General features: G+C 42.6%; 3 protein-coding genes across 7 annotated transcripts; 2 read left to right on the forward strand and 1 right to left on the reverse strand.

Moving 5' to 3' along the window:
* Nucleotides 1-36336: 36336 nt before the first annotated feature.
* Zfyve16 (zinc finger FYVE-type containing 16) lies at nt 36337-81085 on the forward strand. Of its 5 annotated transcripts, none has more exons than XM_052159408.1 (19): nt 36341-36487; nt 38850-38969; nt 45447-45555; nt 46477-48710; nt 50042-50138; nt 52875-53036; nt 55531-55673; nt 57646-58024; nt 59491-59613; nt 60561-60716; nt 61374-61598; nt 64163-64245; nt 65192-65296; nt 65645-65792; nt 69255-69335; nt 73435-73597; nt 74495-74600; nt 75579-75746; nt 79560-81085. In XM_052159408.1, exons 3-19 carry the CDS (start codon nt 45486-45488, stop codon nt 79719-79721), a joined length of 4605 nt encoding a protein of 1534 aa, XP_052015368.1. In that variant the 5' UTR covers nt 36341-36487; nt 38850-38969; nt 45447-45485; the 3' UTR covers nt 79722-81085. The 5 variants fall into 5 exon arrangements, with proteins under 5 accessions (XP_052015371.1, XP_052015368.1, XP_052015367.1 ...); XM_052159407.1 differs by having other exon boundaries at nt 38920-38969; XM_052159406.1 differs by lacking the exon at nt 38850-38969.
* Nucleotides 81086-81901: 816 nt separating this feature from the next.
* Fam151b (family with sequence similarity 151 member B) lies at nt 81902-111353 on the forward strand. The gene is made up of 6 exons (XM_052159412.1): nt 81902-84015; nt 86654-86779; nt 91520-91685; nt 97771-97988; nt 98831-98966; nt 110724-111353. The coding sequence occupies exons 1-6, from the start codon at nt 83799-83801 to the stop codon at nt 110881-110883; spliced, it is 1023 nt and encodes a 340-aa protein (XP_052015372.1). The 5' UTR covers nt 81902-83798; the 3' UTR covers nt 110884-111353.
* An 8860-nt stretch (nt 111354-120213) lies between these two features.
* On the reverse strand, nt 120214-123452 carry Ankrd34b (ankyrin repeat domain 34B). The gene has a single exon (XM_052159693.1). It carries the CDS (start codon nt 123435-123437, stop codon nt 121911-121913), a length of 1527 nt encoding a protein of 508 aa, XP_052015653.1. The 5' UTR covers nt 123438-123452; the 3' UTR covers nt 120214-121910.
* Nucleotides 123453-144179: the final 20727 nt, after the last annotated feature.

Consider the following 144179-nt stretch of genomic DNA (forward strand, 5'->3'; position numbering starts at 1 on the left):
AGAGGTTTTTAATTTAATCTGGCATCCCTTAGGAAGCTGGAGCAGGAGGATTGTAGTGAGTTGGGGGCTAGTTTAGACTTCACAATGAGTTCCAATATAGCCTAGTCTACAGAATAAGGCCATCTAAAAAAAAATTTTTTTTAAAGGCCCAGGTCAATGTCTTTAAATAAACATTAGGCTGAAATTTATATTGTCCAGATATAAATCTTGGAGATATGGGTGCATAGGTATGGGTAGGTAATGGAACTTAGAAAAGAAACCGTAAGCAGGGGAGATTCTGAAGAAGAGGGAGTTACAGATCACACATTCGGGAGCACGTACAGGACACTGCTGGAGGAGAAGTTGTGTAACAGAGGGGCCGAGGACCATCCACACCAGGATCAAGAGTTTGGATTAAATTCTGGGTAAATTAAATTTGGATAAACCCTTTCTAGTTGTATGAACTTGAATCAATTACACCTCTCCAAGCCTCAGTGTTAGACCTGTTAACTGGGTCTGACTGTACTATTTTGGTCTGGAGATAATGGCTCAGGTTAGCACTCATACAAAGATATAAATGATATAGATATATATTATATAGATAGATATAAATGGCCATGTGTTCTGGTAGAAAGCCAATACTTTCACGGCTTACAGTGTATATAAGTTGGATTGAAAAGCCTTAAGTTAATCGATGATTGGCGAGAGCCACTATTTTTCATGACTGATCCAGGGCCAATCCTGATTGGTGACTGTATTTTACACAAGTATATATTGGCCGTGGAGATACTGAGTCAACCAAATTGCTTTCTGTTTAAGCAGATACTTAAATGGGGAGCTGCAATTTGTGGCAATAAAATATCCAAAAAGTATCTCTTACATTGCAGGGCACTGGAACTTTTGCTGAACCTCACACTGGAGTCAATGATAAACCTTGAAGTCACTGAAGACTGCTATCCGACTGTGTACTCATCTGTTTATTTAGCTTACCTTTATGAGAACAACATAACAACCAACCTTACTTGCTTTGGATTTTCCACAAATCAGCTTTTACCACCTAAGCTGATGTGTTGCTGTAATCTTAAGTCATGCACTCTCAAGGCCCCTGACCCTTGAGTAGTGCGTGTGTATCATTGACTGAAAGCAGCAAACATAGAGGTCAAAGAAGCCTCCTAAAGTCTACCAGACATGATGAATGCAACCTTTGTGGGATTTGGTTGGTAAACAATCACGGCTGTGGTGCTGGCTGTTATCTGGGTCTGCTAGGATCAGTTGGAGTCAGTGACTTTATCCCTTGTAAACCTCTGTTAAAGATTTCTTTAAAGTAGTCCATTCCTTCCTTCTGTGATGTTCTCTGTACTGTTCAAAAAAAAAGACAAAGCAAAGCATTTGTTAGGGGACAGACACAGACACAGGACGGATTCACAGTTCAGCATCCAGGCCAGCGCAGATTCAGACTTACATAACAGACTGTGTGTGGAAGACGCAGGGATTCTGAAGCACACAGTTCAACTCTGGACTCACTCCAGATGACAGGAGAGATGCTTTTATTTAGTTAGTTTTCCTTAATGGGACACTGATGCATCATTGGTGGTTCAGAGTTAATCATTAATTTCTTTTATCCATATGATAATCCATGCTCTCTCTTCCCATGTGAACATATTTTTGAGCCATGATATAGGCAATTTGAGAAGTTTAGTTATTTGTGGCTTGTTCATTGAAAAAATGTTCCTAACTGTACAGATCATTTTAATATGGCTTTGTATACATGTTTTTTTGAGCCCAAGTTTATGAATAGTTGTTACTAAACTGAAGTAAAAGTTCTAGGAAGAGAATATACCATACAATGTTTAATTATTTCTGAAATCCTTTATCAAAAGAAAAAAGGAGGATAACTGAGTGAAGTGCTCAGTTCAATCATGAGGGTCTGAGTTCAATCCCTAGCTCCCATGTAAAAATCAAGGCATGATGGCAGAGACATGGCTGCCATCTCAGCACTGAGGAAGCAGAGACAGGCAGGTTTCTGGAGCCTGCTGGGGAGCCAGCCTAGGCTAGTTAGCAAACCCCAAGATTCAGTGGGAGACCTGTGAGGCAGTGGACTGTGCCATCAGACAGAAGAACTGGTAGGCAGCAGCAAGTTCAGAATCCTGGTAAATCTCATAATTGAGAACAGCAGGTTCCAGGAGCCATCCTCACTTAGAACTCAATGCCAAGAACCCTCCATACCAGGAGCCATCCCCACCTGGCTCTCAATGCCAGGAGACCTCGATACCAGGAGTATCACTTAGATCTCCATGCCAGGAACTATTCCTACGTAAATCTCAAAACGCCCTCCTTTTGAGGTTCATCTGTAGATAGGTTACTATAGCAACCCCTTTCCACTTCACCTCCTCATGACCCCCCTTTATCATGCCAAAATTCAGCAGCAATAACTAGCCTTACCCAGAAATTATGAGAAACTGTTTCTTAGAAATGATGTCAGCCCCTTGAGATTGTTCCCCCTTTACCCCTCCCAAACCTTGTAAGCTTCCCTTTATATTGACTTGTGTAAAAGTTAAAATTTGACAGCTTGATCAGGATTACACTTGCTGTCCATCCCTCTTTTGTCTTGTCGCCCCATCGCCTTTCCTCTAGGTAGCTCTGGGACCCTGTTGACTGTCCTGTGGGTCGGGACAAGCAGGGATTCAATTTCACTCCCATTGTAAGGCTCTGGTGATCCTTAACTTCCTGGAGACCCCCTCCCACAAGTGAACAAGCAGGAGCTGAGGATCCATGCAAAAGCAAGAGGAATTTTATTGTTCCAGCATGCTGGGGTTGCGCATGAAAGAGAGAATGACCTCGCATAGCCCTGTTGTTGAGCTTTTATACAGTTTTCAGAGCAGCAGCCATTAGGCACAATGTGATTGGCAGAATAGAACTTTTAAACTGATTGGTCTTTAGGGAAAGGTGGCAAGAACTTCCTTTGTAGGTGGACAATAGTTGTGGAATGTGTCTACATGCTCTGGGCCTCCTCCACCCAAAGTTGGCTGATGTCTGTTGCCCCTCCCCCCAGTCCCTATTCCCTAGGATCTAAGGAATGCAATTAGCCTTTACCTGAAGGAGAGGAGGGGTGCCTATGTGCTCTATGACCTTTCTCTCCGATAGAGAGGAGGGGAGGGATCTGGTGGGTTTTTCCAAAGTTCCTGAGCCAACTTCTTCACCATGACCATGACACCCTACTAAGAGGACCATGATAACTGGTCACATAGCATAGAACCGAGAGTTCTCCATGCTAATGAGGTAACTAGATAGTCCCCCAGTGTTTAGCCAATGAGTGTCTTTTCCTGGATATCCCTTCCTGCAAAAGGTATTTAATCCCTGGTTCACCCTGAGTATGACATATGCATCCTTATCCACCATGAATAAAACAGTTTGGACAAAGCAAGGGCTGTCTCCTTCTTCAAGGACTGCTGGGTGTGTGCGTGCATGTGTGTGTGTGTAGGGGGGCTTTGTCATACAGAGCCATTTCTAAGTCTCCTGTACATACCCCTTTGTAATCCTGTCACTTTCTCAGAGCTAAGCCAGATTCCACCCCAGTCCCAGGCTCATCAGGACCCATCTGGCCTCCCCCCAGCCCCCTGTGTTTTCACTAGGACTGAGAACTGTCCTAGACTGCATTTTGCCTTCCCTGAGTGGCACCCAGCAGTGAGGAAGAAACACAGCTTAGTGCTCCAGAGTTTCACCTGGGGTGGGGAGGGTGTTCTTGGTTCTTGAGAGGGGAAGAGTGCCAGTGGGGGTAAGACTTGGTCTTATAAGATATTTAGGGTTGCTGTATAATAATAAAACGTTTTCCTATCTTAAGTCTAGTCACTTAGCTACAGTCGCTAACCTGCCTCTCTGAGTTCCTCTGAGACAAAAAAACTATTTAGCACCTCTTCATAAAACAGCAGGGGATAAGTGAAAAGATTTATTGTTGGCACTGCTTTCTCTGGTGAATCAGCCAGAAACCTCTCTGGCTAAGCTGGTTAACTCTTTGTGAACCAGAGAGAAAGGAAAGGAAAAGAATTAAGATGCTTTATCCAGGCAAATATGTCCAGACACCTATACATTCAAACATTTATACACTCACACTCTGGCTGGGCTTGACTGTCTGTCACAATCGATTTCACAAGTATTCGTGCATGCTACAAACATATAGACAAACAGACATACATTTGGATGGATGGATGGATGGGTGGATGGAGCAAAGCTCCCCAAGTCTTTTATATCTTCTTAGACAAAAAGTTCTTTAGAAAATTATCTCAGAGATAAAATGTTACACAGAATGGGAATTATAGAAGGATGTTCAAAGCAGTGTTTCATTGTATAAACTCATTAAAAGTCCAAAGTGACAGTTTTTACATGGTCTTGCCTTATCCTAGTACACACCTGTGGCTTTATCCTTGGACACAAAATTATCCCGTCTATTTCTCTTTTTAGTGTAATTATGAAAGCTCATTGTATTCCTTATTATGCAGCCTTTACTTACTATTCTGAGGAGTGGGCACATTCTACTCTTGATTCTAACTTTAATACATCTTTCTAGCAACTAAGACCATCTATAAAAATTTTCTTCCTAAAATTATTTGAATCAAATCAGGAATTCTCTAGCATTATTATCTAATTGTCTATATAGCATCACTACAAGATAGTATATCTTTGTTGTTCTACAGAGATCTGCTAATACCTAGTGATTGTTATATATTTAACAATAGCAGGAAAAGCATATTAACAACAGGATTCTTTTCTAAAATGAGTTTCTCCCAGGTCTTGCCTATTGTAGCAAATCTGTCATGGATTTTAGTCGTGGTTGGTCAGGAAGCCTGTCTCCACCCCCTCCGCACTGGGATTATGCATCCACACCATCAGGCCCAGCTTAAGTGATGTAAGAAATCCAAACTCACATTGTCATATGTTTGAACCAAACACTTCTCACTGAGCCATCTCCTCAGCCTTGGGAATGTAAACAACCCAGATTTAAAACTTATCATCCTTTTCTTACCAAGAATTCTTTGAAGTTTAGGCAATTATATTTTGAACTGTGGTGGTAGAATTAAATATTCTTTTTGATTATTTTCTGTATTTGCCATGTTCAGTGAATATACTTCATTTGTAGTTCTGTAGGGAAACAAGCTCTCTCTGTATTATTAGCAGAGATGCAAATCAATGTAAACTTACAAAAGGAAATATTATCAATTCATCTTATTTTGTAACCTACTATTTCTCCTTCTAAGAATTATACCACAGATATAGCTATACGTAGAGGATCAAAGCAAGATGAAGTTTCCATTGCAGATTTGTATGTGTGCACACACTTATGTGTGTGAATATACTCGCGTGCATGTTGATGTGCTAGGGATGAGCATGTGAGTGTGTGTGTGACAGCTATAGCTCTCTCATCAGTCTCCACCTTGGTTTTAGAGACAGGGTCTTTTGTTTAACTTGGAACTCACCAGTTTGGCTAGACTGATCGCCAGCGAGCCCCAGGAGTCTTTGTGTCTCTGGCTGTCCGGTGCTAAGATTACGAGAGCACACCATTGTACCTGTTTGTTCCTGTTTTAAAGAGTCATTTATTTATTATATGTAAGCACACTGTAGCTGTCTTCAGACTCACCACAAGGGGGCATTACAAGAGCACACCATTGTACCTGCTTGTTTCTGTTTTTAAAGAGTCATTTATTTATTATATGTAAGCACACTGTAGCTGTCTTCAGACTCACCACAAGGGGGCATTACAAGAGCACACCATTGTACCTGTTTGTTTCTGTTTTTAAAGAGTCATTTATTTATTATATGTAAGCACACTGTAGCTGTCTTCAGACTCACCACAAGGGGGCATTACAAGAGCACACCATTGTACCTGCTTGTTTCTGTTTTTAAAGAGTCATTTATTTATTATATGTAAGCACACTGTAGCTGTCTTCAGACTCACCACAAGGGGGCATTACAAGAGCACACCATTGTACCTGTTTGTTTCTGTTTTTAAAGAGTCATTTATTTATTATATGTAAGCACACTGTAGCTGTCTTCAGACTCACCACAAGGGGGCATTACAAGAGCACACCATTGTACCTGTTTGTTTCTGTTTTAAAGAGTCATTTATTTATTATATGTAAGCACACTGTAGCTGTCTTCAGACTCACCACAAGGGGGCATTACAAGAGCACACCATTGTACCTGCTTGTTTCTGTTTTTAAAGAGTCATTTATTTATTATATGTAAGCACACTGTAGCTGTCTTCAGACTCACCACAAGGGGGCATTACAAGAGCACACCATTGTACCTGTTTGTTTCTGTTTTTAAAGAGTCATTTATTTATTATATGTAAGCACACTGTAGCTGTCTTCAGACTCACCACAAGGGGGCATTACAAGAGCACACCATTGTACCTGTTTGTTTCTGTTTTTAAAGAGTCATTTATTTATTATATGTAAGCACACTGTAGCTGTCTTCAGACTCACCACAAGAGGGCATCAGATCCCATTATGGAAGGTTGTGAGCCACCATGTGGTTGCTGGGATTTGAACTCAGGACCTTTGGAAGAACAGTCAGCGCTCTTAACTGCTGAGCCATCTCTCCAGCCCACTGTACCTGTTTTTAATCTGGGTGCTGTGGATACAAACTCAGGTCTTCATGCTTGTGTGGCATGAGAAGAGAGCCATCTCCCCAACATCCATCGCACATTCCTTTCATCCACCTTTTACTGAAAATAGATTCTTTTCTCATATTCTAATCCTGATTACCATTTCCCTCCCTCTACTCCTCTCAGTTCTTCCCTTCCTCTCTTCCTCCCCCTCCTCCTCTCTTTCTTCTTCCCTCCCCCCTCCCATCTGGATACACTTCCTTTCTATATCTCTTTAGAAAAGAACAGGCTTCTAAGAAATAAAAATAGAGGGCTGGAGAGATGGCTCAGAGGTTAGGAGCACTGACTGCTCTTCCAGAGGTCCTGAGTTCAATTCCCAGCAACCACATGGTGGCTCACAACCATCTATAATGAGATCTGACACCCTCTTCTGGTGTGTCTGAAGACAGCAACAGTATATTTGTATAAATAAAATAATTCTTTAAAAAAAAAGAAATAAAAATAGAATGTAAGAAAATAAAATATAAGATAATAAAGAAACTATCATATCAAGGTTGGATAAGACAGAGCAACAGAAGGATAGGAACCCAAGAGAAGGCATAAGAATCAGAGACCCACTTGTTCCCACACAGAAATCCCTTAAGACACTTAAACCGGAAGCAGTAATCTATCCACCGAGGACCTGGTGTAGAGCAGCATGGGTCCTACGCATGCTGCTTCAGTCTCTGTCAGTTTACATGAGCTTTGCTCTGATTTCAAGGTCTCTGTTTTCCTGTTGTTCTCCATCCCCTTTGGGTCTTACATGTTTTCTGCCTCCTCTTCTTTGAGTTTCCCTGAGCCCTGAGGAGAGGGATTTGATAGAGACATTCTATGTAGGGCTGGGTGCTCCAAATATCTTTCACCCTCTGCGTAATTCTGGTTGTGAGTCTCTGTATTTGTTTTCATCTGCTACTGTAAGATCCCCCAAAACCGAGGGCACCCCAGCACCCCACGCCTTGGAAGGCAACACCCAAATCACTCGAGAGAAAAGGTCTCAATGCAATAGCATGAGGATTTCTTTATTCCAGAATTCTGGGGTCCACAGCTGTACACCGCACAGGGCTAGAGGACTGTGGACCCCGAGTGCAGAATTGGGACAGCTTTTATAAGTTCACAACGAAGACCGCGAATCACCAACCAATCATTCCTTAGCATCCAGAGCCTGTGAAATGCGAGCCAATCGATTTGTACTACTCCATAGTTTTTAGACCAATCAGTTTAAATTAATCTCCTAAATGAGTCCATCTGTGCATTTGGCCTAGTGAGTCTTTGGCTTACTTTCTGGGGAGTATAGTTCTCCCTTCTTGTGTGAACCCTCTCTTGGTAATAGTTGGTAGTGTGACTAGCAATCTCAGTCCTTTTTTTAAGTGAGGCTGTTTCTTAATTTTGTTCCATTTCCCAGTGGCTGTCTATTACAGACCCATAACCAGTATAGGCTCCTGCATATCCATTCCTGGAGCCATTTGCTCTGCCTGGTTATTACCCATTGAGTCTTTTCCCTTTGGGAGTCCTGGGCAGTAAATACTCACAGTGGCTGACTTCATTAGGACATCTAAGAGGTCCAAGATTTCCTGTTGGTTTCCTCTGATGTGATCAGTCCTCTTGGCATATATCCCTGTGGACGTAGGCTGTGGCAAAGGCATACCTGTTATACGTGTGGATGTTGATTTTCTTGCAGGTTCCAAGTTCCAAGGTCTTGGTGAGGGCATCAAGCTCCACTTTCTCTGTTGATATGCCAGGGGGTAAAGATTCTTCTACCCAGATGACATTTGTGCCGTCCACCATAGCAGCACCTGCTTATCTCTGTCCATCATGGAGAAAACTGCTCCTGTCTGTAGCGACTTTCAGCAGGGGTCAGTCTCTCTTTTTGGGCCAGTAAGCTGCAGCTCATTGGGCAGGAAGCATACTCAGTATGGTGATAATTGCTCTTTACAACTGCTACTCACAGTCTGCCTCAGCAGACTTCTCCTGATGCTAACTAAGGAGGGGCTGCTATCCTCCCAGATATGTGACCTTTGCTTTACCTGCTAAGACTCCTGGGCCCCCACCCACTCCCCTAGAGGAAATGGTTTACTATAGAGGAAAATGTCATGTAACCCTTGACACTTGTGTTTTTAGATTTTAGGGTTTAATTTTAGTTGTCTTTCTTTCTTTCTTCTTCTTCTTCTTCTTCTTCTTTTTTTTTTTTTTTTAGAAATATTGTTTTTCTTAATTCTTTTCTTATAGTTGCATAGTATCATATTCTGCAGTCATTTATAATCCAGGCTTTATTTAACCTGTCACGTGCTACTTGATAACTGGATTGGATTCAGTACTCTCTTCTTTTAAGAAATATCGCCCAGGGTGGGGAGATATTCGGGTATCTCGACCCTCTCAGAGGAAAAGGGTATGGGGGGCTATGTGAGGGTGATCGAGGGGAGAGAGGGCCGAGATAGGGATGTGACATGAATAAAAAATAGAAAGAAAGAAGGAAAGAAAGAAAAAAAGAAAGAGATGTTGCATGCTAATCAAAGAGAATCATAAACACCAAGCCAACTACAAACCCTTTGCCTGCAGTGGTGTCCTGCCTGAAATGTATGCTAGAGCAACAGTCACACAGAGCTTGAGGGAATAGCCAACCAGTATCAGATTTGACTTAAGGCCCACTTCGCAAAATGGAGCCCATCCTGCACGACTTGGGTGAGCAGAGACAAGATCGTCCAGGGACCTAGGGTAAAAACAAATAATACTGCTGGTAAATAACAATAAACAAATAAACAAGAACAAAAATATAATGATAAAATGACTCCTAATGATATTCTGCTATACTTGTTTTTTTTGTTTTTGTTTTTGTTTTGTTTTGGTTTGGTTTTTTGGTTTTTTTGGATTTGGATTTTTTTCGAGACAAGGTTTCTCTGTATAGCCCTGGCTGTCCTGGAACTCACTCTGTAGACCAGGGTTTCTGTTGCTGCAACAAAACATCATGAGCAGAGAACGAATGGGTTTATTCAGCTTGTAGTTCAAACTGAGAGTAACTCCCACCCATTCACACATTGTAGCCCCATTAATGACTCACGGACTCACTTAATTGATTTTGGTGCATTGTTAGCTTATTCTGTTGTGGGCTCCCTTTCTGAGGTGAACACATGTGTGTGTTATATCACCTCAGGAAGAAATGAGCCTCCAAATACTACATAATTGATTGTAGATATCCACAACTGGGTACATATCCTGAAGAATGAAAATTAGTGCCTGTCAGACATATCTGCACTCCCAAGTACGTGCAGCATTAGTCACAACAGACAGCATAAAAAGATCCTTGGAAACCTCAGGCAATTGACTAGTCTTGCAGCAAAGCCAATATGGTCAAGGCAGGATTGTAGATGACTTAGAAAAGAAATTCCTAGCTGTCTTAGTTAGGGATTTTATTGCTGCAATGAAACACCATGAACAAGAAGCAAGTTGGAGAGGAAAGGGTTTATTTTAATACTTCCACATAGCAGTTCATCACTGAACAGGCCATGGAGGCGTGCTGCTGACTGGCTTGCTTCACACTGTCCACATAGTGTAAGCGGCCACAGTGAAACCACCAAACTAGACCAGCTGTGAGCCACCATGTAAACTGAACTCTTCCTCAGGAAGAGCTGCCAGTGCTAACCACTGAGCCCTCTCTCCAGCCTTCCTCCTGAGGAAGCAGTTTTAACATCAGAATACACACAGCATCAACCCGCTGCAGCTCCTCTCTAGTTTCTTTGGACATGGTGCTTGACAATGATTCACAAATGCACATGTGCAGCAGACTGAGGTCATGGAAACCCTTAACTCATACAGGAGGCAAAGGTGAAGCCAGGCTTTACTGCCCACCAACTATACACTTTGTTACTTAACTTCATGGAGCCTTCCTTTTCTCCTCTGACAGAGTCATAGTGAGGTTATGGCGATGAACCAAGAAAATATTTCAGAAACATCTCATCCGGCAGGCAGAGGCAGTGTTTCCTAGAGAGCTTTTTCAAAACAGATGCTTTTGTGTCTGGTTTTGAAAACAAAGTACTTAGAGTGGGACTCTAAACTGATTCTACTTTCATGGAAGGCAGAGATTGACTTTGAGCCCCCAGGGTAGGTATGTAAGAGAGCAAACACTAGCCATGTGCCAGAGGAACATCAGTGCACGGGAGACCAGCGCAGTCAGCCGCAGCACGGGGCAGGGACTGAAACACAGCCGTATCCGTCACTGTCTAGCCAGGAAAGCAGAACCAGAAATTCAAAGTGGGAGACTTCCAAAAAGTGCTGGGAGAGCTGAAAGTACAACCAGGCCTCAGTGAGGCACAGGAGAGCTGACAAGGGCAGGAATGAGCTACTGCTCCCACCTCCAGAGGACGGGGAGGGAGGAGGGAGAGCTAGCGGAGGGAGGAGGGAGAGCAGTGGGCCTATACACAGGGCTCAAGTTCTGCCTGATATGCCACACACACAGAGACAGAAAGGAGAAGAAATCCTGTGGACCTCCAAATATTGTTCTTCTAGGGGGTTGACATCTTAATTAGAAACCAGTTGTCGAAACACCTGTGGAAGGTAGTTTGGAAGGTGTGGGTCAGCTTCCTATTTATTACCTTAGCAAAAATGTCCAAGTTGTAATTAAACAGGAAAAAAGCTCATGGGTGTTAGAATTTTTTTTTTTTTTTTTTTTTTTTTTTTTTGGTGGAGTGCTTTGGTAGGCCAGGGCCAAGGTAAGCTGAAGAGATCGCACCATATGCCAGATGTAACACAAGGGATTTATTGGGAGTGGGAGCAAACGACCGTCTCGGAGTGGGGACATGAGAGAGAGAGAGACAGAGACAGAGAGACACAGACACAGAAACACAGAGACACCAACAGAGACAGACAGACAGACAGAAAGACAAAGAGAGCAAGAGAGCAGTCTGTGATGGCAGGGACCTTCTAAATGGTTAGCAGCTGGTGATGCCGTACTTGCTGGTGTTCTGCTGCTGAAGGTAGACTAGGGGAGCGCTGACTTAATAATGGGTGTTGCGTGTCAAAAGAGTAGTAATCAGTCCATAACAAAGTTGTGACGGCAAGACACAAACGCGAGTAATGGCTTGCCACTATAAGTAGAAAAACCACATTGTTTCATGGGCAACAGAGCTAAAAAGCAACTATAGCGGAACCAAAGTAACCAAACAGACCAAAATGACGTAGTTTGCACCAGATAGTAGGAAGATGCATTTAGGTAGCCAGAGCCAAGATTTGTCGATCGATGGCTCTGAGAAACTCTGAGGGGAAGGAGAGAGGAGTAAGGAGTAAGCAACCGGAAGGGTAAACCGCTCATCGGACTGCGCAGGAGACAGAGCAGGAGGGGATTTCAGGATCGGGGCTTTGGGTTTTGATATGTCTAATTTAAATATTTTTGTTTTTAAAGTCCTTTTCAAAGCTGCCACTTTTATTTGTTATACCAGACAGGAGCCATAGCGCTGACCCTCAGTCTGTTGCTCTTCTGCTCCGAGAAAGGCAGCAGCGAGGATTTGCCCACAATCTTTGCCCCAAACAGGAGACACTGATATGGCAATTTTTGAAGAAACAAAATAACTCAAGAGGTAATTTCTGCAGAGGGCGGCAGGAAATGAGAGGGATGTGAGTCTATGAGCATTGGAAAGCAGTTCCTCACAAACCCAATAGCTCTGCCCTCGCACCTTCCCAGTCACGCTGGTAATCCCACCACGTTTGGATGGGCAGGATGGATGGATGTAAAAATGAACAGACTTAGCTAAGGTCAATGCTTTGCCCCAGAAATACAAGCAAGGACATCACACACCACTGAGAGCTGCCCCTCCCCAGGGGGAGTGGGAGGGGAGGGGGCAGGGTTTGTGAAAGGCCTCAGCAGGCACTGGCAATTGCTGCCAAGCCTGATAATCAGAGTTCGAACCCTTACCCTACACAGTGGATGGAGAACACTAACTCCTGCAAGATGCCTTCTGACCTCCATGCAATGCCGTGGCACACACACACACACACAACACACACACACACCGTGAAAATGTAATTTAAAAATTAAGATTTTTTTTTGGATTTCCTCCTGACATGGAACACTTTCAGAAACAATTGGACCATCTGAAGAAGAGTTAACAGTTTATTTACATCATTGAAAATTGGCTCCAATGGCCTTTAAGTAACAATTGATGAAGAAAAAGAATCAATACTAAAGTTGACACAAATAAATGAAATATAGAAAAAGAATATCAGAACAAACGAGAGGGAGCAGAAATGGGGATGCCAAAGTACTAGTCTAATGATGGGGACTCACTCTAACCAGTACTTACTCTAATAGTGAGTAAACCAAGTTTTTAAACCTTTGTCCTGAAATGGAAATACACTTACATCTGGTCAGACTCAATTCGAGTGCTAGAGTGTACAATCCCTCACTCTCAGCTGAGGCCGACTAAACCACTTGACAGCTAAGAAATAACCACGGATGTTGCTGGAGGTCATAGCTACAGCCGGCTTGTTGGCATATTGAGATAATCTTTTCTACTTAAGAGCAGAATTGATTCTTTCTGCCCGGGGAGTTCCCACATAAACAGTACCACGTTTCCTAGATGGGAAAATAAATGACAAAATTTGTAGATTATTAAAGGAAATCTCAGAGAGCAGAAGCAAGTTGATGGGTTCCAAGTTGAATTTTCCTACTTAATTTTCTTAGTCAACACCGTGTGTGAGTAAGTGTGTGTGTGTGTGCTGGGGAAAGGAAGAGAGGGAGAGGAAAAGAAAAAGAAAGGAAGGGAAGATTCTGGTGGAAATATTTGAGGGGGAAGGAAATAAGCTTGACTCTGACATTTTAGCGAAAAGGTTTCTATTGAAATGAAGTAGGACTGTGGTCTGGAAGAGAAATATATGGGAACTGTGTACTGTTCAATTTTTTTCTAAACCTAAACGTGCTTTAAAACAAGTACATCGCCGCGCAGTGGTGGTGCACGCCCTTAATCCCAGCACTTGGAAGGCAGAGGCAGGTGGATTTCTGAGTTCGAAGCCAGCCTGGTCTCCAGAGTGAGTCCCAGGACAGCCAGGGCTACACAGAGAAACCCTGTCTCAAAAAAACAAAACAAAACAAAACAAAAAACAAAAAAAGAAAGAAAGAAAGAAACAAACAAACAAAAAAACCCAAACCACCAAAAAATCCCAAGCAAACAAACAAACCATAAGTACATTAATGTTAAAAATTACTTAATATCTCTGTGTTGGTTAGTTTTCATCAATGTGACACAAACTAGTGCTGCCTAGGAAGAAGGTCCTTCAGTTGAGGCCTTGCTTCCATCAGAATGAACAGAATTTTTTAGTTTGCTTTTTTTTTTTTTTTCATATAATATACTTTGGTTAAATTCTCTCTCAATTCCTTCTAGATCTTTCCCACCTCCTGTCCTATTTCTCACATTAAAAAAAAAAAAAAAGTAACAACACACACATACAAAAACCAGAGGCAGGGGTAACTCTACAAAAAAAAAAGCAAAATACTATTGTTCTCATTTTGTATTGGCCAAACTACTCTTGGGCATAGGGCCTTCCCTAAAGTGTGGTTGATAAAGCCAGTGAGAATTCACTGGAAAAAACTTTGCCAGCTGATCTCTCTCTGTCTCTCTCTGTCTCTATCTCTCTCTGTCTCTGTCTCTCTCTGTCTCTGTCTCTCTCTGTCTCTGTCTCTCTCTGTCTCTGTCTCTGTCTCTCTCTCTCTCTGTTTTTTTTCGAGACAGGGTTTCTCTGTGTAGCCCTGGCTGTCCTCGAACTCACTCTGTAGACCAGGCTGGCCTCGAACTCAGAAATCTGCCTGCCTGCCTCTGCCTCCAAGTGCTGGGATTAAAGGCATGCACCACCACTGCCCGGCTTGCCAGCTGGTATCAATTACAGAGAGGTTCTTGGACATGAGTGGGAACCCATGTACTCTCGGCCCCGGAACGTTCAACCCATCTGGCTTGAACGGGTGCAGGTCTTGTGCGCAGTCTTTGTGAGTTCCTATGTGCATCAGTTAGGTAGTGTCTGGAAGAACTGTTTTGTTGGAGTCAAACTTCACCACCAGTCTTACAATCTTTCTGCCTCCTCTTCCACAAGTTTTCTGAGCCTTGAGGGGAGGGGTGTGATGAAAATCTCATTTGGGCCCGAGCATGCCCAAGTCTCCCATCTTCTCCACTTTGTTTAGTTGGGTCTCTGCATTAATTCCTGTCTAGAATAGGAAGAAGCTTCTCTGATGGAGGGCCGGACAAGGCACCGATCTGTGGGCATGGCAGTCTGTCTTCAGGAGTTATTTTATTGCTAGGTTCCTTTAGCAGAATAATAGCAGTAGGTTTTCCAGTAGGCCTGTGACCTATCTAGTCAAAGGCTCTTGGCCATTTCAGCAGGGTCAGCTCTGTGTTCCCTGTCATGGAGTAGGCTTTAAATCTAACCAGAAACTGATTGGTTATTCCTATTACATTGTCACCACTAATGCGCTAGTAGGCCTTTAATGTGGGTCACTATTACAGGTTGCAAGATTTGTAGCTCAGTGACTTTGAGAGCCACCTTTCTCGTCCTGTAGTATGCAGAGTGCTTCCCAGTGCCATGTCTGCTCCCGTGCTCTCCCTGCCATGATGGACGATGCATCCTAGAACTGTAAGTCACATAAGTCCTTTCTTCCTTAAGATACTTCATGTCACAGCAACGAGAAAGGTGACTAACGCACTCCTCGGTTATTGTGCTTATATGGTCACATGACCCTGAATTGGGAGCATACTTTTCTATCCCTTAACCTGCACTTATTTGTGACTACCTTTGGCAGGTGAAAATAAGGGAGCTTGAGAGTAAAGGCTTGAAATGAGTAATCAGGCTTGCTACTTTCTGCCCAAGGCAAATGAGAAAACCGAGGCACACACCTGGACCACACCGACAGGTTGGAGCGGAGACCCAGTAGGTCAGCCTAGAGCACCATGAGTGGACCCACAGATGCATGAGCAAAAAACAAACGCTCCTTACTACAAGCTTACTGAGCTTTCAGTGGGTCCCTACAGAGCATTATAGCTATGGTAGTGGGCTAATACAATATCCGTGGATGCAAAAGCTCTTCCCAATTTAAATAGCTTTTACCCTTTAGCACATTTCTTAGGGATGAGATTTTGGTAACAAAGTTCAGATAAATTCTACAAAGTATATTATTAAAAATGATTCCTGGAGCTGGGCAGTGGTGATGCATGCCTTTAATCCTAGCACTTGGGAAGCAGAGGTAGGCAGATTTCTGAGTTTGAGGCCAGCCTGGTCTACAGAGTGAGTTCCAGGACAGCCAGGGCTACACAGAGAAACCCTGTCTCAAAACTGCTCCCCCCCACCCCCCAAATGATCCCTGGAATAGATGGCTCAGCAGTTAAGGGCATTCACTGTTATTGCAGAGAACCTGAGCTAAAGTCTGTCTTAATTATGGTAATAAAACACCAAAAGCAACTTGAGGAGGTTTATTTGACTTACATATCCTGAAACATATCTGTTGAAGGAAGCCAAAGCAAGAACTCAAACTGGGCAGGAACTTGGAGGTAGGAGAGGTGCAGAGGCCATGGAGGACTGCTGCTTAGGTTTGTTCCTAGTGGCTTGCTCAGTCTGCTTTGTTGTAGAGCCCAGGACCACCTAGGGTGGCCCTCTCACATCATTGCTAATTAAGAAAACGCCCCATAGCTTGCCTACAGCCAGATCTCATGGACACATTTGTCAATTGAAATGTTTCCTCCTCTGAAATGACTCTAGCTTGCGTCATGTTGACATAAAATTAGTCAGGACAGCATCTGTGTCAGGTGGGATATAACTATCTGTAACTCCAACTTCTGGAAAATCTGCAGGGCCCCACCCCCTCTCCAGTCCCCCTCCTCTTCTGCACATACACACTTGAAAATAAATACTTCCTTCTTAGATGGGAGAAATAGGTACTCTTTGTTGCCCCATGGCTTCTCCCTCAGGTAGCCAGGCCCTTTGTGCAGCAGCTGGGCTGGAGGGAGAGAGGCTTAGCTAGGCACAGGTGAGTGCAGTGTGGAATCTGCAATGAGTTTGCAGGCAATAAACGTGCCTGGGAACAGCTTTTGAAATTGGTTCCTTTATTGGAAGGGCAAAAAGGGATATTTATGCCCCTCGGGAGGTTGCCAGTGTCTCTGGGGCAAGGTTTGTGTGGCTGTGCACCATTGGCAGGGGTGTTGGAAAATGCTTCATCTACATACTCAGGGGTTGAAGGGTCTGAGGGCCAGAAGAAACCTTACAATATTGTACAGGCTGGTTGTGTGTGTCAAGTTGACACAAGCTGGAGTTATCACAGAGGAAGGAGGAAGTGCCTCCATGAGATCCAGCTGTAAGGCATTTTCTCAATTAGAGACCAAAGTGGGGAGGGCCGGTTGTGGATGGTGCCATCCCTGGGCGGGTAGTCCTGTGTTCTGTAAGAAAGCAAGCTGAGCAAGCCAGGGGAAGCAAGCCAGTAAGCAGCGCCTCTCCATGACCTCTGCATTAGCTCCTGCCTCCAGGTTCCTACCCTGTGTGAGTTCCAGTCCTGACTTCCTTTGATGAACAGCAATGTGGAAGTGTGAGCTGAATAAACCCTTTCCTTCCCAACTTGTTTCTTGGTCATGTTTTGTGCAGGAATAGAAACCTTGACAAGACAAATTGGTATCAACAACAACAACAACAACAATAATGCAGAGTGGGGCATTTGAACAAGGAGTGAGGCCTAATAACTGTCAGGGTAATAAATTTTTACTAGGGTTGATGGTGGGGGAGCAGGCTTTATGGTGCCAGGTTGGGAGGTTGAAGGTAGCCAATTCCTGCCATCTCATGGTTGAAGTATCCAGGACTGAAGCTCCCTCCACCCTTCCTTTGTAGCCTCTGGCCACTGATGTCCCTAAATATTTATTTATTTATATAGGAAGTTGATGTATCAATGACCATTGACTAATGATTTGAACATCAGGTTCTCTGATTTTTTTAAATCATACTTTCTCATGTAGAAATGATGTAAGCATATAGTCTTTTCCTTTTCTTGTCTTGTTTTTTTGTTTTATTTTTGAAACAGGGTTTTACTACAATGTAACCTTTGCCATCCTGAAATTCACCATGTAGACTAGGCTGGCCTTGAACTCACAGAGATTCATCTACCTCTGCTTCCTGAGTGCTGGGTTTAAAGGGATGAGTTACCACACTCAGTTAAGCAGATAGTATTTAGTACTGTATTATTTCCAGATTTGGCTAACTGATGGGAGAACATTTATATAGCTAGTTCAAAGAAACAAATACTCTCAAAATTTCTGTAGTTATTGTTGTTGATGATGATGACAATGATGATTTTAAACACAGGATCCAACATTGTAGTCCAGGGTGGTCTGAAAATATTATATAGCCCAGACCTGTCCTGAACTCAATAGCAATCCTTCTGCCTTAGTCTCCTGAGTGTTAGAATTATAGGAGTGAACTACCATACTCTCTTCTTAGGCGTGTTTATGTTCTTATTACATTTTTTATTTATTTTCATGTATGTGTATATATGGGGATACATGTGTACCGTGATGCAAGTGTGGAAGTCAGCAGACAGCTTCCATGAGTTAGTATTTTGCCTTTTACAATATGGAAACCAGAAATTCAACTCCGGTCCTGAGGCTTGGTGGCAAAATACCCATACCCAATATCTTAGTTAGGGTTTCCGTTGCTGTGAACAGACAATGGAAAGGGAACTCTTACAAAGAACAGCATTTAATTGGGGTTGGCTTACGGGTTCAGAGATTCAGTCCATTATCATCATGGCCAGATATATGGCAATGTGCAGGCAGGCATAGCCCTGGAGGAGCTGAGAGTTCTACATCTTGTTCTGAAGGTAGACAGAAGACTGGCCTCTAGGCAGCTAGGAGGAGGGTCTCAAAGCCTACCCCACAGTGACACACTTCCTCCAACAAGGCCACACCTCCTAACTGTGCCACTTCTGATGGGCCAAGCATATTCAAACCACCACTGTTAAAATAATTATTTTAAAAAATAAATCCCGGCAGCAGGTTCGCTACCTACCCCAATGGTTTACGTTCCTGAATGAGACACACACAAAAAACCTTTATATTTTGCTATGCCTTCAATAGCTCAATAGCTGGGCAACTGCCTAACCCCCACAGGGTTAGCCCATCTCCTGACAATAATCCTGAGTTATTACTTACTAAACTCTATATTCTTCCTTGGCTGCTTTAGATCTAGAGGGCTGCCCACCAGGCGGTGCTCTCCGGGCTCCTTCACAAGGCGGCCACGCCTCTCTGTCCTGCACTCTTCTCAGGTCTGGCGGCTCTCCTCTCCTCCACACTCTCCCAGCAGGGCCTCCCTTCCCCAAAGTGGGTTCCAAGCTTGGGAAGTTGCAAAGACCGGCCTCTGTCTGTCCTTTGCAGCTATTGGCTGTTGGAGTTTTTTATTTACCAATCAGAACCACGGGGGCAGATTCCCAGAAGCTACACGCAGACATTCCTGTAAGCAGTTCTGGGGGAACATAATCAGTACTAAAATAAAGCAGCCACACACCACAGCCACTAAGCCATCTTATAGGCCCTCCTCTTAGTTTTAAATTAACATATCGAGGGATTAGAGCGAAGGCTCACTGATTAAGAACACTTGCTGCTCTTGCAAAGTTTGGTTCCCAGCACCGAGTCATGTGACTCGCAGCTGCCTAAAACTGCAGCTCCAGGGACTCCTACTCACGATCCGGTACACACTTGACATATACTCACATAGACACATACAGATAAATAAAAATAAAATATTTCAAAAGTAGTTAAGGTATCTACTGCTATAACAAGTTGTGCTTCAATTAGTTTTTATAATTAAGGCATTTTTATCATTATAATTACCTTACAATTAAGGTAATTTTAAATTAAATTAAAATTTAATTCAATAATTAAAAAACTCAATACATTCATATACAGTTAGAATTGGTATCACGAATTGAAGCTGTAAAGCTTCACAGTAAATATTTCACTTTCAGCGTCAATTATATTTTCTATACTTATCCACCACCAAAGCCAGAAGAAAAAAAGTCCGTGACAGAAGTATAGAAAAACAATTAGCTTCATGTCCTCAACCATAGCTTATGAGACGTTTTTTTTGTATATTTGACAATTTAAAGACTGAAAACTATAGCCAAGCTATAACATTACATCTGTTTTGTTTTATTTTGTTTGAGACCAGATTTTTCTGTGTAGACCTGGCTCTCCTGGAACTCACTCTGTGGATTAGGATAGCCTTGAACTCAGATATCCCTCTGCCTCTGCCTCCCAAGTGCTGGAATTAAAGTTGCATGACATCACCACTCCATCTGTATTATTTTTATCTTCATGTGGTTATACAGTCTGTAGTTTACTGAGATACTTATAGATTTAAAAATTTACACACATTTAATACATAGCAAAGCAATGTTTTTGGCTAATGAAAGACAAATTAGTCACTTGCTTAGACACTGAAAGTCAAAGAGACTGTAACACGCGTTAAAAAGCAAACAGTAGGAAGAAAAAAATGCCTCCAAAAGCACTGTCTGAGCATCTGAAAGTGCTGCTGTCTTTTATACATGACCCTGCATGCTTTCGTAGGGTTCGAACCCAGAACCTTCCTATACCAGACAAGTGTTTACCACTGAACCATTCCATATGGCCACATTGTTAACTCGGCTGCATTGGCTCAACCCAGCATCATTGCTTATGTTAAATATGCAGGAATATTTATTAATAACAACATATCTTGAGCCAAGCACGGTGGCTTACACCTATAATCCCAGCACTTGTGAGGCAGAGAGTGGAGAGGATTATCTTAAGTCCCAACCAGCCAGTGCTTCACAGTGAGACCCTGCCTCAGCAAGCAAACCTTTATACAAAACAGCAACAGCAAAACACCCTACGACAGCAACCGTACTGAAAATCAAGATATACCCCGTGGTCATCAGGAGTTGACTGTTTTTGCAAAATGTTAGTTCGTGTTGAAATTTAAAGGTACCTATATTTAGAGCCTTTTTAAAAAGTTCAGTTAATGTGATAACCCAAGAAGTTCCCTGACTTGGGAACTTGGGAGTATTTCTAAGTTTCAGGAATATTCTAATAATCAGATCTTATAAAAAAAACATTCTGTAAAATATCTTGATGTGTGTATCAAAATCTTTTGATTGCAAGTTATACTTAAAAGTTACAAAAGGTGTTAGCCAGTCAATATTCTGAAACCCTGCACATTTTGTTGCTTAGAAAAACAGTAAAAATATATTTGCTGGGGTCAGAGGGACAGTCCTGCAGTTAAAAGCGCTTACTTCTCTTCTAAAGGTCTCAGGTTTGTTCCAAACACTCCTGTTAGTCAGGTTACAACTACCTGCGCCTCCAGCTCCAGAGGATCTGACGCCCTATTCTGTCCTCCTTGAGCACTTGCATACACATACATGCATGCACGCCTGCATGCCCACACACACATGCATACACACATATGCATGTGCACACACATATGCATGCACACACAGGCATGCATACACACACACACATCAGTTAAAAATAAGTCTTCTGAAAAATACTCCTGAAAACTTATCAAGTGAAAATTCTGTACAAAAATTCTCTATTGAGTTATGAAAAATAAGCTCAAATAGATCTTAATATAAAAATCAGAAGTTGCCTGGAGTCTTATAGCATGGTAAATCAAGACTAAAATATCTATCCTGTAAGTACATACTAACATACATAATAAGTGTGTCTGTCATTGCCGTTCAAGGCCAGGGGAGGGACTCTTTAATCATTGACAGTAGGATGAGTGATGGACTCTGGGAAATCCTAGATGCTTGGATGTTTATGCCAGGCTTGTCAGGTTTCAGACAGGCGTCAGACGGGCCTATATTTGTATTCCTAATGACTCTGGCTTCTGGGTGGAGAATGAGTTTGAGACGCTGAAGGTCAGTTGAGAGGCCACACAGAGGGAAGGAAGCTAGCATACGCCCAGGACAGTGGCAGAAATAGCAAGGAGTGACTCGGCAGTAGACTGGACAGGAAGAAGGAGGAGATCAAGAGTTCAGTGGTCCTGAGAATGCTGTGCAGGGGAAGTCTTACCATTTCAGGTGTGAGGATTCTGTGTATCCCTTTAGGAGACGGATGGGTGACGTGCGTCTGCAATCAACCATGAGTGTCAGTGGCTCACTGAGCGAAGGGAAAGAGGCAGGTTGCCGAGGACACCTTCCTACCAACAGTCCGCGTCTAGCTCGTCTCAGCCAGATAAGGAACTCAACCTGCACGGATCCTCCCTATCTGGCAGCATCAGGCTCTTCCTGTGTGATATTTTACAGAAGGCTCAGGCTTGAGCACCAGGGAAAGCCCAGTTTACAGAGGCTCATTATGGTCTGCATCTGTGTGAGAAGGACACATGAGTTTCTGTACTTTCCTTAGGCAGCATGGAGGCCCAGACCCCTGCAAGGCTCCTTCCCAGTGTCTGATCATTTAATCTTCCTGCTGAGTTGCCCTCACACTGCCTTGGTATAGCAGTGGCTACTTCTAATTTGTTTTTGGTATTTGCTGTTTTTTTTAAAAAAGATTTATTTATTTTATCTGTATACATAAAATTCTTTCTTCAAACACACCAGAAGAGGGCATTGGATCCTACTACAGATGGTTGTGAGCCACCATGTGGATGCGGGGAATTGAACCCAGGACCTCTGGAAGAGCAGTCAGTGCTCTTAACTGATGAGCCATCTCTCCAGCCCAGTACTTGGTCTTGGTTAAGTGTTATTCCCATGTATCTTGCTTTGGGAACAGAGGAAGAGAGCAGAACTGAGGAGTTAACGTTGAAGGTTATGAACCACAGCTTGAATCAAAACAAACTGTTGGATTTCAGAATGCATAATTTCTTATCACTTATGCCATAAATTCATGACATTTTATTCTTTTCTACTTTGAGTTTTTGCCAGCCTTAGTATAAAATTGGGAATGTGGTTGTCATGGCAACTAAACTTTCTGGTTTGGTGCTTCCATTATTGCTTTATTATTATGTCAGACATTTTATTTAAAGACATTTTTTTCCTGTATATTTTCAATCTGCTGTATGATGAATCTATAGATGTAGGACTCCTGGATATGAGGGTCATCTGTAGGCCTAAGAGAATATATTAAACTGGAATAACTCATATTAAGTGCTAGGGTTGGCAGACGAGGTGATACACATTTATATTAGGTGGGTTGGGCAATCTTATGGAGAGAGGGATTTGGGGACAAATCATCTGGAGAAGTGGCAAAGGTAGAGTAGCACATGTGAAGAAGAGGTTCTGGAGAGAGAGAGAGAGAGAGAGAGAGAGAGAGAAAGAGAGAGAGAGAGATGCCTGCAGGACAGGAAGCCTCCTGACTCAAGGTATCACACTCCGGGAAATGAGCCCAAAGAAGCAGAATATAGAACACCTAGGAAGTAGTCACAGTGTGAGAGCTGGGGTTGGGGGTCTGAGGTTAGCCTGGGACAAGGTCAATAAAGCTTCACAGTCTCCGTATGTGTGGTGGGAGGGCCACGGCTCAGCATAGTCTGCACCTCGGGCAAAGGATCTGGTCTTCTGGTACTGTGAGTGCTGGATCCAAAACAACACCGAGCTTCTGAGGTGGGGTTTGCTATTGCTTTGTTTCTCCCACGGGAGCAATGTTATTAGATTCCATACTGTGAACAAAAATACTAAGTTTATAAAGGAAAGGAAACTCTGTACATTTATGTTTTCAGTAGGATTTGTAAGCATGTTTGTCCCTTAGTGATAGTTGTTGAGTTTCAGTTTTGCAGCAGATACTGTGCTAACTACTGCATGCAATTGTTGTGAGTCCTCAGGGTAAATGATTAGTTAGATGGACGGGGCTCAGAAGAGGGATCTGGGAATCCTTATCATATGGTGATAACAACGGAAGGTGTCAGTGGGTGAAATCATCTGTGTGGAGATCCTAAGGAAGAGAAAAATACCTGTGTGGAAGTCTGTCCTTGGGTGCTCTGCTGGAGGAGCAGCTCCCAAAGGTTCACAAAGAGATTTGGGAAGTGCACTTGGCATTGTGAAACCCCGAGGGACAAAGCATCTCAAGTTCCCTTTTTACCAGGTACAGAGAAGCCAAAGGAGATTACACAAAATCATTTGTCTTCTTGGGGTCACTGGTGGCCTTAGTAGGAAAGCAGGGCTGTGGTGAGAATCCACCTGGCAGAGGGTTGGAGATGGATAGATGAACAAACAGACTATGGAGAGCAGACATTTGTCATGAAAATGGGCCTGGAGAGGAGACATGGTGGGTGGTGTAAGGGTGCACTTCATAGGTGAGTAGTCACTGGCCATGCAACGCATAATGGTGCATTCTGTGAGACCGAAAGGACAGTTATTTGGGATTTGTACCCACCACACAGGCTCAAGCTTTTTGTTAGAATATTCCTGATTTTCTGCATGAGAAGCTCCCTGTTGCACTGTGGCTCACAAAGGAATATTCGAGAAACCTTTATATCCTCCTGATACCCGTTTTTTTTACCCCATCTGAATTTTTCAGCTGGGCTCAGGCTCTCCCAAAAATAAATACAGTGTCAAAGTATGATGGTTAATCCTGTCAACCTGACAAGATTTAGGATCACATGGCATCTGGGAGAGTGTTTCTAGAAAGGTTTAACAAGGGAGGGAGACCCACCCTGAATGTGGATTGCACCATCCCATAGGCTGGGGTCCTCTACTAAATAAAAAGGAGGAAGTGAGCTACCAGCCTTCCTCTCTCTACTTGATAACCGCATAGAGACCACATGCCCCATGCTCCTCCCACCATTACCACGCGCCCCTCTCTGCTTTAAAGGACCACACCCTCAATCCATGAGCCTGAATAAATGTTTTCTAACTTAAGTTGCTTTTGTCTTCTCTTTTGTCACAGGGAAGGGAAAAGTAGCAATACCCTTGATTTCCCTTGCATACATATATTACCCTAATAATCATTCAGGCCAGCAAGTTTACACAAAGAGCGTCCTGATCCAGCTTCAGACCCTTCCTTCCGGGACAGCTTACGCGTATGTGCACCTCTCCATACACCATGCCTCTGTCCGTCTTTTTGCTAGTCGAGACTGAGGTGTGAGTCCAGGAATGGATGCTGCCACAGGCAAGCAAGTAGGTGTCTGAACTCAGGCGGCAAAGCTCATGGTGTCTGTATATGACCTATGTCTGGCTGCTGCGAAAGAAAACAAATCTTGTTTAAGACTCACACTTTTTGATCTACTGAGATCTTTCACCAAATTTACCCCTTAAGACAGAGAAAAAGAAAACCACACAGAATAGTTCTACCCTGTAATAGAAACGGCATGGCCACCAACAAAATAAAAGCAATTCAGCACCTGATGAAATGTACAGTGTGGACCCCTTTACACAGTGGCCCACCACAGCAGACCCTCTCAAGAAGCCCCCACTCAAGAAGTTAGAAGGGGCACGTGATATTTTTCTTTTCCACATTTAGCGTGTACTTTTTAAAAAGTGCTAACCCATTTACACGGCTTTTCTGTGTGTAGAGAAGAAAAGAGATGACAGCTCAAGTTTGTTATTGCTGGTAACTATACAGCAAGTTAGCCACGGTTTGAGCCTGTTCTTATAAAGGGTCATTATTAATGTGACTAGCAAGTAAGGTGTTTGATTTCATTCCTGACTAGAATTTTAGTTCTCTCTCTAGCTCCTGTTGGCATGCTACTGTGAGACCCTTGACCCTCTCATATACACTCAGGAGTTTGGAAAAGGATCCACATTCAAACTGTTCTATGAATTCTAGAAAAACAGAAATCTAATAGAATTATAACTTACAAACTTACTTAAATTTAATATTTGAAGATTTAAATATTTTCCTATGATTGTAGCAAAAGATATGACAGGATTTTTTTAAGTATTAAACATTTGGAATGGTAAGAAGAATAGCAAAGATCTTAGATACATTTACCAAAAAAAAAAAAAAAAAAAAAAAAAAAGGAAATAATTTAGTACTATGGGTTAGAAACACATTTAATATTTATTTAAACTCTATCTATCTATCTATCTATCTATCTATCTATCTATCCATTCATTTATATGTATGCGAGCCTGCATGAGGTTCTGTGCCGGTTCCTATGGAGGTCAGAGGGCATCTGATCCTTTGGAACTGGAGTTACACAAGGTTGTGAGTCACCTTGAAGTGGATGCTGGGAACTGAACCTGGGTCTTCTGCAAGAATGGTAAGTGCTTCTAACCATGGAGCCATCTCTCCAGTCCACATTTAATATTTTGAGTGTAAATACGTTTACACATTTAAAGCAACCTCTTCACCATTGGTCTCTTTCATTTTTACTTTTTTAATTAAAAAACTTTTGAGACAAAGACCAATGGCCTTGAAGTCTAACTGTCTGAGGGATGACCTTGAACTCCTGGTCCTCTCGCCTCCACCTCTCATGGACTGGGATTGCACCTTGCCAGGTTTATGTGGTGCCAGGATCTTCTTCGCTAGTGGGGCCATGTCCCAGCACGGGTCCGTTTTAGAAGACAAAAGAAGAAACTTACTCTCCTGAAATTCTTGGTCAACAAATGGTTAAGCTTTACTTCTCTTTCCTATATGAGCTCATTTCTAGAAAACTAAATAATTATTGAGGGAATAAAAGTGAATTAATAGTGTTGAATATAGGTGGTTTTGTGCTGTTATTTCTATTTTGAAATTAGATTTAAAAAAAAATTAGATATTTGAAAATATCTTTTAAATCTGCGATGAAAAGCCATGAGATGAAATTTGACGATGCTTGCACAGCATATGTGAGCTCTGGATTGGATCCCTGACAGCACTCTCAGCTACAGAGAGATGGGGGAGGGGAGAAAGGAAGGAAGGGGAGGGGGAGGGGAGGGGGAAAGAGAGAGAAAGAGAGGGAGAGAGAGGGAGAGAGAGGGAGAGAGAGAGGGGGAGAGAGGGAGAGAGAGAGCGAGAGAGAGAGAGAGAGAGAGAGAGAGAGAGAGAGAGAGAGAGAGAGAGAATATGAATGAATCTATGGGGTACAATGATAAAATAAGATCTATGACCATGAGCTGTTGGGACTGAATGGTAAAGACTGACTTTGTTGTCTTAGTCCTTTAAGAGAACTATAACAAAATACCATACATTAAAAATGTATCTGTCACAATTCTAGATGCTAGAGATCCCAGATCAAGGTGTTGACAAGGCTGAGCAAGGGCCCGTTTCCTTCACAGGTGGCTCCTTACCCGGTGTTGCGGTGATGCCTTTTATGCGGGCAAACCTCTCCTCATCTCACAATGCCCCAAGGCCTCCTCCTTCTTACCATCAGTCTGGGAAGTAGCTTTTCAACATATGAGTTTTTGAGGGGATCCAAACATTCAGAACACAGCATCTTTCTACATTTATAAATCATTCACAGTTTATACAATAGAAGAATTTACCTGTCTCTCTGAGGCATTACTTTATGATGAAATATATTTGTGAATCATAATAATTAAAAGCATCGGGTAGTTTACTTGGAGAGGGAAAACATCACCTAGTAAACAGTGTTTCCACGGATGCACTCATATAGACACTGTGGCAGCATATCCTTCTCAAGGAAAACATCACCCTAGCAAACAGTGTTTCCACGGATGCACTCATATAGACACTGTCGCAGCATATCCTTCTCAAGGAAAACATCACCCTAGCAAACAGTGTTTCCACGGATGCACTCATATAGACACTGTCGCAGCATATCCTTCTCAAGGAAAACATCACCCTAGCAAACAGTGTTTCCACGGATGCACTCATATAGACACTGTGGCAGCATATCCTTCTCAAGAGCCACCCTCAAATCTCAAGAGATACCTCGAAGGTTTAGGCTTTTTTCTGGGAGTAACTAAGTTAAATGGCTGCCCTTGGACGCTTCCCACAGTCCCTGTGGCACATGGCAGCAGCTGGTTTCTTGTTACAGAGATGCTCTGTTCCTTAGGCTTTCGAGGATTCAGCCACATCTGGTCTTCGTGGTTGTGCTACAGGGAAATAGGTTCTGGATGGCCTTACTTTGTTGAGTAAAGAACGCAACCCAGGAACGACACATGCCACTCATGCTCACAGTTGACTTTCCTGGATCAGTCTTGTCTCCCTGCTCAGTCACAAGAGGGCAGAAAGTACGCTGTCATCATGTGCCCAGAAGTCAGGAAAATGAAAAGCATTTGGCAACGAATTCCAAGAATCTCCTTTCTAGGAACACCTGTGTCTTGGTGTTGAAGCTGTGTCTTAAGCCTTGGGGATGGCTGTGCCTTGTTGCTACCCCTAAGGTAAAGAGATATGAGTGCTCTGACATCCTGTCAGCCATGTGCCCTGACATTCTGCGATACCATCATATGCAGAGATTGAGAAGTGAGTGTGAGGACATCAGTAACTAAATCATGGATTCAGTAATGTTTTTTATTTGATCTTTGTATTTCTCAGGCCCTGGGGATTGAAGCCAGGGCTGCTTGCTTAAGCTTCACTGGAGTCCTTAAGCAATACTTTTTAAAAGACAGTGTTGGAGGCTGAAAGATGGCTCAGTGGATAAAGTACTCACTGCACAAACCTGTGGATTTCAGATCCGCAGAACCCATGGTCAAGCCTGGCAGCAATGGTAGATGCCTTTAATCCTCATACTTGGGAGGCTGAAACAGTAGATCCCCAAGACAAGCTGGCTTGTTGGGAAAGCGGGCATTGGTGAGCTTGCGTTCAGTGAGAGCCTGCCTGAATGAATGTCATGGAAAGCAATCAAGGGAGATAACCAGCATTACAGCCTCCAAACACATATGTAGACATGTACCTGCACACACATATGAACCCAAACACATTTGAATGCACATGTGCTCACACACACACAAACACACTTTTTTAACTAAAAAAGGAAGCATTCCATTATTAAAATATTAGGCCCTTATAAAAAAGAAAATGATAAAGAAATGGGGGAAATAATTACCAATGCAAAGGAAATACATTTCATATTTTAGTTAATTTCTTTTCAAGCTTTTCTCTCCCTCTTTAAAACAGTTCTTATGGTCACCAAAATGATAATTACTTTTGCATCAATACCTGGGGCAAGGGAAGAAAAGGGTCATTCCTTTCTTGACCATCAGAAGGTTTTTGAGGGATACCTTTAAAACGAAAGACTTGATAGATAAGCCATATCTTCTAGATTTCTTCAAAAGGCACTACTAATTAGGGCCGAGCACTCAATGACACTGGGGGCCATTCTCATTTAAACCACCACAATGGTCTACTCTTGGGGGAAAGAGAATTCTGTTTCTGTGACTCATCCTGAGGAGAGCAAAGATGTGAGAGACAGAGAAAGGAAAAAGTCAGACAGAAAGTTTGCTTCTGAGGCTGCTGCTGAGGCCTTGGCTTTGGAAACTGTTTTCCAAGCTTTAATACTGTCTTACTCTTTTGTAGTGCTATGACAAAACCATGGAGACTGGGTAATTTATAAAGAACAGAAATTTAGGGGGCTCAGCGGTTAAGAGCACTGACTGCTCTTCCAAAGGTCCTGAGTTCAAATCCCAGCAATCACATGGTGGCTCATAACCATCCATAATGAGATCTAATGCCCTCTTCTGGTGTGTCTGAAGACAGCTACAGTGTACTGTTTATGTATAATAAATAAGTATATCTTTTTAAAAAGTTTTTAAAGGACAATGGATATATAGAAAATATGATATATTGACAAGATGGAAGTTTTAGTTAGCCATACAAAATTATATCATTTTCAGAAAAAAATGATAAAACTAAAGATAAACATATTAGGCTGAAGAAAGCCAGATTCAGGAGAAATATTACATATTTTCTCTGGTGTCCATAGTCTAGCCTAAAAAATTATACATGAAAATAGAAGGGACTATTTGGTATGAGGAAGGGAGCCAGGGGAAGAGGGGAGAAGGCAGAGAAGAGAGGGCAGTTGGAAGACAAATATCATGCAAATGAGTTGTACCCACACACAAAGATGTCATAAATGAGACATGATGTCATACAGTTACTGCTATGGGACAATTAACTGCTTTCTGGATGGATTTAGATCTGATCCAGAGGATCATGCCCACTACTATAATCCTGCTGGAAAGTACAAGGTTTAGGATGCCATAGGCCCCAGGATAGGACCTGTTGTTGTTGGTAGTTTGCTAAATGGTCACACTGTCAAATTGCATTCTACATATTTATGTTTCTACCCATAGACCTAGGCTGCTCTCGACTTTGGCCAGAGAAGGTTCTTTTTGCAGCAGGCAATAGGCGATGCTGGCGTGCATGTGTGGCCCAAGTGCTGAGAAGAGACTTCGTACTTAGCGCCTAAATGACACATTTTCCTCCTCCTCTACTGCCATCACCAAGGTTCAAGGAACATGGAACATGGAGGTGGGAAGAATGTAAGAGCTAGACCATGGATCATGGCGAGGAGGGCTGTGAGATGGAAAGTTCTGCGCACAGCATGCCGGTTGCACTTATGATCTCACACCTGCCCATCTCTTACTGAGCAGCTATTGGTGGATGGGAGTTGCTTGGGCATTTGGGGGCAGGGGCTTGTGCTTGTTTGAAAGTGTTGCCAAAGGTAGATTTCTCATATTCCAGTGGGTGACCATGCGCATTCAGAAAATACTGGTTGAACTTAATGGATTATTATTTTCTAAAAGAGAATATGGGAGGTGAGGTTTAGAAGAGTTGGATAGAGAAATTAGGGGATAGATATGATCATGTTTCATTGTGTACATATATGACATTCGCAAGAATAAAGACAAATTAATATTACAAAAAATAGGAACAGTTCATAGGGCATTCACAACTAACAAATAAAGTATTAGGTTCCTAAGATTCATTTTTCAAAAAATATGTGTGCTTGGCAGTGGTGGTGCGTACTTTTAATCCCAGCACTTGGGAGGTAGAGGTAAGCAGATCGCCAAGTTTGAGGCCAGACTTGTCTACATAGTGAGTTCCAGGACAGACAAGGCTACAGAGATACCCTGTCTCTAAAACCTAACCAAGCCAAACCAACTAACCAAGCAAAACAAACAAAAAGAATATTTAAAAAGGAATGGCTTTGGGAGTAATATTAATATACATTTAGCTTTCCCAGATCTACCCCATTACAGTGTTTAAATAGACTGCAGTGTTTCATCGACGCTAGCCAAGAATTCTACCACTGAGTACATCATGAGCCTATAAGTCTCTTAAAATCATTAAGATTCTGGGTGTTTTTCCAAAATGATTAAAAACTGCTGTTGATTCAAGGACTGACTGACAAATCCAAGGAATAAATTTTCCAAAAATATTATAATCAAGATGAATTTCCTGAAATGTTGAAAGCATTTAGTTATAAATTGAACTATTTAGAGATCAAAGTTGATACAAGTAATTTTTCAAAGCAACTATCAAAACCTGAATTATGCTAAGAAATTTCAGTCATTTTTTTTTACATTTATTTCATTTCATGTGCTTGCTTGCATGTGTGCATGTGTACCACAGTGGTTCTGAGCCACCATGTGGGTGATAGGAACTGAACCCAGGTCTTCTAGGAGAGTAACAAGGCCTCCTAACTGTGGAGCCACTTCTCCAGCACTCCACCCCCTGCTCTCATAACATTTTATTTTTACTGTAGTTCATGATCACTTTTCTTCTCTTAACCAGTAAAGAAAGTTGCAGAAGATTTAACAGACTAAAAATCGATGTATTATTTTATATCCTTTTCCATTAGTCTCTCAAATGATTATGCTAGTCAATAAAAGAATGGCAGGGTGGGTTGTGAACTTCCTCCATGTTAAAACCATGAATCAGTCATGCTTGTAATTGTGTAACTCTTATAACAGTGTACTGTGCATAGAGAAAACACTGGAGAGCAAATAAGAGCGATACAAAGTACAATAGGAAAGGCTTTACGTTCTTAGTAGCATGTGTGTTTTCCTTATTATTCTGGAGGTCACAAGCTATTGGTCTTGAACTTAATATGTTATAAAACAATTGGACTGGGTAAACATATCCATGTTACAAAACAGTGTCACAAAGTAACATTGTTATAGGTTTTCTTTTAATTTATTGTTAACAAAGTAACATGTAACCAGTAATCTTAGCACTTGGGAGGCTGAGGCAGAAGTATGAAGTTAGTTTAGACAACAGGGTGCAACTTTGTCAAAACATAAACAAACCAACCATAAATAGATGAGAGCATTGTAGGATTTTGCAATGACTCTGCCTTGGATAGGAAATACAGTGTGGTTATGGTATACAAGCAAGTATTGATGTCCAAAAGCATAGATTTTATTTTTTAAAAATAAGATCTATCAACAAATCCTCATGTTATTCTTACTCATTTCTTTGTCATTGATATCTAAATGCATTTAATGCTGGGCAGTGGTGGTGCATGCCTTTAATCCCAGTACTTGGGAGGCAGAGGCAGGCAGATTTCTGAGTTTGAGGCCAGCCTGGTCTATAGAGTGAGTCCCAGGACATCCTGGGCTACACAGAGAAATTCTGTCTTGAAAAACCAAAAAAGAAAAAAAGAATATATATATATATATACATACATACATACATATATACATACATATATATGTGTGTGTGTGTGTATATATATATATATGTCTATAGAAACAGTATCAGAAAAGGAAATAATAAAAAAATCAAAAGAATATTGCTCAAAATGCACACAAAGAAATTTTGGGTGTTTGAACTGTTTTTGTCATAATTATAACTGCCCTGCAAGAACTGAAGAATAGCTGTTTTCCCAACAGCTGATGCTAAATCCTAGCACTTGTGTAAAGAGAAACAGGTTGTTTGCAGGACGTGTGTAAATATGTGCTGGTGAGTTTAGGCACTCTCCCACTAGGGAGGGTTCCCGAGCTCTAGGCTTGTTCACAGCTGAGCGAGACTGTTTATCCTAGGAAAAGCTTGTATCATTTAATACATCAGGGCTGAAAAGCAGTAGGTGGTCAATAAATGACACCTATTTGTAAAGCATTCTTGATAGTGATTGTGTGTTTTGCTTACTATCTGTGTGATAGTGGCTGTGCGCAGGCGCATGCCTCTTGGTTCACATATAGGTGTGAAGTATTGCTCTTTGTATGCTCTGTAAATAGCCATTGTAGACATCTCTCTCCTTAACTGCTTGTGTATTGCTGCTTGGTACAAAGTTTAATTTGCACTGGCGAAGAGATTCTCTGAACTTAGATTTGTGCTTGTCACCAGAGGAAAAGGGACTAAGCGGGGTTGGGCAGTGGTGGAGCAGGGCTTTAACCCCAGCAGTCAGGAAGGCAAAGGCAGGTGGTTCTCTCAGTTCATGGACAAACTGCTCTACAGAGTGAGTTCCAGGACAGCCAAGGCTACACACACACACACACACACACACACACACCAAACAAACAAACAAACAAACAAGAAAAAAGAAAGAAGAAAAAGGGACCAGGAATTGAACGCATTGGTTTTAAACCACTTGCTGGTTAAACTAACCTTGGCACTATTGATTTTTTAGATCAGGTCTTGAGAAACAAACAACAACAAAAAGAACCAGAACAAACCAAGAAATCTAGATCTTTCTAAGGCAACAGCCACATAAATAGCTGTCAAGACTTGTTCTATGTTAACAAAGTCAGCTTTTAAAAGAGTTTTTCTTTTATGAGTAAGAGTGTTTTACCCGCTGTACGTCTCTGCAGCGTGTGTGCCCACCATGTTGGATCCCCTCACTGTTTGTTATGGGCTGCCATGTGAGTTCCGAGCATTGACTCTGGGTCTGCCATGGTGGCCCAGTGAAGCCTGAAAAATGACATTTTACAGACAGAGGTGACAAATGTCTCCTGGGAAAAGTGGAACTCCCTGTATATTCAGAAGCTGAAAATCTTACTTGGCAATTTCCTATACTTCTGAAAACTCTCCTACTTCCTAGTGGCCCGGACATAGTATAACCAAGCAAATATAGATATGGAAGAATCCATCTTGTAGCAAAAAAATTCTGCTACGTTTTTCTCTATTTGTGTAATTACATTTACCTCCTAACAGGATATATTATAATATGGTTCCAAATATGGTAGAAAAAGCATTTTAGGCAGGCAGTTCAGGGGCAGGTGTATTCTGAAACAATAGGCCCAGACTAGGGATATTTACATCTGAATAACCTTACAATACAAGTGGCTGTTGGGCCAGGTAGTAAGAATTTATATTTGAGTTGGTACATAGCTCATAGCTACCTCCCCCATCTCAGAGACCAGGCTTTCTGTCTTTTGAGTTGCTAATTTGCAGCTGAATCAAATACCTCAGAGACATGCACAGCAGACAAGTTAATCCTGTTCTGCCTTTAACTCTTTTGCTTGTCATGCAGACAGGCTATCTCTCTACCCAGGCTCACCTGGATAGCAATGGAGGCCTGTAAGGAACCCCACCTAGGGAGTCTTGGGGAAAACAACTTTTTTAGCTTATCCAGGTGTGATTCAAGAGGCAGTAGATACTTTGTACTCAGAGAAACACTCGGAGTAGTAGTTAGTTAGTTAGCTCATCGAGTTGGGCCTAAGGGCATCAGCTGGTTAGTTCACCAGGCTGGGGGCTAGGGGCTGCTACCAGAGCTGATTGCCTGGGGCCTACAGTGGTCCTGGGCATGGCACAGAGAAGAATGCAATGGGCCAACTAGGCGAAAATGCTCCTAGGAGGACAACCTGAGGCAGGCAGCTTCCCAAGTTCTACAATGCCACCATCTTCGCCAGGAAGCTAGGCATGGAACGTCCTTCCTCAGCTCCCAAGCTAGCATGCCAGTGGAGCCACGATGAAGAAACCATTTAAACGCATGTGCCCTGGACTTTGGGTAAACACCCTATATTGCCCGAGAAAGCCTAGCATTTTACAGACGAATGTGATGCTTAATTTGAGATGTTAACTTGACTGGACTAGGAGATGTCCAAAATAATACATTCAGATTCAAACCGCCTCTGTGGTCATGTCAGTTTGTCATCCCGCCGGACCTGTGCCTTCCTGGACCAAAGAATCCTGGTTATCCCACAGCAGACTTTGGTCTGTAACATGGGTCCTCTGAAAGAGCTGCTAGTGCTGCTATCTGAACATACTCCCAGTAATAGGAGTGAGGCAGATTCCCATCAGGTTTTCCTGTCTTTCTCTCCCGGAAGTTCTATCTTCACCTTGTTTTACAGATGTTTCTGGGGAGGAAACTGTGCCACTGTACCTGGCTACTAAGCAGGTTCTTTGTTTTTTTGTTTGTTTGGTTTTTTTCGAGACAGGGTTTCTCTGTGTAGCCTTGGCTGTCCTGGAACTCACTCTATAGACCAGGCTGTCCTCTAACTCAGAAATCTGCCTGCCTCTGCCTTCCAAGTGCTGGGATTAAAGGTATGTGCCACCACTGCCTGGCAAGCAGGTTCTTTCAGAAGTCCTACTTTATATCTAAATTTGTGCTAACTTATAACCACACCAGTGTATGAGAGTATCCATATTATTCTCACCAATGAATTCATTTATGGATTAAGCAAATTGGTAAAGCAGATTTATGGAGAATACACTGGTTCTTCTTTGTTGTTAAGTTTGAACATGAATAAAATGTGGTAGACATGCTATTTTGTGAACTGATTTGCATATACTTTATTTAAAATGTTGGTGTTTTGTATATATAAAATAACTTTTATTTGTCCTTACATTGTACTATATAAATACTTTTGCCCCTAATTTGTATGCATGAGCCACTGCTTCTGAACTGAAGTTCCAAAAAGACGATGGCTCCATTTTATCTGTGAATAGTGTCCAACAGATAAAAGAGAAAATACACACTGTATTTTGTGGAATTCTTAAGATTAATTAGTTAATGTAAGCAAAGGATCTCTTTCGTAGTGTCTGTCACAGAACATGTCAGTCATCTAACACAACCAAAAGTTTTGCTCTTGATCTAAAATCATGCAATCTTTCAGAGTTTAGAAACACCAGAACTAGAGATTCAAAATCTCTGAAAGATAAACTATAGTTGCCAATTACTGAACTGAGGATATGAGCACTGATTGTGAAGTCTCTTGAGCACAAATCACAGCGATAACGCTTCTAATCTCGAAAGCCTAGGCGAGCCAGCAGGTCCGGATACCAATTTTCTCTTCTCTCGCTTTGAATTTTAGAAAACTTGTGGTGAGCCGGGCGGTGGTGGCACAGGCCTGTAATCCCAGCACTCTGGGAGGCAGAGGCAGGCGAATTTCTGAGTTCGAGGTCAGCCTGGTCTACAGAGTGAGCTCCAGGACAGTCAGAACTATACAGAGAAACCCTGTCTTGAAAAAAAAAAAAAAAGAAGAAAGAAAGAAAGAAAAAGAAAAAAGAAAACTTGTGGTGAAAATGCTAAGGCCGAAGTCTAGAGGGCGCGAGAGGCGTCCCGCATCTCCTTCAGAGACCTTAGCTGGCTTCTGTTTTTAGACAGCAGCTGCTCCGGAGGTTACAGCGCAGCTTGGAAATGCAGAAGTACAGCCAGAAGGGCAGGGCGGGGTCGGCCGCTCTACTCGCGAGTGGACCGGCATGTGGGAGCTGCCCGGAGGGTAGATACAGTGTCCGCCGCAGGTTTTGGCTGGTGCAAGCCGGAGCGCCCCGTCAGTTCATCTATGGCGCGAGTCGCCTCCTGAGGCCAGCAGCAGAGGGTTCTTGGAACCGCATACTAGCGCAGGATTCCAGCGGGGACCAGGGTAGCTCAGCCACTTCCGGCGCGCCCTTGTGCACTGGCTCGGACCCGAGTAGCGCGCATGCGCAGAGACCAAGCCTCCCGGAGGGGGCGTGGCAGCGGGAAGCATTCTCTGCGCCTGCGCCCTTCTCTGCTAGGTCGGCTGGGGACGAGCTCTGGGTTGGCGTCGCGCTGTCCCGGGTGTCGTGGCCGGGTTGCTCTTCACGCCTCACTGCGGCGTCGCGTCGAGTCCCCGAGAGCTCGGCAGGGTGTGGGGAGGTAAGAGCCCCGGAGCCACCACCGGCCTCTCCTCAGCGTACTGCGGGCGGAGGGGCGGGGCGGCCTCGGACTCTTGGGGCTGCGATGGCCGGGCCTCGCCTTCCTCCGGGACCCGCCTGCCGCCCCGGGCTCTGTGCGGCCGAGATACCTCACCCCATCGCCGGCCGGGCCGGGTCGGGCCGCACTGGACCCCGCGAGTCCCCGCGGCGCCGGTTATCGCCGCCGCCTCCTCCGTTTCACGGATGCCCCAGTGTTCGCTCGCTGTCCGGTCTCTTCGGTGCCTCTGAAGAGATGACCTTAACTTTTAACTGTTAACCTGTTTGTGCGACCGTGATTGCGATTTGTTACATTCCAGACCCATGTTTCTGGTTAGACACGTCAGAAAACCGGCCCGTAGATTCACTATTAAGTTCTTCTTTTTAATTCAAAGAATAATTTGGTGATGTCATCCGGTTCCGTCACTTAACTCGTCTGAGTTTGGCGTTTCGCGAGTTGGCAAAACTTTAGTGATTTGATCGAGCAGAGCTCTGTCTGCTTTTTCACATAACTTCTTTTTTTCTCTTTGATATTAAACTGCATATTTAGTGGCAAGCTATTTAAAAAGTAGAGGAAGGAATCAGGAATGAGATAGTTACCATCCCACAGTGCGAAAGTAACCAGCCGCTTACCATTTTGACATTTTTCTTTGTCTTTTTTTTTTGCCCCTGCTGCATTTTAAACTTAAGAGATCAAAGTGTTGCTTGCCTTTCCCGTGTTTTTAAAAGCCATACACATATACCCATTACTTTTTTTTACTATACACATATGAGCAAAAACAATCGTTTGAAGTAACTACCTTACAGATAAAACTAATTTTTATCCCCGATTATAATACCAGTTACACATAGTACCCCATATGATTGAAGATAACGACAATTGAAAAATATTGAAGAAAAAGTAATGGCTAATGCAGAATATTTACCATTTTGGAAATTAAAAATCAGGACTTTTTTTTTCACATGTTCACTTAAAAATAGCCATACAATGAAGTCATGACTGTAATCCCAGCAAATAAGGCAGGAGGACTGAGCTACAGGCCATCCTGGGGGACAGGAAATTGCTGTCTCAAAAATAAAGCAAGAGAACAGTAAAAGCATCAGTGCACTAAATATCTCTATTGAAAGCCAATTATATTTCCAAACTAAGTTTAGAGAGAAGGGCGGTATTGTTTTGCCAGGAAGCAAGTTACTTTAATGTCTGTCATAGAAGAAAGACAGCTGAATTCTTGTATTTCTTAGTTCATCCTGGCATGCTGGCTTGTTTAGATTAAAGCGCATGAAGAAAATCAGTCTTTGCATAGTTATATGGCTAGAGGAGAGAAGACCTGGAAGACCCTACTTTTTTAGGATTTCTCAGCAAAGCATGAGAAAATTGATTTAACTATTGTGTTAAATAAGGTATTCACTTGTTGCACTTCCCACTTACAAACTTTGCAACATTGAAAGTTCCTTGTGTTCTTGAGCACAGTGCTAGTGTTTTTCTGGTGGTTGAATTGCTAGGTCATAGACTTATGTTCCCTTTCTTAATTTTGATAGACATGGAAGTTAACTTGGATTCCTTTCATAATTTTCTGGTGTATCCCAGGTCTTTAGTTTGAATTATTTCACCTAATGATTGGTAAAGTATCTGCATATTTTCCAGTAGTTTCGGCTTCTTTTCTTGAATTTAAAGAGAGAATTTGGATTCCTCCCACCCCAGACTATTACTACATATTGTTTTCTACTATTTCTACATTGTTTGCCTGAGAGGCTTTATCATTTTCTCTCTGTAGCTGTTGAGATTCCTTCTTAAAACTCACATCTTAACAGCATCAAGTACTTTATTATATTTTAAAAAATTTGGATGCTTTTAAATCCTAATTATTCGAATAGGATTTTCTTCAGGATCATATTACTGTATTTCCATACAATTTTATACCCACTTACAGTCTAGTGTCCAACTGCCTTCAAATAGATTTTTATTATCTTTATATTGTAAGGATATTTCATATAATTTTTAAGGAAAATAATAAAATTATCTTTTTTCTTTTAAAGTAAAATGTGGAGAGATGTAATTTAGCTTTGAAAGACTTAGATAATCCTTGCACAAGATTTAGTTTAGCATTTGTTCCTCCATATTTTCCCCTTTGCTAATACTATTTTAACAATTTTTGTGGAAAATGGGTTTATGTTGTACAGTTTTGTGATTTTCTTTCTTTGAGCATTGTATGTTGGATAGTTCTACAGAAGTATGCGTAACCCAGGTCATAGTTTCATGCATACAGGTTTAAGGATCGTTAGTTGTCTAATGTCAGGCTTCTATATTCTTCTGTATCTGTTCCTAGGTCACTTCCATTCACAGTGGTGCGTTGCTGACTTACAAATCTGTATCTCAGAATCCTCTCTGTATTCCAGGTCCTTACATTCAACAGCCTCTTGGACATCTTCCCCAGGATGTTCTCAAGGTACTTCGGACAGTAGTCCAGAAAGTCTTCCCTTCTTCCTGCCTGTCTTGAGTTGCCTGTGATGGTCAGTGTCGCCCAGTGTGGGGCCTGTCAGCCCAGCCGTCCCCTTGTTTTAGCTGCGTGCTCAGCTATTTTTCCGTTTCATCTTCACCTCAGTCTCTGCTTATGTCCTCACTGTCTCTCACCTTAGCGATTTTAGAAGTGGTATTATTGTTTTATTATTAATGGTTCCTGTTGTTACCAACTTTTTATAAAACCATTTTAAAAGTAAATATTACAAAAGTTTGTTTGGAAATCTGAGAGTATTTAAATGGTTAAGTTGGTAAAAATACCTCAAGTCATTGTTGAGCTGGCATGAGGGCTTAATGGGTAAAGGAGCCTGCAGCCAAAGCCCGGCAGCCTGAGGACTTAGATCCCCTTCATACATGATGGCGGACAGTTAGCTTCTGGAAGTTCTCTTCTGGCAGCCACACCCACACAAGTAAATATGTAGAAGTAATCAAATAAAGCTCATTCTCATATACATGAGATTAAAAACAAATCTTATCAACGCTTCTCTACATAAACATTAAATAGAGTGTGTATCATAGATTTTGTTTGTTTCTTCAATGTATAATAGATTACTAGCCACAAAGTACAGTCTGTTTAGTTGAAATGAGAAAATCCACAGCTTAGAAATAGTTCATATTAAAGAGTTTCAATGAAAATTATTTGCATTGTCATACTTTTTATAAACTGCTGAGTTGTATTGTTTCCTGTATTTTTAGCACTTCAAATAATTTGCCTATTTGCGTGTTATTATGTTGAGACATTCTGCAAATAGATGCTCTTTAATGTAATCTTTGGTTTGTTTTTATAATCCTCTGACTTTTGCTAGTGAAAACTGTTTTTAGAACTTTTGGTTCCACTTTTATTCATATTTCAAGACAGGGTTTCTTTGTGTAGTTCTGGCTGTCTGGAACTAGTTTTGTAGACCAGGTTGACCTCAAACTCAGAGATCCATCTGCCTCTGCCTTATAAGTGCTGGGATTAAAGGTGTGTGCCACCACTACCTGGCTGGTGATGGTTCTTTTAATGCATTCTATACTCTAAGTTCTTTACTCTTTTAAATATGTATGTACTTATCCATATACTGGTTTTGTGAGACAGTGTCTCACTATATAGTGCTGGCCAGCCTAGAATTTGCTATGTAGGTCAGACTGGCTGGTCTTGAATTTATGATCTTCCTGTCTGTTTCCTGAGTACTGGGATTACAAGCATATGCCATCATTCCTGGCCTATTTTTTTACCATTATACTTAATTTTATTTTTTATGTTTTTCAAGGAGATAACTAGCCTGATGCATATACCTATAATCCTAGTATTCAAAAGGCAGAGACAGGCGGATTGCTACAAGTCAAAGCTAGCCTGATAGCAAGTTCCAGGCCTACCAGGGCTATATCGTGAGTTCCTTTTCAAAAATGGGGTGAGATAACCACACCACACAAAGATTAAATGATAGTGGGGATTTATAATGAATAACCCGGTTACCCTTTCTTGCTCTTCTTACCCAGACTCCTGCTGACCAGGGATGAATAGACTCCTCATCTGAAGTCTAGGCTTCCTGTTTGACTCATAGAACACAGAAAATGATTCAACAACGTTTCTAAATTCTTTCTTAGATGATACAAATAATACTTTAAATGCCTAGGAATGAAGTGAATTTGTTACTAGAAGTAGATGCCTTAGGACAGTAAGTTAATTCTCACAAAACTGAGATAAACAGCTTCAGTCTAATGACTTCCATTTTTTTAACCTCTAGACATTTTAAGTAACACATGTAGCCGTATAGTCATCTCCCCTCCTCCTACCCTACTCTAGTTTGGGTACCATTTTGTATATTAAGATACAGGAGTTAGATTTGCTGCATCCACCCTCTCTTTAAGCACTGCAGTGCATATTCTTCCCTCTGGTATTCTCAAGTCAGTCACATTTTGTATCTACCTCTCAGTGCATATTTCATAATATATTTTATATCTTGTTTGTTTGTTTGTTTTGTTTTTTTGATATAGGATTTTCCTGTGTAGTCCTGGCTATTCTGATACTTACTCTGTTGACTAAGCTGGAGTCAAACTCAGAGATCTGCCTGCCTCTGCCTTCTGAGTAATAGGAGTGAAGGCTGTGCCACCGCTCTCAACTCATTCTTTTTACAACGTGTACTTTGTATTCTTACATAATGCCCAGCATGGACACAAATAAATAGTTGCTTTAGGAAGTGAGAGTTCTCTGCCTGTGTTCTTTCTGCTTTTAGTCTTTACATTTTCCTCCATTTCTTGTTAGGGCATTGCTTCGCACATTTGTAATAACCTTTGACTCTTGGTGCATTCAGTATTTCCTTCTGGGATCCCTGACCTTGTAAGTCTTTTGGTTTTTTTGTTAGATGTACATTGAAAGATGTCCTTTGTGCTTTAAACTTATATGGATATTTTCAAGTGCTTATTCTTTTGGTTCCTCAATTTAGTATAACACAGGTAACTTTATTACCATGAAACATCTACTCTATTCTTTAGCCCTCTCCAGCTCTTCCCAGTACCAAGCCATTGGCAGTCACTAGTATATTCATTATCTCTGTATCAATGCTTTCCCAGAATGCTACATAATTGGATCATAGAGTAAATATAGATTCTTCTCTTTATTGATGCGTGTTTAGAGGTCATTCCTGTGCTCTTGCGGCTGGCTAACAGATTTCACCAAGTAATAATATGCACCATGGCTTGTTTATCCACATGCCTACCAAGACCCATGATTGTGGTTGCTTCCACCTTTTGGCAGTTGACAGTGAAGCCACTTACATGCATTCTCTTCCAAGTCGTGGTCTATAACAGGAGCACTAGGGGAGAAGAGGCAGGGGTTCAGGAGTTCAAGGTTATCTTCGTGTATATAGTGAGTTAAGAGCATTCTGGGCTAAATGAGAGTCAAAAATCCGAACAAAGAACAACTTAAAAAAAGAACAAAAGACATATAAATATAATACAATGCATAAATGAATGCCACGTAAGGTGGATTATAGCCACAATCTCAGTACTCTTAGCTTTCGGTTTATTTCTTTTTCTAATTTGGGATTAGAAATTCTAAATTGAATTGTTTCTTCAGTATAGTTTCCCAAATTAGAAGTTTAAATTGTTGATTTCAAGTTTTGCTTCTTTTAAAAAATACATTTAATCTCGTTAGTGTGTCTTAGGAACAAACTATTTTTACTGTGTCCCTCAAGCCTCTTGGATTTTTTAAGATTTCTACTGTTTGACGGTTCTTCAGAAAACTGAACATAGTACTACCTGAGGACCCAGCTATACCACTTCTGGGCATATACCCAAAAGATGACCAACATGTAATAAGGGCACATGCTCCACTATGTTCAGAGCAGCCTTATTTATAATAACCAGAAGCTGGAAACAACCCAGATGTTAGATGAACCCAGAGGAATGGATGCAGAAAATGTGGTATATTTAATACACAATGGAGTACTACCCAGCTATTAAAAACAATGAATTCATGAAATTCTTAGGCAAATGGATGGAACTAGAAAATATCATTTTTAGTGAGGTTACCCAATCACAAAAGAACACACATGGTATGCACTCACTGATAAGTGGATATTAGCCCAAAAGCTTGGAATACCCAAGATAGAACTCACAGACCACATAAAGCTCGAGAAGAAGGAAGACCAAAGAGTGAATACTTTGATCCTTCTTAGAAGGTGAATCAAAATACCCATAGCTCACAGCCAACAAATAGAATGAACAGTGTCCCCAATGGAGGAGCTAGAGAAAGGACGTTTGAAGGTGAAGGGGTTTGCAGCCCTGCAGGAGGAACAATAATATGTACCATCCAGTACCTCCAGAGCTCCCAGCGAGTAAACCATCAACCAAAGAGTACACATGGAGGGATCCACGACTCCAGCTTCATATGTAGCAGAGGATGGCCTTTCAGACATCAAGCAGAGGAGAGGCCTTTGGTCCTGTGAAGGCTCAGTGCCCCAGTGTAGGGAAATGCCAGGTCAGGAAAGTAGGAGGGGGGTGGTTGGTAAGCAGGGGAAGGGGGATGGGATAGGGGGTTTTCAGAAAGGTATGAGGAAAGGGGATACCATTTGAAATGTAAATAAAGCAAATATAAAATTAAAAATAAGATTTCTACTGTTGACATTATGATCAGCTGTTGTTTTCTATATGTTCCTTCCCTAGAGTTTTGTCCTGTTTCATAGTTGCATAGATTCTTTCAGAATATGCTTTGGTGCGTTCTTTCTTTCTTTCTTTCTTTCTTTCTTTCTTTCTTTCTTTCTTTCTTTCTTTCTTTCTTTCTTTCTTTCTTTCTTTCTTTAAAGATTTATTCATTTATTTTATGTATATGAGTACACCTTCAGATGTACCAGAAGAGGTCATCAGATCCCATTACAGATGGTTGTGAGCCACCATGTGGTTGCTGGGAATTGAACTCGGGACCTCTGGAAGAGCAGAACAGAACCATCTCTCCAGCCCTGCTTTGGTGTTTTCTTATTTCCTGCATTGCCTCTTCCATCAAACTCCCTTTTTACCTTAATATGTGTATTTTGTGTACTTATCTGTGTATATGCTATAATGGTATATTTGACAATGGAGACAAGAGTTAGCAGGCTTTATTGAATCAGGTTGCCATATATTATTACTAAAAATGCTTCTGAAATGTGTCTTGGTTTAATCTTGTTATAAGCATAATTGTTGTAACTTTGAAAATGACCCTTTCTCTCTGACTGCTCTATCTTTGGAGTTTAGTTGTTTCCCTATAATGTGCTTAAAAGTGTGAATTTCTGTTTATTTCTTATTGTGATATAATGTATTTTTATTCATTGAGTTTTTCATGAATTCTGGAGAAAATTTTTGACATTGCCTTCAAATGAAGTTTTCTCAGGCTCCTTTCCCCTTATAGAAGGAACACTATTCTCCTTCTAGAATTGGACCTCTTATATCAGTCCTCTTTCTCTGTTCTTCTTGTTTGGTAATATCTCTCTTTGTGCTTTCCACTTCTGAGTCGCCTGAGGCCTTAGGTCAGACCTCTCTGTCTCCTCTATTCCAGGCTACGTTTGAATGTTTCTGATTATCTCTATCCTTTTGTTTGAATGTATTCTTACAAAATTTACATTGCTTTATTACTCTTATAAAAAATATACTTGCTAATACTTTGGAAGTAGTTTTTTCTTTCTTTTCCTTTCTCCCTTCTTTCCTTCCTTTCTGCCTTCTTTCCTTCCTTCCTTCCTTTCCTTCCTTCCTTAACTAGGTATTTACCATAGATTACTTGAAGAACATCGTCTTCCTATATTCATTTATAAATTGCTTGCTTTAGTTTTTTTATTGTTTTGTTTTTGTTTTTGTTTTAAATCTCTTTTAGCTGTCTTTAGATGACTGAATTTCCTGCAAACATGCAATTAATTTTCAAGTTTGACTAGATTCTTCCACATTATCAATGGTAAAACTGATCACTAGATTGCAGTGAATTGATCCAATCCTAACATTATGAAGTTCTCCATCAGACTTTTCTTCTGAAGTCTTAACATTCATTGGTAACAATTGCTTAGCCCATTCATTGCATTAGGAGCTATGAAAAAATAATGAAAAAATAATATTTTTTAAAGTTTTATGTTGTTCTGTATTTATTTATTGGAATTCTTACCTAAAGAACATTCTCTTAGCAACTATTGTATTATCTGGAAGTGTATTTTGTAAATAAGTGAAGGACTCTTTGCTCATTTTTCTTAATTCATTAATTCTCAGTAATAGTATCATAGCAACCTTCCAGTAGATGGGATGCTTTGGTTTTGAATTTAATGTTATGATTTTTTGGTTTTTAATTTTTATTTGAATTATTTTCAGTTCTGTGTGCTCTTCAGTATTTTTATGGTCACTTGTCGCTGTAAGTGAGAAAGAGCCCCCTAACTTGAATTCTTTCCTTTTGGTGTTAGTCACTGGTAGATTCTTGCAGTGTCTCAAGCTTACCTGGTAGCATTTCTGCCTCAGCTACTTAACAGATCTTGTCAGAACACATGATAAAGCTAGGCATGGCTGTGTGTTCCTATAACCCCAACTTTGTGGGACAGATCGACCCTTGGAGCTTGCGGGCAGCCTGCTTGGCAGAAATGGTGAGAGTCCAGTGCGAGATCCTGTCTTACGTCAGTAAGAAGAGTGCTAGAGGAAGATATGCATCGTCCTCCTCTGGTCTCCACGTGCACACTTATGTGCATACGTCAACCCCACCCCCATACAATAGCGTGTGTGTGCAGTCATGTTGTAAAAGCTGACTTTTATGTCATTTTCAGGTAGAGACCATTTTTCTATCTAAGTTATAGAAACAAAGTACTGTTTAATTTTATTTTTGTTTCTGCTTTGATAGTTATATTGACACAGAATGGATGGTATAATATTTGTATGGTAGAAAAGTAAATATAATATTGCACTTTTTATTTTCTAGACATACAAGAATTACATTCTGAGTAAGCCCACAGGGAGGATGGACAGTTACTTTAAAGCAGCTGTCAGTGATCTGGACAAACTTCTTGATGATTTTGAGCAGAACCCAGGTTTGTTGGTTTTTCTACTTTGCTACTAGAATGTTAAAATGTCCCCTTAACAAAATTCTATTTCAATCTTCCCATTGTTATGTTCTCTCAAAAATGTGCCTGTTTCATTATAACATAATAGCTTATTTTTACACCAGTAAGATCAATAGTCAGAAATAAAAGTTACTTTGTAAATATACACTTAGAAAATCTTTATGAGGAAGCTAAAAACAAATTGATAGAGCTTTGTAAATGAAATGTCATTACGGTAAGAGATGGTATTTCCTCAGAATGAAGTTAGGCAATGGGGGGTTATCTTAGCTAGATTTCTATTGCTGTGGAAAACACCCTGACCAAAAGTGACTTGGGGGGAGAGAAGGGTTTATATATAGTATATAGTATATAGTCCATCTTGAAGGGAAGTCAGGGCAGGAGCTCAAGGCAGGAACTGAAGCAAAGAACATGGAGGAGTAATGCATTCTAGCTTATTCGTCATGGCTTGTTCATTGCTTTTTTCTGTAACCCGGGACCACCTGGCTAGAAGTAGTACCACAGTGGTTTGGGCCCTCTCACATCAACCATTAATCAAACAAAGTAATGCTTCCCAGACTGGCTGCAGGTCATATGGTGGAAATGTTTTCTTAACTGAGCTTCCCCTTGCCAGGTCACTCTAGCTTGTGTCAAGTTTACAAAAATGTAGTCAGGACAATGACAGAACAAAAGCAGCTAATGATGAGATTGCTCATCAGCCTTTTCTGGTGTGGTCTACAGTGCAGCTGAGTGATTGACAGTCTTTCTGTCACCTGCTGACTGCATTAAGAAGTAAAACTAGAACACTTCACAGCAAATAAAAAGTCAATGTGAAGTTCTAAAAGCATATTTTCATAACCTTTATTTGATTTGCATCATCTGAATAACTTTGTGGTTCTGTTTTTTTCCTAGATAAACAAGATTATTTCCAAGATGTATATGCTTTTAACCAGTGTTCAGTTTCTTCAGAGTTGAACTCTTCACAGCTAGCTTTACTGTCAAAGGGTCAAAGATGCATTAGTAGTTGTGCCTCATCAGAAGCATCCTGTGAAGAAGCAAATGAGACTTTTCTCAAAGGACAGATACACGAGGGCTTAACCTCTAGACAGAATGAAAAGAACGTAGTGGGACTTGATCTTCTTTCTTCTGTGGATGCCAGTACTTCAGATGAGATCCAGCCTTCATGTATGAGACGATGTAGTAAGCCTGTCTGTGACCTGATAAGTGACATGGGTAACTTAGTACATGCTACCAGTAGTGAGGAAGACATCAAACAGTTATTGCCAGATGACTCCAAGTCTCCTGCAGATACTTTGATCACATCGGACTCTTCAGTTTCAGAGGCTTTGGTGGGGTTGGATTTGTCTTCAGTTTCAGATACTCTGACTGTTTCTTCGGTAGACTGTGATAGCAGTGCTGTCAGAGATGAGCAGAATAACATCAATGCGGGTGTACAAAACAGAGAGAGTAGTAGTATCAAAGAATTGGGTGTAAAAGTAGACAGGGCACTTTTCGATTCTTGTAAATATAATAGAACAGAAAATTTAAAGGATAAAGTGATTTCTAATGAGTTAGAAACAGTTGATTTTGACATGCCATCTGTTGTAATGGAACAAAGTTCTGAAATGTCTAATACCAAAGATAACCCACAATACGAGAGGCTGCCATGTGAACTGTTAAAAGATGATGGCTCTTTGTTAGAGGAGAAAGTAGGCATGGCAGTCGCTAATACAGAGTGTTTAGAAGAAGGAGGAGGAGGAGGAAACACAATTACTATGCCTTGCAAGCTTCCAGAAAATGAAGGGATATCCCCAGGTGACCCAGCTTCAAAAGATGAAAATTTCAAGTTACCTGACTTTTCCTCCCAGGAAAACAAAACTGCCATGTTCATGAAACAGACTGTAAAAGAAGAGTCAGGAAATTTAGACCTTAGAGATAGTAATGATACTGCCCATGTTTCAGGTGATGGTGTGCCCTCTTCACTGTCCTGTCTGTCATTGTCTGGGTCTTTGTGTGCATCGTTAATTGACAGTAATGTACACAGTGATATTTTACCTCCTAATGAGTCTGACGGTCAGAGCGATGATGCAGTGGCTATATGTGAAGAGATACAGAAGAGCGCTGTTTTAGATGGGGAGACAGAGCTTTTGAAGAAGGAAAAGTGTAAGAGCATATTTCTTCAGTCAGTAAATGAAAAGAAAGGGGATGGAAAGGTTGAGCTTGAGGAGCTGGTAATCAGTGGTGAGTCTTTGGAGACCCCTGAGGATGCCAGCTGTGCTGCAGCGGCTGGGTCTCCAGTGGCGCTCTGTGCTGCGAGTGCCCCGGAGACTCCTGGTCCATGTGAAGATCTCACTTTTCCCAGCAGTGATGTGGATGGGCAAGAGTTAGATTACTTTAATATTGATGAAAGCATGAGAAGTGGCATACTAATTAGCGATGCCGAACTTGATGCTTTTCTGAAGGAACAGTGTCTTCAGAACTCTAACACAACATCTTTTGGAGAAAATGTAAATGATTCCCAGTTGCAAATGAATCAGATAGCTACAAAAGAACTAAATGATGAAAACTCTGGGGACATTTACTTCAATGCTGAAGCAGGAGCTGCTGGCGAAGATGGAGGTGTTGTGATCTGTGAAACAACTGATAAAGAACACACAGTAGAAAATAGTACAATTCCAACTGAAAGAGGGTTATGTGCCTGTCAGCCTGACATACGGGATGAACTGCCAGTCCCCAGGACTAACACCCAAGCTGTAGGAGGGGCTAGGCCTAAGCAGCTGCTGAGCCTTCCACCAGGAACAAGGAGTTGCAAGGAACTGAAGAAGCCACATGTTTCAGATGTGCCAGAAAGTAAGCCAGGCATAGCAAGTACTGTTGCTGCACCCATCTGCTCTGCGGATCATATGCCTGAGTCTCAGGCTAGCTTCAACTCCAATTACATTGACATAGACAGTCATTTTGAAGGTGGATCCAGTTTTGTAACTGCAAACAAGGATTCTCTGCCTGAAAATATACGCAAAGAAAGCTTGCTTTTGGGCCAGAAACAGCCTACATGGGTTCCTGATTCAGAAGCTCCAAACTGTATGAACTGCCAAGTCAAATTCACTTTTACAAAACGGCGACATCACTGCCGAGCATGTGGGAAAGTAAGTTATAGAAACCTTAGCCTTTTATTCTTCCACGGTCCTGGGGATTAAAATGAGGTCCTCACACACCAGGAGAACTCTGTCTGCGTTACTTTTTATCCTCTTAAGTGTCTGTGCTCGCAAATATTGATAAATTAGATGTTCCAAGCTGAGTGGCTCCTCTTTTGTCCTTGAATACTTAATTGTCCGACCACTCTGCAGCCAGTTTCCTGATCATTGCCTAGGAAAGCACTAAAAAGCCAGGGGCTTCTAAAGAATACCATGCCAGACTTCCTTTGTGTCCTAATTGTAGTTGATGGTAAAGATGCTGTCTAAGAATTCTAAGGAAATTGTCTTTAAAGACTGGCATGCTTTTTATTTAGTATTTTTTATGCTGTTTCAGATTAAACTACCCTATCTTAGTAAAATAGTGTCCTACTTATGAAAAACCAGGTTCTTATAAATTGTAGGCAAGCTTATTACTGGGCTGTTACAGGAAGCTTTTTAAATGATACAGAAAGCTTTTTAAATGACAACCGTTTATTGAAGAAAGTTTTTATTGGCTTTCAGTTAACATAGTTGATTCAAAATGTTTCCTTATCAGAGATATCAAATAAATAAAAAATATTCATTGTATTAGAGTTCTCTAGAAAAACAATTACTATATATATGTATAAATATATGTATGCATAATTATAAAGGGATTCATTAGATTTGATGATAAAAGGCTAATTATTCCAACAGTGATTGTCCGAATATTATAGAGGCAGATAGGACTGTAGCTGCTTAGTTCAGGAAGCTGGAAGTCTTTGATCCAAGTAGTGTGTGTGTGGGGAGAGGGGATGAATTGTGTAGTCCTGTCTGAACCTAAAGGCCTGGAATCTCTCTGGAGAGTCATCAATATGGCTGAAGAAGCTGGCTGAAGAAGCTGGGATTGTCCTCAAATGATAGCAACAGCAGTAGACATGCTTGCTCGAGAAGAACGCAGCTTGTCTTCACTGGCTGCCCCTCTCTTCCACCTTTATGCTTGCCTGGCCCCAGTCTATTGGGCAGTGCTAGCCAAATCCAGGGAATGTCTTTCCCCCTTAGTTGTCATTCTGGTTGCCAATCTAGTCTCAAAACCTTCATAGACACACCCAGAACTCCTAGTCATCTCTCATTCCACTTAACCTTGACAGTCAAGATTAACTATAAAAAGATCATTAAATAGTTATATTTATGGTTGTGGTGACTAGAAAAAATGGATCATATAATAAAGTAAGAAAGTAAGTTTCAGCTAACTAGGATTTGAGCCTCTACTAGATTTAAATATGCTTGAGACAAAAACAAATTTAGTATTTTATTCTTTATAGGTATTTTGTGGTGTCTGTTGTAACAGGAAATGTAAGCTTCAGTATCTAGAAAAGGAAGCAAGAGTATGTGTGATCTGCTATGAGACTATTAATAAAGGTGAGTATTAACTGACATGTTTTCTTCCATTAAGTGAATATATATTAAGAATAACTGGATTGTGACAAAGATAAACTTGTTTATTTTCTTAAGGCAAGGACCTAGTGTTGCCTTATCTGGCTTAGGTGGGACATCCCAAGACTTGGTTTCTCTTTTTGTTGTATTCTCACAATTAACACTGCTGGTCTGGAAAGGAAGCACTCAGGTTCTGGAGTGGCAGTTCATTGCCCTTTAACAGGTACCAAGTCCCCGAATGCTGCATTTCATCTGCCTACTAGTTCATCGTCACTGTCATCCTCATCATCTTAATGGAGACAGTCATAAAAGTAGCCATCATATTGGTGCTCAGGATTATATATTAATCTAGAAGGCAAGGTCGTAGTTGTCACCTGTTAGATAGTTGCCTGAAATGAGAATGACGATAAGGACTTATATATGATTTTATAAACTCATAGAACACCATGCTGTGTGCATATTTCGGTCTCCTCTTTCTTTCTTAGTTTTAGAATGTCATGTGCGTGCTTCCCATTGTTTCTCGGCTCTCTAGTTAGTTTCCATTTTCAGCAGTGGAATTGATGGTCTTGAGTTCCCACAGGGTGTGTGTGTGTGTGATATTATGCTTTCATCTCTAGATACATGTCTGCTCTTTCAAGCAGTTCCTACATTTTCAGAGATTTGTTGACATTTAATTCCCAATGAGAATTCCTTGACCCTTTTTTTGACCAGGCCTGTGAACTAGCTCCTGTTATCTAGGAGAATAAATACCTGATAATAATTTGTCTTTCTCTTTTGAATGAAGATAATATTTTTTCAGCAATTCTCCAAAAAGCTCTGGTGTGAGTCTGTTAGCTTGAGGTAAGCTTTATACTCCCTGCTGTTGATCTATACTCTGGAAGATAATAGAATATAACTAAAAAATATTTTTATGTCATTGCCATTGTTTATGAAAAAGCTACATGCTTATAATTGTTTTTCCTTTTTGCACTGTTTCTGTAGCTATTAACCCAAGCAGTTTGCTAGAATTTAAACTTCATAGCAAGCTCCCACCTAAAAGTTTCTATTTAAAAAGCCATGATTATTGGAATTTATGGTCCAATTTTGGGAAGAGACATTATAACTATAGAGTCCAAGAGAGGAGGAGGATGCTCATTAAAGAGACTTCATAGAATATCGAGATAAAAGTTTGGTCTCTCAAAGATAATGTAGAGGAATGGAAATGTTACTCAATAGTAGAGTGCTTGCCTAGCATGTACAAGACCACAGGTTTAATTCCCATCAACACACACACACACACACACACACACACACACACACGAATGTGTTGAGTGAAGTTGTTAGAAAACTGTTTTATTGTATATCCATATCTTACATAGTTTTTTTAAGGGAGCTATCAATGATTGTTACAAGAAAATGCCAGCTCTAGGCTAGAAACTGACTGAAGTGATCATGTAAACAGTGTTATCAGACATGAAAAAGTTGACTCAGGTTGTGAGGTACATTCAGTAAAGGCATGGAAGAAAAGACTGAGTAGAGATTGTGAGTGTTGAGAAAGCTGCCGGGATTGCATGAGTTTTAGCTGTATGTGAATACTGTCAGGTAGATTTGGATCCGGAATATAAACCTGTATATGTATTTTACTAGCTAGTGGAGTGATTTCTGAGAGCGCTGTCATTCCAGGATATTAAAGAAGGTTGTAGCAGTGACAGCACTTATGATCATTCAGTTTGGAGAAGTGCTGAAGATGCTGTTGCCAGTACTGTTCCTTTTTCTTATTGAAGTATTATTCAGTGGTATTTAAGAACTATTCTGTATTCTGGAGCTCTAGCTGACAACAAAATAGATGTTATGTTGACAGTGGGATTTTTGAATGTGGAGATAAATAGTAAACAGAGAAGCCATCAGATGGTAATAATACCCTAAATTTAAAGTTAAAATGTTCAAAGATAGTGGCCATAATAATGCTTTATGATAATATGATATATGAAACTTGAAAAGACTTGAAAGAAATAGACTGGGTCTGTGTGAGAACCTGTGGAGAGAGCATTCTAGGCAGAGGAAAGAGCAGACATCATAAGCTGAACTTGCTTAGCTTGCAGGACCAAGGCTCAGGTTGCTGCTCCTTGTGAATCAGTGGCTGTAGGAGGTGAGACAGGCCATGGAGCCTAACCCTGAGCTCTGCTATAGTTAGAAAGCCATAAAGCATAAAAGCTGGGGTGGTGGTGCACGCCTTTAACCCCAGCTCCCGGGAGGCAGAGGCAGGCAGATCTCTAAATTCAGGGCCAACCGGTCTACAAAGTGAGTTCCAGGACAGCCAGGGCTACTCAGAGAGACCTTGTCTCAAAACAACCCTCCAAAACAAACAAAGCCATTTTTAAATGGCTTTAAAATGAGGATCAAGAAAATAATCATTTAGGTCTTAAATATTTACTCTGGAGTATGCTGCTAGTAGATCCTAGCAGTAAAAGGGAAAAATAGACACTTGTATTCAATAAAGATGATTTTCTATAGTGGATATCAAGCATACAACAACTAAAAGTACTGAAATAACTCATTTATAGCTTATCAAAGTAGAGTGCTGTCAACTAAATATTAGTCACTTGGACATCTTTGCCAAGTGCCACTTTCTCTTGATTAGCCATTTATTTCTTTCTCCTTGTAACTTGAAAAATCAAATATTTATTACAGCGTACTAGGAAGTTCAATAAAGTTTTTAATACTATTCTTTCCCCTTTATAGCTCAGGCATTTGAAAGGATGATGAGTCCAGGTGGTTCTTGTCTTAAGTCTAATCATTCTAATGAATGTGCCAGTGCCCAGCCACTTCAGGAGACCCAAACATCCAGTACACCTTCACCTACAACTTTGCCCATCTCAGCATTGAAACAACCAAATGTTGAAGGTAACAGAGTAAACTGCTGTGGTTTACACCAAGAATGAGTTATTTAAGTAGAAATACTCTAGTAGTCAGGATCCAAACAGAACAGAGAAACCAATTCTGTGTTGGAGATATCTGCAAGGAATTGGCTATATGTACATGATGGAGACTGGAAATATGCTTAGGAGTCAGTCTCAGACTTACATAACTGCAGGAAGCAACCACCTCCACTAGGATTGGGGAGATGGAAGGGGAGAAGGCAGTGCTAGCATCAGAGAGGGGTACCTGGTGGTGCTTAGCTCTCAGACCTGGGTGTTGAAGGCTAAAGCACTATATGACTAAAGCTGTGTGACCTCTGGGAAAGTGTCATATAGCAATACTGGAAGCATCAAGGAGTCTTATAGCTGACTGAGGGAGAGTTCTAGATTTGATATTAGGAGTGCAGAAAGTCATGGGACTTGCAGTGTAACTGCTGCTGCTGCTGTTGCTGCTGGTTCTGATGCTGGTTGCTGGTGCTGCTGGTGCTGGTGCTGGTGCTGGTGCTGGTGCTGCTGGTCCTGCTGCTGGTTCTGTTGCTGCTGCTCCTGCTACAAGAATCCTAGCAGGAATTAGGGCACAAATAATCCCATCCCTTCCTGTATTTAGGCCTCCCTTTCCACCAGTCCCTACCTTGGCATATTCTGACCACAGCCAGTAAGCAAGAAGACAATGTTAGGATTTGTACTTTCTAGACTTTCAGCCTAGCATGCAAGAGCTAGGTGTAGAATGGGGCCTTGGGTTCTAGTGGTAACCAGTAAATAACTCTTTAAAAACTTCTCTTTAAGTGTATATTTTACAACAATAACAAACTATTATTTATTTGTCTTTCGTTTTTAAAACTCAAGCTAGTCCAAGCTTCTGAACTGAAGTAACCCACCATGAGTCATTGGTTACAGACATGCACTATCATAACATCTATTTTAAACCTTTGAATTTTCTGCTTGTTTGTTCTAGTCTGTGGCTATTGTCAACTTCTACAAGGCCAGTAGATATTTGCAGACATTGTTTGGAAGCAAAGTCTGTGATGTTTTAGAAAATATCTATAAATATCAGTCAAAGATAAATTTGATTCTCTGACAGTTGAGTTGGGGGGACTTAGATTGTTGTTCAGTGGCTTTTCTATTTATAATATCTGAATGGAGATACAGTAATGAAATTGTATATTTTAACCCTAAAGATAATAAATTTGTGTATAAAGTGATTTGTATGTTCTTGAATAGATAATCTAAATTATTATTGGACTATTGTAAATGTAAGAAAGGTACCTTGTTTAATACATCCACTCATGTTACAAATACATGTACTTAATTCCAGTTTTTTTCATTATTTTCTCCATTCTAAAAGTAGACATGAAACTTCTTGTGTTTTTATGTTCTAAAATCATCTAATTTTAATTCTTGTAACTTTTGTCTAGATGCTTTCCAACAACAGCAGCAACATAAGTCTTCCTACTTTTAAACAAATATTTTCTCCAGATCTGACAGGAAAGGGTAATGCGTATGAGTAAGGTTTATGACCCATATTATAAGAACCACAGTGTTGCTGTCTGCACAGTGAAGAGACAAAGAGACCTCTTGAATACATGAGTGATCCAGTTTCACACTTTTTTTCAGCCTTTTTCTTTCTGTTATCTGTGATTTTCTTCACTTACCTTCTAGGTCCTGGTCTGTTCTTCATCCCTGTACCTTACTCAACTCTTAAGGTGTATTCAGTAACTGCTTGCTATGGTTTGACTCTAATGTGTCCCCCCGAGGCGTATATGTTAAAGGCGTAGTCCCCAGTACATTGTGCACAAATGAGGCTTTAGGAAGTGACTGGATTTCTAAGGTTTCGGGCTTTTCAGTGTGTTACTACTCTATTGTTGGCTTCATAATCCCATGACCTTTTGGGAGGGGTGGGAACTAGAAGGCGGGGTTTAACTGGAGGAAGTAGGTCACTGGCGTGTGCCCTGGGAAGAATCTGTTTTGTTGCCTTTTCCTTATAGTGTCTTTGCCTGCTTCCTGGGCACCCTGAGGTGAGCAGCTCTGCTCTGCTCTGCTCTGCCGCATCTTCCTCATGGCTTGTACTAGCTCGTGACAAGCCATGGAAATGGAGCTAAGCCATCTTGGGCTGAAACCTCAGAAACTCTTGAGTCATTTTCTCAGAGGTTTGTTTCAGCGATGGAAGGCTGGCTTAACGCTGCTCCATGGATACCTGGCTTCAGTAGTAGAGGCCTTGTATCTTCCCCACTGTGCATAAGGTATAAAATTCTCCTTTCCTTTCAGAGCATGTGACTCCCATGGCCACCACTGTTCTGGTGCTCTCAGTGTGGCTTAGATAGGCGTGGACTCTTTTCAGGCTATGAATTAGAGAAGTCATTTTCCTAGGCTTCTCTGAGAATAGAGGACTTGCAGGTGACTAGCAGAAGGATTCTATTTGGTGTTATAATCCTGCCGTATTGCCAAATAACCCAACTCACTTTTCCAACTCATCATGTTAGGACCATGTTCCCGAGAACAGAAGAGAGTATGGTTTGCAGATGGAATACTGCCAAATGGTGAAGTTGCAGATACTATGAAATTATCATCTGGAAGTAAAAGATGTTCTGATGACTTTAGTCCTGGCTTACCTGATGCGCCCACAGTAAGGAATCTAAATAACATTAGTTAAATCATAATTCTTCATGTCATTATTAGTGTGCTTATCCTTTGGATGCCTTGAGTTTGCCTAGAAAAAAATGTATATGCGTATTTTGCTTTATTTTGCTTCCCTTATTGCACTTTGCAAACTACATTATTTCTGAGTTGAAGATTGTGGGAAGTGCTGATACAGCAGGTCTGTTGGCCTCATTTTTCCAACAGCTCAAAATGGTCATTAGCATTTTTTAGTACTAAAGTGTTTTTAATAAAAGTGTGAACTTTTCTTTAGCTATCGTGCTATTACCCTTCCGTAAGCTATACTACACGTAAAGATAGCTTTTGTGTACTCATACTCACTTTACTATGGAGTCTGGGTCCCCTCAGTCTGAGATACGCTTCGATTGACATTGTTAATAGATTCTATTTATTTTTTTAAATAAAAAACTTATCTTAGTTTTAATTTATATGTATGTATGTCTAGCTCTGTGGGTGTGTACATGTATGTGTAGATACCCACAGAGGACAGAGGAGGGCATTGGATTCCCTGGAGCTGGAGCCTGGTGCGGGTGTTGGTAATCACACTCTGGTCCTCTGTAAGAGGAATAAGCACTCATAGTTGCAGGCTGTCCCTCCAGCCCTGGTTTTTACCCCTTAAATGTTAGTTTTAGGCAATGATTCTTAATTTTAAACAAAAGCCTCAGATCCTCTTTATAAGCTTTAAATGTTACAGAGATCCCCAAAGTATGGGTTATGTGGGTTATATGTGTTTATAATTACTATTTTTAAAACTGAGATAGAAAAAACTTCAAAATATTTATTAATTAAAAAGATAGGGGCTGGAGAGATGGCTCAGGAGTTAAGAGCACTGGCTGCTCTTCCAGAGGTCCTGAGTTCAATTCCCAGCAACCACATGGTGGCTCACCATCAATCTATAAGGACATCTGATGTCCTCTTTTCGCATTTAGGTATACATGCAGCAAAGCATAATACATACATATATAACATACATAAGTTTTAAAAAGTAGAACTATTTTTAAAACTATGTAATATATAAGCCTATGTAATATATGCAATATATGTAATACATGAGATAATATTTTAAAGACCAGATCATTTCAGTCAGTAGAGAGTGGCATTGCTTTCCTTCCACATGTAGTATGCTGTGATATATTCTATTGATTTTTATGAAGAAAATCTAGGACCTCAGTGTCCCTCTAAAAGGATGTTGTGAACTTCAGCATTCTCTAAACTGCAACTTTATAGTCATATTTTAATTTAGATTAATATTAACTTAATGGTTTCTATACATTCAGGAAAGTGTTGGTGATATTTATGCTTACATTTACACAGATGTACTAGGTGTAAGCAGAAGTCATGTGATCTATTCCATCTGCAAGTGAAGGCTATTGAGTAGATTTTGTAGGTAGGCAGAGTTAGGAAAGTTGGTGTAGTCCTTAGCTCACACCTACTTTCAGTTACTGTTCCAACAAAACAGATGAGTAAATACACTCATCGTTGTTGTCATTGTCGTCATGAATTCTTCCCCCTTAAGATTTATTTTGGATAGTCTAAAAGAGGCTTTGGCGAAGAAGACGTGGCGGTATTTTTTTCCCGGTGATTGCTGCTGTGGACTCTCTCTACTCTTCTTCGACGCCACTCCTTTGCTGCCTTCCTTTTTCTTCACCCCCAGCCCTCCAGGCTGTCAGGTTTTAAGAAGGCAAAAGCCTTGAATTGAGCTGAAGTTGGTCACTGTGTAATGTAGTAGGTACAGTCATCAACTGAACCTTTGTGCTCCTTAGTGTGGTATACCCTGAACTTAAAGAAGCAAAATGGCCTTCATTTCTTGGGAAATTCATCTCTAGAAGCCTATATTGGTTTCTTTTATTTTTGTTAAAATATTTTTGGTTATAGAGGTCAACATTTCATTCTTGAACAGAGGATATGGACTGATTTAATTTTTATTCTATATTTTATAGATGATAAATAAAGTGGATCATACCCATTCTCCTACAGTGGAAAAATCAAACAATGGTTTAGGAGGCATTATACGAAGTGAGATAACCCAGAGTCCAATTTGTCATACTGCACCTGTGGAAAGACTGCCAGGGAACACAGGCACCGAAGGCTTGCCCATGCCTGGCCCTTTCACACTCGAAGATGATGTTTTTGTGGACAGTGAGGAGCCATCTACTCCTACTGTTGTCCCTGCCAACACTGGCTTGCCTGTTGCTAGCATTTCAGACTACAGGTTACTGTGTGGGGTTGCCAAATGTGTCTGCAGTAGCATTAGTCTCCTGCCAGATGATGACACTGGCTTGCCTCCCCTTCTCGCCACATCTGGAGAAGATGGATCAGGTAGGATAGTAGCTACTTAAAAGTGAAAAAGAATCTTTAGTTTGCAATTTTCAAGATAAGGTCTATGCAGCTGTGTGCTACCATGAAACTTGCTGTGTAGACCAGGCTGTGAGAAGGCAGGTGTGAGCTACCATAGATGCTTTAAGGAAAAATAACTTTTTAAAGAGAACATAGGAATTTTGTCTCTAGTATGTAAAATGCATCTTAAAAACTTAAGCATTTTTGTTATGCTATATATAAGGGGTGATAAATTTAGCTTATAGAAAGTTTTATTTGTATAAAACAAATCCAAAGTGATTTAAATTTTTGAGTCATTTATTGCATGTAGGTCTCTGATTTAGGATGAATTAAAGTCTAACACAACGAGGAAACTCATCTGAAATGTTTGTATTTTGAGTTTTAACTCTAGCTTTTGTATTTTATTTTATTTTTTAAAGAAGCTTCCCAAAGAAATACCATTAAATTCAATGACAAAACTTGGAATTTTAGGTCATCATCATCTACTTATTTCATGTATGACTTTAAACATGTTAGTTGATCTCTTTGGGTCTCTATATTTCTTTGTAAAAAGAGAATGCAGATGAGCTGGAGCTCCTGCGACTGACTTTACCTCCAAGTCCTCCCACCTCAGAGTTGCCTGTTACCTCACACACTGTACTACATCCTGAAACTGCATGAGCTGTTGTTTCCTGTCAGCATAGAGAAGAGAAACTTACTATTACTCTGTTGCCTATAGGAGACATTTTGTGAGCTTACCTCTGGAGACAAAAGTGTTTAAGGTCTCTTCTGGGAATATCACGCATATTTTCTGATTGGTTGTCAAGTTTTGCTTTGCTGTGGCTACATGTCACTGACAGGCATATGGCAGCCAGCAGCATAGGAGACTTGACTGTAGACGCTCTTCAGAAATTAGAATCCACTTTAATGGACATATGTGTGGGAGTGTGTGGGTGTATCCCACACCATGTGTGTGGAAGGCTGAGGACAGCTCTGGGGGCTGGGCAGTTCCCTTCTACAGTAAGTTCTAGGGAAGGAAACTTGCATAACAAGTGATTTAACCCACTGAGCCATTTTGCACGACCTAGAATCCACTTTTGATAAAAGTGTTTGTTTTAAAACTTGAGAAGTATAAAACTTTAATACATAAATGATAATTGAATGTGTGTGTGTTTGTGTAGGTGTTTTATATATGTATATGTATATATATATATATATATATATATATATATATATATATGTGTGTGTGTGTGTGTGTGTGTGTGTGTTTAATCAGAGTTGTATTCATTAGGCATTTAGTGGGTAGAAAGGTAAAACTGAATATGTAATTATTGAACAGAGTGGGAATTGGTTTCAGGAAACATGTTTTGTTTTGTTTTTTCAATTTTCTTGATAAATGTATACATTTTTTTCATTGCAAGTATATTTGGGAGGCTATTTGTCCTGATTAATATATTTCTGCTGTTTAGTGCCTGTAGTACAAGAACATCCATCTCATGAGCAGATCATTTTGCTTCTTGAAGGTGAAGGATTTCCTCCTGCCACATTTGTTCTAAATGCAAACCTACTTGTGAATGTCAAATTGGTATTCTGTAAGTAGAGATTCATTTTTTTTCTAGTTATGTTGTAGTAAAGATATCTAAAGTGATTATATCTTCATGTTACATTTTGATAGACAAATAGTGAATCCTCTTCTCAGCCAAATGTGACCACATGATTCTAAACAGAACAGAGACTGGCCTCAGACTTGAGGTTTCCCTGCCTCCACCTGTGGAGTGCTGGGACTGCAGCATCAGCTTCGCTGTGGTGGTTTGGTTTTATTCATGTTCCTTTTCCCTCTCCCTGCTTCTCCCCCTCTCCAGACCCCTCCTTTTCCTCCTCTCTCTCTTGGGGATTCAACCTAGATGTTCACGTACAGGAGCTAAGCATTCTGCTGCTGGGCTGCCTTCTCGGCCCAGCTGAAGTATATTTTGATGCTTAGTGTATAACTGTTATCTGTCATACCTTTTAGATAAATCGAACTATGGTAAATGAAATCAACTTGGTAGCAATAAAGACCTTTTCCTCTTTCTTTTCTTTCCTTTTCACACAAGGGCTCAGTGCATATTCCTGGCTGGCCTGAAACTATGTAGATCAGGCAGTCCTCAAAGCTGTGGCAGCCTTCCCTCCTCTGCTTCTTAAATGCCGGGTCAGTGATGTGACCTAGTTAAAGTAAATTAAAGAAGTGAATCATCCTCAATCATAAATAATCTTAACTATTCAGTAGCGCATTCATTGTTTTCCCCTCTCTGAAACAATGGCCGCTCTGCAGGCAGTGCTCTCCGGCATGTCAGTACACCCTGTACTCCCATGTGTTTACCGGTACTTCTTGTCTCCTGTGACAATCTCTGGTTCTTTCATACATGAATCCTAAACGCTTCAAGGTTTTTAATTAAGAGAATTTAAAAATTGGTTAAATTGGTGCGTTATGCAAAAGCAATGTTTAGCTTTTAAATTAATAAAAATTGACATTTATAGTTGTATGTCATTATTTCTCAAGATTCCTCAGATAAATATTGGTACTTCTCAACCAATGGATTGCATGGCCTGGGACAGGCAGAAATTATTATCCTGTTGCTATGTTTGCCAAATGAGGATACAGTTCCTAAGGACATCTTCAGACTGTTCATCACCATATATAAGGATGCTTTAAAAGGTATATTTGTTTATTACTATTTTATTTTGGACTGCTGAGACTAGGAGTGGAAAACTAGTTAAAGGCATTTATATTTCAGCTATGCTAGTTGTACTGAAGATTTATTTTGTGAAGAAATCTACAAAGAGCTAATCATCATTGATTTCTCTAAATCTAGACTTTTATGTGAGAAATGTCTATATGTAGAAAATGTTATTTTCTGTATGTAAAAAAAATTATTAGTGGAAATACCTTGGCATCCTTGGTTTTCCAGATGTATCTATGTACTTATCTATAGTACATTGGAGAGGGGAGTAATTTTTCTTATTGCCATGCACAAAGGAGAAAAAAATTAAGATATTATAACCTGGAAATACTTTGAAATTTTTGTTATAGTTGCAACCCAATCTCCAGGAGTGGCTCAGCAACCCACGTCACCTTCGTAATGTTTTTAGGATGCCATAAAGTGAGTCTAGGGCCTTAGGGATTCTTGAGCTATGTCATTCTACCCGTCCAAAGAGAGGCTTCTGTAAGAGTGGAAAGACAACAAGAACAACATAGATCTTTGTATTGCTTTTACTTAAGAAAATGTATATTAGGACAGTCAGACTCAGGATGTTTTATCAAAATAATAGTATTACAACTTAAAATATTTTTTACTAATAATATTATTTCCAGGAAAGTACATAGAAAACTTGGACAATCTGACCTTCACTGAGAGTTTTCTCAATAGCAAGGATCATGGAGGGTTCCTGTTTATTACACCTACCTTTCAGAAACTCGATGATCTCCCAGTACCAAGGGATCCTTTTCTCTGTGGTATTCTTATCCAGAAGCTGGAAATCCCCTGGGCAAAGGTTTTTCCTATGCGTTTAATGTTGAGATTGGGAGCAGAGTACAAAGGTAAGTTTGAAAATAATGTCGTATTTTCAAATACACTGAAGATAAAGCAGTAGACTCAGGGGACCCGGTCAAGCTGTTTTTTACTAGATCAATAGAACTGCTTTTGATTTGGTGTATTTTTAAGTTTCCAAGACAATGCTCTTATACCAAGCTAGAATGTGACAGTGGTGTTCCATGAGCTATTAGGATGCTCATAAATTATATGACTTACCTTAAAATTTAATTTTTTGAGACAGGGTCTCATAACTGAAGGCACTCTCAGCCCTTAAACTTCCTGATGAGCTGATGATGAAGCTAATGAGATGGCCTGGGCCCCATCTTCTGCTGCACGTGCAGAGACGCAGGCTTGCAGCACCGTGCTGGAGTCTTTCAAAGCAAAACATTCTTCACGTTATTACTTTTGTATAAGTGTTCTTAAAATCATGTATTGTTGATAGTTGTCTTTTAACTACATAATAGGCAAATTAGTGTCCCCTGCTTGCACACAAGCAAGTGAGTCTTAGGGGTAGTGCTGTATCACCCTTGCTGATGAGGTCAAGGCTTGAAGACTTAGAGGAGTGAGTTAGAGATGCCGGTTGCCATTTCCTTAGCTTTCCACTCCTCACTTTAACCTCTGTGTTCCTAAGGTTTTCCTAATTACTCAGAAGTGCTATAAAGACATCACCTACATGCAGGTGTGTGTGTGTGTTGACATGCCTACCTTAGACACAGATTAAGATTCTAGCACAATTATAATGGTCAGTTATAATTTATATATTATAAATAAAATATATTTATTTTATATATGATTATTTTTGTCATTTCAAAATTGTTTCTAATCCTATACTTTAAAAATTAATCTGTACCTTTATTCCTGGATTTTTTTAAAAAAGGTTTTGTTGTTGTAGTACCTGTAGCAAATTGTATTTAATTATGAGGAACTTGATTTAAATAATTTATTATGTATTATCTTAGTTACAATTTAGTGTTGGGAAAAATAAAAGATACTTTTATTTCAGAATGCACACATGGGAAAGATGTCTAAAGACTGGTAAAAACACAATTAGTGTTAAAAGTCAAGAAAACTATAAAGGACACAATTAATGTAAATGCTGAATTTCTAACCTCATCCTTTTAGGAATGATGAGCATCCCTTAGAAGTGGTTAGAGGTAATTTTACTTATGACACTGGGCAGGCTGTGGCTTAGTGTGATCTGTATTACAGTTCTATGACTAATGACGCATAACCAGGTGGCTGCTGATCTGAGAAAGCTATGTTCATCCAGAATCTTGGTACTTTAACTTTTTTTATTGACTATCCCATAAATTCTGTAAAAATCCAAGTCATATCTAAACAGCACGAGCATCACTGACTTCAGTGTCAGTCCACCTAAGGTCTAGCTGACTGCAACAATTGCAAACATTGTTGAGGCTCCTTAATCTCTGCTGGTGACTCTACAGTCGCTGTTACACAGCTCTGCAGTTTCAACCCTGCACTCTTCTGAAAGATCCTCACCGCTCCATGATCTAAACATCACTGTAAGGAAACCAGTCTCAGTATTTTTAGGTGCTTCTGTTGAAGCTACTGGATTATACACACCTATGGATTATATGCCTCACAGTGATTGATGGCTAACTAGTATATTGTCCTAATCTTCACTAAAAACAGCATTCAGATTTTATTATCAGCCACAAAACACTGGGCTGGATAAAGAAAACACTGGCTCAGAGTACAATTCTCAGGATTGCATACAAAATATGAGATTAAAGTTCATTTGTTTCATAATAGAATCAAATTTTTTTAAATAGTAAGGAACCCCTGTTATCAAAGTCAGAATTTAATTTTTTACAATTTTTCAATTACCACAACGTAATATTAAGTGTAAAGTCTTTAAAGTCTTGAATTTGGGGACTGGGGTTATACTTCACTTGTATATTGCTTACCTTGAATGTACAAGGTCCTGGGTTCAATCCCTAGCACCACAAAAGAAAAGACTAAACTGCTAAGGTTTTTTTTTTGTTTTGTTTTTTTGTTTTTGTTTTCGAGACAGTGTTTCTCTGTGCATCTCTGGCTGTCCTGGAACTCACTCTGTAGACCAGGCTGGCCTCAAACTCAGAAATCTGCCTGCCTCTGCCTCCCAAATGCTGGGATTACAGGTGTGTGCCATCACTCCCTAGCAAATGGTAAGTTATAATACTTTTGTATTTTTCTTTAAATTATAAAAACTTTATTGGGGATTTTATAGAAGTAAGATTAAAAAAAATAAATGCTTTGGAGTCAGAAAAGCCCAGCTTCAAATCTTTTTAACAGTTAAATAAGCAAGTTTGTTTATCTTTGTTTCAATTTTTTTTTTTATCTGTAAGTAGGTATAGACACCCTTGCTTGTTATAGGATTTCAATAAGACAGTCTATGTAAGCTTTCCAGTTAGTGTATCTAGAAGCTGCATAGGAATCTTTTACTTTTCTCTGATAACTGACTGAGTGATATGTATGTGTACTTTTTGTTTGGAAAAAAAATAAAACTAATAAGCTTTGGACTTTGTGTTATTGTTGATAGTAACCAATTACTCTTTCCCACGTGCAGCTTACCCTGCACCTCTAACAAGTGTCAGAGGCAGGAAACCTCTTTTTGGAGAAATCGGACATACTATTATGAACTTACTTGTTGTAAGTAACTGAACTATTGTGTTGTTTGAAATACAGTTTCTTCAAGTGTTTATTTAGTACATTTCACCTACATTATTTGTCCATTTTAATTTGGAGTACTTGGTATTTGAAGGCACATTTATAAGTCCTAAACTACTTAACATAAATGAACTCTGCTTTTTAGAATATAGTGTCTCCTAATTTAAACCTCTGACATTGACTAGATCAGCGCTGTGATTTCCAACAGAGTCTGGTCTTGGTGTCCTCGTTTGTCGTAGGAAAGCATGGGCGAGGTGACCTCCGAGGTTCTCTTCCTCCCCTGCCCTGGTCATCGTGTCCATATGTTACTATATGCAAGTTTTAGGAGACCTGCTTTCAGATTCCATCGACAGCCAGTTCGAAGCCTCTCAGTTTTCTGTTACCTTTTCAAAAATGGGATAGTGTTCTGGGGCTGTGTTTCGGAAGATTCCGTTCAGGTTCATGGGGCTCTGCTTTAGGCCCTGGTAGCTTTTGGAGGGAGTGCTTGGTGGAGGAAGCAGGCATAGTGCTTGGAAGCAAACAGGAGCTGACAGGGTCTGGGATCCTGAGAGTCCTCTGCTCCTGAGGCCTTACCTCCTAGACATTCCCCCTCTTCCACGCAGCACTGGAAGGGAAGGAGCCCTTAACATAGGAGCCTTGGGGACACTTACACAGAGTGACTTCCTATTTTAGCAGAGTTGTGACAGGAAAGGAGAGCAGTCTCCACACTGTAAACTTCCTTCTGACAATAGTCTTCATTACTTTTGAGAAGTAGTTGGAAAAATTAGTTTGTGGCATTTTCTTGGGGGGAGGTGTTTTGCTTTTCAAGTTGGGACTGTCTTTGTGTGTAGCATTTTCATAGGACTGTCAGAAGATTTAAACTGCAGATGCTGATGGGAGTGTTTAGTGGATGGCTGAATGTTGATGGAACTTCTATCATTTTATGTAGGATCTTCGAAATTACCAGTATACATTGCATAACATCGATCAGCTGTTGATTCATATGGAAATGGGAAAAAGCTGTATAAAAATACCTCGAAAAAAGTACAGTGATGTAAGTGTACTTGCATTATCCTCATTTAAAGACATTTAAACAGAGGAGGTCCTGAGACTAGAATTTGTTTGTTTGTTTGGAATCAGGATATCTAATTCATAAGAACATGTTTTTATATTTTTAAAATGTGTTAATAGAGTTTGTTTGACCCAGTTTTTCATCCTTTTTTAAATTGTTTTATCTATTAATTGAGGACCTGAGTGCCTTCCTGCCTGCCTGCCTGTCTGTCTGCCTGTCTATCTTTGTTAAATTCCCAAGGAGTTGTTCAGAATAAAGTTTGGTAATTATGAAGTTAATCTTCTAGGCTAGACATAAATGTTTCCTAACACATGTGTTTACCCCCTTCAGGTAATGAAGGTAATCAATTCTTCTAATGAGCACGTCATCAGTATTGGAGCTAGTTTTAGTACAGAAGCAGATTCTCATCTGGTCTGTGTACAGAGCGATGGAGTTTATCAGACTCAGGCCAACAGTGCCACTGGCCAGCCAAGGAAAGGTAACTTACAGCTCCCTCACAGGAGGCCCTCAGAGGAACAACTCCCATCACCTGAGGCCCTCAGAGAGACAGCTCCCTCACAGGAGGCCCTCAGAGGAACAACTCCCATCACCTGAGGCCCTCAGAGAGACAGCCCCCATCACCTGAGGCCCTCAGAGAGACAGCCCCCATCACCTGAGGCCCTCAGAGGAACAACTCCCATCACCTGAGGCCCTCAGAGAGACAGCCCCCATCACCTGAGGCCCTCAGAGAGACAGCCCCCATCACCTGAGGCCCTCAGAGAGACAGCCCCCATCACCTGAGGCCCTCAGAGGGACAGCCCCCATCACCTGAGGCCCTCAGAGGGACAGCCCCCATCACCTGAGGCCCTCAGAGGGACAGCCCCCATCACCTGTTTGCTGAGTCAATGATGGACAGTGTGCTCAACATTGCAGCTTGCATAAACAATAGATTGAAAATTGCTTCTATTTTATATTCTTATTTCTGACTACATTTGATGTAAAGATTTGGAAGTGTGTTCTTTTTTGCAACGTTAGTGTATCCCATTGTGTGAGAATCTTCCTTTCAGTAGTTTCTCTCTGAAGTAAGATGTTTTCACATTTGTTCAGTTTTTGCTCAGCTCCTTTTGCTTGAGAGGTCACAGGGTAGACAAGGGTGAAAAATTACGTATAAGGCCGAGAAACTGGGGACGGAGAAATGATGAAGATTGTGGAGTGAGCAGCCTCCTGGACATTTGCCTCAGCTCTGGCTGCTGCCGTTCCCTGTCTTGTGGTGAACAGCCTGACAAATTAGAAGTTGAGTGAAAGCTAGGCAGTTCACAATAATAATACATCATTACAGGATAACATCATTACAGGATAACATTAAAATGGCCTGATGGTCTCACTGTTAATAATGTTGTCTTCCAGTTATAAGGGTAATGTTGTATACCATCTGTAATACATTTTCAAAAGCAGTCAAAAGAAGTGAGTGCTGGAGAGATGGCTCAGTACTTAAGAGTCAGAGGCCTGACTTCATTTGTCCTCTTCTGGACTCAGAGGCTACCTGCAAAACACACACCTTTGCCAAATAAGACCACTGTTGATATTTTAATGTATTTTCTTGTTTATTAATATATAGGTTGCATAGTTTCAGACTTGATTTTACACTTTTATACTTTGCCTCTTACCATTAACTGACATTTTTGTAATTAAAATTTAAGAGCTCTGTGTGTGTTTGTGCATGTGTGCATGTGTGCATGTGTGCATGTGGAGATCAGAGTTACACAGGATGCTTTCAGCTCTCTTGCCACCTTGGTCTTTAGCTAGGGTCTTACCTACCAGGTCACCCAGGCTTCTGAACTAGTAAGGCCAGGGTCTTCCTGCTTCTGCTTCTGCTGGATTATAATTGTGACCACCACTTTTAATCTTCTACATGAGCGCTGGAATTCTGACCTCATGTTTTCATTCCTGTACATCAAGCACTTTACTGACTAAACCATCTCCACAGCCTGTAAATTTATGGAGTTTTAAATATTTATTTTTTTAATAGGACATTTTTTACATTGTGGTAAGATTAAGACTATTTGTATTTATGCTGTGGTGAAAAAAAGTATTCCCTTAACCACCTAGGCATCCTGTTAAAGGGCAACAAACCAGCTCAGTGTTTTGTGTCTCTCTCCAGAGACTTTGTATACTGTGCACATTCAGGCAAGGGTACATACACTCAAGATGCATCTTTCAGATAACTTGTAGTACTGGTTACATTGTGCCCCTTGCTTTGTTGTTTTTAACACCTCTATTCTATGTTAGTAAAGAACTTTGACTCCATAACTTTCCATTTGGCAATCATCCTTCATTTAACTCTCTGATTGTCACAGTTGGTTACCCCTCAGCTACTTACAAAAAAACACTGTTATTAATAACCTTGTATACATGCATGTTATCTTTCTAGGGGTGAGATTACTGCCAAAGTTATATTTGATTTTCTATTTTTCATTCATGTATGGTGTTTATTTGTGTATGCAAGCATGCTTTTGCATGCCTGTAGGTACACATGTGTGAAGCTGTGTGTAGAAGTTAGTGCTGGTTCTTTCTCCCAGCTCCATGTTCCCAGAAGTAAGACTCAGACTCAAATGCATTGACCATGTAGCTGGACTCTTTTCTGACTAGATATAATTTAAAACATCCCATTTATTGTAAGCTACATTCTGCCCCAGGGCTGGTTACCTGCGCTCAGATTCTATGTGTTTGTCTCCTCACATCTTCCCAGGAGAATCTCTTGTACCTGGCTCTATCCCAGAATTCTTTATGCCTCCCGGATTTTCCACCTCCTGTTTCCTGCCTAGGCCATTGCTTTTTAATTGAGAGGTGATTTATCCATGCAATACCCAAGATACTCTTTTTACAGGTGTACATGTGGAGACCTCTTGGGAGGCAGGATGTTGTAGTTAGAGTTTATTGCTGTGAAGAGACATCATGACCCCTACCACTCTTTTTTTTAAGATTTATTTATTTATTTTATGTGTACACTTGTGAGTACACTGTTGCTCTTTTAGACACGCCAGAATAGGACATTGGATCCCATTACAGATAGTTGTGAGCCACCATGTGATTGTGTGGTTGCTGGGAATTTAACTCAGGACCTCTGGAAGAGCAGTTAGTGCTCTTAACCACTAAGACATCTCTCCAGTCCCTGACCCCTACAACTCTTACAAAGGAAAATATTTAATTGGAGCTTGATTACAGTTTCAGAGGTTTAGTCCATTATCATTACAACAGGAAACATGGTGGCATGCAGGCAGACATGGTGCTGGAGAAGAAGCTGAGAGTTTGACATGATCTGTAGGCAGTAGCAGGAGACTGCCACACTAGGTCTAGCTTGAACATAGAAGGACTCAAAGATGCTTTTCTTTCAACAAAGCCGTATTTACTCCAACACCACTACACCTCCTAATACTCCCTACAGGCCAAGCATTCACACACATGAATTTGGGGGCCATTCCTATTCAAACCACCACAGAGGGTCTCAGAAACTCAGAGTGTGTTGCTATGGCTAGTCTTGGTAGTTGTCATGGTCCAAGGAGTCTATCTCTGCCTTCAAAGGCTAGAGCTCAGACCGGCCAGCACACCCAGGCAGGATTTACATGGGTTCCAGGGATCTTACCTCTGGTCTTGATGCTTACACAGGAAAGTACTTTAACCACTCTTCACACAGAGATTTATAAATGTATGTTCACCTGAAGTGAATTTGATTCATGACACGCTCATTAACAAAAGCACAAACATTTTAAATACTATAGTAGTCCATCATTTGAAACACTATTTTATCCAATATTGTAATTTTTTTTTAAGTTTTATTGTATTTTAATGTGTTATGAGAATAACATTTATCAAATATTTGAAATGCAGAAACTCCACATTTTGAGTAATAAATACAGCAGAGGGTGAACAGATTAAAATATAACTTATTATTTGTTATCAGTGACAGGTGCAAGTTTTGTGGTGTTCAATGGTGCTCTGAAAACATCTTCAGGATTTCTTGCCAAATCCAGCATAGTTGAAGGTATGAGCTTCATATTTGATTGTTTTAATATAAAGTTACTTTTTCTTTACCTTTAATAAATATATTTGTGGGGCTGGAGAGATAGCTCAGCAGTTAAGCTGAGGTCCTGAGGTTCTATTCCAAGCAACCACATGGTGGCTCACAACCATCTGTAATGGGATCTGGTGCCCTCTTCTGGCATACAGGTGTATGTGCAGATTATAGTAATCATACATTATTATTATTATTTTTTTTTAAAGGTATGGTAGTCTCTGGGAAGCAGAGGTAGGTGGATTTCTATGAGTTTGAGGCTAGCCTGGTCTGCATAGTGAGACCTTATCTCGAAACAAAACAAAGAATATATTTGATGATTACAAAAGAACAATGTAAGTTGTTAAAAACAGTACCACAAACTTATGTGAAATAGCCTCTAAACCTAGAGCATGACAGTGCTGGATCTACTTGAGCCTTCTTTCTCCTCTAACAAGAGGTAGCTACTAGACTGACTACTGTGTGTATTATTTTCTAACATTATAGCATATTTGTAGAACATGTGACTTCATTATGCTTATTAAGAATGATAATTTATTTACAAATGTACTTTATCTTTCTAGTTTATGCATAGTCTGTAACCTTAGTTTGTTCAATTTCAATGCCTTTAAATATCTTGTGAATATGTGATAATTTGTTCATCTGACCATGAACTTCTAGATTGTCTGTTGCTTATGGCCAACAGTGTAATGCTAATATATGTTCTAGGATTGGAATCCCTGAGCCAATTAGACTGGTGAGTGCTCAGTTTCACAGACTGTTTGTAAGTGATTTTGCAAAGTGATTGTACCAGTCCTTGTTACCCTCAGGCTGTTAAGTCCCTCACTAGTCACATGGTCTCCAGACATGGTGTTAGTAGTCTACTCAGTAGGGTCACTAGTAGCATATTTCTTACTCATTAGCAAGTAGAACATCTTATTTTTCCTATTTATAAAATGCATTATCTTGTTTGTGAGATACTCATTCACAACTTTTGCCTATTTTCTATTGATTGTCTTTTTTTCTAACTGCTTTGTAGTTTATATGTTATATATTGTAGATTCCCCTTCATATTTAAAGTAACAGATAGTAATTGTTGATATTTATATAGAGGGTATTTTGATAATTTGGAGCATCTATAGAATGTATAGTGGTCAAGTCAGGGTAGCTACCATTTTCTTTTACTTTAACCCTTGTTACTTCTTTGTGTTAACTAATACAGTTGAGATTCTTCTGCGAGCTCCTTATAATGTATAAAGGGTGAATTTTAGTTGCCTTTCTGAATGTACAACATTCTTGATATGTACTTGTATTGTGGTAACTATTATCTCATTTCTTTTTCTGTCCTGCTTTTTACCCTTCTTAACTTGTTGGAACCACTATTTTATTTTCTTGTGTTAAAGTAACTCTTTTATTATAGTATCCACATGTGACTGAACATCCACATGTGATGGTTTTCCTTCTGTGATTGTGCTAATCTAATGTCTGACCTCTAGTTCTATCTACATTGCTGTAAATGACAGGATTTCAGGGTTTTGTTTTTTTTTTTTTTTTCTGGATGAATAATAATCCATTATTTCTCTATACCATGTTTTTTATTCATCTGTTTAAATACCTCAGTTGATTTAACATTGTGGCTATTCAGAATAGTGCTAAATAAGAGGATGGGGAAGTATCTCTCACTCTCTTTTCTCTATATTTTTGTTGTTTCTTTTGGAGGCGAACATCCGAGGGCATTCGGACCCAGTCTTGCTGTCTTAGGCTAGCATGAGCTCACTGTGTAGCTCTGGCTAGCTCAAATCCTCAGCCCTCCTGCCTGTGCCTCCTGAGTGTTCAGGTCATAGACCTCTGCCACCAGATCCAGCTGAACTCTGATTAATTATTTAATTTCATTTGAGGTACACCCAGTAGGTGAATGGTTGGATCCTAAGGTATTTCTAATTTTGACTTATTGAGCAACTCATGTGCTATTTTCCATAATGGCATGACTGTCAACAGTGTATAATAGTCTCTCTCTCTCTCTGGTTGGAAATGTAGCTTAGTGCCAGAGCACTAGCTTGGCATGCGCTGAAGCCATGGCCAGTGCCCATCATCGGGGTTGGTTTTGTGGGTTTGTTGTTGTTGTTATCATTATCATTATCATCATCATCATTATTATTATTATTATTATTATAGCCATTCTGACCTGAATGAAGAAATATGATGGTTTTATTTGCATTTCATTGTAGTGATGCTAAATATTTCTTAGACATTTCTAGAACTTCTTTAGAAAAGTGTCATCTGATCATTTACGAATTTTTTAAACCAGCTTTTGAATTTTGTGCAACAAAGTTTCAGTTTGTAGTCCAGGCTAGACTCAAAGTTGTTATCCCCAGATCTGCCTCCAGAGTGCTGGGGGCAGTACCACCCAGTGCTAGAAATGGTCTCTCCTGACATGCATGTTGTAGTCTGCACTCTTCTTTCCTCTGGTACTCAGGAGAGGCTTCGTTTAAGGTGCCTTTGTTAGCTCAGCTCTGGGTTGTCTTTTACATGTGTGTTCTGCCTCAGCCCCTTGGGTACTAGGATTCTAGGCAGGAGCCACGCCTGAACTGCTTTCAGTTCTTACAGAATTCACAGAGAAAGTCCTAGTCATGCCTAAGTTTTAAATAATTTCCCTGGGCTTTCTTCTAGTAGGTTACTATTTTCAGGTCTTACCTTTGGGTAATTATTCTGAGGAAATTTTGTAGGTGGTGAGAGAGGAGGACCTAGTATGAATGGGTAATCATTTTTTAGCCCCATTTATTGAGAATTTGTTCATTTGTTTTTCTACAGTGAATGTTTTGCACCTTTGTTAATAATCAGGAGGCTTAAGTGGGTGATTTATCCTGGGGTTTTCTGTTCTGCTCTGGTGTGTGAGTGAGTGAGTGAGTGTGTGTGTGTGTGCGTGCGTGTGTGTGTGTGTGTGTGTGTGTGTGTGTGTGTGTGTGTATTTAATGCTCTTGGGATTTTATAGCTTTGTAGTATGTGTGGGGTGATGAGGTGTTAAAACACCTCAGTTTCTCTCCTTTTAAGGTAGATCATTTTAACTATTCTGGGTCTTTTGTGCTCTCCTGAGAGTTTTATAGTTGTGAATTTGTTTGTTTGTCTCCCTTGTCCTTGTGAGATGCCATTGGTATTTAGATGGAGATTATTTTGAATCTGTAGTTGTTCTGGATAGCTTCTATGTTTTGACCATTTCAGTCCTTTTAATTCATGAATGTGGCCATGTCTATACTTTCTTGTGTCTTCCAGTCTTTCATTGGCATTTTGTCATTTTTACTGTGGAAATCATCTGGTTTCTTCATTAAGTTTATTCCTTTTTGTTATTATTGTGAAAGAAATTGCTGTCTTAATTTTCTTGTCAGCAGATTTGTTGTGTATATAAACATGCTCCTTATTTTGTATCTTGAGTTTGTGTTCAGTTTTAACATGTTTTTGCCAGAGTCATACAATCTGTAAACAGGAGCAGTTTGGCTTCCCTCTTGCCTATTAGGATGTCCTCTCTCGCTTCCTCCTGACTTAGTGTCTGCTCACCACGCAGTGGTCTCTGAGTAGTGGAAAGGAATGATCTTGGCTTACCCTTTCTCTGTGGTAGTCGCCGTGGGTTTGTCCCATACTGCCTTTTTTGTTTTAAGGCATGTTTCTTCCAAACCTAATTTATTGAGATTTTTTTCATAAATGGATGTTGAATTTTATCTAGTGTTTTCTTCTGAAAGATGATTAATGCATGGTTTTTGTCCACCAGTTGGTGTGCTGTTTATTGATTTGCATATGTCTAATCATCTTTGCATCCCTAGGATAAATCCTACTTAATGTTATTAAGTTATTTTGGTTATTTTTGTTGTACTGTGACTAAAAAGCTTAATTTACTGTCTTTATTTGCATAACCCTAAAATAATTCTTAACTTTATCAAACAGTTTTATTTTACTAGTGAAAAAAACCAGTAATTTAAATGATTAACAAAGGATATTTAAAACTTGTATCTTGAAACAAAAATATTTTAGTAATAAATTCTGTTACATACATTCTGAAATTTGCCAATTCATTGTGAAGCATAACTCTCATTTCTAGATGGCTTAATGGTACAAATAACGCCAGAGACCATGGATGGCTTACGGCTGGCTCTACGAGAGCAAAAGGACTTTAAAATTCAGTGCGGAAAAGTTGATGCAGTAGACCTGAGAGAATATGTGGACATCTGTTGGGTGGATTCGGAAGAGAGGAAGAACAAAGGGTAGGGATTTATTTCATGGAATATAGAATTATGCCATTAACTTTAATGTTTCTATTCCAATTAATACAATATGTTTTTCTCAAACATGTAACTAATCAGACTTGTAAGTTTTCTTGGGCGGGAAGCTATACTGAACCATCAACTTGGGGAGGGTTTGATTTTAAAACATTAAGTAGTTTTGTCCAGGGCTAAGGAACGGCAAAACAGCTTTTCTGATACATGCCACATATTTTTTTGTCAAATAAATAAGGGTTTCCTTTTTATTATTGAATTCTGTTCATTTCCTGTAATGTAAGTGAGATCTGATGTAATCAGTATAGGCCTTACCAATACCACTGTTGTTCCTTCTATTCAGTTACCCATAATCACTCAGGGTCTAGAAGAAAGAAAAAGAAAATGATTACAAATAGATTTTTGATATAAGGTCTTTCCATGTAGCTTAGGTTGGACATGAACTCAGTATGTGGCTCAGGATGGCCTTGAACTTGAAATCCTCCTGCTTCAGCCTCCTGAGTGCTAGTGTTAAAGGCCTGTGCCAACCATGCCCAGTTTATGTGGTAGCAGGGGTCAAACTCAGAGTGTCTGGTGTAATCCTGTCAAATCAGGGACATATGTAACTCCAGAAAATAGTTTTTAACCTCTGAGATACTTTTCTGTTAACTGACTAAAGTCTATTAAAGCTAAGTATGAATTGGACATACAAAGGGGGTGTAATTTACTGTATAATGACTATGACACAATCAAGGGACCATGATAGCTTATTATTTTATATCCATTTTAGATATTTGTTGCAACTTTAGATATAAAACTTTGACTTTATTATCCCATTTTCCAAATTCAATAATCAATTTCATAGAAAACACCATGATACTAATTGTATTCTGCTTTATTACATAGTGTTATCAGTTCAGTAGATGGAATATCATTAGAAGGATTTCCAAGTGAAAAAATAAAACTGGAAACTGATTTTGAAACTGAAGAGAAGACTGTGAAATGCACTGAGGTATAGAAAAAGGTCTCTTTGCTTCGTGTGCTGTGTGGATAGTGTGTGTGTGTGGGGGGGGGGGAAGTATATACTTGGAAGTATTGCATACTCAGCCTATGACTAGGTGTAGATTATTATACCTTTCACTTTCCACAATGAACAGGTTCCTATCCAGAATCCCTCACATCCCAGATTTGAATTTGCATATATTTATTTCAAGCTCTCAATGTGATAGGACTTCCTGACAGCTAATAGTTACTGACTTTTTTTTTTTTTTTTTTTTTTTTTGGTGGGGTGGTTGTTGAGACAGGGTTTCTCTTTATAGTCCTAGAATTCTCTTTGTAGATTAGGCTGGTCTCAAACTCACAGAGATCCACTTGCTTCTGCCTTTCAAGTACTGGGATCAAAGATGTGCACCACCACACCTGGATAAATTGGCATTTTTATATTGTTATTTTACTATAAAAGATGTTATTGATACCAGCTAATAATCAGCACTCATGTGGGAAAACATTTTAGCACAGTCTCTGTTTTGAAATAAGACACTATGAAGGTACTGACTGACCTTAGCCTCCCAACCTAGAGTCTCGTGGCCTCTCTGCAGCCACGCGGTCAGTTCTTCCATCAGCTTGTGGTTTTCTAAGTGTAGAATGATATAGCAGCTGCAGAGCATTGTCTGTCAGACTGGATTCCATATAGACATTCTTACAGTGTTGGTTCTAAACTCAATGAATAGGATTTCATTGACACAAGTCAACTTTGGGCAAAAATAGTCAGACTACTCCTATAGTCTGTAGTCTCTGTTGTAAAATTTTTTTTTTATCATACATAGTCAGGCTGTAGATAAAGAATGCTGTCAACTGATGATTTCAAAGGTCTAATGTTGGAATTTTATTAAAGTTGAATGGAAAGCAGTAGTTTCCTGTTTTGTTTTAATTCAGTTTATTTGTTGTTTCTAATCACAATCATGATTTTTTTCATTTGACTGATTTTCAGGTGTTCTGCTTCCTAAAGGACCAAGATATATCTGTTGTATCAAGTAGTTACCAATTTGCAAAAGAGATTGCCATGGCTTGTAGTGCCGCCCTGTGCCCTCACCTGAGAACTCTAAAGAGGAACAGAATGAACAAAATTGGACTCAGAGTTTCCATTGACACTGATATGGTAAGACATACTTTTGTGATGTACTTTTGAGATTTATATTGATAATAAATATATTTGTATGTGGGGCATATGTACCATGGTGCATATGTGGAAGTCAAAAATAACTTGTGGAAGTCAAAATTAATTCATGGAAGTTGGTTTTGTCCTCCTGTCTAGGGACTCAGCTCAGACTGTCAAGCTTGTCCACTGAGCCATCTTTCTGCTCCTGAAATCAAGATTTTTATCTAACCCTTTGAGAAAAGGGAGCCTTTTTTTCTTTTGTTTTTGTGGTGCTGGTAATGGAACGCAAGGCCTTACTGCTAGACAAGTACTCAACCACTGAGCTACACTTCCATGCCCAAGCCTGGACTTGTTGCACACATGTATTACCTCTATTAATCTCTAACTTAAGTCAGACTTTTATGTAAAAGGTCAGAGAGTGATTATTTTTGGCAATGGAGGCTGCAGGGGTTTCTCTCACAGTTCACCTTTCACAGTGGGAAGCTGCTCCTGTAACTGAATGAATATGACTGTGATCCAGTGAAACTGTTTTACACAACAGGGTGGCCTGTGGATCATAGTTTATTGATCCATTACTGTTCTGTGTGGTAGACAGGCTTTGAAATTTAGTCTTATTAGATACATGACTCAAAACTCTAAAAGTACACAGACATGCACACACCATTTCATTAGATGTTCTAGGAAGCAGCAGTCATGCTGTATAGTATGGACTTGGATATATGACTCAAAACTCTAAAAGTATACAGACGTGCACACACCATTTCATTAGATGTTCCAGGAAGCAGCAGTCATGCTGTATAGTATGGACTTGGTGGGCCATGGAGACGTTGACTCTAGGCCACAGTGGAAATGCTTCCGAAAGAGCTACCCTTAATTCCCAAATAGAACTTCATACAGATTCTGCTTAAATCTTAAATTGATACTATGTATTTCTTAGGTTTTTATGCATGTACAAGCAAGTGTATAAATGTACTGAAACTTGTATCATTTCTTCAAAATGTTTTATTTGCCATACTTTTTTAATATATCAGAGATTGTATATTAGTACATATTCTTTTTAATGGTTGTATAGTAGTCATAGTTGATTAAGTAAATGGATAACATCTAATTAATATTATTTGGTAAATTTTGACTGAAATTTAGTTTGTTGACAGTATGTTACTTTTTTGCATAAACTTGAGTATAGCCATAAAACAAGTTTCTAGATTTACATCGAAGTATGCATTTAGTGGCTATCAGAGTACTGTCCCAAGTATTCATGGAGAGCTTGTACCCAGGTCTCTCACATGCAAGGCAGATGGTCCATCTCAGAGCTCTTTTTTTCTAGCCCTTCATTTTTTATTTCAAGGCAAGCTCTGAGCTTGAACTTATCCTATCCCAGGTCAACCTTGTGTGTGATCCTCTTGCCTTGGCCTCCTGACTAGCTGGACTGTAACAGGCCTGCTGCCTCCAGCCTGCCTTCTGTCAGCAGATCTTATTCTCACACAGGTCTTATTCACACCTTTGTATTTTAGCAACATTTAATCAAATCCAGGGCCTTGTATATGCTAGGCAAGTGTTCTACTACTATTCTGTATCTCAAGCCAAATTGAAGTTTTGACTTTGACAGTTTGATAGGTGCATTAATGCCAAGGACCAGCCTTGACTTGGAGAGGGGTTTCTGAGGAGTGTCTGGGAGCAGTGAATCAAATGACTTGAAGTCAAACCATGGGTTACAAGCTGGTGGCCTATGTTCTGCTTGAGACAGATCTCTCTCTCTCTCTCTCTCTCTCTCTCTCTCTCTCTCCCTTTTTCTTCCTCCTTCCTCTCTCCCTCCCTTTCTCTCCCAACTCTGTTCTGCTCAATATAGCCTTCTCTTGCTATTCTAGAAATTCTCTAGATCAAAAGCCCAGTCTTTTATATACATATCAATTCAGTCTTTACCCCAGGTTTCATTTTGATTATCCTTGAAACCAAGGACTCCAGCCCCTTGATTCTTAGCATGTACTAGCTAGCACTGACCCTAGACAGCTGGAAGGGACCCCTCCCTGAAATTACCATTCCTACCTAGCCTGGGCCTGGACCTAAACTTCTTCTGTTCTAGGCTGACCTTGAATTTAGGAATCTTCCTACCTTTGTAAGCATAAACAAAATACTTAGCTGGGTGGGATCTTGCCTAGAGATCACCACTCCCTAAATCTTTTTACCTCCTTCCTTACTATCTTTCTGACTAGCTGGCTCTTGGTGCAGATGCGGCTGTTCCTTTAGATCTGTGAAACTCCTTATACAATTCATATTGCATCCTTATATTTTGCATAGTTAAGAAATTATATTTTTTAATCATGTTTTCAGCATTCTTTCCCACAGCCTTAAGGACTGTGTGTGTGTGTGTGTGTGTGTGCGCGCGCGCGCGCGCGCACACGAATGTGATCACTTTTCGCTTCACATTTGTTCACGGTTGCTTATGAATAAATACTAGTGTAACTTGATCCTCCGAGTCACTGGAACTTTCCTTCTCTCACTCTGAGCTCCATCCCTAAACCTGACTCTCTTAAAACTGTCTTAAAGTCACAGCATTTACTATTTTGCTGAGACATAGACAAACCCTCACCTCCTTATCTCTGATTATCCTGTGCTGACTATGATTATTCTGGAGTCATTAACCTTGACAGAGAGGACCTTCCTCCAGGAAGGAGCATGAAAATATGTGCATAATTATACAATGAGCTTTAGGTCTGTAGCCACCATCAACACTTGCCCTGCTGGCTCTCTGCTCCAGGGGCAGGGACATTTCCATCCCTTACCAGGCGCTCAGTGTTTCCTTAATATGCATCTCTACTTAACAGTGTCTATCTAATTAACAGTGATCTTCTTATATAGGAAAGCTATTTCTCTTCCCCAGAATGTCTAGTAAATACGTGATGGGTATATTTTGTAACTTTTGACATCAAACACAGATTTTCAAGGCAGATTCTTCATTAGAATTGGTTTTCTAAACAGGAGTTCATGCACTAGTTTGCTCGGGATGTGTTCTACTCATGCTTCCTACTGAAAAGAGGAGTTTTGTTTTTCATTACTTCATTGTAAGACCCTTTCAAGGAAATTCGTCATGAGTATTGGTTGAGTAAGCACTGTTTTCTTTATCATTAAGTGTATAAAAATGTAATATTAAATTTTAATGTTGAATAGTATTTCAGGGCTTGTGAGGTGGCTCAGTAGGTAAAGTAGGTGCTGCACAAGCACAAACCTGAGTTTGGACCCCAGCACCCATGTCACAGCTGGGAATAATGAGCACTCCTGTGACCTAACTGCTCTGGGCACAAAAACAAGACCCCGGGGCTTGCTGTTTTCAGTGTAGCTGCAAACAGTGAGAGAGATGCTGTATAAATAAAATGGAGCCTTAGTGGAAACCTTAGTGACATCCAGAGTCAAACCTCTGCACTCAGCGTGTGCACACAACTGCATACCCACATGGACACATGCATACAACTGCACAGACATCTCACATAAACCATGAAACACAGTAAGTTGATTTTTCAGTTCATTTTTAATTCAAATTAAGTTGCATTAATTATTTTTAAAAAGCTTCAGACCTCATTTACATAGTTGAAAGGAAATCTAAAATATAAAGCAATGAATATAATGTTATATATAATATTATAATTTATATAGTAAAGAGATAAAGAAATGGAAAAATATATTTTTGAAAATAACGTTATTTTACTAATAGCCTTGAGCTGAATATTCAAAAATGCTACATATTCGTCTGCCAAGCAACACAAGAGGGCTAATTTTCTAGGGTTACCTTTATCAAGATATCTTTTTTTTTTCCAGGTGGAATTTCAGGCAGGCTGTGAAGGCCAACTTCTGCCTCAGCATTACCTAAATGATCTCGATAGTGCTCTGATACCTGTGATCCACGGTGGGACCTCCAACTCTACTCTGCCACTAGAAATAGAGTTAGCATTTTTCATTTTAGAAAACCTTTCTGAGTGAAACAGTGTACTGTGCTGTATGTTGCAAACTGATCTGTAAAAACGAATCCTAGCACTAAAGCAGAAATGCCACAACACTAAATGTTTGATAATTAAAATATATAATTTTACTTTTTAGGTAGAATGATTTTTAAAAATCATTAGCACAATATTTAAGTACCTAAAAATTTAAGGAATCATCATTTTTATAGCTTTATGCTTTAAGAACCAAGAAGAAAAAAATATTTCTTCTAACTTAAAATTTATAGTATTTACCGTGTAACTTAAATGTTAAGCCAAAGTATCTGCACTTAGTTATACCTCTTTATATATGATTTTAATGAAGGAGATACCTGTTTTGTGTATATTTTAATGAGAATACTGGTTTTGAAGTCTGTTTAAAAATGTATTACAGTAACGAAGACCAGTTTCAAGATTCTAGACTTATAATTCTTTGAATAAAGCTGATAACTTATTTGTATAAATGGAATGGAGAACTACCTCCATGATTACATGCAAACTGATTAAAATTAGAATTTTGCTTTTATTTCTTCTCAAATTATATATATATACATATATGCATATATATAAATATATCTTTTTTTCTGATTAAAATAATTGCGGGTGCTTCAGGACTTTGTGCTTCTATTTAAGTCTGTTGTTTCCATAGCAACATATGATTTGGAATGTGTTTTATAAATCTTTGCTAATATATAAATAGGTAATATTTTTGTATTACAGTGCATTCTTTCTCCTTCCCTACAAAGTCCACACTGTATTTAACACTCTTCAGAGGACAGGCCAGTTGACCTATGGGGTAGTCATCATGTAGCAATAACTGAAGCCTAAAGCAGGTTTCTTTTATTCTCATGTTAATCCTTAGGAATTTCTTGATTGACATCAAAGTATGAAGTATAAATTTCAACAAACTTATTACTTTTGCATATTTTAAATTCTTTCTATGCTAGTTATTTTTTATAATGGAATATTTAACTTAAAGTTAAAGGCTGTGATAGAGCTTTCTTGTTTAATTCAGACAACAGAAGAAAAGAAAAAACTGTTATTTAACTTATATAAGATGTAATCATTGTTTTGATACCTTTTTATTATGTGAAGTATATTTTTTGTATTAAAAACACTCATTGTATCTATCAAGAAAGCCACACTAAATAGCTCTGTATAAGAAGGATTATTTATAAAGCATTGAAACTTAATAGATCCAGTCACTTGAGTCTCCTCTGAATCACACTTGGACCAGCCAAAGACATATTTGAGGAGAATATCTACAAGTAATGTGAAATGTTACAGATAGTCAATAAAATGGCAACATATGCCTGACAAAGTTTAGTGAAATGATGTAATATAAAGATGATCGTATCAAGCTCATTTTGTTTACATGAATTCATTTCTTTTTTCAGAATATTGTATGTTTTGTAGTATAACTGCACGATGTATGAATATTGAACTTACCAAATAGTGGAAGGGTCTTCTGTGGTAAAGTAACTTTGAATTTGTTTTCATAGTGTCTACAACCAGTAAAAATTGGAATTCTAGTCTAAAATGTTGTCACATTTTACAGCATCCTTTGGAGATGGGTTTTTCTGAATGCAGACACTTGCTTAATCATAGTCTTTCTTCACATTGGCACTTAATTTGAAATTTTAGTAAAGAAATGGCTTGGCTTTTTGTAGTCAGTCTTCAATGATCTGTTTATGGTCTTAAGACTTTTAGTACAACTCAGTTTCTCTGTATTATGAAATATGAGGTAGACTATAATCTTGCTTATGCATCTATTGAATAAGCTATGTGCCTGTGTGTGCTACCTATTAAAAAGGACCATTATCAGGTTTCATCAGTTGAATAGGAAGTTCCTTCTTTTTGGATGTTTGAACAGACAATTAACATATAGGAACATTTTAACTGCTGCAGTGAAGAAATGACTCTGAGTGAGTGTGGGGAACTGACTGGAGGATGCCTGTGTCCACCTCAGGAGAAGCTTGTTGCATTGCTGCACAGTGGGCATTTGGAAGTCTGAAACACCAAGCATATTTATGATCGAATAATAAAAGTCATACTTTGACAGTTGTGTAGGTACCTAACAACCTAGGTTTTTGTGTTGTTTCATAGAAGTTTCTTTAAAAAAAAAAAAAAGATTTATTTTACTCATATGAGTACACTGTAGCCATCTTCAGACACACCAGAAGAGGGCATCAGATCCCATTACAGATGATTGTGAGCCACCATGTGGAATTGAACTCAGGACCTCTGGAAGAGTAAGCAGCCAGTGCTCTTAACCGCTGAGCCATCTCTCCAGCCCCTAGAAGTTTCTTAATAGAATAATTTTGATATTATGATTCAAGTGTTAAAAAGACTTTCTTGAAATAAAACAGAAACTTCTGACTCATTCTAGGTTTAATATTTTGTTGAGTGGCTTTAAAAATGTTTGACTCAAGATATGCACAATTCAGCAAAAAGAAACATGAAAATTTAGCTCTGTTAATTTTTTTTTGTTCCTTTCTGCAGTTAAGATGCTTTTTACCAATAGCTGAGTAAAAAATGTTCAGACAGAAGCAGTGGAACCTTTATAGCCCTAAATATTGTGCAGATTCCACCTGCACAGATCTACCTGTTCTTCCACCACATACCCTCACCAGGTAGTCATCTTGTATGCCATCCCAGGATTCAGAGGTAATAGTGGCAGTGATCTTATTCCTCTCCGTTTCTTAAGGGGCACAGCACATTGGGATTACCATAGTTATGTTGTGTGAGAGAACACTTGAATCTATTTCTCCTGCCTGAAATGTTGTGTCCTGACAGCTCCATCTCCCCAGTGTCTGCCTTTCCTCTACCAACTCTGCCCTTCAGCCTCCATCAACCACCATAATCAATCTTTGTCCAGATCTTCAGCATTCTCAGGACCGCACAGCAGTGAAATCATGCAGCCGTGGTCTTCCTGCGCCCATCCTCCTCCACCTAACATCTGACAATGTCATCCGTGTTACAAGACACAGGCTCTGCTGTCTGAGCCCTGAACTTCACTGTGGGCCTGTGCTACATTTCATCTGTTCATCTGTTGGTGGACTGCGGTGAGCACAGGGTGCAGCTGCCCACCTGGCAGTGCTCGGCCCCCTTTACATACACAGTGACTTGTAGTTTTTAATTTTTCCAGGGTCACCCACACCATTTTCATAGTGACATTTCTTACATAAAATGTAGCATTGTATAGTCTACCATATTAATTACTCGGATTATGTAGCTTTATATTTAGGATCATAAAGTTTCCATTGCTTCTGTCTGAACATGTTTTACTCAGCGAATGGTAAAAACATCTTAATTGCAGAAAGGAACAAAAAATCCATTAGAAATCTTGCCTATATTCTTAGGAGAACTTTGATTATAAGGATTTCATTACAAGGCTAGTGGTTACAACTTCCAGGGCGTGGGGTGTTGGAATGTCAAAGCCCTAGCATCACATCATCTTGGGCTGTGTTTAGCTCCCTCAGTAGCCTTGCTCCCTTAACCTGATAATGTCCTTGTCACTTTGGAATGTGTTAACTGAGCCCACTACCAACCTAAAACCTAAGAACCTTCGGATAGCAACTGAAAACCTGCCCTTAGCGTGCTGTAAACTTCATACCTACTATTTCCACCAAAGTATTTGAAAAATTCCAGGATATATAACTTAATTAAGCAGCGAAAAACTCCACTAAACTATGCAATATGTTTGGTGCAACTGATTTGGTGTTCTACAACGATTATCATTCATACTTGGTTCAGTAATAAACTCTTGAAGTGAGAGGTGTGTGATTTATGCTTTTTGTAAAGAAGCTTAAATGTGAAGATACAGGTAGAAAGCGAAAGACCATAAAGCAATGGGTCTATGTTTTCTGGCTGGGCTGGAGGAAATCCTGAGACTGGAGGCCTGCTTGAGGCTAAAATAATAGCCACTCAAGTCAGAGAGGCTTAAAATCTTACCCTCTGAAGGGCTGGGCGGGAACCACTTCATTTGCGCTGTCAGGTAATGTATTCTAGCTTTGCAACCCTCAGTACCCTAGGACGAGCAGCTCAACCACAGAACTGGACCTCTGCATTATAGGAAATGTGCCTAGAAATCCTCTTCCCCAAACCCACTTCTCTCCCGCACTCAAGCCCTGGAGTTGCAGTGCGCGTGCGCACCACTTGCTTCACTGGCGCTGAGGTTCCGGTCAGGTCATCTGGCTTCCGCCACAGAGATAACCGTGTGAGTGCTAACGCTGTGCACCTGCGCAGACCACGGCGTCTGTCTGTCACCATGGCAGCATGTGCTGGGGGCCCGGGTAAGTGTGGAGAGTTCAGCGGAAGGACGCTGCCTGCTCCTTTGACTCTTCTGTTATTGGAGTTGTAACTGCCAGTGTCTGCGGGGTGTGGAGTGTTCAGGTGGTGGCTGATTTTCCAGAAGCCGCAGAGTATCTTCGTGTGACAGAGGTAGAAACAAGTCAGGGTAAATCGATTGTTTAAATACAAAATAAAAAATCATTTTTGATATTAAAAGCTCAAAATGGTTCAGTAAGATCTATACTCCTTCCCAATCATCAACCCATTTTCCCCTCAGGCTTCTGCTGCACGGTCGTGGGTGGATCCTTCCAGAAAGGTCTTAGAAACATACAACCTATACTCTCGGGTTTGGGGGTTTTTGTTTGCTTGCTTGCTTGTTTTGAGTACACTGCAGCTGTCTTCAGACATACCACAAGAGGGCATCGGATCCCATTACAGATGGCTGAGAGCCACCTTGTGGTTGCTGGGGGAGTGAACTCAGGACCTCTGGAAGAAGCAGGCAGAAGCAGCAGAAGCAGCCCTTAACTGCTAGGCCATCTCTTTAGCCCTCTACCTTCTGCTTTTTAACACACACATACACTTTTTTTTTTTTTTGCATTAACTCTTTGATGATTTTAGACACTATTTTGATAAATTTATCTTTGCCTCTCCCCCAAATCTGGCCAAACTTCTCTCCAACTTCCTGTCTCTTTTTGTTTGTTCTTATATTTATCAAACTCCAAAGAGGGAATAGAGTGGGCTGCCTCAATAGGAGGCCTCCCTCTGGTTTTGGACTGTGAATTTTAAGAAAGTGTCGGTAAATGTTTATGATACATATTTATGGGGTAAGGTGAGACTTTTCCCCTCCCAACCCACAGTAGACCAATTCAGCATCAGTTTCTTGAATAAAGCACTATTTTCTGACCAAAGATTAATTATTCTGATATATAGATACATATATTTAAAAGTGTATATACTTTTACTTTTATTTTATACATGCGAGTGTTCGCTTCCATGTAAGTCTGTACTTCCTAGGCCTGGAGTGCCCATGGAGGATAGAAGAGGAAACTGACTCTCTGGAACTGGATGTTTTTTTTTTTTGTTTGTTTTGTTTTTTTTTGTTTGTTTGTTTGTTTTCCGAGACAGGGTTTCTCTGTATAGCCTGGAACTCACTCTGTAGACCAGGCTGGCCTTGAACTCAGAAATCCGCCTGCCTCTGCCTCCCAAGTGCTGGGATTACAGGCGTGCGCCACCACCGCCCAGCTTGGAACTGGATGTTACAGAAGGTTGTGTACATTCATGGTGGTGCTGGGAATCAAACCTGGGTGTTCTGAAAAAGCAGCTAGTGCTGTTAAACACAGAGCCATCTCTCAATCTCCCTGCTTTTCCTAATATTTTATTGGCAATGCATGATTGCATTTTGTTTAGGCTTTTAACTATTGCTGGGCAGGTAGAAGAAGCCAACATCTGGCAGAGGGTAGAACATTTTGCACACAAGGAGGTTAGGCATAGCAGTGAATAACAAGACTTAAGAGAAACCTGTTGTGCTGTAAGCAGCTGGCGGGTGCATGCATTATTTTATCTGTGTGTACCAGCTGAGCCTGTGACTGCTGCCCTGAGTTCAAGAGCTCAACCACCCAGAGAGTCGTGGTCTGACGGCAGATGCACCGTGGAGGAGACGGAACTGCCCTCAGTGTTTGTATACTGCTGTGGCTCTGTGCAGAGGACCTCCGTTCTTGGAGGACACAATCTAGAGTTTCTGCTCTCTTAACAATTCTGTTCTCTCCTACATGGTTTTTCCTCCCTGATGTCCAGACCACACCGTACGGTTACTAATTATAGCATGATACATGATTATATGTACATATTACACTAAATGTTATGTACACATCACACTACATGTTCTGTTTCACAAATCTGTTTTTGTCTAGCCCAATTGCTTGGTTTTTTTTTTTCCCTTGATATATTTTTTGCCACTTTATATAAAAAAAATTTTAACCCTGTAATCCAGCATTTCCTTCTCGGGCACATACCCATGGGAAGAAAACCACTACCTTATAAATGAGTGTCTGTGAGCATTCATAATAGCCAAGTCCTGGAAGCCGCCCAAGACTACGATGACAGATGAAGACAACATGGTGTGTGTTATCAGTGGAATAGTATTCCACCCTGACAAAGCCGTTGCCAGCAGCTACACATATGAGCCTAGAAAATATTATTATGCTTAGCGAAATAAGCCAGCCACGGAGAGAAAAAAATATTGCATGATCTCATTACTTGTAGATCTTGAAAGTTTTCAACTATATAGAAGTAGAGATAGCAGCACTGGCTATTCATAGGAGAGATGAGGAAGTGTTGGTCAAAGGACACAGAGCAGATGCACGGCATGAGTAAATCTAGAGGTGGAGTGTGCCCCACGAACACCATGGGGAGTGAAAGTGTTTATAATGCTTATGTAGTGAGATTTTAGCTGCTCTTCATGCATACACACACACACACACACACACAAGCTTAAAAATGGTTATCTACGAGATGATGGATATGTTTACCTCAAGATAGAAACTATTTCTTGCCATTGTATCTTGCAGTATCATGTTACCTACCTTAAAAATATTCCCCATTGAAAGCAATATTCTTTTCACATAACGATTGTTATTTTAGGATCTTGGAGTGAAAATATCCTGAAATATTTTCTGAGGAAGAGCCAGATCATGGCAGAAGATGGTGCTGAGATCCTTTGGTACCACGCAGCCAACCACAAGTCTCAGATGCAGGAGGCACTGAAGAGTAAGTGGCTTCTACAAAAATTATTTTCTTATTTTATTTTATTTTATTTTTAAAACTCTCTTTGATATGCAGTCCATGCTAGCCTCAAACTTGTGATCCTCCTGCCTCAGCTGTCCAAGTGCTGGGATTCTAGATAGGAGCTGCCATACCTGACTTCTTCAATTTTCTTTGGGTAATGTATTAACTGAGTACAGTTTTTGAAATCCAAGCAAAATGTCTTGAGCTGTGATTTGGCTGGACTGGAAGCCAGCCTGCCAGAGTCAGTAGAGAGAGGAGTACGCGGTTCCCTGGAGGGTGGGCACAGCTGTGCGGATGCTCTTGCTGGCGCTTGGCTCTGGAAACAGACTCTGTCCCAAAATTTGGACCAGGGTAGATTGCTGCAGTTAGAAATTATCAGGCTCATTTCATTCTCAGCCAAGCTGAGCCATTTGTCCCCGCACCAGGACAACAACAGTCTGATACAAGCAACACCACGATTCAAGCAACAGTCTGACACTGATCTGCTAAGCGCTGCTTTCTTTCTTAGCATCCATGTGAGGGATGGGCGCTATTTTTTGGAGCCTTCAAACACTCTTGGTGAGCTGAAAACCCTGCACAAGCTAGCTTACGTCTTCATGTTCACCTGCCCTGGCTCTGCTGGCTCTGCAGTTCCCGGCGTGGCTGAGCACCCGCTGTCCTCACTCCGGCTGTAATCTTTCCAGGAACATGCGTTTTGTGGTGCTGATGTTTTCTCCAGGCCTTTGAGCCTCCTGAGCAAGCACCACCTCTAAGCTGTGTCTTGCCCTTTGCAGTTTTAATTTTTATTTTATGTGTATGAGTGTTTTGTTTGCACGTACATCTGTGTACCATGAGTGTGCCTGGTACCCAGAAGCCAAAACAGAGCGCTGAATTCTTTCGGGTTAGAATTACAGACAGTTGTGAGCTGCCATGTGAGTGCTTGGAATTGAACTCTAGCTCTTTGTAAGAGAATCCAGAACTCTTAACTGCCGAACCCTCTCGCCAGCTCATCTTTTTATTTTTCATTAGATTTTCTCTGTACTCTAGGCTGATTGAACCCTGTCTTTTACCTCAGCCTCCCAAGCAGTGGGAATGCCAGAGCTGCATCCCAAGCCAGGCCTGGCTAACCTGCCTTAATGCCTTTGGCATCAGTTGAATTGCCATTTCTTAAAGACAAATGCCTGTTCCTGACTCCAGGACCGAACACTGCCCCCCAGCCCCAGGGCATCTCCTGGCCTTACCTCACCTCTGCTATTCCTTTAGTGAGTGTGGTCCTGAGCTTGCTGTATTCTGGCACGGATCTCCGTTGCATCCTTTTGTACACAAAGGAGATCCACTCATCAGCTAATAAACCTTTTGTGGCTGTTGTCTGCCCTGTGAACTGGCATATAGGAGGCCAGCAACGCATGTGTTAAAAAAAGAAGTCAGCAGACATGAGCAGACAAGGAGAGCATTTATTGAAATTGGGGGTGGGGAAGTCCTCTTTGCAAGAATTGGGAGTGGGGTGGGCAGTGTCACTGTGGGGTGCTTTGCGCAGGCTGGAACCTGGCACAGGCTCTCATTCCTTTGCTTGCCATATAAGGGAGCTAAAAGCGTACCCCTAACACCCTGCGTGTGAATGCTGATGTGCAGACTACAGCTCTCCAGAAAAGCCGCCTCCCCACACTGACCCAGCCGCCAGCCTCCAGCACTTTGCACATCAGCATTCATATGCAGGGCTTGAGGGTTAGGCTCTCTCCCAAGGCAAGCAAAGGAATAACTATGCAAAGCTATTGTACTCCTGTGTATTACAACTGATAGCGAGGTTTTCTTTCTGTCTTCCACCAGCACCCAGTGTATGCAAATTGGTACATGTCATTGTGATTTAGATTTGTTTCTTAAAAGGTTAAATGCCCTTTATGGGCTGTCAAAATGGCGCTAAGGATATAGGCGACTGCCACCAAGTCTGACTACATAAGTGAGGTCCTAGGGACACACATGGTGGGGGAAGGAGAGAGCAGCTCCCACACAGGGCTCTCTGCCCTGCACAATGTACTTTGCAATACATGTGACCCCATAAACATGCATTAAAATGAGATATGTATCATTAAAAATAAGATATGTAATCGTTTTTTAAAAGATAAATACCCTTGAGCCTCTGGTGATGTGTCCACATCCACAGCTGACTGTCCTTCTCAGATCACTATCAGATTGGGAAATTTGGGAATCCACAACTTTCTTTTGTTTTGATATCTATTTTGAACTGTCTGGTTTTTGTTTGTTTTTGTTTTTTACTGAATGTGAGTATACTGTCACTGTCTTCAGATATACCAGAAGAGGACATCAGATCCCATTACTGATGGTTGTGAGCCACTATGGTTGCTGGGAATTGCACTCAGGACCTCTGGAAGAGCAGTCAGTGCACTTAACTAGTGAGCCATCTCTCCAGCTCTTTCTCTGTTCATTTTGATCCAAGTACATATTTGATTTCCTGTAAACATGTGGACTTTGGCTGGAGAGAGGGCTTAAGAGAACTGGCTGCTCTTCCAGAGGTCCTGAGCTCAGTTTCCAGCATGGTGGCTTACAACCATCTATAATGAGATCTGGAGCTGCCTTCTGGCATGCAGGCATACATGCAGGCAGAACACTGTAAGATATCTATATCTGTATCTGTATCTGTATCTGTATCTGTATCTGTATCTGTATCTATATCTATATATCTATATCTATATATCTATATTTATATCTATCTATATCTATCTATATCTATATAGATAGATGTCTATATCTATATTTCTATATCTATATATAGATAGATGCTTTATTTTTTAAGATTTATTTAATAATTTTCTGTTTCTTGTGTTTTGTCTGCTTTCTACATGTATGTATTTCCACAATGTGCTTGCATGTTGTCTGCAGAGGCCAGAAAAGGGCATTGGATCTCCTGTAATGGGAGCTACAGGAAGTTGTGAACCGCCATATGGGTTCTGGGAACTGAATCCAGATTCTCTGCAGGATTAGCCAGCCAGTGGCTACCAGACAGCACCGGTAACCTCCGAGCTACCTCTCCAGCCAGTGGCTACCAAGCAGGGCTGGTAACCACTGAGCCACTCTAGCCTTGTGTATGGGTTTATCACCTACCAAATTATAAACTACTCCTTTAGCCAAAAGCCAGAAACCAGATTGCCTTGTAGTAGTCCCCACTCTGGGCTAGTTGGTCTATAGACTTGGTTACTGTGGACATACACTCTTAGTGTTCCAAATTGTCTTCACGTAGTTATGTGGGAGCAGCCATACCTTGCAGGTTCATAAAGAGTCTTGCAACTGCCCTGTGACACCGAAATTATATTTTATTGTGCTTTGATTTGAAAGTTTGTCTTCTCTAAACTCAGATTGAAATAAAATTACCAATGGAATTTTGTGGAAGGTGAGGTCTCTAGGGAGGTTTGGGGGTCTAAATTGGAAATATTTCCCTAGTATGCTACTAAAAATCCCAATAGTTAATTGTTTACCTTTCCTCACACAATCCTATCACAATCGACACTGAGCATCCCCTAGAAACCACCTATGTCCACTCCACACGTGCATTTGGTGTTCTCTTGATCTTCTACCATTACTACAAGTGAAAGTGTTGCTAGAGTGTCACAGATGAGGCCACCAGCATTGCTCAGGGCGTACATAGGCTACCAAGCCTGAGAACCTAAGTGTCATGCCCAGATCCTCATGGAAGAAGGAAAAAAACAATTCTTGCACATGGTCTTCTGCCATCGTGACATTCACATGCATGCACACAGATATATATGTATGTGTGTGTGTACAGATGTATATAATTGTATAAATAAATATAAATATTTATATTTTATATAATACAAATAACATTTATAAATATATAAATGTATAAATATAATAACTAAATAAATATAAAAATTAAGACAAGTGTCAGTTTTCAAGTTACAGATAATTTCCATGCTGCTTTGTCTACTTCCATGAAAAGTTCCTTCTGTACCTTTTCAGAGCTTCCCTAGGTCCCAGTGTTGATGCTGTATTTCTAGGACAATAGCTACTGCCAGATGTCTGTTTCTGCTTCTCTCCTGGTCACACACATCCAGAGCTGAGGGAGGTGCACACTTGCAGTCCCAGCACTTGGGAGGCTGGAGCAGCACAGCTGCAAGTTAGAGGCCAGCCTGGACCACATGATGGTAGCCTGTCCCTCAAAACAAATCACTTTTAAAACGTAGCCAAGCTTTAAATCAAAGACATTAATTTTTATGTAGCATTTCAGACATGAACAGTGAATGTTCATGAATCTAATTTGAATATCAAGAAGATAATACATGCATGTGTTTGTGATTCTCTGTGTGTCTGTGTGCACAGTGTATGTATGTGTGTGTATGTGTGTGTGAGAGAGAGAGAGAAAGAGAGAGAGTGTGTCTGCGGTGCTAGAGGTAGAACCAGAGCCTTGCCCATACTACTAGGCAAGTAGCACCTTTAAGGGACACTCTCTGCTCAAATATACAATTTTTGTTACCAACAGATACTGAATAGACTTCCCTTCCCTTTCTGTGCTCCCTTTGCTAGATGCTGGAACAGGTTTGTAGGCAGGATAATGGCTGAGGAGCCGTGGGATGTAAGGGTGACATGCAGGCCTTGTACAGCCTGGCATCCTGCCGTTGCCCTGTGTTTCCCTCCCTCACATGGGCACTGGGGGGTTCTCCTATAGCTCTGTCCTTGTTTGCAATAACGTAAGCTTTCTTACTTGGGCAGGTGCTGCCCACATGATAGAGGCTGATGTCCTTCTTCCTAGTGACGGATCAGAGCATGGCCAGCCAATCATGGCCCATCCTCCTGAGACAAGCAGTGATAACACTCTGCAGGAGTGGCTGGCTGAAGTCATAAAGAGCAACAAGGGCATCAAGTTGGATTTCAAGAGGTACTTTTACAAACGTGTTTTGTATTGCTACAGAATTCACATTCTGGGAGAGCATTAAAACATGCATCTGTCTGTGACTACTGTCTTAGGGTTTTATTGTTATGAAGAGCCAGTGTGACCACATCAGGTCTTTTTTGTTTTGTTTTGTTTTTTTTGTTTTTTTTTTTTTTGTTATTGTTGTTGGTGGTGGTTTTTCAAGACAGGGTTTCTCTGTATAGCCCTGGCTGTCCTGGAACTCACTCTTTTTTTTTTTTTTTTTTTTTTTTTTGGTTTAGAATAGAGTTAGTTTATTCAGGGCAGAGAGAGGATGGGAATTAATGGGGTAGTGGAGGCAGAGAAAGGTAGAGAGAGAGAGAGTAGAGAAGTGGAGGCCGGCCATGACTATGTGGAGGGCGTGGAAGGGGAGGAGAGCCCAAGAGGGGCAGAGAGGAGAGAGTGCCAAGAGGCAAGAGCAATGAGAGAGCTGGAACTCACTCTGTAGACCAGGCTGGCCTCTGCCTCCCGAGTGCTGGGATTAAAGGCATTCACCACCACTGCCGGGCTCACATCAGCTCTTATAAAGGAAAACATTTAACTGGGGCTGGCTTACAGTTTCAGAGGTTTAGTCCATTACCATCATGGCAGGAAGCACAGCAGAGTGCAGGCAGGCACCGTGCTGGAGAAGGAGCTGAGAGTTCTACATCTTGATCCACAGGCAACCTCAGGAGACTGCCACACTGAGCATAGCTTGAGCACAAGAGATCTCAAAGCCCATCCCTCCTGTGACACGCTTCCTCCAACAAGGCCACACCCACTCCAACAAAGCCACACCTCCTAATGGTGCCACTCATTCCCCATGGGCCCGCATTCACACACATGAGTCTGTAGGGAGCGAACATATCTATTTAAACAACCACAACTACCTATTCTTATACCAACCTGAAATAAAATTTTAGACCTTTATGTGTTTCTGGAATAGACAAAACAACCCACTAATGGCTAAGATTGCTCCTTGATGACCTTTAAGACTAAAGCCAGCTTTTATAAAGGAGTTCCACATATAACTATTGTACCACAGAAAGGCAAACCGAAAGTGCCCTTCTCCACCAGTGCTCTGAAAGGAGAGGACTTACAGAGCCAGCACCTGCGAATTCAATTTCATTATGTTTTATATTAGTAAAGAGGCTTGTCTGAAAGTCATCGGTAATCAAAGCATCCTTCGGAACACTATGTTGCAGGAACTGACCATGTGAGCAGTAATGATTGATACTCATTCCCTCCAATGTCTGCCACAGCGCTTGTGCCTTTTATGGCATTTGGCCATGAAGAAGCTATAATGTCTGGACTTGATGGGATGCAGAATGGATCACCTCAAGCTCTAGTGCCCACGGCCATTCACACCTAGATTTGGTGGCCAGTTCGCCCCATCTCTGAATCATACCTCAGTGTGAAGTCATATCGGGGCTGGAGGAAGCTCGGCAGTTATCAGCGGACCCCAGTTGGCTCCCAGCACCCATGTCAGGTAGTTGAAAGCAGTCTATAACCAGCTCCAGGGGACCCAACACCCTCTGCCAGCCTCTGCACATAGCTGTACCCACGTGGCACACAAATAGAACCCTTTGGTGAGCAGGACTTGAAAAGCTTGCAGCACTATTGAGACCACCCTAACCATTCGTGGGTGGATGGATGCCCGGCCACCTTCCTCACTTGGCCTTGATGCATGGTAGACCTGGGTGTGTGGGAGTCTGGCCTGACAAGGTCTGAGTTACAGAATCATCTGGGGACCAGAGAGTTTTGTGGGTGGTGAATTCTAGAAGGATTTTAATCCAGCAATGTGGCTTCTCTGGCTGAAATAGAGACACTTCTCTAGCACACAGCTTTAATCCCTCTGGCTGGAATAAGGCATGCCCTTAGTATACACCTTTAAGACCAAACAGTGAAAGTTCTTTGTAGAAGGAAGCACCCATATTTGAAACTGACATCTAATTGAGAGACAGACAAAGTGACAAATCAGAGAAAGATTTGACAGAATAGGTTATACCCAACTCTCAGGAGAACAGAGAGAAAACAGACTAGTTAACAGAGAGCTGCACAGAGAAGAAAAGGAGGGGGCAGTTTTACTGCAACAGTTGTACAGAGACAGGTTGAGGAGAGAACAGGCTATACACAGGTGAAGACACAACATGCCAGAAGATCAGACTATATTGCCAAAGTTAGTATGAGGCGAAGCAAAGCAATTCAGTTAGAAGGTAAAAGAAGCCAGTGAGAAGCAGTCTGCGCGGACAGGAGTTTGAGCCAGAACAGTTCACCAGCCAGAATTCAGGAAGAGTGAGCTTATTCAGCAGGAAGCCTCCAAGATAACAGTTGGAAGAAACTTTTACAATGAGTGGTTCTTCTGTTTTATTAACAGTCTTAGTCCCAGAGTAGCTAAGGGCGTCACCTGAAGAGCACAGCTGTGCCGTCTGCAGATCCCAGGACTCAGGGCCAGGGCAGCCTTCTCTGTCCAGGAAATACTAATCTGTAGCACTTGGCATTTTCAACTTTTGGAACCCCCCCCTTCCACATGTATAGTGTTTTCAGTGTTTGCTGTGGTTTGTGATGCCACCTTTTACTCCTCGCAGATTAGCCTATGCATTTGCAAGTTCTAGCTGCTCATTTCATGATTCAGGCTATTTTAGTGACCCACGGAAGAGCCAGGCCACTAAAGAATTTATTTCATAAGCTTTATTTTATCTTTAATTAAGTGTGTATGTATGTGTGTGTATGTGTGAGCATGTATGCATGGATGCATATACATACACAGGGTATCCTCAGAGGCGAGAAGAGGGCAGGCGTTAAGACAGTGTGCTGTTCTGCAGAGGGGTGGAGGACATGTGCTAGTTACAATTCCAAAAGCTTTATATGCGCCTTACATATGATCCCCATACAAACCCCAAGAGGCAGGCCGTCACTGTTCACACCACCATATGAAGACATGGAGGCTGAGGGGATGCACAGCCTGCTGGTGGTCAGATGGGTGGGGATGGAAAACTGCCCACCAGGCTGGGCGTGGAGAGCTCACCCTCCCCCTTTTTTCTCTCTGCAATGTTTGGAACAAAGGAAGCTCCCCCCCCCTTTCTTAAAAGATTTATTTATTTTATGTGTATGAGTACACTGTTGCTGTTTTCAGACACACCAGAAGAGGGTATCGGATCCCCATTACAGATGGTTGTGAGCACCATGTGGTTGCTGGGAATTGAACTCAGGACCTCTGGAAGAGCAGTCAGTGCTCTTAACTGCTGAGCCATCTCTCCAGCCCCCAAACACAGGACCTTGTACGTGCTGAGTAAGTGCTCTGTCACTGAGCTACATTCTTAGACTGAGAGTACACGTTCATTTTTTAAGTGTGTGTGTATGTGTATTGTGTGTGTGTGTGTGTATGCACACGTGCGTGACGATACTACAGAAGGCCTGTGGAGGTCAGAGGACAACTTGGAGTCAGCTTTCTCCCTCCACTATGTGGACCCTGGAAATCCATTCAGCTCATCAGACTTAGCATCAGGCCCCTTCGCCGGGTGAGCCATCTAGCCAGCCTGAGTTCTCAAGCATCACTGTACTACCTCTGTGAGTGGAGCAGGATGGTATTTCAGTCAAATATAGTAGTAGATCTTGTATTGTGCTTCTAAGTTGTTTCACATAGTATACAAATGTCAATACATGATTATTATATGACATTACCATTATTATTTTGTAATATGTAGTGATGTTTAAATTTTAGCTAGAGTTTTAGCTGACTCTGAGGTTTTAGCAAAGATGATTTTCCCTTCAAATACAATTTTAAGTTACTTATAATTTTAAAGGAAATTCCTAAGAGTACAGGATCAGGTAAGTAGTTTGTACATTAGTTTACTAGTTCTGTAATAGTCCACCTCTGCATTGCTGTGACCAAACTTTTTTGACAAAGTGTCTGTCAAACCTTGGCTCAGGGTTTCAGTCTAGCTTGCTGGAGAGGGTGGATGCTGTCTGGACAGTGCTCTGAGATGAATCTGCTCACAAGCACTGACCAGGAAGGGCCACAGAAGTGCCAGGAGCCCTCACAGGCCTGTTCGTCATCTAGGTCTTGCAGCCTCTCTGCAGTCTCCACAGCAGTGCCGCAGGCTGAGTCTCTCCAGCAGCTCAGAGTCTGGCTGTAAGCTTGATGCTGTTGTATTTACTACAGCTTTGAAGTATTTTGTTGTTGTTGTTGCTGTCCATTTGTTTGTGTAGTTTTGTTTTTTGAGTCAAGATCTTGAACTCATCATAGTGCCCCAGCCCCACAGTCCCCCTAGAGTTGGGATTACAGGCGTGTGCTACCTCTCTCTGATGTATGCTTTGAAGTTAGGTATTGTGGTGCAACTAACTTTCTCTTTGTTTTTGTTTTTGTTTTTATTTTTGTTTTTCAAGACAGAGCTTCTCCATGTACACCTGGATGTCCTAGAAGTCACTTCATAGACTAGGCTGGCCTGACCTTCAGAGATCTACCTGCCTCTGCCTCCTGAGTGCTTTGCTCTATTTTCCTCGGATGTTCTACTGATTTAGGGTCTTTTGTGGTTCCCCGTGGGTTTTAGAATTGAGGTTTTTAACAGGCATCAGTGTAGTAGAAGTCGGAAGGCATTACAGAGAAATAAAAACATCTAAATTCAAAGTCCTGCCTGAGACTTACTTGTTAATCCACTAAAATCCAGGACATCCATTTCAGGGACAGAACAGGGGAAGTATGCAAGGTAAAGAGACTGGAGGCCAAGGGCTGTGCACATGCCCTGGCTTCAGCACACAGTTAATAAACTGTCTCTCTTAAAGTAGGAGGGTCTGAGGGCAGCACAGATGAACATGTCTGTCCTTAGGAAGAGCTGATGTCTCTCTCATCCCCAGGGCTCTCAGCCCCTCTCACAGTCACACAGGAGCTGTTTGCCTGGGCGAACCTTTGTAAAGGGTCAGGAGCATTCATCTGAGAGATCGAAGCAATGAGGTTCTCCAGTTAAGTTTGAGTGTGTGTGTGTGTGTGTGTGTGTGTGTGTGTGTGTGTGTGCATGCTTATATTTGAGAACAGTAAGACACACACATGCACACACACATACACACACAAAGTAAAAATGATATGCTAAGCTTACTGTTTTGTAAGCTGGGCATTCTGACACATTCCTTTAATCCCAAGACTTAAGACAGGCAGAAGCAGGATGACTTCTGAATTTGGGGCTAGCCTGGACTACATAGCAAGTTTCAGGCCAGCCAGAGGTACATAGTGAGACCCTGTCAAAAACCAACAGACAAAAACAGCAGCAAAGGCCTTTTCTGTTTTGAGTTCTGTGGTTGTAAGAGTTGTAGGGAGAGAAGACAACCCACTTTTCAAGTGGAGCTAAATATCTTCTCGTTCCACAGAAGTGTTCACAATACAGAAAGAAGCCGAGTTTGTGTTGGCTTTAGGAAATATATTTTTTAAGTATATTGTTAATTTTATGTACATTGCCATTTTACCTGCAAGAATGTCTTTTGGGGGTATCAGACGCCCTGGGACTGGAATTACAGACCCTGTGAGTTGCCCTGTGGGTGCTGGAACTGAGCGTAGTTCCTCTGGAAGAGCAGCTAGTGCTCTTAACCACTGAGCTGTCTCTCCAGCCCCAAGGAGATGTGGTTTTAGGCTTTCTAGTCATTTTAAGAAATGTATTTATGTCTCCAAATTCACCAAATCATGCATGAAGGAAAAGAGACTTTTTCTCCTGCAGGATTGTGAGTGTGGAGTCAATCTCATCAAAGGCTGGCGTAGCAGGAGCCATTCTCAGAACATGCCCACTTGCAGCTGCTACTTCCTGAACGTGGCTGCCAAGCGGACATTTGTATCTTCTCTTACATCACTTCACACTTAGTGACCCAAATGGGGAGATCTGTAGCCCCTGTTTGGTCCGTAGGGACTGGCATTATTCATATCCCTGTAAAATCTATAAGTTCCTTTCATGAAAATGAAGTATAAATACTTTGAGGCAGGGTGCATGTTAGTCTTCCCCTCTAGTCCCATATGAGTTCTTTTATTTGCCTTTGAGAACAGGAAGCCCTCAGTGTGGGAAGCCTCACCGGCCACACTCTTTTTCAGTCTGGCAGCCGTCAGAGCGTCCATGCTGTTCCTGGACAGCGTGAAGCAGCACCTTCAGCGGCCGGTGTGGATCAATGCTGATATTCTTCCTGGGCCCAACGGGAGCAGCGAAGTAGTAGATGCCAACGCCTTTCTAGACACCGTGACATCCTTCTTCCCAGATGTGACCTTTTCCTTGGGTTGGACAACAGGATGGCATCCTGAGAAAGTCAATGAAGGTGATAACTCTAATCAATTTGCTTTGAGCAAATACCAAGTTGATCCTTGCGAAAGTGTGAAATATTCTGGACTCGTTTCTTCAGTGGCGTACAGAGCAAACTCCTATGTTAGCTCAAGTACATAGGAGCTTTTCAGGCAGGAGGAAGCTGTGTAAGAGGGTTGAAGACCACAGCTCTGTCCCTGCATTTTATTGTTGTCCAGTGGCGTCTTGAGCTTTCTATTGCTGTGAAGAAACACCATGACCATGGCAACTCTTATAAAGGAAAGCATTTAGTTGGGGCTGGTTTATAATTCAGAGGTGTAGTCCATTAGTGTCATTGGCAGGAAACATTGCAGACAGGCAGACATGGTGCTGGAGAAGGAGCTGAGTTCTGCATCTTGATCTGTAGGCAGCATCAGGAAACTGCTGCATTAGACCTTACTTGAGCATGAGACCTTGAAGCCCGCTCCCACAGTGACATACTTCCTCCAACAAGGCCACACCCACTCCACAGAGGCCACACCTCCTAATAGTGCCACTTCCTGTTGACCAAGCATCCAAACACAAGTCTATGGGGGCCAATCCTATGCAAACCACCACAGGTAGCTTAATGATGTTCTACTCGCTCAGCATGCCCAAGACCGTGGGCTCCACCCAGCACCGTTAAATACATAAATATAATTATTTTTTCCTTGTACTGTGATGTTTTAATTCACTCTGAACTCAATGGAAATTCTGTAGACTAGGAACTCATCTGTAAATTACTGATAGAGTTGTCTTTCCCTGGGTAATCTGGTTTTTTTAGTTAATTGACTCCCAAGATTCCAAACACAGATGCACGTTTCTTTCTTGCCCCCTCAGGCTACAGTTGGTCGATGGTGAAAGAGATGAACTCCATATGCAGCGAGCTGACCCAGCCGGTCACGTTCCCTGTGAGGGCAGCCTTGGTGAGGCAGTCATGTTCTCAGTTGCTCTGGCTGTTGACAAGATCAAACAGGTATGAATTATCTGTAATAAGAATTACTTATCCTAGCTAGCCCATATAAAAACACACAATCCTGGTATTTCATTTACAAGCTGTGTAAGCCCAGATTGGGAGGTTGTGAGCTATTCTGTCTTACATCCCAGCCACGTGTCCCTTGATACTTGCCGTATCTCCTCTCATGGCAATCCCCTCCTCCTTTCATCTCCTCTCCTCCTCCTCTGACTTTTTCTCAAACCATTCACTCATTCTCAAGTCCTGTCTTTCTCGCCCTACTGCCCAGCTACAGTCTCTAGTCATTTATTAATCAATTAAAGTGTGGTGCAGGGTTTACATAACATCATGGTATACATCAGGCTCTCCTCGACTTGGGGGCCAGTATTTGGCCACCAGACCAACCCCCGACAGTTATCACCATACCATGTGTGATAACTGTAATGTGTGGAGAGAAGGACGTGAAAATTTCAGAGTGTGCTGGTGTATGTATGTCTGCAGTCCAAGCACCTCGGGAACAGAAGCAGAAAGATTAGGAATTCAAGGTCGACCTCAGCTACAGAGGGACTGGAGTCTAGCCTGGGCTACAGGAGTCTCTGTCTAAAACAGAAACAGAGCCATGACATATTAATTGTCAAGCAATGGTGGGTGAAAGAGAGAAGGAATGAAAACTGATGAGGTCAGCACAGATTCCTTTCCCAGCAGCCCTTAAGAGCATGGCCTGCCCTCCACAGTTTGTGCACGTGGTAATTCTAAGTAAATGTTGTCACCTCTCTGTTGTAAGTACAAAAGGTTGTTTGTCGTTGAACCCTACCATTACAGAAATCTTTTTCACATAAAATGTAAATCATTTGATATACGACGAGAAATTGACTGGGGTTGGGGAGGTAATTTGGCAAGTACACGTGTTTGCCATGAACGCTGTTGACCTTATCATGCTCTGCAACCCGTGTAAATATGGAAGGAGAGAACTGACCCCACAGTGCTGTGACTTCCATACATGAGCCATGGCACACACACACACACACACACACACACAGGTACTAAGAATATAAAAACATTTTGGGGACTGGAGAGATGGCCCAGTGGTTAAGAGCATACACTCACTGCTCTTGCAGAGGACCTGAGTTCAGTTCCCAGTACCCATATTAGATGACTCAGCTCTAGGGGATCACACCTCTGAGGGCATATGTACTCATCTGCACATACCTACACATAGACATATATACATGTACATACTTAAAAATAAAACCTTAGGGATGGAGAGATGGCTCAGCGGTTAAGAGCACTGACTATTCTTCCAGACGTCCTGAGTTCAATTCCCAGCAACCACATGGTGGCTCACAACCATCTGTGTTAGGATCTGGTGCCCTCTTCTGGTGTGTCTGAAGAAAGCAATGGTATACTCATACAATAAATAAAATAAATCTTTGAAAAATAACTTTAAAATAAATAAATTAAACTTAGCTGTACCATATATTAAATGTTGAAGTGTACTCTAAAGGTGCAAATATTAAAACAGTTTGGGTAGTACTTTCTGGGGCCAGCCCAGATGTCACAGAACTTAGAGTGGGGAATGAGCCAGCATCACGCTGTCAAAGCAAAGGTTTAATAGCTGGTTCGAGGCAGTTAACTACCTCGAAAAAGCTATGCTTACAGCTCTTCGTATTCTTTTTTTGGCAAATACATTTCCATTGAAAACACTTGGATAGTAAATTGTTAACGCAGGAAGAACAGACTAGGATGGCTTTTAAAAAAGATTTATTTTATGTGTATAAGTGTTTTTACCTGTGTGTACAGTGTATGCATGCCTGTTATTCACAGAGGTCAGAAGAGGGTGTCAGACTCCCTGAAACTGGAGTTATAGATGATTGTAGCCACCATGTGGGTGCTGGGAACTGACCCTGGGTCCTCTGCAAGAGCAGCAAGTGTTCTTAACCGCTGAGCTGTCTCTCCAGCCACAAGGCTAGCTTTTTAATGTCGTTTCAGAAAAGAAGTCTTTTCTTGGTGTTAAAGGTGACACACCCAGAAACTATGAAAGAAAATTTTGCTATATTTGAATACATAAAAATCAGAAATTCTGGTAAAAATAATATGATACATATCAGAGAGATATAAAGAATTCTAACACATAAAATAATTTTTTACAGCCATCTGTGAGAAAGCCCAGCTTAGTAGTTAACCAGGCTGGAGAGAGCAGAGGAAGCAGGCTGTGTTGTGCATATAGCATCGATGTTAACTGATTTATTTCCCCAAGGAAACAGTGGGCATGTTCATGGATTTTTATCAATGAGGGCTTATCTACCTAGGAGAAGTTCATGTAAGCACAAAGAAAGACTAGCAAAATTTCAAAGCATCCTCGTCTCCGCCAGATGGAAACTGGCTGAGTATATTATGGTATACTCTCATAATGGAAGATTAAATACTTGTTATAGGTTATGCTGTAGGCTTGGGGTTTTAATATGGACAAATCTCTAAAATAATTCTGTTAAGTGAAAAACAAAGTTCACAATAATCTTTGTAGCAACTATGATTTTACTTGTGTGAAAAAACTGAAATATAAAATATTGATAGAGGAATTGAGGTCAAGTTGTTTGAGCAGTTGTAGCATTATGGCAAAAGAGAGGCATTAGATGGTCCCAGACAACAATGAGTCAGGGTTTTCATTGCAAACAACTGAAACTAAACCAGACTAACAAGCAGAAAAGAGATGTATTGAGCTAATGAGTTTTTTTTTAATGTGCACTGATGTTTTGCCTGCATGTATGTCTGTGTAAGGCTGTTGAATCCATTGGAACAGTTAGAGTCAGTTGTGAGCTGCCTTCTGGGTGCTGGGAATTGAACCTGGATCCTCTGGAAGAGCAAACACTGCTCTTAACCACTGAGCCATCTCTCCAGTCCTAAGATTGTTACTTTATCTTATTATTTTTTTAAAATCTTTTTGTACACTCTAGTCATTACCCCCCTCCCAGTCTGCCCTCTGACTGTTCCACATCTCATACCTCCTCCCTCCACCCCCATCTCCAAGAGGATGTTTCTACTCCCCAACCACCACCCCACCAGACCTCCCCACTCCCTGGGGCCTCAAGTCTCTCAAGGGTTAAGTGCATCTTCTCTCACTGAGGCCAGACCAGGCAGTCCTCTGCTGTATGTGTGTTGGGGGCCTTGGATTAGCTCATATATGCTGCCTGTTGGTGGCTCAGTGTCTGAGAGATCTCGGGGGTCCAGGTTAGCCTATGAGGTGAGTGAGTTCCAGGACAGCCAGGGCTACACAGAGAAACCCTGTCTCGAAAAAACCAAATCCAAAAGAACCAAAACAAAAAACCAAAAAAACCCCAAACATGTATGTGTGTATGTGTGTGTGTGTGCGTGTGTGTGTGTGTGTGTGTGTGTGTATGTGTGTGTGTGTGTGTGCTCGAGTGTGCGTGTGTGTGTGTGTGTGTGTATGTGTGTGTGTGTGTGTGCTCGAGTGTGCGTGTGTGTGTGTGTGTGTGTGTGTGTGTGTTTATATGGAAGGGGGTGCTGGGTATTTCATCCATGCCAGGCAAAGCACTTTTCCAATGAATTACAGTCTCAGGCCCTAGATTTTTCTCTTATGAAAAGTGTGTATAGCTTATGGAAGGGCCATAACAAAAGTCTAACACAGATATTGCCTGAGGACAGCTTGGTTCCCCAGCCTTCTGTGTGTAACAGGGATTCTAGGATGCATCTCGTGACAGAAGTCTTGAGTGTGTTCTGTACTGCACAGGACACCCCAGGAGAAAAAGTCTCTCCCATGATGACACAATACCCATATGGAGAATTTGAGAAAAGCGTCCAATCATTAGTGGTCATGGGCATTGTTAATGTGGACGCTTTTCAAATCCAGCGAAGATGCCATTCTAAACAAGCATGAGAATTCCAGTGGGTGTTCCGTCTCCCCACGTGCCTTTCAGTTCCTACGGAAGCGGTCATGGCCGGGTGGGGTGGCACACGACTTTAATCCTAGCAGCCAGCAGAGGCGGGTAGGTCACTATGAGTTTGAGGCCAGCCCAGTCTGTATAGCAAGCTCCTTCCAGGATACCCCTTCCCCCCACAAAGTACCCTCGTTTCCCTCAGTGCTTACTGATAGAATATGTATGGTGCTATTCCGCAGTGTTTTACCATCCCATCGCTTCCCCATGTGGGTACGGCACACCAGTCCTGTGTGGTGTGTGTCTCAGTGCCAATTCTGTGTTCACCTGCATGATTTTCTCCCTCAGTTTTATATATGAGAATCCTGTGCACTTCATAAAATGCCCTTTCTTATGTATTCAGAGATACTGAAAATAACGTTAAAATGGCCTGCATGTCACATGTTCTAAACCTGGGCTTTGGGGAATGCTGAACTTGAATAACCTTTCTATGTGCTGTTTAGAAATTGATTGTTTCTGTTTCAATGTTGCTTTAGAAGCCAAGTTTCATAAATTTTATTTTTTGTTTTTTTAGAAAATTGTTCATTTTGTCAATGTTTTTAAAGTTATTTAGCTACAGCTGACTGAAATAGTTTGTTACTCTCTCAGTTTCTTGCAAGTCTGTAGCTCCTTGGCATATCTGAGCTTTCCCTCTAGTTTCTTGGTTAGCCGGTTTGCATGTATGGTATATGCATATGTACATCTTCACATGTGTACCTGTGTGTATGCACACACATTCACAGGCCAGAGAGCGATGTTGTGCCTTCCACAGGCATTTTCCACCTTTTTTTCTGAGACAAGGTCTCATTGAATCTGGCGCATGGGGTGGCCGGCCTGCTAACCACCCCTCCCCCACCCCGTGCTGAGGCTGCAGAGCTGTGCTCATCCCGTCACACCCTTCCTCTGTGTGTGTGCTGGTCCCCTACTCAGGTCCTACTGCCAGACAGCCAGGACTACGTGGGGAAACCCTGTCTCAAACAAACAGACACGGTGTTACCCGCTGGGCTCCCTTACCTCCCCGTTCCTAGACTAGACGATACTTCTTTAAGTAGGATCTTGAGTTGGATTTATTTTTCTTCCTTTTCTTCCTTTTCACTTGTTGTTGGATGCTTACACTGCTGGTTGTTAGCTGGGCATCTGTTAAGATACCACTCTGGATTGTATTAATATAGATGTCGGAGACCGCTGTCTGCCTCCGCCGCCCTGTGCTTGAACTGCATCCGGGTCTCCTGGGGCTTCCGGCATTGCTGATTTGAGCTATGCTGCAGCCGTGATTCTCTCTCCAAACTTTAGTCTCAAACATTATGTGAAAGAAAAATGTTAGCCATCTAAGTGATAGCTTTCATCAGTCTCACTTTCATTGATACTTTCTGCCTTTATTGTCATATAAGGAGATAATGTCAATATTCCTACTTTCTTAGAAGAAGATTTGGTGCTAAATCTGTTGACCTATTTCTAAGTGGCTTGCTCTGTTTTTATGCCATTAGCCTGTGGCTACATTTTGATTACTGTGGCTTTGTAATTTGACTTTAAATCAGAAATGTGATACTTCCAATCTTTTTCTTCTTTCTCAAGAGTCTTTAGATGTTCAAATCTCCTATGGTGCCCCATAAACTTTAGGTTGATTTATTTCTATAAACATACCATAGGTACTCCAGTGGTTTGCATGAGAAGTGCCCCTCACAGGCTCGGTACTTGAACACTGGGTCTGCAGTTGGTGGTATTGTTTGGGGGAGGTGTGGTCGGTGCAGCCTCGCACGAGTGTGTCCCCAGAGGTGGGCATTGAGGTTATAGAGCTCTATCAGCTTGTTTTCTGTTTCATGCTTATGGTAACGATGTGATCTCTCAGCTTCCTGTTCCTGTCACCGGGCCTACCCTTCCGCCACCAGGGATGATTGTTCCTCTACTCTAAGCCAACAGAAACTCACTTTGCATGGATTGCTTCTGGCCATGGTGTTTTATGACGGCAACAGAAAAGTAACTGAGTCATAAGTTGGTGCTAAGGGTGGACTGTTGCTGAGAACCTGATCGTGCTTTTTCTGAGAGATGTGGAAGACTTTGGACTTTGGACAGAAAGGTGGCTGAGTGCAGTTAACAGAGCTGACAGCAGCCAGGTAGAGCCTGGAGCGGAGCTGTGCCAAGGCCGTGTGCACTGCGAGGAAGGCCTGGCTCGAGACCTCAGAGGAAGGGAGGGCCTTACAGCAGCCAGGCTGCACGCCATCCCTGTGAGGGGCAGCAGCGGCTCTCACTGCTTCCTGTCTTTGCTGTGAGAACTTGATTGAAGCTAAATTAAAAAGTAAAGGAGGGATTTCTTTAGTAGAAGACATTTCAAGACTGCATAGTGTTGATTCTGTGGTATGGTTATTGTTGCTAACACTTCTGCAAGTATACAGTGAAAAGAGCACGTGGGGCAAAAAGAAATACAAATGTACCGTTTGAAGAACAAGAGTGCAAATGTAATGTTATAGCCCAGGTGTGTCCCAGGAGACAGACTGCAGCTGTTATGGAATTTGGTACCATTGAGGAGATGTGTCCTGCTCTGCACTGGAATAAACCTCGGGGAAAGACCCTGTAAGCTCCCAATTTATGGAAGAGAGCCTAAGGCCTTTTCTGCTCCTAGAAAGAAAGCAACTGAATATAAGAGATGCTGCTGGTGTGATTCAAGGGACCAGAGTCCATCTCAAACTAAAAGCCAGATTCATCAGAATCATCCCCATGGTGCTGGCTTTAGAGGCAAGACGGTGAGGGGCTCGAGGATTCTTCCTCTGAGGTTTCAGATTGCTGCTGAGGGCAGGGAGCACGTGTGTTGGAGTCCATGCCTGAAGGCCCAGAGAGGGCAAGAAGCTGAGAGAGGACTCGAACTGTGGAAGTGAGGCCTGATCTGCAGCAAGAAACTAAGAGTTGCTGGCAATGCTAGACCCCCGAGACAGCTACCAGAGGAGCTACACACTGGGAGTGGGACTAGCCTGAAAGATAGGTGCACGTTGCAGGGACAGAGGCATCTAAGCCCTTTAGGCCCAGATGTCAGACACAGAGCTACGGACCTGCTGCTGGGACCCTGCTAGGCTTTGAGTTTACTTAGGCCTGGTATTTCTTCACCGTGCTCCCATTCCTCTTCTTTATAGTTGTAATGCACAGACTGCTCCATTGTATGTTGTATATTGAGACTTTTTTTTTTAATAGAGGGTTACAGTTAACAGATTGTCTCAAGCTTCAGAAGAGACTTTGGACTTTTAAATAGTGTTAAAAAACGTTAAAGACAACGGGAACTTTTGAAGGTGGACTAAATGACCTGCCCATGAGCCGATGGAGGCCGGGGAATAGAATGAGGTGGTTTGCATGAGCAATGTCCCGCGTAGTCTGGGGCATTTGAACACTTGGCTCCCTGTTGGTGGTGCTGTTTGGGGAGGTGCAGGTGGTAGAGTTGCTGGAGGAAGTTCATCACTTGGGGTGGCTTTGAGATTATAAATCCTTGTTCTGCTTTCAATTTCTTCTCTCTGTTCTGTGCTTGTGGTTGAAACGTGAGCTCTTAACTTCCTGCTCCCATTGGCATGCCTGCCACCTGCTGCCATCCCTCCGCACCACGGCGGGCTCTCGTCCCTCTGGGCCATAAGCCAAAGCAAGCTCGCCCCTTTTGGTCATGGTGTTGTATCGCAGCAACTGAACAATAACTATTGCAGGTATTTTGATAGGACGTCACTGGTTGCTTTAAGTGGGATGGATGGATAAACAGTGTTCATTTATACTTGTTATCTTCAATCTACAGATATCACATTCCATGTGTTAATTCTGTTTAATTCTCTGTGATGCTCTTGAATTGGAATTGTTTTCGTATTTTCTTTTTTCTTATTTATTGTTGGTACATAGAAATGCACTGGTTTTTGTGTTATTTCATTATGTACCTTTACCATCTTAGTTAGTATTCTGTTGCTTGAAGAGATGCCATGACCAAGGCAACTTATAAAATAAAGCATTTAATTGGGAGATTGCTTACAGCTTTAGAGGGTAGGTCCATGACCACCATGACAGGAAGCAGGCAAGCAAGCATGGTACTGTAGCAGTAGCTGAGATCTTCCAAAGAGAAATTGGACCCAGCATGGTCCAAGTGACCCTTATTCTGCTTTTATATCACATGTATTCAGTTACCTTCTTCCCCCTTCCTCCTAAACCTCTTACTCCCCTTGAAGGTCACCGTTTTACTTTTATTGACTCTGCTCCCTTCACATATAATACTAAAATCTACGATCCTCAAACAGGAAAAAATATATGGTATTTGTCTGTTGCATGGCATTATCCCTGGAAGACATGCACAAATATCTGCTTATCCCAGATAGGGAATTGATGACAAACCAAAGTATTGATATCACCAAAGTCCAATTTGGTGTAAACCATTGAGTTTATTTGGGTTATTTGCAAGATTGTGGGTAAGAGTTTACTTACAGTTGCATGAATGACTCAGAGGCATCTGCATCACAAAAAGGTTACCCCAGCACAGTGATGATTTATGGAAATTGGAGTTCCAGAACTATCTATTTAACTGGCCAACAACTTTACAGATCAAAGTCTCCTCTCCTCAGCAGGCCTTACTGCTTACATGAGGAGGAGGAGGTCTTCTGAGTTTGGTAAATTTCAGGAACTTCCTGAGACTTGTGAGTTGTTTACTTCCTGAATGTTAAGTCATCTTCCTTTAGTACTTCCTAGATCTTAAGGGATTGTCCTGGGGATGGAATCTTTTAATTCAGAAAAAATTATCTTTCTGAGCTTGAGATACTTTATCTAAATTTATTAAAATTTACTTAAATCATTTATTTAAATTATTTTCAGCTATATTTTCCAGTAAATGTGATATCATTTTTGTTTATGGCTAAATAAAATTCCACTGTATATATGTACCATATGTTCTTTAGCCATTTGTTGATGGAAGTTTGGGGATGATTCCATTCTTTATTGTTGTGACTAGTTGTGACATGTGACTTGCACATGAAAGTGCGAGTATCTGTTTAATAGGATGTGGGATGCTTTGAGTGTATGTTCAGGAGTGTCTTATGATAGCTTTACCTGCAGTATTTTGAGCAGCCTCTACACAAATCTCCTCACTGTACTTCAGTCTGATGTCCACCAGTGTCCTGACTGTCCTGGGTCTGACATCCACCAGTGTCCTGACTGTCCTGAGTCTGACGTCCACCAGTGTCCTCACTGTCCTGCAGTCTGACTCCACCAGTGATTTTTCTTTTCTTGCATTCTCTCCAGAATTTATTGTTTTCTAGTGCTAATATAGAATCTCAAAACTTTTGTTTTCTTTGGTGACTAAAACATGGAGAGTTTTAAAAATATTATTGGCTGTTTGTGTCCTTTTGAGAAATTTCTGTTCAATTCATTAGCTCATTATTGATTATAAGATTTAGGGCTTGGATGTTTAACTTTTGCAGTTCTTTCTGTTTTCTGCATGTTAGCTCTGAGTGCCGCTGGTATAGACTTCCTTCCCTTGTGCAGGCTGTGTGTTCATCCTGTTGGTGATTTCTTGTGCTGTGCAGGAACTTTCTAATTGCATGTAATTCTGTTGTCAATTCTTGGAGTTGTTTCCTGTGCCTTTGGAGCTCGTTTCAGAAGGTCCTTGCCTCTGCCTATATTTCCTGTGTTTCAGAGGCAGCTTTCCCATCAGAACTCCCTTAGCTGTCATCCAGGGTTCTAGTGAATGGTGTGTTTTCATTCACAACTAGAAGCTTTTAAAACTCCCTCTCTGCCTTATTCGTTGTCTCACTGTTCATTCAGAGTGTGTTTTAGGGGCTGTGGATGTTGGTAGAGTGCTTGCCTAGGATATAAAAGTCATGGATTTGATCCTCAGAAGTAGCTAAGCAGCAAAAGTGCATCATCCAGTCTGAGTGTTGCTTAGTGTGGTTTCCCTTGCCACTGACTTACAGTTCTAGTTCAGTACAGTATCAGATGTTATTAGGAAGTTTTTCAGTTTCATTAAGGCTGGCTTTGTGACCTATAGTTTAATCAGTTTTAGGGAAGATATCATCTGCCACCAAGATGTCCTTGTTCCCTGTCATTTAGGTGAGGCATCCTACAGCTCTCTCTCTCTTGATCTGTGGCACAAGTTAGATCTGATACTTCTTTGATATTTGGGGGAGGGTCTGGAGGACGCCCCCTAAGGAAGTCTGGGGTACTGAGGTCCCCCACTGTTGTGGTCAGGACCTGTTCGGCCTTGCATGCCCTTTAATGTTTGCTGTGTGAAGCTGAGAGTCCTAAAATTCAGTGTATAAATACTTGTTGTTTTCTGCCTTCTCTGTGGGTAGTTCCTTATGAACATGTGATCTGTGATGAGGCTGAGGACTGTTCTGTGGTGTTATAAACATGTAGAACAGCTGAGAGGAGAGGATCCAAGGACCAGGTGTGACAAAGCAGGGACACACAGGTACCCCATGGTGCTGGCCACCCAGTTTCTTGCTTTCTGTTTTGGTTACATTGACATTCAAGTTAAAATAATTGGTTTAAAATCTACATTTATGATTTAAATACCATCTGTGACTTGTTTTGCAATATAAAAAAATTTAAAAATATACCCTGAGAATTGATTTAAATGAATCCAGTTTAAGATATCCTCTAACAATCTTATTTATCCTATTTCAGTTTTAATAAAATGGAGAGCTATTTAATGAGGTAGAAATGACCTGGAAAGTTCTTTTCTTAACCTAAATGATCATATCTGTGTCTTGTTATAAGGTTCATTACCATGGAACCCAGATAAATTAATAGATTCTCTCTGAGGAAAAGATATATAGAGTTAAAAGCGAATGTTCACTTTTTTCTTTTCTATGACCTATGCCATAGTTTAAAATTCTTCTCAGTATGTCAAGGGTCACTTCTGGGAACTAAGTCTGAAGTATCTCCCTCTGTTGTGTTTCTTTCTGCTAAAATCCCTTCAGGGCAGGAGCTTAACAAAGTGAGCTCCTCACTCACCCACCCGTTGGTAGCAGAAATGCCCTAGAGCTCTCCCCTGGATTCCCTCAGGTTTCTAGGGGAAGTAAGGGTGTGGCTCCTGGAGAGTGTCGCTCTTCCAGGCAGCAAAGGGAAACAAGGTAAATAACATACCCAGACCGCCGTGCGCTCACACGCGTGTAAAACTTAACATATACTCTTATTTTAAAAATTGTCTTCTTCCTTTTTTCCGTTTTATTTTTGTATTTTATGTGTGGTGAGGGGCGCATGCACCTCACACTGTGCATGCAGAGGTTGAGGGCAGCTTGCAGGAGCTGGTTCTCCCTCCTTCCACCAGTGGGTCCCCAGGATTGAGCTCAGGTCAGCAGGCTCGGCAGTGGGGCTCTAACGTATGAGCCCGCTCACCAACCCATTTGCTCTTGTTAATGACATCTCTTGGCCTTCCATCACTACATGAGAAAAACCTCAAAGGCATAGTGGGGCTGGCATTAGTGACTGCGTGTTGGGAATGACAGTGACACTTGATTACTTCACGGTCTCTTCCCATCATGCATTTCATTTCAGTCTGACCAGGTTATTGAGCAAACTCAGGTTTATAGTTGTAATTTTATTTGGGGGACAGAGTCTTTGATCAGCAGCAAAATCTTTCATCAGTTTCTTTTACGAAACATGATTAATTTCCAGCACTACAGTGTGGGTCTCTAAGCCACCGAACATCTTGTAATTGAAATATAGAAATTACATAATTACGTGGCAGCAGTGGGGAACTGTTTCGTTGCTGATCGCTTTGATGTCGCTGAAGGGGTGGAGCAAGGCAGTGTGGTTAGACGAGCTGTGGGCTGCAGGGATTCTCCATCCATGTCTTAGCTCTCTGGTTTACCTCTTCACTTCTGTTTTAATACAGGTACAGCTTAACTGTTTGGACTGGAAAAGATGACATTTATTCCACTGAAGATTTACTTTACATTCGCGACTACTTTAATAAAACCCAAGTTTTCTATGATATTTTGGAACCACAAAACCATGAATTTAAACAAGCCATTGGAATCCGAGTCATTCTCTAAGAATGTACACACACACACACACACACATACACACACATATAATCTTCTAAATCACTTTCTCTTTGCTTTTATGATTCTTTGCTGCTTTGGTCCCAATCAGTGGCTGTATTAATTGTAATTATTGCTTTAAGCTAAACTTATCTAATCAGAAATGCTTATTGTGTGAGTCCTCTGACTTTATAATGCCTCATGGCAGTGCATGTCTGTACAGGACTACAATAAAATTGTTTTAAAATTACAGTGAAAATGTTCAGGCTGGGTGTGGTAGCACGCGCTTATACAACCCCAGGACTTCTGGGGCTAAAACAGGAAGATCAAGAATTCAAGGCCAGCCTGGGCTATATTGTGACACCCTGAGCTATATTGAGATACCCTTTCCCAAAAGCAAATTTTTTATGACGTCTCTATAATCATCACACATTGATTTTGTAAAAAGACTTGAACTAATAAATGAACTACTTTTTGATGAAGTTAGAAGTGCAGTCTATTTGTCCAGAGTGAAGTTCTCTCTATCTGACCATTCCAAGTCAAGTGTTTCTGCATTTGTGTGTCTGTGTGCCGTGGTGAGTGTGTGGAGGTCAGAGGACAGTGTGGAGGAGTGGCTTCTCTCCTTCCGCCACGCGCATCAAACCTAGCGGTCAGCCGCCAGAGGCAACCTTACTGCTGAGTCATCTTTCTGGCCTAATAGTCTTAAAACAATAGTATGGAATGGTTAAGTGACATTCAGGTCGCTGCCACTCAGATGAAGGTGTTCTAAGAAGCAAAAGAACTTACGTGGAAATTGTGAGATTTATTCTGCTGCAAAGTATGTTCTGAATGGTCACCTGTGTGGGGAGACAACAGAGCTCATGACTTCACACACATGACTGAAGAGCACCTTTCATCTAAACATACAAACTGAGCTGAGGAGGCATTTGGCAGTGAGTCCAGAGGTTTCCTATCCCCTGAGGAGGCCAGGAAGCACTCGCTCTAAAAGAAAATAGACATAAATGGATTTTAACAAACTTTTCATTAAAGACACCTTTGAGATGTCTCAGTAATTGAGAGCACTGGCTGCTTCTCCATAGGACTCGGTGCCTCACAAGGGTCTCAAGCCCAGATCTACAGGATCCGATGGCCTCTTCTGGCCTCCTCAGCTACCGCACTCAGTAGTGCGCAGGCACACATGCAGGCAAAGCACCCGTACACATGACATGAACATAAGTTCTTAAAAATAAAATCAGAGACACCACTGAGGCATATCTGACAATGGACTGATGTTTTATGTCGACTGGTTAAAAAGCCAAAATCCTGAGTTTAAAAATGACACAAAAACTAACAGATACATTACAAAATAAAATACTTACACACCCAAAGCAAGTTTTTTTCTGGAAGGGTTCTGACAGTGTTACCTCTTCTCCAGGAAAGGCCATTTAAGGCACAGTGAGATGTCAGTGTGGATGGCGAAGAATGTCTGTTACTATAAGGACTGCAGTTTGTACAGGGGGTAAGGAAGCACTCCTGCAGTATCCAATAAAGACAATAACTCTGACCAAGGACCCACCCATTCTATCCATAAGTAAAATCAAGGGAGTGCCTGTGTTCACAGAAAAAGACTTGTGACAGAATGTTGGTGGCAGTTATATCCAGAGCCCCTAATTAGAAACAACACATTTCCATCAACAAGGAGACTGCTAAATATAATGGACTTACTACATAGCCCTAAAGCGGTGTGAACCGCTTAATCACAGTCAGGATAATAGTAAACACAGCGCAGAAGGAACAGCACAGCTGAGCGCACACTCTGGGGATCCATTTGTCCAAAGTCCAAGAGCACCCAACAGAAGTCAGAATGATGGATGCTCATGGTAGAGTATTGCGTGGGCAGTAGGGTGATTTGGGAAAGTCATGAAAACGCCCATGGCTGTGCCAACATGCATACCTGGATATGTGTGTGGCAGAGAACTGCTGAGAGGACCATTTTACTGTATTGTAAGGTACATGAAGTCTTTGATACTATTTTCCCAGACCTTGATATACAAAAATGCATAAGTTGCTAACAGACACTGAGAAGCCAGCCCTTTCAGCTTTTGTTAATGTAGAAAAAGAAGCCATGGGTGGCAAGACAGCGTTACGGGACAGCATTCTATGCAGTTGTTCACATGCACAGAAGAATTTTGGAAAGAAGTTCAAACACAAAGTACTTGACTCTCCCACACTGCCCATGCCTAGGGTGTCAGTGTTCTAGTCCCATAGCTTTTGAGTTCTGCTTCCCAACTCACAAAACCCTTCCACTCTAGAGGAGCCACGGACAAGAGGCTTGGTTGTTTTGAAATTCAGAGTCTTTCAGATCTACAATTGTTTTTTTTGTCATTTGAGAGTGGTGTAACCACTCATTAGCCACTAGGATTTGAAATTTCCAGTGGGAAATTATTAAAAGTAATTTGGAACAGTTTATTGATTTGCTTGGCATCTTAGCTCTCTGGGGTTTTTACTCCCAGCAGTTGGCATCTAGTGAATTCATAGAAAGGCGCTGTATCCCTCTCCTTATTATTTTTGATGTGAGCCTGCCTGTGAGGAACTTAGGTCCTGAGAGTCATAAGAGTCATACATTCCTGAACAAAGGCAAGAATAGTTAAGTGTTAAAAAGAAAGATTCAGACGGGGCCCCATCTCTTCCTGTAGAAAATGAGATTGATCCAGTCTGCCGGCCCCAGAAGGACTTGTGTCGGGGTTTGATGTAGGCAGGCCCTCAGAGGAACTCGGGTTCGTTTCCTGCTCTAGTGGCCACACCCACAGCACTGTTCCACTTCGCCTGTCTTCCCCTTTCTTCCTTATACCCATTTAGCCGTCAGCCTGGACCACAGTTTGACCTGTCACCTGGTTTTGGAAGAAGCCCACAGTTTCCTGTGTCTCAGGGAAGAGACGATGGAACAGACACACTTGCTCTCCAAACATTCCACTGTGACCCTCCCCGAGTCGAGACTCCACCCAGGCTGTGGGGAAGGCCCCAGGCAGCCCAGAAGGACCCTTGAGATGCCGCTGAGGTGCCTGCACTCTTCAGGGGTCGCCGCCCTTCTGGAAGCAGAGAAGGGTGTGGTCAATTCGGACTGTTGGGAAAGCAGGGGAGCCAACCAGGGGACAAGAAATGAAGGCCCAGAGCAGGGTGATGGGGAGGGGCTCAGGAAAGGGGAGAAATGTTCACCAGGCTGTGGCTCCTTAGCGAGTTCACCGTGGAGCAGAGACAGGCTTGCGGGGCCAGCATAGAACCTGGCCATGGCGCAGGGCGGGAAGGAGCCCGCTGTCGCTTGCTTTCTCGGGGGTCACTGATGCTACGCCATGCCAGTTTGGAGAGGAAAATGAAAATCTTCACTAAATAGACCTAGTTTCCATTCTAGGAAAGACATTCTTAAGTAACCCTACTTTTTAAGGACTTCACCCCACCCCCAGAGTGAGGTTGACTCTACTACATGTTTAAATTATTTCAGAATCTTAGACAATAAAACTTCCCACACAGCCCAGTCACTGTGTGTGGAGAGGTGGCTGGCCAGTTTCCCAGACCCTTCCCGTTGCCTTTGTTTGTGTTCCTAGGTTTGCTGGAGAGCTCGCCCCATGATCTTCGGAGCCTGAGACGTCTGTGCTTCATTGCTACTGTAGTCTAAGCCTCCCTAGTCTCCCCTCCCCTCCCCTCCCCCTCCCCCCTCCCCCTTCCCTCCCCTCCCCCTCCCCCTTTCTCCCCTCCCCTTCCCCTCCTCCCTTTCCCCTCCCCCTCCCCCCTTTCTCCCCTCCCCCTTCCCCTCCTCCCTTTCCCCTCCTCTCCCCCTTTCTCCCCTCCCCCTCCCCCTCCTCCCTTTCCCCTCCCCTCCCCCCTCCCCTTCCCCCCTTCCCCTCCCCTCCCCCTCCCCTCTCCCCTCCACCTCCCCCTCCCCCCTTCCCCCTCCCCTTCCCCCTTCCCCCTCTCCCCTCCCCCCCTCCCCTTCCCCTCCCCTTCCCCCCTTCCCCCTCCTCTCCTTCCCCTCCCCCTCCCCTCCTCCTCCCCCCCTCCCCCTTCCCCTCCCCCTTCCCTCCCAAGGGCTGACTAAGGAAGAACAAAGCCTACCAGGCCAGGCTCAGGACAGAGCGCTCCTCTAATGTGTGTCGGCCGTGCCTGTTGCTGTGACAAAGCACCATGAGCCAAGGCTGCTTGAGGAGAATTTATTTTGGCTTACATTCCAAAGGGGGTAAAAGTCTAAGGTGGTGGCGCAGAGGCATGGTAGCAGGCAGTCTGAGCAGGAAGCTGAGTGCTCACATCTTCAGTGGCAAACATGAGGTAGACACAGCGAGCTACTAACGTCAAAGCTCCCTGAGGTGACAGACTTCCACCAGCAAGGATCCAATCACCCAGCAAACAGCACCACCAACTAGGACGAAAGTATTCAAATACTATGCCTGTGGGGGTTATTTCTCATTCCAACTACCATAGCATGTGAAAGGTCCTGGCATCAGTCCCCAGCATCACACACACACACACACACACACACACACACACACACACATTCCTGTTCTCCTATTGTACACCTACCTTTGGTACTCCTGCCTGTGTGGGACTGCAATAACTTAATTACTGGCCATGGTGATTTAAGAGCTTTATCCAGGGAGGTCCTTCTGTTCTACCTCCTTCCTTCCGGCTGATTTTGTAGTCCTTAGAGCTGCTCCATCATGGCTGCCTGCTGTAGGATAGACTCACATCTGCACTGGCGGGAGCGGTCTGTCAGCTTCCACTTCAGGACAGCTTCCACACATCTCCCAGTGGAATAAAGTGACGTTCATTCCTTTATCTCAAGTTCTTGGTCCCAGTAAGGACCCACAGTTGCAGGAGCCAGCTGCTAAGTGGTTTTTTAATTTTTTTTTTCAATTTGAGAAAATTGATTTGGATTGAACTGTTTTTCTGGGCAATCAAAATCTGTGCCATCCCAGCCAACACTAAGAGAGCACAAAACAAAGCAGAAGGCTGTACGCATGACTGAAACCCAGAATCTGCCTTCAACTTTCCCTGTTCAGTCTAGAACAAGTAAGACAATCTAGAACGAGACAAGTCTAGAACAAGACAAGTCTAGAACAAGTAAAGACAATCTAGAATGAGACAAGTCTAGAACAAGTCAAGTCTAGAACAAGTAAAGACAATCTCAGAGGAAGACCAATAAGTGAGACTCTTGTGAAGTGTCTGGTCCACAGCCATCCTTGTGGGTTTCCAGGAATGGCTCTGCCTCCCTAGGACAAGTGTCTCCGTGGGCTGGCAGCTGTTCCTCAGTGGGAATATTCTAGTGGCTTCTTTTCTAGTCATGTTTGATTGCACTTGAAGACTCTGGACTAAGTCATGCCATCATCCATTTTTAGTATATAAGGCCAGCCAGTCTCAACACACTCTTCTTGAGCTAAATGCTATTATCTATCTATCTATCTATCTATCTATCTATCTATCTATCTATCTATCTATCTATTTATCTACTTACCTACCTACCTATTTATTTACTGTATGACTATACTATTGCTATCTTCAGACACTCCAGAAGAGGGCATCGGATCCCACTACAGATGGTTGTGAGCCACCATGTGGTTGCTGGGAATTGAACTCAGGACCTCTGGAAGAGCAATCAGTGCTCTTAACTGCTGAGCCATCTCTCCAGCCCCTAAATAATATTTCTTTTGCTTACATTTAACTGTTTTTCAGACTCTTTATCATTATTTTTTATCTTCTTGTACTGATTAATTGTGAATCAATGTAACAAACCGCCTACAGAGCCTCAGAAGAGGAGAGGGGAGGGGGAGGAGGGGAGGGGAGGGGAGGGGAGGGGAGGGGAGGGGAGGGGAGGGGAGGAGAGGGAGAGGGAGAGGGAGAGGGAGAGGGAGAGGGAGAGGGAGAGGGAGAGGAGAGGAGAGGAGAGGAGAGGAGAGGAGAGGAGAGGAGGCTTTGTTTGCCATAATGGTCTGGGAGGGTTTCAGTCCGCCATGGGGTGGGACGCACAGCAGTAGGGGCCACATGGCTGTGGCTGTCCCCTGTACAGCGGGACAGGTTGTAGACAGTGCCCCAAAACCAGGGCATGCCAAGTGACTTCTCTGCCAGCCAGGCCCCACCTCAGAAAGGCCCCAGTGTCACAAAATAGTACCACAAGCCTAAAGAACAAGTGCTCAGAACAGGAGCCCATGGGGGACATTTCCAATTCAAACCCCAACTCTTCTTGTACATTCTGTTAAATGTCATCCTCAGAATCAGCTCTTTCACAGTTGGTCAAGGGATGCTGGATCAGTAGTAGACACAGGTGAACAGGCTAGTCCCGTGTTCCAGGCCCGTCGGCAGTTCCAGCACACACCAACTGCACTAAGCTAGTGATTAACTGGCGCTGACTATTCTCCTTGCAGTGAACCTGCTGCATTCCCAACGGCCTCTCACTGCGGATTTGATCCTGCATCCATCCCAGCATAGTGGACGCCTTCAGTGAGTTCTGTTATCTGCAGGGCATCCCTCCCAGCCTTCACTTCCCATTTCTTCCCTCTAATTGTAGATTTTTGGAGAAGGTTCACAGAGACGGACAGCGCATCAGCTTGGGAGGCTGACAGGTGAGCCTACCATATTTGACAGATTTGCTGTGCTCTGGCTCTCCTAAGAAGTTGGGCTTGTGATCCAAATGCCAGCTGTGGGTGGATAATATAAGAAACTATCAAAAAACAAGTAAACAGTAGCCAGGGGTGGCAGTCCATGCCTGTTATCCCAGCAATCCTGAGGCTAAGGCTTGAGAGCTTTCAACTCTAGGCCAGCCTGAGCTATGTAGTGAAACCCTGTCTCAACAAAACAAAACAAATGTGATCTAAGGAATACTGGCACTAAGCAAGTCTATGTAAACATAATTATTAATCTACTAAGAATCATGGCTTCCAATTGGACTAAGCTTTGTATTAAAGTAGCTGTTAAGCCAAGCATAGAGGTATTGCCTGTGTTCCCAGTTCCTTGGTAGTCTGAGGTAGGTGGATCAATTGAGCCCAGAAGTTCTAGGTCAGCCTGGAAAATGTAAGGAGACTCTACAGAGAGTGTGGGGGTGGTGGTGAGAGAGAATGAAAGATGGAGAAAAGGGAGGAGAGAGAAAAAGAGGAAGGGAGAGTTGGCTGTGAAAATCATTGCTGGGCATGGTTGGCGAACCTTGCCTTTTGGCTTCTGTTAATAGTTCTTGCTGACTGAAGTGTGTCAACCAGGATGTGGGGTTGTTCATAAAAGGTAGAGAACGGTGAGGTTCAGGGCTGCAGGATTTGGGCAAGTTCCCCATGCAGCTGCCAGCCAGGAATACAAACTTTCTCATTTGGCTTTATATCCATGGGTTCCTTGATGGAATTACCTTGCAACAATTGGAACACTTATTTGTATGTGAGGTATGTCAAGGTATGTATGTATGTGCACACACGAGTGTATGCATGTGTATGTGTGAGTGCATGTGCATGTACATGAATGTGCAAACCAGTGGTCAATCCTGAATGTCCTCCTTTATTGTTCCCTATTTATTTTTTGAGACAAGGTCCCTCCCTAAACCTGAAACTTGCTAGCCACCGCCACCACCACCACCACCACCCACCACCATCACCCCACCCCCACCACACCACCACCCACCACCATCACCCCACCCCCACCACCATCACACCACCACCACCACCACCATCACCCCACCCCCACCACTTCCACCACCACCACCACCCACCACCACCACCACCACCACCATTACCACCACTACCACCATCACCCCACCCCCCACCTCCACCACCACCACCATCACACCACCACCATCACCACCATCACCCCACCCCCCACCACCTCCACCACCACCACCATCACACCACCACTACCACCACCTCCACCACCATCACACCACCACCACCACTTCCACCACCACCACCACCACCACCATCACACCACCACCACCATCACCCCACCCCCACCACTTCTACCACCACCGCCACCACCACCACCATCACACCACCACCACCACCACCATCACTCCACCCCCACCACCTCCACCTGCTCTTGCCTCTGCCTCCCTGCCTCATAGCTGTGTTTAGCTTTTATGCAAAGGTGAAGATGTTGAACTCATATCTCCGTGCTTGCCCAGCAAGTACTTTACCCATCAAAACATCTCTCTAGCCTCCCTTTAATATATTCATGCAGGATTGCTCCCCTTCCTCCTAATCTCCTTCTTCTCCAAATAGTCCCGCTTACATTTCCAGATGGTAGTCATATTTAAATGTACATTTAAATCTAGATTCCACATGGCAAAATATGTATATTTACCTAAGTCTGGCATGTTTTGCTTAACATGGTGATATCTGTTTCTATTTGTTTCTCTGCAGATGAAGTAACCTTGCTCTTTAGGACTGACCAACTCACCTGTCCACGCCAAGGCTGGTGGGACAGTCTGCTACAGCTGACTGCCTTGCTATCTCTATCATTCCTAGAAACTTATCAGCCTCAAAGATCACCTTCAAAAGGCAGGATCTCTGTTAGGCAAATACAGGAGTAACAATTATTAGGGAACAGAAGGAGATTTGTAAAGGGCTCTGTGGCTAGACGCCTGCTCTGTGCATGTCCACCAAGGACACACTATGCAGGTGTTACCGCCTTCTCTGGAGAGGCGATGCCAAGCTCATCTTAGTAGTAAGGCTGCCTGTCCCCTCTTAATGACAAGTCCTAGGGTCTATATTAACTATAGCCTAGGACATCCTGCTCATCAGGAACTAAGAACAGCACCTGTAAAACCCCCAAGTTAAAGGAGACCTTTAAGTTAATGTTAAATCAAAATCTATAAAATCTATATGAAATTCAAACATAAATGTAAAACACACACACACACACACACACACACACACACACACACACACACACACACACACGATTCCTGTAGGAAACATTGGAGATTCAGCATGGGTGCCAGCGACATATTCTATTTAGTGCAGTAAGAAAGAAACCTGGTGGAGTAGCTTTATAACTGGACTCTACATCCCAGGTATCTAAAGTGTGCTTTGGATTCAAGAAGGTTAAAAATTCTGGTGATGGTCAACAAAGTTTTAACCATGTCAAATTGTGTTTTCATGTTGGGAAAACAAGTTACTCTGATCTTTTTGTTATTTAACATACATGTGTGGAACAATTTCTCTTAAAATTATGTTGAAATATTACTAGTATCTGAAGGACAAATAAAACTTAGTCAAAATGATATTTTAAATCTTTATTGATACCATCTTGATAATGAATTACTCTATTTACATAGTCTTCCAAACTGTCTCCTTACCATGTGAGGTCAAGTACTTTTTGTGATATTAAAACTTGCGAAAGGAATTCAGCTACTTATAAACATCAGTACAATTTTAATTTCTGAATAAAAAATATTTCTAATGTAAGTAATAGTCTCTTCAAAACATTAAATGGAAAAACCTACGATTTAGTTTTTTTTTAAAATAAAAGCCACAAATAATTAAATAATTTCTCTGTACATTTCAAAATGCTTATATCAAATTACCAAGAAAGGCCTCATGCCACCTGTTGGGCAAAGAAACGAAGCTGTAGAGGGTGTCTTTAGGCTCACACCCTTGGTTTTCTAGCGCTTCGCTTAGTCTTTGCTTCAGAACTGCCAGAGTGAAGAATTCTTTGAACACTATGCTTTGAAGTCATGTAGGTAATATTGTCATTTTTTAAATATCTTATAGTAATGTGTATTTTGTTACAAGTTATTCATAGACCCTAAAATACTAGATGATCCAGATGTCACACCAAGGACGTTATCTTTATATGACTGTCTAATAACTACATATCAGAAATAAAGATATTGGTTAGCAGTGACCCTGTAATACACCTTATGATTAGGTTTCTACTTAGCTTTTGTAATTTTAGCTAAACTAAACTAATCTACTAATCAGTGTTTCTTTTTTAAGATGAAGCAAGCGTTTACTTCCCATTTGTGTTCAGTCCCAAATTTCTGCTCCCCTGCTCTGTTTTGGGAAGACAAGAATAATGTGTTTCAGGGTGAATCCTTTCTAATTTTTGTATTATCTTGGTATTGGAAACCTATGGATAAAATACTAAAAAATAACAGGAGTAATTCCATAAGATGACATGATTGGTAAGTTTGCTTGAAAGCAATGTATGGTGCAAAAGAGCAGGATTTGGTTTATGGTTTGCTGGCTTGCCCTGACAGTTTGGAGGATGGGGAGCCAGCCTGTTAGAGGACAGCCTTTGGTATCAGTCATCCTTGGTCCCTTGTTTGAGACAGGGTTTCTTTACTTGAGTATAGACAAACTATCTGAGCCATGTGTTTCTGGGGATTCTCCTGGCTCCGCCCATCTCCCCCACAGGGAATGCTGGGACTAGATGCTTGCACTCGCCTGTGTAGGTGTCACGTGCATTCTGGGGGCCATGGCCAATCAGCCATCTCCTCTGTCCCACAGCTGCCATGCTGATGCAGACTCAGCAGCCACGGTGAACACGGCTCTGGCTATCTAGTTTTCATGCTTTAAAAGTTTTAATCAGACTTTTACCTGCCTGAGTCAACATTTTTAAAGGATACATTCATTCTTCCTTTGTAGTTTCGCTTTACTGATGTCAGTGTTGTCTTTGATGGTTTTGGCAACATGAAAAACTACAACCTTGTTGACAAAAAGTGTCTGCAAAATTACTGACTTTGAGAGCATTGTTTCATAACAGAACATGAAGCCAATCTGAAATGTGGAAAAGTGTTTCTAACACAGGCAACTTTCTTTCTTGGTGATGTTTAGGTTAGATGAAACTATGTGGACCACAAGAAAGTCGATAAATATTGGACATTTTGAGAAAAACAGCTTTCATTTTGTTAGAATTCCCTCAGAAGCTATGTATTAAGCTGTGCTCACAGTACCTAATAAAAAGTACACTATATTTTGATTTGCCTGGCTGCGATGCACTAGCTAAGACTTAAAAGGATATAGTTAGGATTTCTTCTCTAAGTCTATGTTTTTCTGATACAGACATTTGAACATAATGTGTTTCCTAATGGTCTCTTAGAAATTTACTAATTGCTTAATTTGTTCTGTCTGCAGGGACTGCCTCCTTAACAGCATCTTTTTGGTTTTAAATTCTTTCGGGAAAATAGGGGCCGTCGGCATAAGCACTTTTTGGCCACAAGAAAGCAGGCTGCAGATCTTGTTGTTGACACCAATGTCTGTAATGGGAGGGTGAGGATTCACATTCAAGGGTGGCAGGAACCCAGGTCTGCTCTGCGCCAGACTGTGATCTACCGGGAAAGCGCCAGAGCCACGCCTTTCCAACACCGCGTGATTCCTCCTGCTCAGGGGGCCCGGAGGGGCAGTCTCCACTAACTCTTTGGATCCTGATAGTAAGGAAGGAGATGGCGCGAAGATCTTTTTCTTTGCAGCTTTGCCATCTTCTAAGGTTGGAGGAGCGATCCCCTCGGCGAGCTGAGAATCAGAGCTGTAGTGATTGGCCCCTGAGTTTCGCTTTTGAACTATACTCTTTAGAGTGGAGGCAAAAATCTGATTAGAGTCTGCGTCCTGGTCAGTGGGAATGTCCACGCATGTCTGGTTTCCTTCTGGAAACAAGGAATGGTAATTGATTTCATCATATGACATTTTCCTTGAGTTGACCTGGTCAAAGGCCCTGAGCAGGTGTGCAGTGTCTTTTACGTCGATGCTCTGGTGCCTGGTGATGAAGCGCTTAGAGAGCGCCAGCGCGCTTGTTTTGTAGGCTATTTCTTCCTCTGGAGTGATATCTTGAAGCTCCTCTTGCAAGGAGGCCACTCTGGCCTGGTGCTTCAATGATGGGGTACTCTTGATCCAGGCCGGAGCTTGGGAGGGCTTGGGCCCGTTAGGGGCCATCACAGGCTTCCTCCGAGGAGAGTCTGGGTCCCAGGCGTTATCACTGCCCCCGGACAACTCCTTATCCTTGAAGCCAAAAAGCGTCAGGTCCGACTCAGAAGAATACGAAAGTGGCAACGAGGCTGCTTTGATGTCAATTTCCGAAGGCGTGGCCGGCGGATGGCTCCCATCCAGGTCGGCCGGAGGCATGTTTAGGTACTGCTGGGTAGTGTGCCTCCCAGAGGGCGACTTCGCGGTGGTTATGATGATGACCTCCTTCCCTTTTGCCTGGCAAGCACTAAGGAGGACCTTCAGGGTATCTCTGTCTTCAGCATTTATCGCGTAAACCAGGGCTGAGTAGCCAGAATGGTCCTGCAAGCTGAGATCCGCCCCGCTCTGGAGGAGCAAGGAAACCACCTCCGGGCCGGCTCTCTCCAGGCACGCGTGCATCAGGGCGCTCTTCCCGGATTTGTCCTGGATGTTGGGGTCAGCGCTGTTCTCTAGAAGGTATTTAACCATCTTGGCTCTACCGACGCTCTGCTGGTCGACATGTTTGGTCTTACAAGCAATCATTAAAGGGGTTTCCCCACGGTCGTTGCTTTCGTTGATGTAGGCGCCACCTTCTAGCAAAAGTCTAGTGAGGCGAAGCCGGCTCTGATGCACAGCTTTGATCAAGGAATTTCCGTCCGTTGAAACTTCTGAGCCTTCATCCATCTTCAAAAGTCAGAAATCAATACCTGGTTATCAAAAAAAAAAATGGTGATTAGTCAGACTCAATGTCCAACTTGTATTCATCTTGTCATGTCCATTTCTGAAATATGTATGAACGGGACATGGATGGGACTATGTTATTAACTGAAGCAGAGCAAAATCATAAATTGCAAAAATAAAAGAAATTTCAGAGTGATAGTAACCTTTATGGAATTGTAAGTTAAAATGTTTCCTTAAATTCTTCCTTGAAGCAGGAACTCAAGTATTTCCCTAAATTTCACATGTAACAACAGTCTACTTATTTTCTGCTCTTGAAGAACATATTTTAAACATTCATATTAAGAAGCAAAGTTGGGCTGAAGAAATAGCTCAGCAGGTAAGAGAGATTGCTATGCAGGGATGAAGACCTGAGATTGAGCCTCTAGCACCCCAGTGAAAAGCTGGGTGAGTCCCACCGGCGGCCACGTGGGCCTGTAACCCAATCATTATGGTCAGAGAGACGGGTGGATTCCAGGGTCTCCCTGACCAGCTGGTCCAGCTGCAAAGGTGATTTAGGTTTAATGGGAGAAAGCAATAACAGAGGCCTCCTTTAGTCTCCTCGTGTGTTTGTACTAGTTAGTATGCATAGTCCGCACACAGGTACACATGCACGCACACAAACCTAAATGAACAAATCTTATAGAAAATTATTATTATTTTAAGACACTGGAGTGATGGCTCAGTCATTAAGAGCACTGGCTGCTCTTCCAGATTCAATTCCCAGCATCCTCACGTTGCTCAAAGCTGTGATGCCAGGTCCAGGGAATCCGCTGCCTGCTGTGTCCTCCTCAGGCTGCAGGCATGCAAGCAGTGCTCAGACATACACGCAGGCAAAACACGCATACGCATGTGCACATACAATAAGATGTGAAAGAAACTTTAAAAGGAGAAATGCAGGATTTGTAATCACTTAATCTTTACCACTAATACTAAAAATACATGTTTATTTAAATCTCTCTGGTTCAGATTCCTTCAACAGAGAATTTCATGACGGGGGGGGGGGGGGGGGTAATAATCGTCACTTTATATTGAGCTAAGAGAAAATTTGTCTTTTAGTTGTGCTTACCAGAGGACACAAAGATCAGATTGGTTTTATAAATGTGATATGTACAGCATGTAGATATAATCTGAATAATTCTTAGAAAAATATTGTTTCTCCTAGATCCTTCTTTGTTTTTGTTTTTGGATTTTTTTTCTTTCTTTTTTTTGGTTTTTTTGAGACAGGGTTTCTCTGTGTAGCCCTGGCTGTCCTGGAACTCACTCTGTAGACCAGGCTGGCCTCGAACTCAGAAATCTGCCTGCCTCTACCTCCCAGAGTGCTGGGATTACGGGCGTGCGCCACCACGGCCCGGCTGGATCTTTTCATTACTTAGAGTATATTTTATTATTTGTTGTACCCAAGCCCTCATAGGACACTCTCTCGCTAGTTCATACGGTGCACTGGCATTGCGCCAATGAAAACTAGGAACATTTCTACACCAGTGTGGCTGTTCACTTCTACACAATGCCAACACAGCGCTACTCACTGAATTTTTAAATTTAAAATTATGACTCCCAGGTGGTAGATCGCTCTTGTAATCTTGGCGTTTGAGATGTGCAGGCAGGAGGACCACCATGAGTTTGAGGCCAGTCTGTGCAGGCAGGAGGACCACCATGAGTTTGAGGCCAGTCTGTGCAGGCAGGAGGACCACCATGAGTTTGAGGCCAGTCTGTGCAGGCAGGAGGACCACCATGAGTTTGAGGCCAGTCTGTGCAGGCAGGAGGACCACCATGAGTTTGAGGCCAGTCTGGCCTACAGAATATGTTTAAGACCAGTGTGGGAGCCAGAGAGTGTGGGCCCTGTCTCAGAAAGAAGAGATAAAGAGGACTAGGATTGCGGGACCAGAATTTTCTGTTTGAATTCAGAAAGGTGGGGCTGGAGAGATGGCCCAGTGGTTAAGAGCACCAACCGCTCTTCCGAAGGTACTGAGTTCAAATCCCAGCAAACACATGGTGGCTCACAACCATCTGTAATGAGATCTGACGCCCTCTTCTGGAGTGTCTGAAGACAGAAAACAGATACAGTGTACTTACATATAGTAAATAAATCTTTAAAAAAATAAAGAAATCGGAGAGGTGATTAATAGACTAGTCCCTTACTAGACGGAAAGAACATACAAAGAGATCAGAAGGCCACGAGGGGAAAGACGGAGTATGCATGCACAGAAATGAATTCAGTGTTGATATCTGTACGTCCCTGATAGGGGCTGGGCAGAGCTACAAAGATACCAGCCTGTCCTGAGGAGCTCACAGAGACTTGGAAGATGCTGTATAGAGCTGGTAATAGCGAGATTCCTGAGATTTCAACAGCTTTAGTCATTTAGGAGCAAATGAGGTTATTCAGAAGTCAGACACTGGAGCTTCGTTTTGAAGACTGTGTAAGGATTTAGCAGGTTTAGCTAGGCACGCGATTCAGTGGTCCCCCCGGTTCTGTCCCCAGCACCGAAACAAACAAACAAACAAATAAATAAAATTAAGAAGCCAATAAGAAGGCTTCCTGGGTAAAGGTGCTCACTGCAAGCCTGGTGACCCAGGTTCAAGCCCCAGAGCCTACACAAGGGGGACGAGCTAACCAGCTCCGGACCGTTGTCTTGGGCCTCCACACGCGCACCACAGTGTGTCTCCCCCCCTCACACCACTCACACGTCACACGCACACAATAATAATAAATATTTTAAAATTAACATTAAAAAAAGACTTTTGCAGGCAGACAAAAGAGAGACTGATCTTTTGATGATTAGTGGAGATAGGTGAAGCCTAATCTGCAATTATTATCTGTGATGACAGGCTCTGTTTACAGGGCCAGAACCAAACTCTGGGAAACATGGCTGCAGATGGCTAGGGTCAGGGCTTATGCGGCAAAATGCGCACAACTCATTTTGCTCCCTCCTGAAACCTCTCAAAACGAAAGAGTTATTTTGTTTTGTTTTGTTTTGTTTTGCTTTGTTTTGTTTTTTTAAAGATGTACACTCACAAAGCCAGAGAGAAAACAGGGAAGCTGACAGCGGCCTGGAAGCCCTAACGCAGACGAGCCAGTCAGAGAAGGCCAAGAGCTAACCCCAGGCCCAGCACAGAACCTTGAAAGCAGGGTGCTCTAGGACTGGGGTTCAGGTTCTAGGGAGCAGGCCCAGCCTTTGCTGCTCTGGCGAGACCTACCGGGACAGCAGCAGAAAGCCTCCCATGCTCCATGGGTCTGAGACTCCATCCCCAGCCAGTACACCGATTCCATGTTCACTCAGATCCCCGAGCCAGGCTGGCATGGGGAAGCCTGGGACCTGTGGATAGTGGTTGGCTCCTCCAACCCCAGGCCACCGGTGACAGGCAGTGGCCTGCTTCCACGCTGGGGTCATCTGGGGGTCTGTTGTCTGAAAATGGTAAGACGCGGGGTCTTTGGACTGAAGACAAGAAAGTGATTGTCTGAAAAGAGCTGAAGTCTATCCCACCCTCCATACCAGACGCAGAAAGAGTGAGGGAAGACACCGGACCCCTGGGGCCTACGTGCCTAAGAGAATACCACAAGCTGTCACACAACACCAGGGCGGTCCACAATGAGACTCACGGGAGCCAAGCATCACCCGTGTGCCTTCTCGTCTGTCCTTTCGTCCAGTCCTTTACTCATGAGCCAACAGACAGGAAGATAAAAACTTCAAAAACTCAGTATCCTCGAGGGAGTAAGGAACGTCCTAAGCATGAGTGGCAGCAAGAGTCTGTGAAGAAGAATATTCAGAGACCATAAAATCTCAACATGAAAGGCCCACAAAGCTCAGGAGCAAACGGGATGGCGGTAGTGCTGAGAATCCCAAACAGTGAAAAATAAAGGCAAAAAGCCGGGCTTCATGGCACCTGCCTGCAATCCCAGACAGGGAAGGAGAAGCAGGAGGACCAGAAGTTCAAAGTCAGCCTCACAGTGAGACCCCATCTCACAAAACAAAAACAACTTGCAACCGTGCACAGGGCGGGGGAAGACAACCAGAAGTCCAGTCTGGGGACTCCAGCATCCAAACAGTATTTCTAGCAAGGGAAAGAGGTCGACTAGTGTCCAAGTTAACACCAACCGTCAACTCCACAGCCTAGAGTCACATGGGAAGAAAGGCTGGATTTAGGAACTGCCTAGATCACTCTGGCCTGCGGGTAAACGTCTTACTCGGTGACTGATGCAGGAGCGCCTAGCCCACTGGAGACCACACCATTGCTAAGCAGGCAGTCCTGAGGTGGATAAGAAAGCTAGGCTACAAGAACCAGGACCATGGGGGAGTCCTGCCCTGACTTCCCACCCACAGCAGTGTAAGCCAAACAAAGCCTCTCTCCTCCAAGTGGCTCATGGTCCGGATATTTTATCAGCAAGGTAACTACCAAAGGGGAGCTAGAGAAGCAATCCACAACAGAAGGGGGAGGGAGTCCCAGGCCTGGGGGATAAAGAGTTATCCAATCGAAAGGCATAAGCAGAGCGTTGCACTGAGGGAAATAGCGCATGCCCATAACACGGGCCTGTGCACCACCTCCAGGGCACAGACCAGAAGACTCCACAGTCTTGATGGCAGGGCAGGGCCCTTGGGTTTGGGGCTAAGTCACATACCAAGGAATCAAAAATGAGTATAGATTCAGGTACATCAACAGTAGCGATGAGACACAGTGCAGAAGTGTCTTTAAACATCTGAAGGAGAAACGACCCTCTGCTTAGAATTCTATATTTAGCCCAACCTTCAGGCGAGAATTGAAACATAGTCTCAAGAATTAACCGAAGGATGGAATCTACTGAAATCAAACGGTAAGCAAGAAAAATAGAGCAATAGGATAGGGCAGCTGAAGATCCCGGAAGACAGGCACCCCCAGCCCCCAGAGGATGTCATGAGCCTAGCAGGCTGGCGGATGTGCACAGACATGCTCAGAGCGGTCACCCACCACGGTCCCTCTGTCTGTCACCTGAGGACCAAAGCACACAGCAGCCTGGCTTCAGTTCTTGTCTTTACTCGCTTTGTCCGGACTCGGACTCGTCCCTGCAACCCAGCCTCTCCCCACCCACGTCCTGTCCCCAAGTGGGGCTCGTTTTAGCTCCGCCCACTCACTCAGCTCTGCCGTCCTGGGGCAGGTCCTGGTGGGCCTGGGGGGAGAAAGGCTAAACAAACAGCCCCACTCCCTTTGGGGACACTCACTGCTCTGCTCCATGTCCAGGCCATGAGTCCCACGAGTCCCACGACTCATTCCTGACCCTGCCTGCAGGGCTTCCTCTAAGTGCTCCTGAGTCGTGGGCCAGCTCTCACCTTCTGAGACTCTCACCACACACAGTCAGTATCAGTCTCCCTTCATCACCTGGCTTTGTGCTTGCTAGCTAGTTAAAGGCCCTTAGGAGCCCATTATACACGGAGGACCACGAAAGCAAAGAGGACAGCTATGACAAGCATCCAGGGGGACAGTGGCTGCTGGCGGAGGAGAGAGAATGGTGTGATCTGAGAGAGTTACCAGAGGCCCCTCAAGTCCCAATGATGCTCGCTTTCTCAACAGGGTGTTGTATTTAGAGGCATCTACCTGTTTTTTTAAACAGTATATTTCCACACATTCTTCCATACAGCACTACTCTCGGTATTGTAGGTGCCTCCATACAGAAAAGGTGAACCTCTGCAGAGGTAGGTCATAGAGGCCGTCCTTTCACAACATAGCCCAGTTCTCATGGTATCATTAATAGTGTTTCTGGGCAACTGTTCCATTGGCGTTGCCAGGCATAAGCCCATAAAAGGCGGAACTCCAAACTGAACCATCTCCATTTTAATACCATTCCTGATGTACAGCCTGAAGGAAAGCAAAGCTCTGGTTTTCTCTCCCGATCATCAGACATACCTGAGACGTGGGGTGCAGGACTTAGGGTGGCGGTGCGGATCCCAGCTCACGGGTCTATTCTGACAGCAAAGCATCTGAAAGTTCACATGAGAACGCCACAGAAATGACTTCTTTGCAACTTTCATATACAAATGGGTTTAATATGCAAAGAAATTAGGAGTCATTGGAACATGATAAAAAAAATACAGAAACCATTTAGTATCTAAGCCAAGAAAGTATACAGTAGCAACCACAAAAAACAAGTTTAAAGAAATCCTTAGGCCAAAGACATGCTTGAGAAATAAATCCTTTAATAAGAACAAGTTACCATGTTCTGACTTCTTGTTTGTTTGTTTGCTTGCTTGTTTATTTTTTATTTGAGATGACCTCTCACTATGTTGCCCTGGCTGTCCTAGAACACACAATGTAGAGCAGGCTGGGTCTCAATTCACAGAGATCTGACTGCCTCTGCCCCCAAGGCCTATGCCACCACACCCTGCTCTGACTTTCAATATTACATTAAGACTCTTATTTAGTTGTTCTCATTCTTAAGTCTAAGAACCTTTAAGTGTGTGGAAAGATGGAAAGACTTTAGGTTGCTTTATACTACACACACACACACACACACACACACACACACACACACACACACACACAGAGCCCTTTTCTACAACTTTTCTCTCACCAAAGCCGGAGTCAGGAGGCTCTAAGACAGGGAACTGCCAATGAACTAGAGACGGACGGAGGGGGCAGTGGCCTCCTCTCCATCCCTCAGAAATGGGGATGTTGTGGCCTCAGGGAGGTTGAGCTTGAGTATCAGCCGGCTGCCTCATCTATTATGTAGTTGATGGCAGCAAAAGAAAAGTGTCTAAGAGGCTTACTTTCCACTGGGATAAATTCTGTTTGTAAATCAGTGTTGTGTGTGGATGTCGGTGCGTGTTCACTGGGGTGGGGCATGCCTGAATGTAGCCAGAGGTCAATCTCCAGTGTCCTCCAGGAGCTAGCCACCTTGTTATTTAAGATAAGGACCTGGGGGTCTCTGATAAGGCTAAGTTTAGCTGGCCAGAGAGTCCACGGATCGGGCTGTCCCTCCTTCCTCAGTGCTGAGATGACCAGTGTGCACCTTTTATATGGACGCTAGAGACCAAACTCGGGTCCTCAGCTATGCATGGCAAGTACTTCACCAAGCGAGCTGACTGCCCAGCCCTTAAAATTATGTTGGTTGTTGAGACGGGCCTGAATACCTGGGCAATCCTTCTGCTCCGGTCTCCAGAGTATCTACAACCAGTCATGTGCTTCCACACTGAGTTTTAATGGTTTCGTAGTCCACTTGAAGTTTAATATTTCATAGGGCCGTCTGTTACTGTGGAAACCTCAATGCTTTTAGAAGAGGATCGTCAGGTACATCACTCCCCAGAGGTTATGACAGGCTCCCGGGCATCTCTGAAGAGTCACTGTCTTACTAGAGCAACCCTGTCTTTAGACCTTCACCCTCTCTGGGGTGTTCTTTAACCTTGTCAGATCAATCTGTAAACCACAAAACCTGACATTTGAATATGATTTTCTCTTTGTAGAGTGTTGGATGAAGACCCACGTCTCTTGTCTGGAATGGTCTTTCCTCCTGTGGGAAGCCCGCTGAGAACCCGGAGCTGAGACCATGTGCACATGCAGTTAGTCCATTGGCTATCCTCTTTCACTGACACGTTCTCAGTGTCATCGTGCTGGAACAGGTTCAGAGTCAGACAGACCCAGAGTTCCATCCTAATTTTCATATATGTTAGCTGTATGCTCTAGTCAAGCCTTGACCTCCTGGGGTATTGGCTTCATCATCTGTGGAGTAACAGTCTTATAATGTTTATGCTGTGTGCCCATGGAAGTGAACTTAGACATCACTGGAAGGAAGATTCCCTATTGTGTCTCATACTTGATTCACTCTTCTTTTCAATAATTTTATCTCAGAATTTAACCTTCTCTTTTCATTGCATCCCAAATCCAACGCCCTTTAAAATCACAGAGCTGGGCAGAGGGCTTGGGGGATAAAGCAGTTACTTTGAGAGCATGAAGACCTGCGTTTGACTTCCAGAACCCATACTAGAAGAAATATGGGCTTGGCAGTGCATGCCTGTAACCCATACTCAAGAAGCAGAAATACATTGATCCCGGGCCTCACTGGGCCAGCAAGTTAGCCCCGCCTACCTGGTGAGTGAAAGACTTAAAAAAAGAAAAGGTAACATCTAGGAAAATGTCTTAGTCTGCAAAGGACTTATGTAAGTGGGAGGACCAGGATTCAGATCCTCCACATCCACATAATGTAGGGTGGATATGATAGCCAGTCTCTAATCCCAGCACATGGAAAATGAAGACAGAATACACACACACCACACACCACACACACATACACACACACTCTCACACACACACACATACCCCATGCACATGCACACGCGCGCGCGCGCACACACACACACACACACACTCACGCATGCATGCATATGTATGTACCTATAAACCAACATTTGCTCACAAATATATGCACACACACCATGCACACAAGACACAAAACAGACAGTGCCTGAGAAATGAAACATAAGGGTGTTCTCTGGCTGCCACATACACAAAATGATGTGCACCTGCACATACATGAAAACAAACAAGTGTACACAAACTAAGTAAATAACTTTAAATTACAGATAGACTATTGGAAATGACTTTTTTACTCTATAAGTAGTGGTTCATCAGATTGAGTGGAATCTGGTAAGAATTTTACTAGATTTTCCTTATTAGGCAATCCTAATTACTAAAAAGTTGTATAAATCCCCCTCTCTGCTTTATTTCTTCCTATGTTTTATTTTATGTGTATGAATATTTGCCCATATGTATGTCTGTTATTTTATGTGTATGTTTGCCCATATGTATGTTTGTGCTGGTGCCCTCAGAGGCCAGAGTAGGGCATCAGATCCCCTAATCCTTGAACTAAGAGACATGGGTAGCCGGACGGTGGTGGTGCATGCCTTTAACCCCAGCACTTGGGAGGCAGAGGCAGGCGGATTTCTGAGTTCGAGGATAGCCTGGTCTACAGAGTGAGTTCCAGGACAGCCAAGGGCTATACAGAGAAACCCTGTCTCGAAAAAACAAAAAACAAACAAACAAACAAAAAGGAGAGACACAGGTAGTTGTGGGGGTCAATGTGGGTGCTGGGAATTGAACCTGGGTCCTTTGGAAGAGAAGCCAGTGCTCTTAAGAGTTGAGCCATCGCTCCAGCCTCATTCCTTGTTAAAAGTAAACACCTTTAACTTTCCTTACAGTGCCTCACTGTGCACTTCGTACATTCTTTCTCTGCCTTTCCTTGTTGGTTAAGCTTCCACTCAGAATTTATTTACCTTTTTTTTTTTTTTAAGACTTAAAGGTACATACTTCCGGGAACAAAGACAGCTGGAGGAAAGGTGTTACCGAATGAGCAATTTCCAATAAGCTTTGGAGGGAGAGGAGGGCTGCCAGTGAGCGGAGCTGCCATGTGGACGGTATATATGACCCTTGACCTGCAGGCCCCAGTAGTCCCAGGCACCACGCAGAGTGGCAGTGAGGCGCAGGGCCAAAGCCAGAGGTGGGTTGAAAGTCTGTGGACAGAGCATCTGGACTTCCAGACCCTGCCCCCACCCTACGTAGCTGACAACTAAAACCCCCAAAGGCTGGCAATATGAACAAACCGATCAGAAAGGCCAGGGATAATAGAAGCCGTGGATAGCGGGGGCAGAGGGAGAGTTTGCAGGCTGAGGCTGGGACCCCAGCTCTCTATTCTGCCACCAGAAAACTAGAAGACAGAGGCAGAGCATGGCGCCTTAGAATCAGGGGCCCTGGGGAAAAAGATCTGTTGACAAACGCAGCAAACCACACCCACACTCACCCTCCCAGACACCCACTCCAAATGGAAATAGAAAGTTACCTGAAAACATTATTCCTAATTTCATACTTGGGTTTTGTCTCTTCTCTCCCTGGGTGAGGGTTCTGTCAGCCAGCTGTCAGCTCCTACCAAAAGAAATCAGAGCTATTCAGAGGCACATAAACACTGACGATTTGTTGCCTGCATCTCTCCCATTTGGAGTTGAGTGTTTTAATTCCTTGTTTAGAAATTCCTACAGTGCTCGGTTTATCACATTTCACCGACGACGAGTTCGTCAATGAGTCTGGAACGGATCCCACGCACGCACGGCAGCCTAGCTCCAGTCTGTTTGCAGGCAAGCCCACCCCTGGGCACGCATCTGACTCAGTCCATATTTTGTACAGGAGAGTAGGAAACGTGATTGGACTCGCCCAAGGTCATTCCTTCTTTCTGCCTGCCCAGAGTGCTGTACTCCGTACTCTGGAGTACTGTATCTCAGTATCTCCTCCCTGCTTCTGGAGCACTGTATCTCAGTATCTCCTTCCCACGGTTGGGCCCATTGAGGTACCTGACTAGTATGGTACCCAATGCTCTATAAGTCCGTGCTAAGTCTGGCATGCTTGGAAAGCCATCTTGGAGCGGATTTTTCCTGTTACTTTTGTCCTCCCACTGTTCCCAGCTTTCTATATTCATTAGGACAGGAGAGAGAGTTTCCTTTGTGTTCCCTCTTATAAAACAGTTGTCTGGCTGTGGAACCATCAGGTGGGTATATGACTCTAAGGCTGGGAACAGTCCTTTCTCTTGTCCTAGTTCCTGCCTGATGCGGAAGAGGTGGCAGGGAACCTGGGATCTCCCAGAGTTATCAGGTTTGGGAGTATTGTTCCTAAGATAGGGGTGGGGCGTGGCAACATCTACTTTACAGTGGATGATTAGGAGTTCAAAAAACCGAGATGCATTTACTGCTTAGGAATTCAGTAAGTACTAGCTTGCAAATATGCATCACCCACTACAGGTCCTGCTTAGTGAGTGAGTCCCCTGGGCTGGTAGGACCTAACAGGGAGATGCCAGGTTTCATGCACCAATGGCATCTCCATCTTTTTTAGTCCCAGAATCACGTAAGCCTTTAAAAAAGGGTTCCTTACTCCTGTTTGTTTCCTGGTTGCTTCTAAGCTCTGCATCTGCTCACACAGGGGTGCCTCCACCATCACCCCCAAGTTGTTTGACAATTGATTTCCTTGCAGGAGCGAAAAGCAAAGGCGCTGCCCTAGCCCAGAGGATTAAGGAGCCCCTGGGTCCAACAGAAGACCACAAGCCTGAGTTTGAGCCAACCAGGACCAGAGGCTTGTAGCTCTCTCTTCCCCATCAACTCTTCAAAATCGTAGTCTTAATGGGTAGGCAGTCCAAGGCCAGACAGCAACTGAAATGAGGCCGGCCAGAGGTCATAGCAAGATGTCTCTTCCCAGCAAGGAGAGAGCCAGTCGGAGCCAAGTAAAAGATGCACTGGCTGGCCAGGAAAAGTCGGCTTCCTTGGGTCTCCAGTCTTCTAAGAAATATTCAGGAACTGCCCACGGGAAGGAGTTAGTTCATAAGGTTTGCTGTTTCCCTCACATAGCGACATAGCTACAAAGCTAGGATGTCTTTTAACTACCCAGGAGCTCCTCCTTGGACTCTAGGACTAGGCTATGAGGTGCCTATATCCCAGCTTCTCCGAAGATTCCCTCCCTCAGCAGAGACCGAGACGGGGGAGGGGATAAGGATAGGGTAAGAAATTGCAAACCTGCCCCTCCAAAGTGTCTGGGAAGCAGTGAGGTACCAAGGTGACTGGATTTCCTGGCTGTTGAATATGCAGGCGGCGTGTCTCCAAGGTCCCTGCCTGGTTTCCTCAGATTTTCCCCAGTTCGGGAGAGAGCAAGTCCAAGGTGCTGTCGGAGAAGGGCAAAGGAAGGTGACTGGGGCGACAGCGCTGGGGCGCGGATGGGGGCGGGGTGCACATTTCGTCGCCTCCACTCCAAGCCAGGGCAGGCAGCTGTCCACGAAAAAGGCTTGGCCTGGCCAGTGGTCCCCGCGTAGCCTAGCACGCGGCCCTCGCTGGGGAGATGGCGTGCCAGAGAGCGGGCAGCTCTGGTCCTCCGCCCGGGCAAGCGCCGCTCTGCAGCCCGCTCTCCGCTGAAGGGGTCTGGATGGCCGGTGCCAAGGATGTGCGCACCCGGGAACCGCAGGGACCAGACTGCCTACCGGGCGACCCCGGTTTCTGCAGCCCGAGGTTGCAATCGGCTCCGCGGCCCCAGCCCGCGCTCCGTACCTCCGCTGCCCAGCGGCCACGGGCACCTGCGGCCACGCGCTCCAGCCGGACCCCGCGACCCGCGCGCTCCACCGGCCGAGTGCGCGCCGCTCCCGCCGCGGGGCTCCCACCCCGCAGCCCTGGGCCCCGGGCCGCTCCTACCTCGTCGCGAGGCCCGAAGGCGGCGGAATCCGCAGACCCGCGGGGTCCGAGCGCGAGCCGCCAACGGGATCTGGGGACCTGCGGGGACCCGGAGGCGCGCGGCGGGGCGCGGGCGAGCTGGAGTCTCCCGGGAGGCCCCTGAAGCCCGCTGGCCCTCGGTGGCCCGCAGTGGTCCGCGGTAGCAAGGTCTCGGTTCCCGCACTGGCAGCTGCGGTGTCAAATGTGTGGCAGGTGCCCGTTCGCGGGGCGCACCGAGGCCACACGGCCTCGCGACCCTCGGAGCCTCAGTCTCGAGGCTGCCACCGCATCCCAAAGTTTCCCTAAGTGCAGCGGGCGGACTGACCTGGGACGCGCTGTCGGATCGGCAGTGGTCCTTCACCTTCCCGGTCGGCTCCTGCTCGGACGCGCCGTCCGAGCTGGGTGACTGTCAACGATTCGGCAGCGATTGCGATCTCAGTCCCCGGTCCGTGCCGCCGGGCCCCCGCCCCTGCCCTGCAGACACAGGCGGGCCACCAAGCGCTGGAGCGGGAGCGGCGAGGCGCGCACCTCGCCAGACGCGGGGCTGGCGCTTCCGCTGAGAGTGACGCGCCCGCGCTCTGCCGCGCTGCAGGTGGGGGCGGCGGGCCAGTCCAGGCCCCGGGGCCAGAAGATGCTCTCCGAGGCTCCGCCTCCGCCCCTAAGCCCCGCCCCGTCTCCACTCCAGGCTGTGGCAGCTGCGACTGGTGAGAGAGCAAATGGACAGAAACCCAGGGTGGACCAAGGAAGATGACCGTGCGCCGCCACACCCCACCCCCGGTGCCCTTGGTCCGGGTCTGCGTCCGCGATCCTTTCCATTCCATATCCATCTTGTTGATCTGAGATTCAGCCTTCACAGGTTCCTTTCCCCACAGTTCCTTCCCCCACTTCAGGTAAAGCCAGAGCCTCACTAAAGAACTCAACGTTTGTGGGAGCAACCGTTTTGTTTTTATTTTATGAATTTATAATTTCATTATACTCTAATTAAGGCTTAATGGAACAGCTAACAAAATTTCGCAAAATAAATTTGAGATATTAAACTCCACGGAGACAAGAAAAACAAAAAAAGGAAATTATGTAAACCAGATAGTTTCAGCTCTTCATATATATTAAAGGAGGCGTGAATTCAAGGCTAGCCTGGGCAACATAATTGCCTAAAAATAAACTGTAGTTTTCCACCCCCAAAGGGGAAGATAATATACCCTTAGGCAGATTTCCTTTACTTAAATAAAATCCCTGTGAAATGGTTCCTTAAGTAAACATTTGTCACGGATTCACAGGGCTTGTAGCATCAGAAGTGGGCTCTAAGAAGGTGGACTATCTGGGGTGGGTCACCCTTTGTTTACAACATTTGGAGAGTCTCAGGAAGGAGAGAACAGACTTTTATGAAGGCATGCGTCTTCTCCCCATCTCCTTTTAACAGCTTTATTGATGTATATATAGCATACTTATTAAAGGGTGTGGACCACAAGTTCAACAGAACTTTTGTACGGACTGAAGCATCATGCAGATCATCAACAGAACATATTACCAGCAACCGAAAAGGTCCCCCTCATTTCTGCACCTTGGGAGGACCGGTGGCTTCTGTCCGCACAGAACTGTTTTGCTGTTTGTGTGTTTTCTAACATCATTGAGAATCTGTCTTGCTGCCTGCCCCCCACCCCCTTGTTGTTACACTTCAGAGGATTTGCTGTGAGTTGCTCTGCTTTTCTTGTTCTTTTAGGAGTGTAGTATTCCATTGTGTGTGTGTGTGTGTGTGACAATTTGTGTTGCCTCTGGTAGACATTTGGGCAATTCTCAGGCTTGGGAAAGTCCACAGACGCTGCTATGAGCACAGCAGGTGACATCTCCAGCCCACTGTCTATAGACACGTCTTTGTGGGGTACACCTGACCGTGGAACCATGACTCATGAAGTCAACATGTGTTCAGCTTCTGTGGCTGTTACCAAACTTCAAAGTTGATCCACTTTTCACCACTACTTTACAAGTTCCTTGTTGATTGCTATCACAAACAAATCGCATTGATAACTGATAATCACCATATTTAAATAGTGTGAATTTATTTACTCAAATTATAATCATGGCGGTCAGAAATCCGAACAGCTTTAACGTTCCTGAATCAGCAGCGTTGTGGGGCTCTGTTGATCCTGGAGGGCTGTTTTGAGAGCGTCTGCTTCCCTGGCTGCTCCTGGCTTTCAGAGGCCTCCTGGAATTCCTTGAGTAGTAGTGGTCTCTTCCTCCGTAATCCTATTCAGATGTCTCTGAGTCTGTCTGATTGTCTCTGTCTCTCTGTGTGTCTCTCTGTCTCTGTCTCTCTGTGTGTCTCTCTGTCTCTGTCTCTCTGTCTGTTTCTTTTCCCCCCACTCCTCTGCCCTGGCTTATTTCTGTCTCCTTCTGACCGTCTGCCTCCTTCTCACCCTCTGATCTCCCTGCTTTAATCTCCGTGATTACCTTTGTAATTGCACTGGGCTTATTTGAACAATCTGCCATCTCAAGATTCATAATTTAATCACACCTACAAAGTTCCTTTCCCCACATAGCATAACATATTCATAGGCTCCAGAAATGAGGCTGTGAACTTCTTTGGCAGGCTATCATTTGGCTTACACCACCCACCACTGAAGTATTGGAAGATGTTTGCTAGAGACAAGAGATGCCTGGGGGTGGGGGATGGGAATAATGAGGCTTGGAGGGGTTTCCTGTTGACCTGGTCCTTGCCAGGTCAGGAGAGGGGACAACTCTGAAAAGTCATTTCTGGCCACGATTCCTAGGAGCTTTCGTAGAATGAGCGTCTAGGCTGCTTTGGGCGAGAAACACCAATGCTGAGCGAAAGGCTAGAGAAGGCCTGCTTTAGCTGATGTGTGAGATGGTGTGGTCTGGATGTGTTCCCCACAGTGGTACATCTTCAAATTGCAATATTTGAAGATGGAGCGTTTGGGAGGTGATGAGTCAGGAGCTATGATGGGGTAGCACCCTTGAGAAAGGGCCCAGGGGGTGGGGTAAGCTGGTGTCTGTGCATCCTCCACACGTGAAGGGCAACACTCATTCAAAGGCCACGCGAGCAGCGCTGTCTGAAGCGCGAGCAGCCCTGGCTGGACGCCGAGATTTTAAACCTTCCAGTCTCCAGAATCCTGAGAGGCGCCTTTCAACTGTCCCCAGGCTCCCCAGTCTGTGCTATTTTGGCGAGAGCGGTGCTAATAAACATTAATAAGCACTGGGACACAGGGGCTGGGGACAGCAAGAGGACAGTGGCTGCTAGCACATTCCATGTGTACCTTGGGCAAAGTTCCGTGGAGCGTGGAAAGTGCCCCTGTTCCAGGCTGCGGCCCCTTTCATTCTTCAGCAGAGGAATCGTGAGGACTGAGTTACCATAGCAGCCAGGGTGGGGTGTAAGGGCAGGAAGGGATGATCTTTGTCCTGCTGGTCCCCAAAGAGGGCCCCAAGACACATAGCTTAAGTTTAGAGATTAAACCCAATGCAGCAGCCGTATCTGAGGAGGAGATAGGGCGGATGCTGATGCCCTGTTTTGCCAGCAAGACCACCAGGGCTCCAAGGCACTCTTAGGAGGGGAACCGGGAACAGGAAGAGCTTTGTGACTCTTCCCTGTGTCCTCCACACTGTCCCAAGGCCGGAGGAAAGGAGCACGGAGGAGGTGGGGCAGGGCGAGGACTGAAAAGCTTATGGAAGGCATCCTACATTGTGCGTGGCAAAGTGGGACATCTAAAACGTAAGACTCTCTGCGTTCACAGTTTTCTGCTGTTCGTGATGTGTTTTAAGAAAGGGTAGACACGGCTCTGACGAGCATCCTTGTCATAAATCCCTCAACCTACATTCTGTCGTCTAGAGATAAATTTTGGTCTGTTGACAGGAGGCCTGTTAGAAGTTTGTGGTCAGCCTAGGTTACACCTCAATACCCTGTCTCATAACAGACCAAAACCCCCAAAACAAACAAAACAAATGGGATGAAAGTGCTAGAAAGATTAGCAGTGACATTTAACACTCCTTTCTAAAGATTGTGCTTGAAGCCGGAGCCGGGTGGGGGATGTGTCGCGGTGATGCAGCATCTGCCTGGCGTGCATAAGGCCCTGGCTTCCATGCACCGCCCAGGCATGCACTGCTTTGTCCCGTCAAGCCACAGCTTCCCATGCTCTCCACTGACACTGTCTCCCACTCCTTGTGGGAAAGAAAAGATGTCCAGAAAAACTGGCTTCATAACAGCCTCTGGGGTTTTTCTAAATAGTAATGGGATACAAATTTTTCATCTAATCCTTGGTCCATGGGTCAATTGTCCTAAGAATTCTGGAATGTCCAGGAGAAGAATCTATATTTAAATATCAGTTAAAATAGCTTTGGGTCAGTTGTAGTGCTTTATTTAAGTAGGCCTACAGTCCCCACCCCTCATAAGTCTGCTGTGGAAGTAGCTGAGTTCTTTTCCAATCATATTTAATAGTTTAGGCCTCATGTTCACAAAATGGCTGCTTAGCTTCTCGATATCATATCAGTAGTGCAGACAGATCAGGGCTAACATGAAGAAAATGAATGGTAACTGTGTGTCCAGAAAAGTGGTATGTTTCCTGACTCCCTGCCTGACTGAGGAGGTTTCTACTCACAGGCTGAACTGGACCACAGGCTGCCTATACCTTAAACAGAAGCAAAACATATTTTCTCTTCCCTGACTGCCTTTCTTCCTTCCCTTCCTTCCTTTACTTCACTAAAATGCGAATGGAATCAGTCTGTCAGTAAAAAACTGCAGAATAGCGTCTGTCTCTGGCTGGGACCCAGGAAGTTCTCACATGAACAATGAACCTCACCAGCTCATAGAGGCTCCTAAATCACAGGGTTGCATTGAATATTGATGAATTCATTTTCACAAAGCAGCAGAGCACTATAGAAGTAGCTAGGTCCCCCAACAAAGGGAGGCCATCCCCACAGTTCCTCAGCGAGTGTGTCTGCTCCGATGGTGTTTCTCTTTGGCAAGAGCATCCTACAATCTGTACCTGTGAGGATCTGGAGCCGAGCTGGGGCTTTTGGATGACAGAGCATGTCTCAGAAACCTGGGACTAATTCCCACGGTGTCTTGGTCTGGGGTTGAGCGACCTCTTCCTGGTGGTGCTAAGTCACCCTCAAGAGCGTGAACGGAGAGGAAATCGCTACGGCGTACTTCTCGGCTTCCCTAATGCTAACTAGAGTGCTGAGCAACTAAGGTTTTGTCCATAGATGACAGTGCTCAGGGAAATGTTGCACCTTTTCTCCTTTGCTCCTCTCACAGAAGGGAAGAGGTGACTTCCCTGTGACAATGGCAGAGCTGTCAGCGAGGTCTGAGTTCTGGATAGCTTCATGCATGCGCGCTCTGGAACCGTCCTAGATTCAAAGAGGAGAGAGCTTCATGTCCTCATAGGAGGCCTTCACATTCTGGAACTTTCCATTCTATCCCTTTATCTCAACTAATATAACCACATCCATAATTTAAAACAGTATCTTTAAAAGCACATTTGCTTATAACATGTGTGAAGTATTTCTGGAAAGATGCATAGAAATTTTAATTAGAGATGCTGTAGGGAGATGGCATCTGAGAGGACGGGAGACAGTGAGGGAGGAGACTTGTTTTTTTTTTTTGTTTATACTCCATGTCCATTTAGACTCACTGAGGTTTGAACAATGTAAATGTAATACTTATTTCAGAAATGAAGATGCACTGTAATTTGAAGTGTTGCTCTGACTCCATGTAGCCTTGGCCGGCAGTCAGCCTACACAGCTTGTCTCCCTATCTCCTACTCTCACGGCCAACAGGAGGACAAAGGAGGTGGTAGGTGAGGCTGGAAGACGGGGCAGTAGCCTGGCGCTTGGCTGAGTGGCACAGGCTGCAGTGCTCTGCCCAGCACAGCATCTCGGGGTACCAGCATGTGGACAACTCATCTCCCATCAGATTCCTGTGTCCGCCTGCAGGAGATGGTCGCTGCATGCAGATTAATGTCCCTCCCATCTCCTGAGCACCCCGAGTTCCAAGATGGTATCTTTTAATTCTCTGAGCAATTCATCCTGAATTTTTTGATTGCACAACACAGTATTCTGCAGTCACCTGACGAAGACTCAGTGTCCGTCCTCGAGACAGGAGTGGCTGTCCTTGCCCTTGTGTCTTATGTCAAAATGAGTGATTTATTATTCTCCTATTCATGATTTTCAAAAAGACTTCCACTTCAAGGCCAAGCGTATAATCTCCAGGTTTTTTTTCTCCTGAAGCACAAACTGGAGGTTCCTTATTTACCATGGATGGGGGAGGCACTGTGAGGTGGATAGGAGTCCCAAATCTAAGGAATATTTGAAGTAATTATGTTATTCTTGCTTTTATGCAATGGCTTGTGTTCTAAGCCTTGGGCCCCGGGGCTCCCCTGGCTGGAGCAAGCCACAGCAATTCCCTTCTTAGAAATCCTTGCACTCCATTATCTTCCCCAAGGATGTTTAGTCAGGTGGATTGTTTGGTAAATTAGAAATCCAGAAAGATCCCCATTGCTTCGGAAGCCATCTTTTACTGATTTCCAGGTTGAGCCGCTCAGGGGGCGATGCATTGTGTATACTCTTTTATAAACTGATGACATCAAGGCAGACACAAACCGGGGAGCAAAGGGGTTGGGTGGGAGGGACGAGGCGTAAGAGGGACAGCAGCGGGATCCGGGACAGGATGCTCCTACGCATGAAAATGCTCTGTGTGACACTGTGTGGTCGTGAGAAGCTTACGTGCCATTGGCACTACTCATTTTAATTATTCCTGTAGTCTTGACTGCCCACCACGCTGGGATTTATGGTGGCCCTGTAGGGCTCTACTATAGCCAGGCCAGGCCAGGCCTTTCTAGGATGACTTAATACAGTCAGACTAGATGCTGCTGATTCCTGGGCGTGTCCAGCATTTGACATGTCTCATGCCTCCCAGATGTGTCATGAACTGTCCCCTATTCCAGAGGCTGCCCCTGCAGTGTGCTCATCTCTCTAAGGAACTTATCACTGCTAGTCCTGCATTGAGGCTGTGTGAGTCCATCCCATAGGAACTGGGGATTGGCTATCTCTGCTGTCTGGCCAGTGCTGGCACACGGTAAGTTCTTGGGGCTGCAAATTGCATCAAATATACAAACAGAATAAATAAATGAACCAAACATGGGGATTCTTCTGTGCAAAAAGAAAATAAAATGGCTCTCTGACAAAGATTAGCGAACTCTAACTATCATGAGCCAAGGTTATCCCATGGACCAAATCCAGCCTAATTTTGTAAGGCCTGTCACTAAGCATGCATTTGCATCTTTAAATGATTGGGGAAAAATAAAATAAGGAGAATATTGTTGGTGTCCAGGAGTCACCTCACCAACCACAGGAACACTGATCCCAGGCAGACGGGGACAGTTTACTGAGCACACGCCCAAAATCCAGTTGACCAGGACATGGTCCAGTTGGGAACTGAGCCATGACAGTGAGTTACGATTCTACAGGGTTTTAAAGCTCCAAATCCACAAAAATCTATGTCACGTTACTTTACCATTCAGGATTCAAAAACATGTCTTTGATGTACATTTGTCCTGCTCCCATTGGTTGGGTATTCAACTGTGGCAGGGGATTTGCCTTGTCTAATATTTATGTCCTAAGTTGTCTAATATTCAAGTCTTAACTTGCCAACCAGGATGCCAGTTACCCACATACATGTCTCTTTCTGCCAAGAAGGATGTCGGTTCCCAGAGAGGTCTTGGGAACTTAAACTTAAATAGACAGCCACTCAAATGGAAGGGATTTTTTTTTAAGATTTATTTATTTATTTTATATATGAGTACCCTGTAGATGTTTACAGATACACCAGAAGAGGGTATCAGATTCCATTACAGATGGTTGTGAGCGACCATGTGGTTGCTGGGATTTGAACTCAAGACTTCTGGAAGAGCAGTCAGTGATCTTAACCACTGAACCATCTCTCAAGCCCCCAAATGGAAGTCTTATTCCAAATAGTTTCTTATAGGGGTCCAGGTGTCTCTCCTCCCTTTTGTTGGGGTCCATCCCGGGGCAGCTTATAAAAGCCAATGCCATAAAAGCTTATATTGTACATAGGTGCAGGAAGTGCTGTTGGATGTTTGGTTTGGGTCCAAGTTAATTGCGAGTAACTATACGGAACAGTTCTACTGACTTCTAACATGATTGGTTTCCAAGGGCACAGAACATAACAGAATATGTAATCAATCTTGGCATTAGACAGTCTCCTTATAATGGCAGGCGAGCAAGATAACAGTTACAAGGCCTTAACATTTTACATAGGCCTTAATATTTTACTTAGGTCTCAACAATATGTCACATGAAATTACACAAAATTGAAATTTCAGTGACTATTAGTAAACTTTTACTTAAGCAGCCAATATCCGTTAGTTTGCATAATACTTACTGTTACTTTTGTACTATCATGCAGACTTGAGCAACAAATTCTCTTTCTTCTTTCTTCTTTATTTATTTGAGACTCCCTACAGGCCCAGTGTTGAGCTCTCTG

The sequence above is a fragment of the Apodemus sylvaticus genome, chromosome 16, assembly GCF_947179515.1.
Source record: "Apodemus sylvaticus chromosome 16, mApoSyl1.1, whole genome shotgun sequence".
Classification (NCBI taxonomy): Eukaryota; Metazoa; Chordata; class Mammalia; order Rodentia; family Muridae; genus Apodemus; species Apodemus sylvaticus.

Excerpts from the sequence above, each read along its gene's own strand:
- Zfyve16 (XM_052159408.1), top strand. The coding sequence starts at position 45,486 with ATGGACAGTTACTTTAAAGCAGCTGTCAGTGATCTGGACAAACTTCTT. Across the intron at positions 65,297-65,644 it reads CTCGAAAAAAGTACAGTGAT|GTAATGAAGGTAATCAATTC; the intron begins GTAAGTGTACTT and ends TACCCCCTTCAG. Across the intron at positions 69,336-73,434 it reads CAAATCCAGCATAGTTGAAG|ATGGCTTAATGGTACAAATA; the intron begins GTATGAGCTTCA and ends TCTCATTTCTAG.
- Fam151b (XM_052159412.1), top strand. The coding sequence starts at position 83,799 with ATGTGCCTAGAAATCCTCTTCCCCAAACCCACTTCTCTCCCGCACTCA. Across the intron at positions 97,989-98,830 it reads TCCTGAGAAAGTCAATGAAG|GCTACAGTTGGTCGATGGTG; the intron begins GTGATAACTCTA and ends TTGCCCCCTCAG. Across the intron at positions 98,967-110,723 it reads CTGTTGACAAGATCAAACAG|GTACAGCTTAACTGTTTGGA; the intron begins GTATGAATTATC and ends GTTTTAATACAG.
- Ankrd34b (XM_052159693.1), bottom strand. The coding sequence starts at position 123,437 with ATGGATGAAGGCTCAGAAGTTTCAACGGACGGAAATTCCTTGATCAAA.